Source organism: Amblyomma americanum, chromosome 11 (genome assembly GCF_052857255.1).
Source record: "Amblyomma americanum isolate KBUSLIRL-KWMA chromosome 11, ASM5285725v1, whole genome shotgun sequence".
Taxonomy (NCBI): Eukaryota; Metazoa; Arthropoda; class Arachnida; order Ixodida; family Ixodidae; genus Amblyomma; species Amblyomma americanum.
Window position 1 is genome coordinate 59,316,728 of NC_135507.1, and position 144,179 is coordinate 59,460,906.

The 144,179-nt window shown below is 45.0% G+C and overlaps 3 protein-coding genes across 3 annotated transcripts; all 3 read left to right on the forward strand.

The window, feature by feature from the left end:
- Window positions 1–5,561: 5,561 nt before the first annotated feature.
- Window positions 5,562–29,553, forward strand: LOC144111319 (uncharacterized). The gene is made up of 2 exons (XM_077644581.1): window positions 5,562–6,214; window positions 27,323–29,553. The coding sequence occupies exons 1-2, from the start codon at window positions 6,088–6,090 to the stop codon at window positions 28,402–28,404; spliced, it is 1,209 nt and encodes a 402-aa protein (XP_077500707.1). The 5' UTR covers window positions 5,562–6,087; the 3' UTR covers window positions 28,405–29,553.
- A 9,099-nt stretch (window positions 29,554–38,652) lies between these two features.
- Window positions 38,653–62,110, forward strand: LOC144109660 (uncharacterized). Its single transcript, XM_077642469.1, has 6 exons — window positions 38,653–38,774; window positions 46,985–47,196; window positions 51,351–51,493; window positions 51,546–51,846; window positions 51,945–52,007; window positions 58,707–62,110. The coding sequence occupies exons 1-6, from the start codon at window positions 38,653–38,655 to the stop codon at window positions 60,122–60,124; spliced, it is 2,259 nt and encodes a 752-aa protein (XP_077498595.1). The 3' UTR covers window positions 60,125–62,110.
- Window positions 62,111–88,049: 25,939 nt separating this feature from the next.
- On the forward strand, window positions 88,050–111,021 carry LOC144109661 (uncharacterized). The gene is made up of 4 exons (XM_077642470.1): window positions 88,050–89,880; window positions 98,685–98,791; window positions 105,885–105,904; window positions 108,907–111,021. The coding sequence occupies exons 1-4, from the start codon at window positions 89,017–89,019 to the stop codon at window positions 109,758–109,760; spliced, it is 1,845 nt and encodes a 614-aa protein (XP_077498596.1). The 5' UTR covers window positions 88,050–89,016; the 3' UTR covers window positions 109,761–111,021.
- The last annotated feature ends 33,158 nt before the right edge of the window (window positions 111,022–144,179 follow it).

Genomic DNA, 144,179 nt, shown 5'->3' on the forward strand with positions numbered 1-144,179 from the left:
TTCCCGATGCCTCAGTGTACCTTAGAATGATACTGAAGTGCAAACTTTTCTTGCCATTTAGAGTGTGCCTTCTGGTTTGCTTCTTTGTAGTCATGAGGGAGATGTGCCACTGCAATCTAGCATAACATTTTAAGGCGATTATAGTACTTGCGCATAGCAGTTATTAAATGAACAGTTTCAAGCGCCAGAACAACACGCCCTGCCATTGACCCTTCGGCAGCGTCTGGTGCATGTAGGCAGGTTTATTGCCGTGCGCAGTGCAGTCGCCGGCGGGAGAGTGTACTTCGAGAACTGAGGAGGAAAGCAGCAGGAAAGCGGTGCATGTCGCGCGAGAGTTTAGAGGCAGATGGGAGGGACAATACAAAGCAGTAACTCCCCTCTCTGCAGTATGTGATGCATCCGTGGACAATATGCACCCTTCAGTCAGATACATGGCTGATAATGACGGGAAAACAGTGGGGTGATTGTCTGTGAGCTGGCAGTATGACAACAGAGTGAATGTCTTTAAACGAAGTTGGAGCTAGAGAATGTTTGCGAGCTCTGTCTGCCACGTGTTGGTCAATGAGTTCACTTAGTGTGTTAAGTTGGGTATGAGTGTTAAACGGGCAAAATATGTTATGGCACGCATAGCATCGTGATTGATTGCTTAATTCAAGGGATTCCCACTGTCTGCAGGTGAGACGTTGAAATTGTGCCTGATATATTATGAGTGGCTGAAGGATGAGTGCACAGCCTAGTGGGCCGTGTGAGCATGCGCACCACCAGAGCGCATAGATATGCAACTAATCAGACCTACAGTAGTGTGAGCTGATTTACGGGTGGCTGTTAGCCATGGGGTGCCAGTCCCAGAATTATGAAGGACAAGGACAAGAATGCGAACAGTTTCTACCTGAGGAATCGGAGAACTATCTTAAAATTTAAGGAGAGAGCTTTCCGTGAGCCGGCTTTACTTCCAATGCAAATGAAATACTTTTTAGTATGTGAGAGGGTCAGACCTAGAGGTGGGAGGCAAGATTTCAATACATCCAGCGCGGGCTGGAGGATGAATTTATGGATAGTCGCATCTGGATGACAGCACCACAAGGTTATATCATCGGCATACGCAAGCGTACTGATGGAAGGGACAGTGTCTGGGGCTCGAACAAGAGGAATAAAAGCTACATTAAATAATGCAGGGGCGAGAAACGAGCCCTGGGGCACTCCTCTATTGAAATTGAATTAATTTACCAAAAGTCTTTGCATAGACACACACACTGAAGGTTTGATTTGCTAAAAGGCATGAATGGAGAGGAGAAGGTGGTGAGGGAGACTAAGAGTTCGAAGGGAGGCAAGAATGACAGAGTGAAGGATGTTATCATATGCCTTTGTTTTGCCTGCGGCGATCACGTACGGTTTGAACAAGACTCTGCGGAGAGTGGTGAAGCACGTCAGCAGCCAAAGTAGCAAGACAGTCCTCCATTCCATTTTGTGGGCAGAAACTGATTTGGGAATTCGGGTATCAATCATGGGATTACAGCGACCACGACAATCGTACGGCGAGAATGAGCTTGCAGATGGTATGCGTGAGGAAAATTGGACAAAGGGCCGAGAGAGATACTGGAGGCTGATCTGACTTGGGTATTGGAACCACTATGGAATGCTTCCATTCTCCTGGCATGACGCCAGAATGGCACACTTTGTTGAAAGTATATATCAAGTAGGGCTTGCCAAGCAGTCCTTTCTTTACGGAATAAGAAGTTAGGTATATGCTGTCGTGCCCAGGAGTAGTGGTACCCATGAAACATATAACTTCTCTAAAACATCTTCAAACAACTCCAAACATCTAGCAACATCTAAGAGATATATTGAAACGTTTAATAGGCATCTCAGCAATAGAGGTTTATCCACAAACGTTTTAAAAATGCACTGACAAAAGAGGTTTATTCACAAATGTTTTAAAAACATGACAAAAGAGGTTTTCTCATAAACGTTTTGAAAACTTCTCAAAATACACATTTTCCACACAACGTTTTAAAATTTCTCTGACGAGCAGTTTACTTGGCAACGTATGCAGATATGAAACTGCAGGTATGAAACTTTTTCAGTGTAAGTGAAGTTTGGAAGGCGGCCCCTGCAAAACAAGCATCCTGCTACTTCCAGGTTTAATTGCAAGCAATTTAAAGTTTCTATTGGACACTTATATATAAACTATGTTCAGAGACTGATGAAATGGGTTTTCTTGCCTCATTTGCATTGTGTATTTATGCTGCAAAGGACAGCTCTTATTGTTGTGCCATGCCCATGCACACTGTTCCTGATTTTATGTGATTGCTGGTTTGTGTTTCTTGAGCTTTTAACAAGTGGAGATGCTGAGTTGAACTTGAGTTCCCCTACCAATAATGAAAAGCTGGAACAAATTCTCCAAACACTTAAGGAACACATGAAAACGCTTGGTGATATTAAGCGCAACCAGCGAGCAGTACAAAAGGACGTTGAGGAAAATGGTACTGCTATAAAAAATCTCGAAGACCGTCTAAATAAACTTGAATCTGCACTTTCTACTGCAACCGAGACACAAGAAGTAGTCAACGACTTAAGAAAAAATATCACTCAGCTTTCCAAAAGGGTTGACGATTTGGGAAATCGCCAGTGGCGTAATAACTTGATCGTATTCGGAGTGCCCAAAGAAGAAGATGAAACCCCTGATGATCTGTCAAAAGCTGTAAATGAAAAGCTATTCACTGTGGTTGGCGTCAACCCTACCAGTCTAAAACGAATGCATCGCATAGGAAAAAGAGGGGCATAATGCCGGCCAGTGATTTTCCGATTACACGACTTCAAAGAAAAGATTGCAATTCTGCAAAACTGCAAAAAACTTAAAAACACTGGCACTGCTGTCGGTGAAGATTTTTCAAAGGGTATGATTTATCGCAGAAAATATCTCTGGGAAAGTGCTAGAAATTTACAATTAAGTGGAATGGAGCACGTGTGCGTCCAGTGCACGACAAGTTATTTGTCAATGATAAGGCGTACTACTTGGACAATGATTCCGCGACGCGTGTGGCTTATCAGGCCGCTCGTCACAGCTCAAACGATAACACTACGGAGCACACAGAGTTGTCTTCCTGACTTGCTAACCGTTATAAATGTGAATGGGCGAAGTTTAGAGAATAAGACTTCACATTTCGAAAGCGTCCTTCTTGAGCATGAACCAGACATAGTCATTGTAACTTAAACCTGGCTGAACGAGTTTATGGATAATACAGAACTTCTCCCGCCTAATCACACGGCTTGCTGTAAAGACCGGTGGAATCAGAGGTGGAGGTGTTGCCATTTTTTGCAAGTCTAGTATTATCTGCGTTGAAATACTGTAACCACAAAACCTAGAGTGCGTCTTGTGAAATATAAAAATCGATAATATCTCTTTCACAGTCACTACGGCGTATAGACCTCCAGGTAGCACTGAAGATTATACACAGTCACTAAAGGATTTTTTAATACCCCTGTTTGCTAACACAACAAAGAAAATTAAAATGGCTGGGGATTTCAATCTGCCCCATATAGACTGAGAAAATTACAAGGAGGGTACGGTCGATGTGGCAATATCCTATGCCTTTTTAGATCACGTATTTTCCCTAAATATGGTTCAACTTGTCAGCCCACATACGAGAATTGCTGAGTCTTGAAAATTCCTACTTGATCTAGCCTTTCTGAGTCAGTCAGCAACACAATATCATTCACGTTGTGATGTCATGAGTGGTTTTTTCGACCATATGATGGTAATTGTTCAGCTGTTCATCAAGTGGCAGAAACCGCACCTCTCAAAAAGTGCGCTAGTCTCTGCTTTTTCTAGAGCAGACGATGTAGGTATACTAGACTGTCTAGAAGAAGGCTTCGACGGTTTCAGTAATTTTGCAACTCCTGAATCAATATCTGTAAATCAAGCTTAGGAATGGTTTAAAAAGTATAATTCACAAGTGCATAAAAACCTTCATTCCTATGCGCATCAAGAAAGTTTGCAAGAGAAACACGCGTGGGTATCGCGGAGTATTATTCACATGAAGCACCATTTGAAACGTATGAGAACAAAACGCACAAATCCAACCTCAGATGCAACAGAAGAAAGGATTACAAACCTTTCCCAGGCATTTAAAGCAGAGATTGCAAGAGCAAAACAGCGATTCATGTGTGAATATTTGACGCAACGTTTATTGAAACATCTCCGGGAAAATTCTGGCGGTGCCTAACATAAATCCCCCATTCCGTTCTTAAAAACCGCTACTTGCACAGTTAGTGATAGTAGTGAAATGGCATACGTTTTTAACGATTATTTCGAGTCCGTATTTACCTGGGATGATGGTACAACACCGCATCTAGAATCACCCGATTTACCGTCTTTACCGCATATAAAAATAAATCAGGACGGAGCTCTTAATCTTCTTCATAATCTCGACATGATAAAATCCGTAGGACCGGATGAAATTCTATATACCTTCCGAAAACGGTACGCAGAATGGGGTTCTTACTATCTTGTAGAAATAATTGTCTCTTCTATCTGATGACGCCCTTGGCGACTGGAAGTATGCCAAGGTAATACCAATAAATAAGCAAAGAGCGAAACATGATGTAGCAAAGTATAGTACCGACCAATATCTTTGACGAGTACGTGTTGTAAAACATTTGAACACATTTTAACTGAACACTTAATGGAATTTGCTGAAGCAAATGGGGTTCTGGAAAGCCACCAGCGTGGTGAAATTGTACATGACATTGCCAAATGTATTGACGAAAGAGGGCAAACAGATATTATCTTTATCGATTTTAGGAGAGCGTTTGATAGAATATCCCGCCAAAAGCTACTATTGAAATTTCACAACTTATTGAAGGATATTATTGTAATCAAATGGATTGAGGCATACCTAACGCTTAGACAGCAGTTTGTTTCTCTTGACAACGTTGCCAGTTTAAATAAAAAGGTACGATATTCCACAAGGCTCTGTGATAGGTCCTTTGCCTTTTTCTTTGTATGTTAGCGATATGAGCACCGGATTTTCGCCAGAGATAACGATTACATATTACGCAGTTGATACTATCATTTATTGTAATTTAAATCTTGTAATGATCAGAAGAGACTGAATGACCGTCTGGATATAATCACTATCTGGTGCCAACAGTGGCAAATGGACATGAACACAGAGAAGACCGTTTGTATGCATATGACGCGTAAAAACAACCCCTTGTATTTTCTTATAAAATTCGTGATGTCATTCTAAAAGATGTCCCTGATTTCAGTTACTTGGGCTTGTGCCTCAGACATGATCTAAGTTGGTCATCGCATGTAGATAAAGTTTGTGATAAGGCGATCAGAAAGCTTTGGGCGCCACGGAAGAAGCTTGCTGACGCCACGCCAGATGTGAAGTTGCTAGCATCATAGACCTACTGAACTAGAGACCTATGGCATGTCTGGATGCCCGCTCGCCTCCGCTTTCAGTAGGTTTTGGTTTCGGTTTTCGCAGTTTTGCGATTTTATGCTGGCAACATGGGTACCTTTGAAGCCGAATCATCATCAATCCAAAGTCTAATTGTTTTCCTCTCTCATTTTCTTTGTGTTCGTTGCGAGAGTGATGTCCAAAGGGCCAACATGCGGGACCAGTATCTCCAACCAACACAACCACCACCTCGGGCACCTCGGGCTCAACGCATCGTTGCGTCGTGTTCTTCTTGTGGCGTCGCTCGCGGTGTATTGATTCAGTGCACGCGATTTCAACGCGTCGTGCTCAGTGCGGCGCTCGTTTTAAGAGAAAAGTGTTCCTGTTAGCTGTAGAGGTCGGGAATGCTGCGGCAGCTGGAAGACGACCTCAACGATTCAACCAACCGCGGATGGCGGCTGCGGCGGGAGGGGCTCTTTAAATGTGAGCCCGACTGCAAAGGATTTCGTGACCCTCGCCACGGCTATTACGTTCAGCTGGAGAAAAAAGTGGCGGACTTTGTTAACGAGCAGCGCAGTTGTCTCATGGGGCTCAATGTCGAGGTGATCCGTTCGAAAGTTAGAGACGTTGCTCGGGAGATGGGAAGTTCAGAGCATCTCGTGGTCGGGCGCAGACGTTCATGGAGAGAGGAGTGGATTCCCTCTGCGGCGAACAACGTCGATGCGGCAGAAGTTACCGGGAGACTTCGATAGCCAAAAGGAGGACTCCGTTTCTGAGAACTCGGCCTCCGAAAGCGAGGAAGATGAGTAAGCATGTTCGCCACTTTGTTTTGCGTCCCTATTTATTTTTTCCCGCTGGGCAGCATGTAAAGTCACCCCTCGCGTTACATTCGAGTAAATACGGTATTTTGAAATGGGAACTGCGCAGAACAATGCTCTTAGGTTCACTCATAATGCTTATTAATTTATTCGAACCGTAGGGCATTGTGTAAGGGGGCGGCAAAACATCAACAACAAATTTAAAAGGGGACAAACAGACAAGGGAACAAGGTACTATACATGATCAGTAAAAAATTGGATACACTTCAGTATAATACAGAGCAGTTGACATAGGGGTAAGTAGATGTAAAGTTGACATATGAACACCGAAATAAATCCAAAAAAGGGACCCAGGGTACATCACATGAAAAATAAAATTAAAAAGCACGGCGCGTTTACTAGTGTCAACAAAATTTGGAAACAGAAATACAAACAAAAGGAGAGAAAAAAATAAACGCAATGTGTAACAGAATGCGTAAAAGAGATTGCATCAGCATGTTAAGATGGCTTCAGTGAAATGTGCAATGAGTTGTTGATGGAAGGTATCAAGATTAGACAGCGGGGCGATGTTATCTGGGAGGTTATTCCATAATCTGATGGCTCGCGGAAGTGCTAATGAATTGAAAGCTAATGTGTCACCACAGATGCGTGTAAAACTGAGATGATTGTGCAATCTTTTGGATGTGCGAGATGGGACATCTAGGTGAAATGAGCATGATCTATTGGAGTGCACGTGCTTGTGAAATAATGTTAGCAAAGCGATGTCACGGCGTATGCCTAAAGATTGCAAAGAAAGATCGGTTTTAATCTGAGTGACACTTGAATGGTAGTTATAGTTTTTAGAGATGAACCGGGCTGCCCTTTTTTGAATGGTTTCTAATGTGGTGACCATGTTGTTGCAATAAGGAGACCAAATGGAGGAAGTGAACTCAAGTTGTCGTCGAACAAATGTTAGGTATGCTAGTTTCCAAATATTAGCAGGAGAATTTCGTAAGTTACGGCGTATGTAACCTAATGACTGAGGCCACAGCGCATATGGATGTGATATGGAAAGACCATGAAAGAACGGACGAAAGGTTAACAGCAAGGTATTTGTAATGGGATACATGTGAGAGTAAGTCATCTTGAATAAGGTATGTATAGTTAGAGTTGGTATGTTTCCGGCTGAATGAGATGATTTTACATTTTGATACGTTGAGGGTCATTAACCATTTTGTGCACCACTCATTAATAAGGAGAAGATCTGATTGGAGTAGCAGATGTTCGTTAGCAGATTTAATAAGGTGGTAGATAATACAATCATCCGTGAATATTTGCATAGAGGAAGTTACGTTATTAGGTAAGTCGTTTATATATATAAGATATAATAAAGGGCCGAGTACACTGCCCTGTGGCACACCGGAGGTAACTGGGAAAAGGTTAGAGCGTCACATATATTAAGGAGCCGAAATTAAATTTTAAAGGAAAAAGGTGTGAAGAAGACGATGAATTTTGCTAGTTTCTATTTAAAACGATGTATCCCGTTGTTTTGAGCCGGAATACAAGTTTTCGCGCTGCTCTCTCAGAACTGCACGAAAACTTGTATTCCGGCTCAAATCAAAGGGATGCATCGTTTTAGATCTCAATTAACCGAAGAATAAAGAAGAGGAAGAAGAAGCATTCGTTGAGGTGGAGAGAGATGATTGGTGGAGAAGCATTCGGTGAGGTGGAGAGAGATGATTGGTGGAGAAGAGAAGACGACGACGACAAGGCTTATGTGGACTAACACCGAGGCTATAAAAGGGCGAGTGAGTGCGAGGCACAGGGGGGGAACAGCAGAGAAGCGGAGGCTCCGGCGGGTCAGGGACACGTTGGCTGGAAGAGAGTGACGCCGGCTACTGCTCCGGTGAGCTCGACTTCTACGGCAACGCATCGTGGACTTCCTGCCGTGCCTGAGCCCGTTCCGGGGAGTCGACGGTGGGCGCTACCACCTGCTACGGCCAGGGGTGTCTCCATCGCTGTTGCCACCCATCCGGGTGGTGCCCCCAACGCCAACAACACCGGCATCACCTCCATGGGCGCTTGGACCGGGAGCTTGTACGACGCAGCCAGCGACGCCAGCCCAAGCACGTCGAACGCCGCCAGCGACGCTAGCCCAAGCACGCCGAACGCCGCCTCGACGCCGGCTATGGGAGCCATACAACGCCGCAACCGCACCGAACCAACCACGAATAGTAGAACGCTAGTAGTAGACGCTGGTAGCAGTGTGTCCGGGTCGGGTGTATTTATAGTTTTTGTGTTTTGTGTTAGTTTTGTTATTTTTGTGTTCTAGTGTGTGTGTCACGTAGGGTGTATTAAATGTGCGTTTGTGTGGGTACACCCGTCGCCTAGTCCATTCTTTCAGTCCGAGTGTTCTCCGGAGAGATCCGTGACATAGAGGACAAATTATTTACAAATACGAACTGTTAGCGATCTGTGAGGAAGTTACGAAGCCATGATAAAGTTAACGAGTCAAGAAGGAGTGATGATAATTTTGTAATCATGCGGCAGTGAGCTACGCGGTCTGAGGCTTTGGCAAAATCAAGAAATATACAATCAGTTTGCAGGTTATCGTTCATATTAAAATGCAAGTCAGTGTTTAGTTCGAATAGCTGTGTTTCACAGGAATGACCCTTTCTAAACCCATGTTGATTACGGTAAAAAAAGTTATTGTGCTCAAGATGACAGAAAATATAAGATGCAAATATATGTTCTAGCATTTTGTAGCAGATGCACGTGACAGATATTGGGCGATAGCTTTCGACTGACGTTTTTTTTTTCCTGTTTTTAATATAGGTATGACTTTAGCTATTTTCCAGTCAGAGGGCAGAATTCCTGTAGTTAGTGATTGCTGAAAAATATGGAATAAGAATTTACTACTTACTGAAATGGTATTTTTTAGTATTTTAGAATTACTGCCATCAATACCAGCTGAAGTAGATACCTTAAGATTATTTATGAGACACATAATACCTTCGTCAGTTATTTAAATGGCTTTCATGTAGTGATAATCGAGATAGAGAACTTCGGGTAAATTAGAATGGTCCTCAGAAGTGAACACAGATGAGAAGGTGTTAAATATTGCGGGGCACTCATTGCTCGAGGGGATGCTTGTAGCGCGACAAAAAAAAAAAAAAAACACAAGAGACAGAGACGAACGGGACAAGCGCCTGTCCCGTTCGTCTCTGTCTCTTGTGTTTTTTTTTTTTTTGTCGCGCTACAAGCATCCCCTCGAGCAATATGAACCAACTCGCCCAGCAAAATGTTTTATTGGGCACTCATTGTTTGGAATGGGGCTGTTATTAGTTTGTAAGGAAAGGGAACTAGTGTCACGACTAGGGCATATCTGCTTTCAAAACTTTTGAGGATTACTTTTCATAAGTGATGGAAGATCGTGTGTGAAATATTTATCCTTTGCTGATGATAAGGCAGAGCAGTAATGTTTTAGGCAGGCATTGTAACTGTCCCAAGCAGAATGGGTACCCGCACGCTTACCAGTCCGGTATAGCCTCTTTTTCCTGTTCCTTAGTTGCTTAAGTTTCTTTCTAAACCAAGGGTTAGTTTTATCTTTGGTAATTGTGATCAGAGGAACATACTGGGTTACCAAGGATGAAACGCTGTTTTTAAAGAGTATCCACGTTTCTTCAATGCTCCGGCTTTTAATTGAGGGTAGAAAATCATGGTAAAAGAAGGTTTGCAGTTCAGTGTTGATAGCTGTGAAGTTAGCTTTACTGTAGTCGTAAATTTTTTTCGTCACATAGCCCATAAATGGAACCAGAATGTCTAAACTTAGTTGAATTAAATTATCACTAAATCCTTCCAAATGTCTGACTTCTCGTATCGTATCGGGTGCTGTTGTAAGTACTAGATCTAAAATGTTGTTTTCGTGGGTAGGTTCCTTAACGATTTGAAAGAGGTTGTAATCAAGTGTCAGGTTACAAAATTCTGTTGAAATATGACAAGATGATGATAGTTGAGCCCAGTTGATTAAAGGGTAATTAAAATCTCCTATGAGATAGATGCTATCAGCAGGACATAGTTCGGTTGCCTTAGTAATACTGACGCGCAGCTCATTAACAAAAGACTGACTAGAATCAGGTGGACGGTAACAAGTGCCTATCCATAACTTGATGGAAGACATTGGACAGGCTGCCCAGACAATTTCAAGATTTGACTCTGTGTTGATTGCATATGATGATATTGCCTTCTTTATTCCCAGAAGAACGCCACCGCCTCTTTTATCAATACGATCACGCCTGTATATGTTGTATGAATATGCACCAGGAAAAATTTCATCGTCGGTAATGTTAGGATTCAACCATGTTTCAGTAAGAATGACGATGTGCGATTTGCTATCGTCCAGAAACGAAGAGAGCAGATCGCGTTTTGGCACGAGGTTGCGGATGTTGGCGTATGACAATGATAGTGGATAATACTTCGTACTTGCACTCGACTCGCGGGAATCCTTTCCATGTTTACTATGGTCTAGCTATCTGTTTGTCGGCACAACACTGTCTGTAAAGGTGTCATAAACATAGGTCTTTGCTGCCATGTGCAATTTATCAAAAGACAACCTGAAAGGCTTGTTTTGTGCTTTGGCAAATGTGTACAATTTCTCTCTAATACTTCGTGTTGCTGGTGAGAAATGTTCTCCAATGGAAAATGAAGTTCCTTTCAGTTTACGTGCACATGAAAGAATCTGCACTTTGTCCTTGAAAGACAGCAGTTTTGCTATAATTGGTCTACGCTTATCGGCGCCATATTTCCCTAGTCTGTGTACATGTTCGAACTGTGTACTTTTTGCACTTATGTCGAGCCTTTCTGAACAAAACTGGTTGATTTTCTGCTCAGACGCTGCCCAGTCTTCGTCAGGATCGTCTTCCACTCCAAAGAAAAGAAGGTTGCACTGACGCAACCGATTTTCGTTATCATCGCACCTAGATGCAATTAAGGAGAGCTGGTACGAGACAGAACTAAGATCGTGTTCAGATGTGCTGGCTTCTTCTGAACGTTTCTTGGCGACTGATGTTTCTAGTGTCACTATCCTTTGATTTAAATGTTCTACTTCTTTCTGCGAGGCCGCTTCCTCGTCTTTCGCTATTTTACCTTTGCCTTCATTAGCCTCATGCGCCTCCAGTGCAGCAACCCTGTCGGTCAAGTGTTTCAATGCGTTCGCAGCGGCAGCCTCCCTCTCCTTGGAACAGTTGAGCTCCTTTAACAAAGTAGCTTGGCCTTCTTCCAGCTTACGGGCTGTTTCTAGTAATGACGCACACGTTTCTTCCAGTTTCTTTAGTCCTTCTAAGGCAAGGGCAAACTCCTCAGCTTCAGCCTTCGACATGGGACCGTGATTAGATTCAATATCACCCGCAAGCATCAAAAGTACACCAGACAGTAATTGCCACATCCACTTCAACAGACCAAGTAACCACTTTGACACATCAAGGAGCTCTGGTGGGCAAGACACCGCGAACAGACAGTAATTGCTGCTCCTAATACTTAATGAAAATTTCATGTAACTGACCTGGAAAACGAACGGGTGTGAGCACATCGTCGCTGGCGCGGTGTCATGCCCAAATGGCGAAGCCCCTGATGCGCGTTTATATGGTATGCTGTTTGCTTTAGTTGCAGTCAGAATGCAACTCAGAATGCTCAGACTTCAGAATGCAGTCAGTTTCAGAACTTAGAAAAACGGCTGGACAAACTAACCACTGTTAAGAAGCAAATGGAATGCAATACGATTATTTTCTTCTATCATATTTTGCGTGGCTATTACAAAGTAAACTTCGAAAGCTGCATTATAGCAGACAGTTCCACCCAGTCAAGGACAAAACACACAAAATATATCAAACCACTGACTTACAGGGCAGACTATTTTCATTATTCTTTTCTCGTGAGCACAATAGATGACTGGAACAAACTACCGAATGAAGTTATAAATTCTAAGACTAAATTCTGAGTGCGTAAAATGTTTTCGTATGCTAGCCCTGTTACCTGTCATTGTCTAAGTGATTGGTGTACATTGCTGCCTGTTTTCTTTTAGTTAACTTCTGACAGTCGGACCAGCCCTTAATTACAATTATTTCTAATTTGCTATTACCGCCACGCGCCTTTCTTCTTTTCACATCGCACCACTGCAGCTGACGATTTGTGCACTGTTCAAATATTCGTTCCTTGTGTACATTTTTTTGTCAACATTTTGTCATACCACGCACTGTCAGTGACGTGCAAGAATTCCTAGTGTTGAAAGAGTTTGTAATTTTTTTTGAGTCTGTTGTATTTTACATGAAATAGTTCGAACGAAATGTGTACTGGTAAAACTGCAACTCTTGCCTTGGCCTGTGCCGGCAGTATGAATAAACAAATAAATATAACACCTCTTTTTGCCTCATTCTCTACAGAACATTTGAAAAGAGATTTCTTCCAGACATTATCGTATACTTTTGCAGATGTTTGTTACACATTGCATAGCCCTTCTTGTGTTTGGTAGGGTAGTTTTTAGGCATTAAGTGGAGGCCAGAAGCTCTGCCATGGTTAGGTCAGAAGTAATCCCATCGGAGTGCTCTGTAACTGATAAGTCAGCAGGAGATGTAGAGGTGCAGTCATAGCATGGAAAAAAACTGACAGGCTGCTTGTTGTGCAAATGTATCCTCATCCACATTCAGCGCGAGGCGAATGCTCTCTGTGTAATCTGGAACCTGAGGATTGGGCACTCCATGGCGTGAAACACTCTCTAAGGATGTCTATTACCCTGCGTACAGGACAAGCGGGCATACCATGGAGCCTAGCGTCGCCAGCTGCCTAGCCGCTTTGCAGAGCGCCGTGCACGTGTGGTAGCCCTGTGAAGAGCGGGAAGTGCCAACGGGTCGCTGGTTTGACGAGAAGCATAATGATCCGCCTGGCGATGGAGAGTGCACAGATTCAGGGGATGTACTTCCGGGTTTAGGTAGTCCATTTGCAGTAGTGGTAATATATAGTGTGTCGCAAAAACAGCAGAGTACAGTGCTAAGACGGGTTGAGTGTAAATAAACGATTGTCTGCGCGTACAGAGTACAATGATGTTATGCGTACGCTGCGGAATATTTTCCGTAAACTCGAATGGAGTGAGGGAGATAAAAATGGGGTTGTGATCACTACCCCAGTATCTTAATAAGCAGCGAAACGAAGGTTAGCCGGGCCTAACCACCAAGTCAAATCAGGTGAGGCCACCTCAGAGCGATCTTCGGGTGGTTGAAATGTTTAAAAGAATGATCTGAAAACCTGCCTTGGATGTGTGTACCCCTTGAAGAATTCTATGGGTACCCCCACGCTCCGTAGTTAACCGGCGTAAGTGGCATGAAAAAAATATTGCCCAACTTCCGCAGTCTATGATCCAACAGCGCTTTTATTTGTCACCCAATCAAAAATTTGCAAACTGGCAGCGATCTTACAGCTTTCACGAGCGAAATGGTGTTGTTGCCTCAAGTACGATGGCCAAATGTGTGAAACAGATGAAAACGAAATCATAACCTTCGTCCTTGGCAAGCCACTTGCAAGGTTGGCACAGAAAAGAAAGCTGCATCGGTATGAGCATCAACACTTACAACAAACTCGAGTGACGAGTTGCGTGATCATAGAATGCAAAAACTCTCGCATTTGCAAGTTTATGCTCGGCAATTTTTTTGTGTGCTTATACTGCAGGTCTGGCTTCATACGGCTCAATGCATTTCAAGCTGCAGCATGTCGCTAATGAAATTGTGCTTTGCCTTTGTGCATGCTCTGCGGGTTCCTGACCCGTTCGCGCTTCTACCAATTGGGGCAAAGCTCTGGAAATGTCTAGCCACAGATGCAAATAAATTTGCTGTGGTCAAAGCTATTCGGGTAACCAGAGTTGAGACAGTTGACTTTGATGCAGGTTGAATTAAGTACTGCCATTCAAACTGGATAATGAGTATCGCGTGCACCAGTGGACAAGTAAACGCAAGAAGTGCTAAGGCACTGACTACACTGGCACCTAGCTGGTAAAAATTGAATGCATCTCTGTGTTTTTCTCTGACAGTCTTGCTGACACAGTCCTGAGTGAGCTTTTCGTAGCTCTGCCGGTCGTGACTATCGATGCACCATTTACTTTGTTCCCTTCTGCCTTTGATCGCACAGCTAGTGCAATGTTCCAATTGTCGCGCTGTTTGATTTTGCGAGGTGGCCATAAAAGTCCTGGTACATATGCGCCGAGCAACTGTCGTAACTGTCATTAGAAGCTCTGCTGTCTTTTTGTGGCCCGATGGAGGCGATGCATCTGGCGGTACTAGTAGGCAGCTGATTAATTTCTACAAGAGGCTGTTTGTACATAAAGTTACAATTTGGTTATCTATAGTTTGTTTTCCATAGTTTGTTCCAGGTCTTGCATTGGATGGGGCAACCGCACGTAAACCGCAAGTAACGTCTCTTGCATTGTAAGCATTTTGGAAAGAACTGAAATTATGCTTAACTTTATAAAAGTGTGAACAGCCAAACTGAAATTGTAGGAATAAAAGAAATTGCGAACATGAAATGTTTTGAAAAGATTTGCTTCGACAGCTGGGCTTGAAAATAATTAACGTAGAGCTCTTTTCAGAAGCGAAAACAATTTATACGAATCGGTTTTTTTGGAGTAACCCCACACCAGGTACGTGGCTAAAATATAATTGTTTTTTAACCTGTTGCGGGAACAGATGCTTAATATGATAGGTAACACAATGAGACCTGGCCATTTTCAGTCTAATGTAGTTTACATTATCTGTCCACCCCATATCACTGTAAAAATATACACCTAAAAACTGGCAACTATGGACTTTCTCGATGTTCAAGTCATTATAAACTAATGTGATGTGATGATGTAATGGTTTGTTTTTTTGGATGGAAGAGCATAAAATTTGTTTTACTGATATTTAAATGAAGTCGGTTAACAGAGAGCCAAACCACTAACTTGTTAAGCCAGGCATTAGATTGCTGTTCAAGTACTTCAAGACGAGTCAGAAAAAAGGCATTAGTAACGTCGCCATGCAACATAATATTAGGAGTTGATGAAATGTTGACAACGTCATTGATGTATAAAATATAAAAAAGGGGTCCCAAAATTGAACACTGAGGGACAGCTAAATTTAATCTACCAAAGCTGGATTTTACATTGTCAATTTGAGTAATACTGGATCAGGTATCCTACTTTCCAAAAGTGCATTGCCAACTCAGAGGATCCCATAAGTTTCGAGTTTGTAAAGTAGTGTTGAATGCTTCACAGATTCAAAGGCTTTGCACAAATCAAAGAAAAATGCTAACAGAAAAAAGCCTATTTTCAAAATTATTAATTTCAGATATTTAATATCTAACAGTGCTGATTGGGTTGATTTACCAGCCTGAAAGCCAACTTTTGGGGGCAGATTAGATGTTCAGCTTGTAATAAGTTATTTAGTGGCCTGAAAAGTACACGTTCGGCTAAATTTGAAAACAGAGGCAATACCGAATTAGGATGACAATTGTTCAGGTTATTTTTGTCGCCCCCTTTGAATAGCGCGGCAGCATGCGCAACTTTTAATTTGCTGGGGAATACACCAGGGAGCAGCATTCTATTACAAATATGAGTAAGGAGTGCAGTGATAATATGAACAGCACATTTGATGGAAAAAACGGCAACCTCATCAACTCCATATGAGCACGTGTTTCTAAATGCGTTAATGATAAAAACCGCCTACTCAAATAGGGTACAAAAATATAGAAACAGTATTTCAGGAGGGCAAGGAAGAATCTGCAGCCTGAGCTAAGCGACAGCTAAGAGAAGATTGGTATGCTCTGGCAGCTAAAAAGTGTTCGTTGAGTATATTAGCAAGTGAGTCTCTGGTATAATTCACCCCATTGATTGATTCTTAGCTCAGAAGGAAGATCACTTTCTCTGTTTTCTATGATGATGTTAATATCTTCACAAAGTAATATTTGGTTGTAATATTTGAATGCAATAGCATTATCCTGTGGCCGCCAGTTATCGCCAGCCGCTATCCGCTGCCGCGTGCGGGCATGCCTTTGGGCACATTCAAAAATTAAAATGTATCAGTCAAAAATAAAAATGTATCAGCTACCGACACTCCCAAGCGCCGCTGCCATTCCGTGTGGAACAGCAGCCCTTCCGTCAACTATGTGCCTCTCTTGAGTGCCGAGTGCACAGTTAAAGTGAAAGAAAAACAAAAATCTGGAGGATGTTTGTTAAGAGTAGAACACGAATGAGTTATTGGGCCGCCGCCGCTTGTCAGCAGCCGCGATCTGCAACCACATGTGAGGAGTGGATCTGGCGGGGGAGTGGGGTGCCGATTTCCTGCCAACCAACGGCCGCCATAGGCCGCCGCATGCGGGGCGGGGATGCCGGTTCTGCACGTTGACATAGCAGCTGCTCAAGGCCAGCACCAAGGGCGATGCGACATAGCCGTGCAGTAAAAATGCTACCATGCTGTAGCATGCCTGATATATCGTTTATCTCGCCTTTATTTATAATGTCATGCTTTGGTTTCCATTGTAAATCAATTTACAATCGTGTAAATACGGTAGTCCTCTCTTGAATGTGGTGGCAATTCTTGCTAGACATTGTATCCCCAGCAAAGTCAGTCGTGTCAAATGTTATTTAAATTAGGTGACAGGGTTTTGTGTTGCTGTCACAAGAGCCCTTCTTGTCTTATTCCATTTGTCCTTAGTGGCTCTGACATTTCAGCATTTTCGCTGTCAGCCCTCACACAAGTTGGGCTTATCGAAAACTTGGTGAACTTGATTTGGTGATTAAATTTGTCGGTTGACCATGAAAATAAAAATTATCGTAATTTAAAGCAGCTTGTGAAGGTAAGGGTTTCAAAATCAGAAAATGAACAAAACATTTTCTCCTGTGCATTTAGAAATTCATAAGTGTGCTATGAGCTCCAATACTTCAGCTGCTTTTCTCATGTTTCGGGTTAACCAGTGTTTAACTGCATTGTAGTTCAGGATTATTTTTCAGTTGTAACTGCGTGTTGTAATTTATGTGATTTGTATATAAAATATAAATAAGTCAAATTTTCTGTTCATCCTTGCAAAGTACAAGAATGGAGTAACCCTAAAGAGCTGAAGCTATTGATAGCTTTTTCAGGCAACTACATGTACACGATGACAGTGAAAACACGTTATAGACGTATAAACTTGTGTCATGTGGCATAGAAGGTCAATTAGATACAGATGGGTTTAGTATTGAGGAATGCATATTATTTCTTTATTTGCAAAGAAGTGGTTTAAAAATACTTGTTTTGCAGTGGGTTCTTTCTAGTCAGCCTGTGGCAGGAGGTGACGCTAATTCACTCCCATTTTCAGTTATAAGTTCCCTCACATCGTGAACACTGCTGGATTTAAAACGCTTAACGCCTTTATTCAAGCTCGCACATCGAAAGAAGCCTGCGAGTCCATTGACCGGCTGAAACCGCGCTGCATTTACAAACACTCTTGTGGGCGGCGGTGGAGGCCGGTGGTTTCGTCTGTGCCGTCGTCTGTTACGGTACCTGGTTTGCTTTCGTTCGCTTATCATGCCGTTTGAGAACTTTTCATGTAGAGCTGTCTAGGCTGTCCAGTTTCAACCACTGCATCAGTGAGAAATTATAGCACTCGTGGCAGCATGTGGGACACCACTGGAAGATCGGGGTTTGTCCTGCTTCACAACAAGATTGCGGTGTTTTAAAAATAGGTTGCCTTCGGATTAGCATTGCACACTTTGTCAGTCGTTTTCAAAGCGCTCGCCAACTGTTAACGAATGGCGGCCACCGTGAGTAGACTGCGAAACAAAAAATTGTTTGGAAGTTACCCAGCGCATTCTTTCCCAGCGCTCCCAGCTGAAGGTGACACACGCCCCCATATTGCGATGCTTTAAATATTTAAATATGTATATGTATATATATATATATATAAGGTGTACTCGGCTTTTCTTTACGAAGAGACGATATCATAAGTGCACTGTGAAATCATAAAACTGCTTTGAAAACTTTTTTTGGCATGTATTCCTATAGGGTGCTGTTATGGTCCGGATGCACTCCTGCCTAAGTGTATTAAGGAGCGGACTGCCTCGACCGGGATTACCATAGCTGCGGCAGCGACAGAGGCAGAGTCAAGTGGCCTGTTCGCCCTCAGGTCGCTGAACAAAGTGATGCTGGTGAAAGGTTGTGCTGGGGATGTTAATTGAAAGACGGCTGCGACCTCGACAGAGGTCCCATGTTTCGGACAACACGCTGGGGAGTACAAGGACGTTCATTCACCTGCTGGGAATCAGGATGCCATTCCTTTCCCACGCAGGCACCCACCGGACTGCACTCGTCACGTCGACGTGACAGTGTTTGAGGACTGCCCTTTCCATAGACCGAGCTGTGAGAGTATCAGTGCTGCTCCTTGCCGTGGGTGTTACCACATTGGGCGTTCTCAATTATCATCCGCCTCGGGCTGCCGACTGGCTGACTGTGGGTTGCAAGAACATGGAGCCAGGTGCTCAACTTTCTCGGGCTGCCCCAGGTACTTCCGGTGGCTGCCCAGAACGCGTTCATTTTTATTTTTTTGTTATTGTGGCAGTGCACCTACCAAGCTGGCTGAGTAGTTTCGGTCTGCCACCAGTCAGCCAGACTCGCCAGGATGATTCTGTGCTGGCAGTGCTCAAGCAACTAGCAGACACGGAGAGTTGGTATGGTAGCACAAAGTGGCTGTGGCCATTTTTGTCTGATCTAGAAATACTGCTGTTCTTCGTGCAATGTTTTGCGCGATGCGGGTGCTAGTGTCGACAAGACTACGGTGCATATCGTCTGTGTCGCCAGCAGTGGCTCCTTTTGCGGTAGTTCTCGCTGCTCATTTATTTGTTTTGCGTACGTGTGTGTGATCCAAGTTCGATCGTCTGACCAGCTCGGAAGCACAAATTTTGGCTTCATATTGCGATCGCATAGATATGCACAAAATATTTCTGCTGTTAATTTGGTGTGCCCAGCTGATATTGCGATAGTGTTCGAGGCCATTGGCTAGAGCGGCCGCAGATTCATACGCCCAGTATGCGTGCATATATGCATGTGCTGAACGTATTCACTGAGTAATAGCATTGATACGGCAGCGTGTGGTATACGCTGTGTTCTGCACGGTGGAAAGGCAGGTATGCTTTGAGACATGTTTGATTGATGTTAACATGTCCTTTATTACAAGCTCTCACGAGCACATTGCTCGAGGCATCTATGCGGGCATATATGGGGCCACGCAGTTTTCACATTGCGGCTTACGAGGCGTGCTGATTCTGTCATCGTCGACTGTCGTATAGCTTGAGGCTCGGGCCTTCTGCCACAAATGCTTAAAATATCTGATAAGTACTGTACGCATGCATCTCCTCACGTTAGGCTAAAAGGGTAAAGAGTATAAAGAGAAAAGAGATGAGAATTTTCCATCGTTGGTCATCATGCAAGCAGAAGCGCCGTCAACAAGCAAAGCCAGATTGTAGTGCCTTTCATTCGTGTGCTAGCCTCTACGGTAAGGCTGTATAATATACAGATACGATGCGCAGCTAAATTTGTCCAGTACACCAGCTTGCTCTAGATGAGCGTTCAACCATCTGCTATGCACTTTTGTTGAGATTATGCGTGCTTTCCTTGCCGGCAGCAAAAGAAGTCGGCTGACAGACTACATTTGAACAGAACTTACCCCGATTCTTTCTGTTTTACAGCCTAGGAAATAAGATTTCGACAATTTTGTGTTTTGTTTACTTTAAGCTGAGGCTTGTGTTTTTGAAGAGATCAGCGGCACAAGGTGCGATTCACCATGGATAAGTTCAAGGTAGAGGACCTCCTTGAAATTTTGGAAGGAGTGGGCATTTCAGTAGAGCCCACTAAAACAAGAGAATCGATTTTGGGCGTTAAGCAGGCAGAATAGGTGACAGTCGAGGGGTGAGACGAGGCTTGGGAAGCGATTCTGGAGTGAAGGCCCCAGGTGGAGAAAGAACAGGAAAGGCAAAAACTTCGTGACGAACAAGAAAGGGAATAGCAAGACAAGTGTCGTGAGAGGTGGGCTGAGCTAGAGAAACTGCATGAACAAGAGCTGTAGGAGCTCACACCTAGAGTTCAGTTGCTTGCTTGGTGAGCTAGTGACACAGCCGTTGGTCAGGAGAGTAACTACAGGGCAGGTTTAAGCCCAGAAAGGAACGCGAGATCGGCAGCTGCAGGGGCAGCATTTGTCGATTTAGAGGCGGAGAAAGAGTTGCAGCTACCCCATCAAAAAGCCGAGCGACCTGCTTCATTAGCGAGCACTGATAACGCGAACAAAGGCAAGGCGCCTGTCTCTAGCCCTTAAGCAGAGGCTGCTTTGACAAGTGAAGCTGAAGCTTTCAAGAGGAGTGTAGTGAGTTTGCAGGCCAGTGCAGTAAAGGATACATAGGATACCCTTCTTCAATGTGGCTGGGGAACAATAGTAGCTAAGTATTAGATACAATGCTTTGCTGTAAAAAGAGTGACAGCGAGTCACTTGAATGCACCGCTGAAACCTCGGTCCAGAAAGCAACGTTGGTGAAACAGCGCGGTTGAAATCAAGTTGCGGGACATTGAGTTAGGATCACGATGTCGGATAGGAAGCCTCTGGAGAACAAGTTGTTAGGCTCAGCAGAAAGTAAACTGCAGTCGAGGCAATTTGTTAGTACGACGTGCAGTGACTCATCGAAAGCGTGAGCCAATCGTTAGCAAAAAGCAGATGTGAAGGGCAGTGTGATAAAGGAGGCGCGCAGAACAGAACAGCCAGGGCAGTGTCCGGAAGATGGGCTTGCACAAGGAGAGCCAAGCCATGCGGTAGTCCCCAGAGAAAGGACAAAATACGGGGCCCAAAACATTGTAAGACTGAGGGCTGGCCAATGCTGTAATCGTCTTAAAGTGTCACCGCGGCTCTCCAGATGTGATAGGCACCGCACTGAGGGCAAACTGACTAGACGGGTTCAGAAAAATCGAAAGCCATCAGCCCTGTTGTGGTGACACTGCTGAAGTTCTTGCATGGCGTGTGAATTTTGCAGTGAGCCACAGAGTAGCACGCACTGATCCTGCACGAAAGAACACAGCAGAATGCGTGCCAGTCAAAATTCCGGTATCGAGAGAGGAATACATACAGGCATTTCTTTCATGCTTCCCAGGTGTTGGGTACGTGCGTCCGGGGTGCGGTACAAATCATTGTTGCATGGCTTCTTGAGTTCGCAGGTGTAAATGCGCATTTAAGACCTTCGGTATTCGTCTTGTCACTGCTGCTGAAGATAGTCTGTGACCGCGCAGGGTGCGGATAACGAACAGACTATCTCTTCCAATAACTGCTGCACTGGAGCCTCGCTTTGCAGTATGCACTTTTACGTAGGTTTAGCTGCCTATTGTGAGAGTGTCCGCTTACGACCGGAAGTACAGGGGAGTAACTAATGGCCCAATGTGGCATAGTTCATTGCGTGGGCACTACAAGGCGCAGGGCATCTATAAGTGAAACCTGCGTATTGTGAGTGTCCGCTTACGACCGGAAGTACAGGGGAGTAACTAATGGCCCAATGTGGCGTAGTTCATTGCGTGGGCACTACGAGGCGCAGGGCATCTATAAGTGAAACCTGCGTATTGTGAGTGTCCGCTTACGACCGGAAGTACAGGGGAGTAACTAATGGCCCAATGTGGCGTAGTTCATTGCGTGGGCACTACGAGGCGCAGGGCATCTATAAGTGAAACCTGCGTATTGTGAGTGTCCGCTTACGACCGGAAGTACAGGGGAGTAACTAATGGCCCAATGTGGCATAGTTCATTGCGTGGGCACTACGAGGCGCAGGGCATCTATAAGTGAAACCTGCGTATTGTGAGTGTCCGCTTACGACCGGAAGTACAGGGGAGTAACTAATGGCCCAATGTGGCGTAGTTCATTGCGTGGGCACTACGAGGCGCAGGGCATCTATAAGTGAAACCTGCGTATTGTGAGTGTCCGCTTACGACCGGAAGTACAGGGGAGTAACTAATGGCCCAATGTGGCATAGTTCATTGCGTGGGCACTACGAGGCGCAGGGCATCTATAAGTGAAACCTGCGTATTGTGAGTGTCCGCTTACGACCGGAAGTACAGGGGAGTAACTAATGGCCCAATGTGGCGTAGTTCATTGCGTGGGCACTACGAGGCGCAGGGCATCTATAAGTGAAACCTGCGTATTGTGAGTGTCCGCTTACGACCGGAAGTACAGGGGAGTAACTAATGGCCCAATGTGGCGTAGTTCATTGCGTGGGCACTACGAGGCGCAGGGCATCTATAAGTGAAACCTGCGTATTGTGAGTGTCCGCTTACGACCGGAAGTACAGGGGAGTAACTAATGGCCCAATGTGGCGTAGTTCATTGCGTGGGCACTACGAGGCGCAGGGCATCTATAAGTGAAACCTGCGTATTGTGAGTGTCCGCTTACGACCGGAAGTACAGGGGAGTAACTAATGGCCCAATGTGGCGTAGTTCATTGCGTGGGCACTACAAGGCGCAGGGCATCTATAAGTGAAACCTGCGTATTGTGAGTGTCCGCTTACGACCGGAAGTACAGGGGAGTAACTAATGGCCCAATGTGGCATAGTTCATTGCGTGGGCACTACGAGGCGCAGGGCATCTATAAGTGAAACCTGCGTATTGTGAGTGTCCGCTTACGACCGGAAGTACAGGGGAGTAACTAATGGCCCAATGTGGCGTAGTTCATTGCGTGGGCACTACGAGGCGCAGGGCATCTATAAGTGAAACCTGCGTATTGTGAGTGTCCGCTTACGACCGGAAGTACAGGGGAGTAACTAATGGCCCAATGTGGCGTAGTTCATTGCGTGGGCACTACAAGGCGCAGGGCATCTATAAGTGAAACCTGCGTATTGTGAGTGTCCGCTTACGACCGGAAGTACAGGGGAGTAACTAATGGCCCAATGTGGCGTAGTTCATTGCGTGGGCACTACGAGGCGCAGGGCATCTATAAGTGAAACCTGCGTATTGTGAGAGTGTCCGCTTACGACCGGAAGTACAGCGGAGTAACTAATGGCCCAATGTGGCATAGTTCATTGTGTGGGCACTACGAGGCGCAGGTCATCTATAAGTGAAACCTGCGTATTGTGAGTGTCCGCTTACGACCGGAAGTACAGGGGAGTAACTAATGGCCCAATGTGGCGTAGTTCATTGCGTGGGCACTACGAGGCGCAGGGCATCTATAAGTGAAACCTGCGTATTGTGAGAGTGTCCGCTTACGACCGGAAGTACAGCGGAGTAACTAATGGCCCAATGTGGCATAGTTCATTGTGTGGGCACTACGAGGCGCAGGTCATCTATAAGTGAATGGCAGGTCGTTGATCTGCTGTAGGAGCATTAAAGACGACAGCATGGCACCCTGTGTAGCAACGGACGGGATTGTGGAAAGAGGATAATTAAGATTGATATGGCTGGATACCTCAGACTGCTTTTCACATCTAACATTTCTTGGTCCAAGCACATCAATCTAACTTGCAGTAAAGCACTTCAGACTCAGGTATCTATGGTGCCCGTTACAGCACCAAGTCATACAAAACATTTAGCTTACAAAACTAATCTGACTGCTTATAATACAGCTCTGTTGTTTGGAACCCATATCAACAATTGTACTGCGAGAAAATTGAATCTGTCCAAAAGAAGGCAATTCGCTTTATCTGCCGTAGCAACGGCAGAGAATTTTGACCCTTGTCTGGTCTCGGCACCTTATCTCCAACCCCAATTTCAAGGCGCAGGTACTCTGGGTGCCTCAGGCATATATACATGCTCATTAGCTCTCTGCACCTCATGGCAATGAGCACCCATGTTAATTCTTCTACTCCATTATCAACTAGGCGCCACTTTACGCATGCACTGATACATGTAAATAGAGCTTCTTCCCACATACCATCGAAAGCTGGAACTGCCCGCCGGGTGAAATTCATTCACTTGCACTTCCATATTTTTTGACTGCCATTGAATATCATTTACATGTATGCTTTGTTCATTTAATAATGTATCTTCTACGTACTCCTATGTATGTACGTGTGCATGAATCAACATATATACACTACTGCTTACCATGTATCTTAAATCCCTACTCTTGCAATAGCCCTTATTGGCTGCGGTGTGTATAAATAAATACAAATAAGTTCAAAATGCAACTCTGCTTACGTTCGTGACTACTGCACAGAATTGCTCAATGACAAGGAAGTAGTGTGTTGCTTAAGTGTTTCTTCTTATGAAAGCTAATGACGCCCTAAAGATGACAGCACAGCACCCAGTGTAACTGGATGGATGCTCGGAAGATATGAATTATGATTAGTATGGTCGTATATGACGAAGTCTGAAGCTAATCTCTCCCCACATTCATAGGCACTGCACAGAATTTCTCTTTTAAGAAAAAACAATCTGCCAAAGCATTTTTGTTACTTGAGAAACCTAATCACACAGTAAAACAACAGTGCGGCACCCTGTGTAACACCGGACAGGACGCTTGGAAGAGATGAATTCTGACAGGTATGTTTGCATAACACTGTCAGCAGTGCAACTGGTCACGTTCATGACTGCTGGACAAAATTTCTCTATAAAGAAGAAACAGTTTGTTGTTAATGTGTTTACTTGAGAAAGCAGATCACATGGCCTTATTATCAGTTCAAAAGCTTTGATGCTTTTTAATTGTTCAACACAGTATAAGTTTAGATAGCTAATTTTGTTTAATGTTTGAATTGGTCGGTGTGAGTAATGCAGCACCCTATAGGTAATATTTTTTTAAGTTGTACCCTACTACAGTGCAAATAAATTGCACAGGCTTCTCCAAGAAGTGTGTCGTCCCCATTAACAATTTTTGCATTGCTTTAAGGCTGGAAAACTGTAATAAGTAATAAGTGATTGTGCAGTTGCCTTCAGTTTATCATTTCTTCTATGTTTTGTAATTCATACTTTTGGGTAGGTGTCTAAAACTTGCCAATGAGGATAGAAATTGCCTCAAAGGGTGCCATAGGGTTTCATGCTATATGTTCAGGCAGCTTTTCGGAGATATTGGATGATATAGGAAGAGCTTGAGTGGTTACTTTGTTCACAGATTGCTATTTTTCTTGCTTTTTTCTCGCTTGTGAGTCATGTGAGGCACAAAAGAACTGCGATAAAGTCGCTGCTTTCTCGTTTTAATTTCACTTTAATGCTAAACCCAGCCTGCCTCAAGTGATGCAATGACAACAAATGCAGAAGCAGCGATCATATTGCAGTTCTGTCATGCTGCACATGGCCTATATACTCACGCTGACGTCACAGTCATCATTCAGCTGTTGAAACTGAAGAAGCAGGATTGAACAATCCGACTGTAATTTATTTGTTGGTCATTGCCAAATATCACGTGGTGATTCATGCATAGTAGTGTCTTCTGCATCATTTTAGAGAAGAAAACCTGCCATCAATATTAGGTGTTTGTACTTTTTGCTATCTAACTTGTCTCGCTTTGTAATTTGCCTTACAGTTCTTATTCTAATCAACTTTTTTGCTCTGTTTCATTTTTCAGGCATGAAAACAAATATTGGCAATCAATGAGTACACAAGCTGCCCGAAGGACCATCTTCCAAAACCAATTCTTTCAGCATTTGCAGGCTGAACTGCTTGATGGTCATGATGTAAAATAGCATAGCCAGTGATCTCAGACTGTGGTATCGTTGCGCAAAATGAGATGTATCAGACCCTGCCTTGCTAATGCCTGGAACAATATCTAATCGTTGCAGCAGCCAGCCACGATGTCTCAGTGGTTATGGTGCTTGGCAGCTAACTCGCAAGACACGGCTTCAATCCCAGCCACTGTGGTCGCATTTTGATGCAGGAAAAATGCTAGGAGCCCGTGTGATGTGTATCTCAATACATGTTGATGAGCCCCAGTTGGTTGAAATTTCCTGGATCCCTCCACTATGGCATCCCTGATAGCCTGAGTTGCTGTAAGATGTTAAACCCCATAAGCCAACCTACCATCATTTCAACGTCAACAATGAATATCGTTAAACATTCTACTGGTGGAATTGTGCATGATTGCTGAGGAAACCTTGTTATCCAGTAGACTGCAGCACAAGTTGCAGACACAAGCTAGAGGGTACACGGGAAAAAAAAATGCAGTAGAAAAGTGCATGTGTTTGTGTGGCTGTGCCTTTTGTGCATCATGCACTGTCTTGCTTTTTGTGCTGTAGTCTTACCAGTTTAGCTCTTCAGTTTTCATTGTAGTTCTGTCACCCTTTAAAGCTTTTGTGTCTCATTATTTCATGGCTTATTGTTTTCTCTATATTTCTGCATACAACTTCTTGATAATGTAAACACTGCGCAGCAATAGTGATACCTTTTGGTGTGCTATCAGGTGTTGTGGGGTGATTTTAATCACTACTGTTTTATCTGATGTCTACATGCGCTTCTAGTGCTCGTGCTTTTGATCCTATTTGCTGTTGGGAAATACTTACCTAGTCTGGTTCATTGTGATTTGCTATTAATGATTCATGCTTATATTTAGTGCTATGTATTACATTGGTAACACTGCTGACAGAAATGGTTTTCTCCTTGTGGTTTTCAATGTCAGCATTTCCATTCTGCTTTTATTTTGTGAGACCACCAGGCTTCATTTTGCTAGGATTAGTGGAAGAGCTTTGCCTTTGTTATATTTCTTACTTTGCTTTAATTGACAGAAATAATACATTCACTGCCATTGTACTGTGTCTCTAGTGAAAGCTCATAGGTATTACATTATTCTTCAAAAATTTTTGGCAGGCTTAGAAGATCTCCTGCATGAAGCCAGGTATTATACGAGCACTTTGTCTAAGTTACATAAACTCTTAAGTTGGCTGCAGAGTATGCTCATTGCTCCGAGTAATTGTTTGAAAGTTAAAACATTCTCTCTCTAGCTCCATGGAAATTTATATATACTAGGTAATTTTGTTTAAAAACTGATCTTTCTGTTTTGAGGGTCAACCCACTGACCTTGAAATAAACTTAAGTTAAATATGTAATATTACCACCACCAAATGTTATAACATGCATGGTCTCGTATTGACCTGAAAACACCCCAACTTTCTTGGTGCAGTCCTGGTCACAGCTGATCCCAAGCTCGGAGTGCTGTCTGGGGAGAACATGAGTCAGCAGCTGCACCAGTCGCCCCACAGCAATCGGAGCTTCATGCAGAAAAAACGCCAAGAGCGTCACCTTCTCACTCAAATGGATGACCATCCCTACAAGTGTAACCATTACGGGAGCAGCTTTGCTCAAACGGTCACCCTGGCGGACCACCCATGCAAAAACACTAGTGGACGTCCATACAAATGTGACCACTGTGACAGCAGCTTTGCTCAAAGTGGCCACCTGGATGAACGCCTTTTCACCCACACGGTTGAGCGTCCATACAAGTGTGAACAATGTGGGAACAGCTTTGCTGAAAAAGGCACTCTGGTGACACACCTTCGCACCCACACGGGTGAGCGTCCGTACAAGTGTGACCACTGTGACAGGAGCTTTGCTCAAAGTGGCCAACTGAACCGACACCTTCGCACCCACACGGGTGAGCGTCCATTCAAGTGTGACCACTGTGGCAGCAGCTTTGCTCTCAAGAGCACCCTGAGTGTCCACCTTCGCACCCACACGGGTGAGTGTCCATACAAGTGTGACCACTGTGACAGCAGCTTTGCTCTCAAGAGCACCCTGAGTGTCCACCTTCGCACCCACATGGGTGAGTGTCCATACAAGTGTGACCACTGTGGCAGCAGCTTTGCTCTCAAGAGCACCCTGAGGGTCCACCTTCGTACCCACACGGGTGAGCATCCGTACAAGTGTGACCAATGTGACAGCACCTTTTCTCGTAAGGGCAACCTGGACATACACCTTCGCACCCACACAGGTGAGCGTCCATTCAAGTGTGACCACTGTGACAGCAGCTTTGTTCAACGTGGCCACTTGGTGGAACACCTTCGCACCCACACGAATGAGAGACCATTCCAGTGCCAGCTCTGCCCCATGGCCTTTAAACAGAGTACAGCCCTTGCTAAGCATGTGCGAGGCCATAAGAGTGAAAGACCTTATCAGTGTCAGTTCTGCACAATGACGTTTAAAGAAAAATACAGTTTAAAATGCCATGAGAACAACAAACACGCTTCAAGAACCACAGTTCCTTAAAATTTTGATACCTTTTCTCAACATTAGATTTTAAAACCATTGCTATCTAACTTGTCTTGCTTTGTAGTTTTCCTTCTCTAGAAAAAAACTGCAAATATACATGCCTTTAACGTACATCTGCACAGAGCAATCCTTCGGTTGCTTTCACTCTTCCATGAGAAACCTGAACATACCGAGCTGGTACTATCATGAATGCGACTGAAATCGTGGCGTGTGCAGATATGATCTTGTCGCCATTTTATTACTTTCAGCACCTTGTGAATCGTGTGTGAATTGTGTTTGCAGTGTTTGGCACTAGCTAGCAAACTGACTTATTTACGTCAGAGCAGTTCTGCATTTTTTTGCGAGTGTAATGGCACCAGAGAAGCATGCTGTTTCATTATTCTTTCCATGCTTTTGTTTTGGCTGTATTATTGGGACTCAAGAGCAGAGAAACAAACCTTAGCCGCCTGATGATAAACATTGCTCGCTTTTGTCTGCAGGTTTGTTGTCGAATGCTTATTTTGATTACAAATTGCATTGTCAGTACTGACAAACATGCTTTATAGATTTGAAAGCAAATAATCACCTCACTGTCTCAACAGCAGTTGTTCTCATTCCATTTTACAGCTGTGGTTTCGGGGTATATAAGCATTTCTATAGCAAGCCACTGTATAATATGCTTTGCTTATGGAAACTCAAGTGAACGTTCTTTAGTGACTGCATTTCTCGAGGCGCCATTGACATCAAAAATTATTTCAATTTATAAACAGCTTGTGGAGTTGCATTTGTGAAAAACCAGTGAGCTTCGAGAAACATCAACTCCATCCTTAGATCTAGCTATGTGTTGTGAGCATTAATACTTTTGAAAACAGAGGCGCCAAACAGAAAAAAGGTCTTACTTTGTGTTTCTGCTCCCAGCACGGGGTCCTTGTTCATAGCGAAGATGCGTTCTTCTGGTTGACGTTGTTTTTGTTTTCAGATGAACCCCCTGTCTTGATGGTATGCCATTGCACTCTCAGATTTGCGCTTCAGTACTATATATGCTTTTCTCATGAACTTGATTTGGTCACAAATGGTTTACTTGCTGCTTGGGAGTGTTTTATCTGTTGTAATTGTGTGCTGTAGCAGTTTCCAGGATTTGTAGTCAAATCAATAAAATTTTTCTCATCCATGCATAGTACAAAGATATAGTGCCCACAGAAAGCTGAAGCTCTCGGCAGCTTTGCTCTCAATAGCAGCCTGATGCACCACCTTCGTATCCACATGGGTGAGCGTTCAGACAAGTGAGCACTGCAGCGAAGCGACATCCTTTACATATGATGGCAGCACAAGCACATTGTGGACAGGACATGGACATACGTCAACTAACTGATTGCTCTATTTATAGTGTTTTTAAATTTATGGGCTGAAAGATGTGGCGCTGGAATACAGAGATGAACTAAAAACAAAAACAAATCATTAATTCAGCCATGTTAATTTGGAGCACAGATGTTGCAAAGAGCGAGAGATCAAAGAACTTGAAAAGGGGTTTAATGGCCGTGAGAGAACCAGGCACTGAACGGGCGTCGGCGGTCGGGTTCTAGGCGTCGGCGGTTGTTGGAGAGGAAGCCAGCAGCACGCGCTCAGCGATAGCACTGCCGCTACTGTATTGGTACATCTTCGTCGTTACAATTGCCCCCGGGGATGAAAGGAGCCATCCTGGCGACTCAGGGTGTAGTGCAGATCAAGTGGTCATGGTAAGGCATCAGACAACTGATGTGCACTGTTTCATGGCCACAATGTTGAAGGTCAGGAGGGTGTCAGAGGTTCGACGACATTGTTCACAGGGGAAGGTTAAGACAGAACACGGTAAGGTCAGTGATATTTGGCTTGGAATATGGACGACAGGCAAGGAGAGCCAGCAGGGATCGAGAGCCAAACAAGTGAGCCGGTGGGAATGGGTATGTGGGGTTGAGCACCAGAATCTCGGCGCTCTTTTTGTCGATTCTGTTCATCGGACGTGAGGGAACGGGCGAGCTGGCAGCATTCCTCGGCATACTTGGCGATTTCAGAAGCAGTGGCGCAGTTGGGTGCATCAGGAAGGTAGGGAAGAATGCTGTCAAGCATACTTGTAGGTTTGCAGCCGTAAAGAAGAAAAAACGGCGAATAGCCGGTGGTGGAGTGGACGGCGGTATTATATGCGTAGGTGACGAACGGAAGGACGAGGTCCCAGTTGGAATGGTCGGGACTGATATACATGTTAAGCATGTCACCAAGTGTCTGCTTAAACCGTTCGGTGTGGAGTGAACGGCGGTAATATATGCGTAGGTGACGAACGGAAGACGAGGTCCCAGTTGGAATGGTCGGGACTAATATACATGGTGAGCATGTCACCGACTGTCCGGTTAAACTGTTCGGTGAGGCCGTTGGTCTGAGGATGGTATGCTGTGCAGGTTCTGTGAACGATGCGGCATTCTGCGAGGAGCAACTGGACAACCTCTGATAAAAACACACGGCCGCGGTAACTCAGAAGCACACGAGGGGCGCCGTGGCGGAGAATGAGCTGGCGGAGGATGAAGAAAGCCACGTCTCGCGCTGTAGCCGCGGGAAGAGCGGCCGTTTCAATATAGGGCGTGAGATGGTCTATGGCGACTATAACCCAACGGTTACTTGAAGGGGAAGACGGCAGGGGCCCTTAAAGGGTGATGCTGACGCGATCGAAGGGACAGGCAGGGCAAGGTAATGGCTGCGACGGTCCAGAAATACGCTGTGGTCGGGATTTGCGGCGTTGGCTGTCAAGGCATGAGTGAATGTACTTGCGTAAAAAGCTGTACATTCCATGCCAGTAGTACCGGTGCCGATGTCGAGTGTAGGTTTTCAAAACACCCGCATGAGCAGTCTGGGGGTCGGCATGGAAAGATGCGCAGACTTCAGCTCGTAGTTGGCGAGGAATGACGAGGAGCCATTTTCGACCATGGGGCATGTAATTACAACGATAGAGGAGACGAGACCATCATGCAGAATGAAGTGGCGGGCTTGCCGGCGAAGGGAGCGAGTGGCGGCCGCCGCCGAGGCGCCCAGACAGATGGAGTACGAGAGATGTAATCCAGGGGTCCTTACGCTGTTCCGCAAGCATGATTTATGGGCGCAACGAGGACAGCACGGAGTCAATGCTGGAGATGGTCGCAGTGTCAGAAGGCAGCGGAGACCAGGAGAGGGCATCAGCGCTTGCGGCCAGAGCGGTAGACGACTTGAATGTCGTATTCTTGAAGGCGCAAAGCCCAGCGGCCAAGGCGACCCGATGGATCCTTCAACAATGACAGCCAGCACAAAGCGTGATGATCGGTGACTACGTCGAAAGGATGATCGTAGAGGTATGGTCAAAATTTGGTTATCACCCACAGAATGGTCCAGCATTCTTTTTCTGTGACGGACTAATTGATCTCGGCCTTGGACAGCGTGCGGCTCGCCTAGGCGACAACGTATTCTTGAAATCCAGGTATGCGCTGGGCGAGCACAGCACCAATGCCCATGCCGCTAGTATCCGTGTGTATCTCTGTCGAGGCGTTAGGGTCGTAATGGCAAAGGATGGGGGGTGAAGTAAGGAGTCGACGTAAGGTAACGAAAGCTTCGTCGCACTCAGAGGACCATAACGAGAAAGAGCTCTGGCCTCGAATCCGCGTCAAGGGCGAAATGTTGGTAGCGAAATTTCGTGTGAATCGCCGAAAGTAGGAACAGAGGCCAATGAAACTTGCAGTTCTTTAAGAGTAGTGAGCTTTGGAAAGTCGGCAACTGCGCGGAGCTTTGCTGGATCCGGAAGGATGCCCGCTTTGGATACGACATGGCCGAGTATGGTTAGTTGGCGAGCTCCGAAGTGTCATTTCTTCAAATTTAATTGTAGGCCAGTGGCGGTGAGGCAGGTCAACACTTGGCGCAGGCGAGTCAGATGTGTGGAGAAGTCGGCTGAGAAAACAACAATGTCGTCGAGGTAGCAAAGACGCGTCTTCCAGCGCAAGCCACGCAAGACGTTATCCATCATCCGTTTGAATGTTGCGGGGGCATTGCCCAGACCAAATGGCATGACTGTAAATTCATATAATCCGTCAGGCGTGACACGAAAGCAGTTTTTTCACGGTCGCATTCGGCCATGGGGATTTACCAGTATCCAGAACACAGATCCAGGGACGAAAAGAATTCCGCACCTTGCAGGCAATCGAGGGCATCATCGATGCGTGACAGAGGATAAACGTCTTTCCTAGTTATTGTGTTCAGGCGGCGATAATCCACACAGAATCTTATGGAGCCATCTTTCTTTCGAACCAGCACGACCGGGGATGACCAAGGGCTGTGGGGTGGCTGTATTATCCCGCGCTCGTGCACCGTCGTCCACTTGTTCGGTGAGGACTCGACGCTCTGTCGCTGACACGATATGGGCGCTGTCGCAGAGGTGCATGGGAGCCAGTATCGATCGCATGGTGGACATGGGAAGAACGCTCTATGGGAGACTGGCACGCATCCAACTATGACCGAAATTGTGCAACAGGTGGAACAGCTGGTCACCGTAGGAAGAAGTGAGATCTTGATCGATGGCGCTATACAGGATGTCAGACAGCAGTTGGGGTGACAGGGGATCAGGAGTAAGGCAGTCCAGCGATGGAGCAAGGACGGTTTCTTGTTCATCGACGAGTTGCAGGAGTTCAGCCGGTTCGACTCACCCAAGGCATTCACCATCAATCAGGGTCACTGGAGATGATAAAGGGTTGCTGACGAGCATGGCTGTTGTTCCGGAGGTCACCATGAGGACAGCGAAGGGAATTCGGCATGTTCTTGCGGCAAAGAAACAACTCAGAGGGAGTAAAGAGTACAGGGACGGCAGGTTGGTCGCGCGGTGAGGCGCACGAGAGGGAGACAAGGACGGAGGAGTTTGCAGGGAGCTCGACATCGTGAGAGAGGTGTACTTTGGCCGGATATTGAGTATACCGTGCGGCAGGAGAGGCGTTGGGCAGGGCAGAGAAGGAAACTTCGGCACGGGCGTAATCGTCGATGGCGGAGTGCTCAGAAAGAAAGACCCATCCTAGAATTACGTAATGGGGACAAGAGGAGAGGACCAGGAATTGAATGATGTACAAGACGTCTTGAATAACGACTCATGCTGTGCATGTTCCGAGCGGCTTGTCCTGTTCGGTGGTAGCAGTGCGAAGAGAAACTCCCGAAAATGGCATCATAACTTTCTACAGCTTTTGACAAAATTGCACGTCCTTAATTGAGACAGCAGGTCTGGTGTCCACGAGAGCACAGGTTGCAACATCTTCGACAAAAATATCAATGTTTGTTGGTGAATACAGAGGCCTTGTACAGTTCCCAGTGGATGCAGCTCTTGCCCTAGGAACTGCGCTCATTAGTTTTCCGCAGCGGAAGGGCTGGCGCGACGGCAAATTGGAGAGATGGAACATAGGCACGGTGAAGAGGAGCGGCGAGAGGTGGCAGCCTGGCAATCGATGGAGAAGGCAGGAGGCAGTGGGTCCGCTGGCACGTGGGGTGGCTGTGTGTAACTCCCATACGCAGATGGCGGCAGGACGTGGACAATATGCACCCTTCAGTCAGATACGTGGCTGATAATGACGGGGAAGCGGTGGGGTGATTGTCTGTGAGCTGGCAGTATGACAACGGAGTGAATGTCTTTAAACAAAGTTGGAGAGAATGTTTGCGAGCTCTGTTTGCCACGCTTTGGTCGATGAGTTCACTTAGTGTGTTAAGTTGGGCACATTCCTGAGGCACAGGTATGGGTGTTAAATGGGCCAAATACGTTATGACGTGCATAGTGTCATGATTGATTGCTTAATTCAAGGGATTCCCACTGTCTGCAGCTGAGACATTCAAATTATGTCTGATATATTATCAGTGGCTGAAGGATGAGTGCACAGCCTAGTGGGCCGTGTGAGCTTGCGCGCCACCAGAGCACATAGCTATGCAACGAATCAGACCTACAGTAGCGTGAGCAGATTTACGGGTGGCTGTTAGCCATGGGGTGCCAGTCCCAGATTTGTGAAGGAGAAGGCCAAGAATACGAACGCTTTCTACCTGAGGAATCGGAGAACAATCTTAAAATTTAAAAAGGGAGCTTTCCGTGAGCCGGCTTTACTTCCAATGCAAATGAAACACTTTTTAGTACGGGAGAAGGTCAGACCCAGATGTGGGAGGCAAGATTTCAATACATCCGAAGCGTGCTGGAGGATGAACTGATGGATAGACGCATCTGGATGACAGCACCACAAGGTTACATCATCGGCATACGCAAGTGCACTGATGGAAGGGATGGTTTCCAGGGCTCGAACAAGAGGAATAAAAGCTACATTAAATAATGGAGGGCCGGGAAAGGAGGCCTGGGGCACTCCTCTTTTGGAAGTGAATTAAGTTACCGAAAGTCTTTCCGTAGACACGCGCACTGTAGGTTTGATTTGCTAAAAGGCGTGAATGGAGAGGAGAAACTGGTGAGGGAGACTAAGAGTTCGAAGGGAAGCAAGAATGACAGAGTGAAGGATGTTATCATATGCCTTTGTTTTGCCTGGGGTGATCACGTACGGTTTGAACAAGAGTCTGCGGAGAGTGGTGAAGCACGTCAGCAGCCAAAGTAGCAAGACCGTCTTTAGTTCCATTTTGTGGGCAGAAACTAAATTGGGTATCCGGGTATCAATCATGGGATTACAGCCACCACGACAATCGTACGGCGAGAATGAGCTTGCAGATGGTAGGCGTGAGGGAAATTGGACAAAGGGCCGAAAGAGATACTGGAGGCTGACCTGACTTGGGTATTGGAACCACAATGGAATGCTTCCATTCTCCTGGCATGACGCCAGAATGGCACACTTTGCTGAAAGTATATGTGTAGGGCTTGCCAAGCAGTCCTTCCTTTACGGAATAAGAAGTTAGGTATATGCTGTCGTGCCCGGGAGTAGTGGTACCTATGAAACACATAACTTCTATAAAAACTTCAAACGCCAAACATATAGCAACATCTAAATCTAGATTTAAACGTTTAAAAGACATCTCAGCAATAGAGGTTTATCCACAAATGTTTTAAAAACGCACTGACAAAAGAGGTTTATTCACAATATATGACAAAAGAGGGTTACTCATAAACGTCATAAAACTTCTCTAAATACACATTTTCCAAATAACGTTTTAAAATTTTTCTAACGAGGTTTACTTGGGAACTTATGCAGATATGAAACTGCAGGTATGAAACTTTTCAGTGTAAGGGAAGTATGGAAGGCAGCCCCTGCAAAAAAAAACGTCCTGCTACTTCCAGTTTTAATTGGCAAGCAATTAAGTTTGTTTTTGGACACTTATATAATAAACTATGTTCAGAGACTGATGAAGCGGGTTTTCTTGCCTCATTTTGCAATGTGTATTTATGCTGCAAAGGGCAGCTGCCTGCCCTTTGCAGTACGACCTATACTGCACATATCTGAGCAAACATCTGCAGCTCTAAAAAAAGCATGAGCACTAAACCTAATGAAATAGCGCAGTAAAAAAAAAAACCAATGGGTCCAGTTGGGCATACCATTCGATTCCAGTTGGAATGAGTTGGACCCAATTGGTCAGCCAGTTAGGGTCATGAACCCAACTGGGTAGTCCATTTGGTTTCCCTAGTTCCAGTTGGGCATTCCAATTGGTTCTGCGTTCCCAACTGGATTACCCAATTGGTTAGTGAGGTTCCAATTGATTTCGGCACTCCAAGTTGGATGCGATCGCCCAACTGTAACCATTTGAAACAAATTGGGGTTCACTGTCGTACCCAGGACAATCGATTGGAAGCTGATCTCCCAACTGGAAGCTCCAGTTGGTTTCAAGTGGGCGATCCAATTGGAAAATCTAAGTGCAAGTCAATGATGTACTTCAGTCTGTATATATATATAGCTGGCTATAAAACAACACTAGGCTAATTAGGGTCTTGTAAAAGAGATATAGTAGCCGCTTAATCTCTTGAATTCTTTTCAGTACTTCTATCATCACAACAGGCGTTCTTAAATTAGATAGCTTTACTTAATGTTCACCCACCACTGCCTCCAGCTAGACGGTATATATAAATGACTGCAAAAGTGTGCTCTGTGGATATACATTAATTAAGAACTTGTGTTTGTATACAGCGTTTGACTCCTTGTGTGTAATGCACGTTTGTTGGTGTGTCCTGATTTTCATAACGACGTGTATTTATAATAGTTCTCTTGTAGAAATGTTGGAAGCAGTCTCACAGCAGTCATAGAAGAAAGGCCAATTGGTTCCAATGCAATTCTGATTTTTTATGCTGACCAGTTCAAACCATTTGAGTCGAATAGGTATGCCAACATAGTTGGTGGGCCATTTCGTCTGGTTGGGTGGCCAATTATTTCTAATTGGAAGCACCAGTTGGGCTCAACTGGTCGAGCCAAATGGGTCCCGAAAACACAGTTGGTTTTCGACCCATTGGTTTCAACCGGAAATTTTCCAACTGGACCCATTTTTTTTTTTTGGCTGGGATCCCACTGGTTGATTTTAGAGGGTTCTAAATACAGTAGAACCTCGCTGTTACGTTCCTCACTGCTGCGTTTTCCCGGCTGTTACGTCGTTTTCGTCCGGTCCCGGCATAGCTCCCATAGAATCCAATGTATTGGGTACCCCGCTGTTACGTTGTAGCTGTGAAAACGTTCCCGCATGATACGTCGCAACCTGGCACCCCGAACCCGGCCGGGCAACCTGCGCCAACCGCCATTTTGACGAGTCTTGGCCAGGCTTGACGGAATTGGCTACAAGACCATGGCCTCCGAGATCACCCCCTTGCACGCGGGTGGGTAATCTCGGAGGCCATAAAACGCCGCACGCGAGTTGGAGAGATTGCCACTAGATGGCCACTGCCTCATCAGTCGAAGCTAGTAAAACCCGCGGGCCCGCAGCAATCCAGTCTTTCTTGTTTGTGCGGTTCAACCCATCCGAGTCGTCCGTGTCCTTCCGTCAACAGCTACGCTGCCTACGCCTCGTCAGGCCTCGCTAATCCAGTCTTTCTTGTTTGTGCGGTTCAACTTATCCGAGTCGTCCATGTCCTCCCGTCAACACCTACGCTGCTTACGCCTCGTCGGGCCTCGCTAACACCGCGAGCGATTTGTTGTCCTTTGATGGCGTCGCGCAAGCACAAGGCTCTTTCCCTCGAGGAAAAGCTGGATGTTCTCAACGCAGTCGACAGGCAGCCAGCGCAGAAAAGAGTCGACATCGCCAAGGATCTTGGTCTGCCACCCTCGACACTTAACAGCATCGTCTCAAAGCGTGCCGAGATACAAGGGAATGCCGCGCTCTTCGGCCCGAAAGCTAAGCAGGCTCATGGCGCCAAGTATGTAAACCTCGACGAGTCGCTTCTTACTTGGTTTAAACAAGCTCGCGCTGCCGGTGTTAACTTCGACGGCAGCATTTTGCGCGAAAAGGCAATGGAAATAGCCGACCGACTGGGCATCAATGACTTTGCGGCGTCAAATGGCTGGATCGACTGTTTCCGGAAGAGGCACGGCATCGCGTATATGACGGTATCCGGGGAAGCAGCAAGTGTAAACTTGGAAACAGTCGATGATTGGAAGGCCACACTATCTGCCTTAATTGAGGGGTATGAGCCTCGTGACATTTACAATGCCGACGAAACGGGTCTTTTCTTTCGGATGCAGCCATCCAAGTCGTTAAGCCTGAAGGGCGAAGCATGCCACGGAGGCAAATGCAACAAAGAACGATTGACGGTGCTCCTTTGCTGCAACATGGATGGCTCTGACAAGCTGAAGCCATGGGTAATCGGAAAATACCGAAACCCACGGTGCTTAAAGAACATTCGCCTGCTGCCATGTCACTATAGAAGCAACAGTCGTGCATGGATGACGGGTTCTTTGTTCGAAGAATTTCTTCGTTACTTCGACAACAAGATGGGCTCCCAGTGCAGGAGTGTTGTCGTTTTTCTGGACAATTGTGCTGCCCACCCGTGAGACCCGTCGTTTCTTCGGAACGTTAAGCTTGTTTTTTTTCCCTGCAAACACGACAAGCCACTTGCAGCCGTTGGATGCCGGTGTCATAAAGAACTTAAAGCACTCGTACATGAAGTCCATCGTAAAGCGATGTCTGGCGCGTATTGATCGCGGACAGCAGCCTACGATCGTTTCAATACTGGACGCTATGCACTACGTCGCTTCAGCGTAGACGGCAGTGAGCGCATCAACTGCACAGCACTGCTTCGCGCGGTGTGGCTTTCGCATGGACGACGGAGAGGAAACTGCCATGGAAGCTGAAGAGACGGAAGCAGCCGCTCATGATCAAGAGCAGAGTGAAGCTTTGAATGCACTGGATGCCACGGGAGTCACGTATGATGACTACGTCGCCATGGATGCTGCTGTCGTGACGTCAGAGTATCGCTGAGATCATTAATAATTGGTTTTTGGGGAAAGCAAATGGCGCAGTATCTCTCTCATATATCTTTGGACACCTGAACCGCGCCGTAAGGGAAGGGATAAAGGGGGGAGTGAAAGAAGAAAGTAAGGATAGGTGCCGTAGGGGAGCGCTCCGGAATAATTTCGACCGCCTGGGGATCTTTAACGTGCACTGACATCGCACAGCACAGGGGCGCCTTAGCGTTTTTCCTCCATAAAAACGCAGCCGCCGCGGTCGGGTTCAAAGCCGGGAACTCCGGATCAGTAGTCGAGCGCCCTAACCACTGAGCCACCGAGATCGTTGCAGACTCGGTCACGAGTGAAGCCTCAGACTGTGATGACGACGAGGAGCATGAGCTGCATGATTCCGGGGAGTTGGCGGACCCGAGCTTTGGAGAAGCCATCGCGGCTCTGGACCTCCTCCGCAGGTACGTTGCACCTCAAAGCGACGCTGAGAGCAGTGCGGCTTTCTAGGCCATCGAGTAACGCGTGGTGTTTTCCAGCGAGCGGAAAAAACGGCAATCGACCATTCTCGATTTTTTTAAGATCTAAGCTCACTTGATGTCGAAATAAATTGTTTCAAGGCAAAGCTGCACTGTTTTCATTAATTTTCGGACCTTTCCTCACTGTTGCGTTTTCCCGGCTGTTACGTTTTTTTTTCGCGGTCCGGTGAAAAACGTATGAACAGGGTTCCACTGTATATACATAGTGATATTGAGTCTATAGGCTTCATATAAGGAGCCATTCCCAAAAAATAAAAATGTCTAAATATGTTCTTAACGAATCCTTACGAAGAAGTTTTCTAGATCTTTTTTGGCGGGGCATTGTGGCCGGGCTCGGCACGCATCCAAACATGGCCTCAGATGTGATCATCTTTGCCTGCCTTCAGGTTCCACTACTGAACGGTGCATTTACAACGTCATCCACTATGTTTAGCGAGCTTAAGTACAAGCAGATCGCCGAGCCTTATTATGGCGAAGTGCGCTGTCTACAACGAAATCTACCCCAGAAGCATTCACCAATCACCGTCGACCACGATTCCGCCGATTGTCTACATAAGCAAGCATCTGGATACTACTCTGTTGTGTGCACGGCACGCATCCGAATGTGACCTCAAATGTGCTCATGTTTGCCTGTCTGCAGGTAAGACAGAGTGCACCTTCGTTTCGAATCAACCATTTGTCTCTTATTGCTGTGCCGTGCCCATGCACACTGTTCTTGATTTTATGTGATTGCTGGTTCGTATTTCTTAAGCTTTTAACAAGTGGAGATGTTGAGTTGAATTTCTGTCCCCCTACAGTTGATGAGAAGCTGGAACAAATTCTCCAAACACTAAAGGAACACATGAAAACGCTTGGTGATGTTAAGTGCGACCAGCGAGCAGTACAAAAGGACGTTAAGGAAAATGGTACTGCAATAAAAAATCTCGAAGACCGTTTAAAACTTGAATCTGCACTTTCCACTGTAACCGAGACAAAAGAAGTAGTGAACGACTTAAGAAAAGATATCACTCAGCTTTCCAAAAGGGTTGACGATTTTGAAAATCGCCAGTGGCGGAATGACTTGATGGTATTTGGACTGCCCAAAGACGATGAAACCCCTGATGATCTGTCAAAAGCTGTAAATGAAAAGCTATTCACTGTGGTTGGTGTCAACCCTACCAGTATAGAGCGAGTGCATCGCATAGGAAAAAGAGCATCACGGTGGCCGGCGATTTTTTGATTATATGGCTTCAAAGAAAAGATTGCAATTCTGTAAAACTGCTAAAAGCTTAAAAACATGGGCATTTCTCTCAGTAAAGATTTTTCAAAGGGTATAATTTTTTCGCAGAAAATATCTCTGGGAAAGTGCCAAAAATGACAAGTTGAATAGAGCACGTGTGCGTCCACTGCACGACAAGTTATATGTCAATGATAAGGTGTACTACTTGGACAATGATTCAGCGACGCGTGTCTCTTGGGCCGCTTGTCACAGCTCAAACGATAACACTCTGGCGCACATGGAGTCGTCTTCCTGACTTGTTAACTGTTATAAATTTGAATGTGCGAAGTTTAGAGAATAAGACTTCACATTTCGAAAGCATCCTTTTTGAGCATAAACCAGACATAGTCATTGTAACTGAAACGTGGTTAAACGAGTTTATGGACAATAGAGAACTTCTCCCACCTAATTACACTGCTTTGCCGTAAAGACCGGTGGAACCAGAGGTGGAGGTGTTGCCATTTTTTGCATATCTAGTATTATTTGCGTTGAAATACTGTCATCATCAGACCTAGAGTGCGTCTTGTGCAATATGAAAATCGATAATATCTCCTTGACAGTCACATCGGCGTACAGACCTCCAAGTAGCGCTGGAGATTATACACACTCACAAATGGTTTTTTAATACCCCCGTTTGCTAACACAACAAAGAAAATTATAATGGCTGGGGATTTCAATCTGCCCCATATAGACTGGGAAAATTACAAGGAGAGTACGGTTGATGTGGCACTATCCCATGCCTTTTTAGATCCCGTATTTTCCCTAAATATAGTTTAGCTTGTCAGCACGCATACAAGAAACGCTGAGTCCGGAAAATCCCTACTTGATCTAGTCTTTCTGAGTCAGTCGGCAACACAATATCATTCACGCTGTGATGTCATGAGTGGTCTTTCCGACCATATGATGGTAATCATCCGGCTGTCCATCTAGTGGCAGAAACCGCACCCCGCAAAAACTGCGCTAGTCTCTACTTTTTCTAGAGCAGACGATGTAGGAATACGACTGTCTAGAACAAGGCTTCGACGGTTTCAGTAATTTTGTAACTCTTGAATCAACATCTGTAAATCAAGCTTGGGAACAGTTTAAATAAGTATAATTCACAAGAACATAATATCCTTCATTCCTATGCGCATCAAGAAAGTTTGCAAGAGAAACCCGTGGATATCTCTGAGTATTATTCACATGAAGCACCAGTTGAAAAGTATAAGAACAACCTCAAATCCAACCTCAAATGCAACAGAAGAAAGGATTAAAAACCTTTCCCTGGCATTTAAAGCAGGGATTGGAAAAGCAAAACAGCGATTTATGAGTGAATCCTTGACTACTTTTATTAAAACATCTCCGGGAAAATTCTGGCGGTACCTAACAGAAATCCCCCATTCCGTTCTTGAAAACCGCAACTTGCACAGTTAGTGATAGTAGTGAAATGGCATGCGTTTTTAATGAATATTTCGAGTCTGTATTTACCTGGGATGATGGTACAACACCGCATCTAGAATCACCCGATATACTGTCTTTACCGGATATAAAAATAAGTCAGGACGGAGTTCCTAACCTCTTCTTAATCTTGACACAATAAAATCCGTAGGACCGGATGAAATTCTATATACCTTCCTAAAATGGTACGCAGAATGGGGTTTTTACTATCTTGTAGAAATAGTTGTCTATTCTATCTGGTGAAGTCCCTGGCGACTGGAAGTATGCCAAATTAATACCAATCAATAAGCAAAGAGCAAAACATGATGTAGCAAACTATAGTACTGACCAATATATTTGACGAGTACGTGTTAGAAAACATTGGACACATTTTGACTGAACACTTAACGGCATTTGCTGAAGCAAATGGGGTTCTGGGAAGCCACCAGCGTGGATTCCGACACGGATATTCCACTATTATTATATTAAGTGAAGTTGTACATGACAAATCCAAATGTATTAACAAAAAAGGGCAAACAGATACCATATTTATCGATTTTAGGAGAGCGTTTTATAGAATATCCCACCGAAAGCTACGTCCAGCTGGAGAAAAAAGTGGCGGACTTTGTTATCGAGCAGCCCAATTGTCTCATGGGGTTCATAGTCGAGCTGATCATTTGAAAAGTTAGAGACGTTTCTCGGGAGATGGGAAGTTCAGAGCATTTCATGGTCGGGTGCCGACGTTCCTGGAGAGAGGAATGAATTCTCTCTGCGGCGAACAACATCGATGCGGCAGAAGTTACCCGGCAGACTTCGATAGCGAAAAGGAGGACTCAGTTTGTGAGAACTCGGCCTCCGAAAGCGAGGAAGATAAGTAAGCTTGTTCGCCACTTTGTTTTGTGTCCCTTTTTATTTTTTCCCGCTGGGCAGCATGTAAAATCACCCCTCACGTTACATTCGCGGTCGCGTTTCATTCGAGTAAATACGGTATTTTGAAATGTGAACGTCTGCAGAACAAAGCTCAGGTTCACTCATAATGCTTATTCTAGAATGCAGCCAGTTTCAGAACTTAGAAAAACGGCTGGACTAACTAGCCACTATTAAGAAGAAAATGGAACACAACAGGATTGTTTTCTTCTATCATATTTTGCGTGGCTATTAAAAAGTAAACCTTGAAAGGTACATTATAGCAGACAGTTCCACCCAGTCTAGGACAAAACACACTAAACATATCAAACCACTGACTTGCAGGGCAGACTCTTTTCATTATTCTTTTCCCGTGAGGACAATAGATGACTGGAACAAACTACCCAATGAGGTTATAAATTCTAAGACTAAGGGCTTTGAAGCTGCACTACGGGAATATTCTATGAGTGCGTAAAATGTTTTTGTGTGCTAGCCCTGTTACCTGTCATTCTTTTAGGTGATCGGTGTACATTCCTCTCTGTTTTTTTTTGTTAACTTCTGACAGTCGGACCTGCCCTTAATTACAAATTGTTTGTACTTTGCTATTACTGCCACGCGCCTTTCTTCTTTTCACATCGCACCACTGCGGCTGACGTGTGCACTGTTCAAATATTCGTTTCTGTGTGTACATTTGTTTTTCTTTTTTGTCAACATTTTGTCATATCAAGTGCTGTCAGTGACGTGCAAAAATTCCAAGTGGTCAGAGTTTGTAATTTTTTCAGTTTTTGTTGTAGTTTACTTGCAATAGTTCGAACGAAATGTGTACTGGTAAAACATTAACTCCTGCATTGGCCTGTGCCGGCAGTATGAATAAATAAATAAATAAATAAATATGACACCTCTTTTTGCCTCATTGTCTGCAGAACATCTGAAAATAGATTTCTTCCAGACATTATCATATACTTTTGCAGACGTTTGTTACACGTTGCGTAGCGCTTCTGTGTTTTGTGGGGCAGTCTTTAGGCATTCAATGGAGGCTAGCAGCTCTGCCATGATTAGGACAGAAGTAATCCCATCGCAGGGCTCTGTAACGGATAAGTCAGCAGGAGATGTAGAGGTGCAGTCATAATGTGGAAAAAAATTGACAGGCTGGTTGTTGTGCAAATGTATCCTCATCCACATTCAGCGCGAGGCGAATGCTCTCTGTGCAATCTGGAACCTGAGAATTGGGCGCTCCATGGCGTAGAACACTCTCTAAGGATGTCTATTACCCTGCGTACAGGACAAGCGGGCACACCATGCAGCCTAGCGTCGCCAGCTGTCTAGCCGCCTTGCTGAGCGCCGTGCACGTGCGGTAGCCCGGTGAAGAGTGGGAAGTGCCGATGGGTCGCCGGGTTGACGAGAAGCATAATGATCCGCCTGGCAACGGGGAGTGCACATATTCAAGGGGTGTATTTCTGGGTTTAGATAGTCCATTTGCAGTAGTGGTAATATATAGTGTGTCGCAAAAACAGCAGAGTACAGTGCTAAGACAGGTTGAGTGTAAACGATTGTCTGCGCGTACAGAGTCCCATGATGTTATGCGTACGCTGCGGCATATTTTCCGTATACTCGAAGGAGTGAGGGAGGTAAATATGAGGTTGTGATCAGAACCCCAAGTGTTTGAATCGGCAGCCAATCGAAGGTTAGAGGGGCCTAACCACCAAGTCTTACCAGGTGAGGCCACCTCAGAGCGGTATTCGGGTGGTTTCAAAGTTGACAGGAATGATCTGAAAACCTGCCTTAGATGAGTGCACCCCTTGAAGAATCCTATGGGTAACCCCACGCTCCGTAGTCGGCCGGCGTAAGTGCCATGAGAAAAATATTTCCGAGCTTACGCACTCTATGATGATCCAACAACGCTTTAGTTGTCACCCAATCAAGAATTTGCAAACTGGCAGCGAGCTTACAGCTTTCACGAGCCAAATGTTGTTGTTGCCTCAAGTAAGATGGCCAAATGTGCGAAACAGAAGAAAACGAAATCATAACCTTTGCCCCTGGCAAACCACTTGCAAGGTTGACATAGAAAAGAAAGTGCATCGCTATGAGCATCAGCACTTACAACAAATTCGAGTGGCGAGGTGCGTGATCATAGAATGCATTAACTCTCTCATTTGCAAGTTTATGGTCGGCAATTTTATAGTGTGCTTATACTGCAGGTCTGGCTTCATACGGCTCAATGCATTTCAAGCCGCAACATGTCGCTAATGAAATTGTTCTTTGCCTTTGTGCATGCTCTGCGGGTTCCTGACCCATTCACGCTTTTACCAGTCGGAGGAAATCTCTGTAAATGTCTAGCCATAGATGCAAATAATTTTGCCACGGTCAAAGTTATTCGGGTAACCAGAGTTGAGACAGTTGACTTTGATGCAGGTTGAATTAAGTACTTCCATTCAAACTGGATAATGAGTATCGCGTGCACCAGTGGACAAATAAACGCAAGAAGTGCTAAGGCACTGACTGCACTGGCGCCTAGCCGCTAAAAATTGAATGCATCTCTGTGTTTTTCTCTGACAGTCTTGCTTACACAGTCATGAGTGAGCTTTTCGTAGGTCTGGCGGTCGTGACTATCGATGCACCATTTACTTTGTTCCCTTCTGCCTTTGATCGCACAGCTAGTGCAATGTTCCGATTGCCGTGCTGTTTGCTTTTGCGAGGTGGCCATATACACCTAAAAACCGGCAGCTATGGACTTTCTCGATGTTCAAGTCATTATAAGCTAATGTAATGTGATAGTGTAAGTGTTTGTTTTTTTGGATGGAAGAGCATAAAATTTGTTTTACTGACGTTTAAATGAAATCGGTTAACAGAGAGCCAAACCACTAACTCGTTAAGCCGGGCAGTAGATTGCTGTTCAAGTACTTCAAGACGAGTCAGAAAAAAGGCAGTACCGTTGCCATGCAACATAATATTAGGAGTTAATGAAATGTTGACAACGTCATTGATGTATAAAATATAAAAAAGGGGTCCCAAAATTGAACCTTGAGGGACACCTAAATTTAATCTACCAAAACTGGATTTTACACCTTCAATCTGAGTATACTGGATCAGGCATCCTACTTTCCAAAAGTGTATTTCCAACTCGGAGGATCCGATAAGTTTCGAATCTGTAAAGTAGTGTTGAATGCTTCACAGATTCAAAGGCTTTGCACAAATCAAAGAATTCCAACAGAAAAAAGCCTATTTTGAAAATTATAAATTTCAGGTATTTAATATCTAACAGTGCTGATTGGGTTGATTTACCTGCCTGAAAGCCATACTTTTGGGGGCAGAGTAGATGTTCAGCTTGTAATATGTTATTTAGTGGCCTGAAAAGTACACGTTCGGCTAATTTTGAAACAGAGACAATACCGAATTAGGACGACAATTGTTCAGGTTATTTTTGTCGCCCCCTTTGAATAGCGCGGCAGCATGCGCAACTTTTAAATTGCTGGGGAATACACCAGAGAGTAGCATTCCATTACAAATATGAGTAAGGAGTGCAGTGATAATATTAACAGCACATTTGATAGAAAAAACAGCAACTTCATCAACTCCAGATGAGTACTTGTTTTTAAATGCGTTAATGATAGAAACGTCTACTCAAATTGGGTACAAAAATATAGAATGAGTATTGCAGGAGGGCAAGTAAGAATCTGCAGTCTGAGCTAAGCGACAGCTACGAGAAGATTGGTATGCTCCGAGAGCTAAAAAGTGTTTGTTGAGTATATTAGCAAGTGAGTCTCTGGTATAATTCACCCCCTTGATTCTTAACTCAGAAGGAAGATCATTTTCCCTGTTCCCTATGATGATGTTAATATCTTGACAAAGTAATATTGGGTTGTGTAACACAAAGACTTATTAATATATAAATTTTTACCGAGAATTTTTATATCCATGCATGCTCCCTCTTTCATGTATCCTTATGCTCAAAACCATGGTCAACGAATTTTTTAGCCTAATTACTGTGTGAGATTGCCTTGTTTAATTACAGGTTACTGCCCACACTATAAAATCAGCTATGAGCTTTAACATGTGTGGTTCCGCCTTTCACTGAAAGTACCCTGCCTTTCTTGGTGCAGGCGTGGCGTTCCCATCGTCACAGTGCTTCCTGGGGAAAATACGAAAAAGCAGCTGCGCCAGTCCGCCCACTGCAGTCGGAGCATCATTAAGAAAGACCCCATAGAGCCGCACCTTCTCACCCAAACGGATGACCATCACTTCCAGTGTGACCACGGTGGAAAGAGCTTTGCACGAAAATGTGACTTCATGAGACATATGCGTACCCACACTGGTGAGCGTCCGTACAAGTGCCAGTTTTGCCCCATGGCTTTGGCACCGAATGCAACCCTTGCAAGGCGTGTGCGAGCCCGCAAGAAAGAAAAGCCATATCATTGCCTATTCTCTACAAAGGCTTTCAAAGAAAATCACCTTTTAGAATGCTGTGAGCTGAATACACACTCTGGAAAAACTCAGCTCTGTAAAGGTTTGTTGCCTTTTACTGAAATTGGATATGAGAGCCATTGCTAGCTAACAATATATTAGCCTTATTGGCTAAAGTATGCAAATTTGCATGCCTTCAAAGTAATATGGCACTGGGCAATTTTTCATGTCCTTTCTCTTATCCATAAGAAGTGTGATCATACTGAGCTGCTGCTGTAATTGACTGCGCCTGGCATGGTATGTGCATGTGAAATCTTTCATTGGAACGTGGTATTTTGCAGCAAGATTAAAGTTTTGCTGTATAATTTAGTAACAGCTCGTTAATTCAAACTTCATTGGACCAGGAAAAATGTTTGAATTATTCAACCACTTCGAAAAAGACTGACGCGCACTGCTTGTATACCGGCAAGTTTACTTGGTGAAAGATTGGGCAATAGTCGCCAGCTTTTGAGACGAAAACAGTGCAACAGTGATGATTTTTAACATTTCCATCAATTCATTTTTGCACGTGCTTTGTCGGGGTGGGGCATCAAAGCAGAATGTTTCCAAATGGGAAGGGCCTCCCCGAGAGAGGTGTGCGGGCAAGTCCACGGGATGCAGTTAAGTTTTAACGGCTATTTTGTCAACCGCTTGTCATGCCGGTCATTCCCACATGCAGCCTCTTTTTGGAGCCCATTCTAACTAACCAATGTGAAATTCGTAGCGTCTGAATTAGTGGCCATCCGATGCCACAGTCTTGCATAGGGATTGGTTCGGACCATGCCAGCAATTCAGAGTATTCGGAGTTCGAAAGTAAGGAGGGTTTAATTAACAAGCTCTTAATCTGTGCATCACTGACATTATTTCTTGGCCTTCTACTAGCAAAAGCATAAGCAGGTGAAAGAAAAGTCGTGTTTTACAGTGTAATTTGTGTTTTATACTGCCGTGAGTACCTAATGCTTGCTGTCTTATGGGGAAACAAGGAGACAAAGCCCAACCTCCGAATGATATATGTTTTTTGCTTCTACTGCTAGGTTTTAAGAGTTTTCTCGTTGTTTAAATTTTAGAAAAAAGAAAGAAAACTCCGCCACACCACTCTTGTGCGTTATCATTTGTCAGATACCGTATTTACACGATTGTAAGTCGACCCCCCATGCCACATTTCAGAAAAAATAAAAACCTTGGAGGTCCTTTAAGCTTGGCCTTTAATAAAAATTGGTGGTGGTTTAGCTCTGGTTAAACCTGGAGTGATGCGATAGCTACAGCTGGCTGGGTGGAACTTGCTCAGTTGAATTCCAAAGTCAGCCTTTCGCCGCCTCGTTTTGCTGGGTGTTCCTTCTTCATCTTCGTCCCACTTGACGCAGCGCATGCGCAAAGCTGTGGCAGTTCGGTTGCACCGGTGCGCCGTTGGTCAAGTGGCTGTCACGTGACCAACCAGGTGAGGAACCACGTGATCAGCCATGGTGCCGCGCCGCCGGCAGCTGCTTCGCACCACGTGACTAACCTCGTGACAGCGTGGCAGTGCAGCCACGGGTTGGCGGCGTCGCCACGCTGAAGTCTTTAAATGCTACTCTAATGTAGCTATCGCTACAATAGAATGCAATAGCATTATCCTGTGGCCGCCACTTATCACCAGCTGCTATCCGCTGCCGCATGCGGGCATGCCTTTGGGCACATTCAAAAATGAAAATGTTTCAGTCACTGGACGACTCCTCCACACTTGCGCAATCGTCCAACTAGCGCTGCCATCGTGATCGTTGTTTAGAGAAATCCTGCACTTCGCAAGCAGCCACATCACGACATTGTGCGGAACAGCTGGAAATTTTGCCTCGCCGTAGCTGCCTCACCTGTATTACCCGTTGCAAACGTTGAACTTCCTCCCCGGTGCACAGTTGTTCGTTTCTTCAGCGTGAAGAACGACAGCAGTCTTGAATGTAGAAGTGAACGAGTGCCGGTCGGAGCACAATTGACAACTGACGAAGCACTATGCTAAAAACTTGTGAAACATGAGTGGGAGTAGTCAAATGCGTCAAAGGCAAAGAAAAACTACGCGTGAGCGGCGTCGGCTCTTCCATAGGCTACCGACACTCCCAAGCGCCGCTGCCATTCCGAGTGATGGTGCCGCCGTGATTGGAACAGCAGCCCTTCCATCAACTATGATGCTCCCTTGAGCGCTGAGTGTGCAGTTAAAAGTGAAAAAACAAACAAACCTAGAGGATGTTTGTTAAGAGTAGAACACGAATGAGTTATTGGGCCGCCGCCGCTTGTCAGCAGCCGCGATCTGCAACCACATGTGAGGAGTGGATCTGGCGGGGGAGTGGGGTGCCGATTTCCTATGTACCAACAAGCGCCATAATCCGCCGCGCACGGGGCGGGGATGCCGGTTCTGCGCGTTCACATAGCAGCTGCTCAAGGCCAGCACCAAGGGCGATGCGACACAGCCGCGCAGTAAAAATGCTACCATGCTGTAGCATGCCTGATATATCGTTTGTCGCCTTTATTTATGGTGTCATGCTTTGGTTTCGATTGTAAGCTGACTTACAATCGTGTAAATATGGTAGTCCTCTCTTGAATGTGGTGGCAATTCTTGTTAGACATTGTATCACCAGCAAAGTCAGTCTTGTCAAATGTTATTTAAATTAGGTGACGGGGTTTTGCGTTGCTGTCACAAGAGCCCTTCTTGTCTTATTCCATTTGTCCTTAGTGGCTTTGACATTTCAGCATTTTCGCTGTAAGCCCTCACACAAGTTGGGCTTATCGAAATGTGGTGAACTTGATTTATTAGATTTGTCGGGTGACCATTTAAATAAAAATTATCGGAATTTTAAGCAGCTTGTGAAGATAAAGGTTTCAAAATCAGAATATGAACAAAACATTTTCTCCTGTGCATTTAGAAATTCATAAGTGAGCTATGAGCTCCCCTATTTCAGCTGATTTTTTCATGTTGCGTGTTAACCAGTGTTTAACTGCATTGTAGTTCAGCATTTTTTTTTTCAGTTGTAACTGCGTGTTGTAATTTATGTGATATGTATATAAAATATAAATAAGTCAAATTTTCTGTTCATCCTTGCAAAGTACAAGAATGGAGTAACCCTAAAGAGCTGAAGCTATTGATAGCTTTTTCAGGCAACTACATGTACACGATGACAGTGAAAACACGTTATAGACGTATAAACTTGTGTCATGTGGCATAGAAGGTCAATTAGATACCGATGGGTTTAGTATTGAGGAATGCATATTATTTCTTTATTTGCAAAGAAGTGGTTTAAAAATACTTGTTTTGCAGTGGGTTCTTTCTAGTCAGCCTGTGGCAGGAGGTGACGCTAATTCACTCCCATTTTCAGTTATAAGTTCCCTCACATCGTGAACACTGCTGGATTTAAAACGCTTAACGCCTTTATTCAAGCTCGCACATCGAAAGAAGCCTGCGAGTCCATTGACCGGCTGAAACCGCGCTGCATTTACAAACACTCTTGTGGGCGGCGGTGGAGGCCGGTGGTTTCGTCTGTGCCGTCGTCTGTTACGGTACCCGGTTTTCTTTTATTTGCTTATCATGCCATTTGAGAACTTTTCATGTAGAGCCGTCTAGGCTGTCCAGTTTGAACGACTGCATCAGTGAGCAAATATAGCACTCGTGGCAGCATGTGGGACACCACTAGAAGATCAGGGTTTGTCCTGCTTCACAACAATATCGCGGTTTTTTTAAAAATATGTTGCCTTCGGATTAGCATTGCACACTTTGTCAGTCGTTTTCAAAGCACTCGCCAACTGTTAACGAACGGCTGCCACTGTGAGTAGACTGCGAAACAAATAAATTGTTTGAAAGTTTTGTTACCCAGCGCATTCTTGCCCAGTGCTCCCAGCCGAAGGTGACACACGCCCCCCGTATCACGGTGCTTTAAATATTTAAATATATATGTGTATACAAGGTGCACTCGGCTTTTCTTTACGAAGAGACGACATCATAAGTGCACTGTGAAATCATAAAACTGCTTTGAAAACTTTTTTTGGCATGTATTCCTATAGGGTGCTGTTATGGTCCGGATGCACTCCTGCCTAAGTGTATTAAGGAGCGGACGCCCTTGACCGGGGTGACCACAGCGGCGGCAGCGACAGAGGCAGAGTCAAGTGGCCTGTTCGCCCTCAGGTCGCTGAACAAAGTGATGCTGGTGAAAGATTGTGCTGGGGATGTTAATTGAAAGACGGCTGTGACCTTGACAGAGGTCCCATGTTTCTGACAACACGCTGAGGAGTACAAGGACGTTCATTCACCTGCTGGGAATCAGGGTGCCATTCCTTTCCCACGCAGGCACCCACCGGACTGCACTCGTCACGTCGACGCGACAGTGTTTGAGGACTGCCCTTTCCATAGACCGCGCTCTGAGAGTATCAGTGCTGCTCCTTGCCGTGGGTGTTACCACATTGGGCGTTTTCAATTATCATCCGCCTCATGCTGCCGACTGGCTGACTGTGGGTTGCAAGAACATTGAGCCAGGTGCTCAACTTTCTCTGGCTGCCCCAGGTACTTCCGGTGGCTGCCCAGAACGCGTTCATTTTTCTTTTTTTGTTATTGTGGCAGTGCGCCTACCAGCTGGCTGAGTAGTTTCGGGCTGCCACCAGGCAGCCAGACTCGCCAGGATGATTCTGTGCTGGCAGTGCTCAAGCAACTTGCAGACACGGAGAGTTGGTATGGTAGCACAAAGTGGCTGTGGCCATTTTTGTCTGATCTAGAAATACCGCTGTTCTTCGTGCAATGTTTCGCACGATGCGGGCACTAGTGTCGACAAGACCACGGTGCATATCGTCTGTGTCGCCAGCAGTGGCTCCTTTTGCGGTAGTTCTCGCTGTTCATTTATTTGTTTTGCGTACGTGTGTGTGATCCAAGTTCGATCGTCTGACCCACCTCGGAAGCACAAATTTTGGCTTCATATTGCGATCGCATAGATATGCACAAAATATTTCTGCTGTTAATTTGGTGTGCCCAGCTGATATTGCCATAATGTTCGAGGCCATTGGCTAGAGCGGCCGCAGATTCCTACGCCCAGTATGCGCGCATATATGCATGTGCTGAACGTGTTCACTGAGTTATAGCATTGATACGGCAGCGTGTGGTATACGCTGCGTTCTGCACGGTGGAAAGGCAGATACGCTTTGAGACATGCTTGATTGATGGAAACTACCTTTATTACAAGCTCTCAGGAGCACATTGCTCGAGGCATCTATGCAGGCATATATGAGGCCACGCAGTTTTCACATTACGGCTTACGAGGCGTGCTGATTCTGTCATCGTCGACTGTCGTATAGCTTGAGGCTCGGGCCTTCTGCCACAAATGCTTAAAATATCTGTGAAGTACTGTACGCATGCATCTCCTCACGTTAGGCTAAAAGGGTAAAGAGTATAAAGAGAAAAGAGATGAGAATTTTCCATCACGGATCATCATTCAAGCAGAAGCGCCGCCGACAACCAAAGCCAGATTGTAGTGCCTTTCATTCGTGTGCTAGCCTCTACGGTAAGGCTGTATAATATACAGATACGATGCGCAGCTAAATTTGTCCAGTACACCAGCTTGCTCTAGATGAGCGTTCAACCATCTGCTATGCACTTTTGTTGAGATTATGCGTGCTTTCCTTGCCGGCAGCAAAAGAAGTCGGCTGACAGACTACATTTGAACAAAACTTACCCCGATTCTTTCTGTTTTACAGCCTGGGAAATAAGATCTCGACAATTTTGTGTTTTGTTTACTTTAAGCTGAGGCTTGTGTTTTTGCAGAGATCAGCGGCACAAGGTGTGATTCACCATGGATAAGTTCAAGGTAGAGGACCTCTTTGAAATTTTGGAAGGAGTGGGCATTTCAGTAGAGCCCACTAAAACAAGAGAATCGATTTTGGCCGTTAAGCGGGCAGAATAGGTGACAGTCGAGGGGTGAGACGAGGCTTGGGAAACGATTCTGGAGTGAAGGCCCCAGGTGGAGAAAGAACAGGAAAGGCAAAAACTTCGTGACGAACAAGAAAGGGAATAGCAAGACAAGTGTCGTGAGAGGTGGGCTGAGCTAGAGAAACTGCATGAACAAGAGCTGTAGGAGCTCACACCTAGAGTTCAGTCGCTTACTTTGTGAGCTAGTGACACAGCCGTTGGTCAGGAGAGTAACTACAGGGCAGGTTTAAGCCCAGAAAGGAACGCGAGATCGGCAGCTGCAGGGGCAGCATTTGTCGATTTAGAGGCGGAGAAAGAGTTGCAGCTACCCCATCAAAAAGCCGAGCGACCTGCTTCATTAGCGAGCACTGATAACGCGAACAAAGGCAAGGCGCCTGTCTCTAGCCCTTAAGCAGAGGCTGCTTTGACAAGTGAAGCTGAAGCTTTCAAGAGGAGTGTAGTGAGTTTGCAGGCCAGTGCAGTAAAGGATACATAGGATACCCTCCTTCAATGCGACTGGCGAACAATAGTAGCTAAGCATTAGAGACAGTGCTTTGCTGTAAAAAGAGTGACAGCGAGTTACTTGAATGCACGCTGAAACCTCGGGCCAGAACGCAACGTTGTGAAATAGCGTGGTTGAAATCAAGTTGCGGGACATTGAGTTAGGATCATGATGTCGGATAGGAAGCCTCTGGAGAACAAGTTGTTAGGCTCAGCAGAAAGTAAACTGCAGTCGAGGCAATTTGTTAGTACGACGTGCAGTGACTCATCGAAAGCGTGAGCCAATCGTTAGCAAAAAGCAGATGTGAAGGGCAGTGTGATAAAGGAGGCGTGCAGAACAGAACAGCCAGGGCAGTGTCCGGAAGATGGGCTTGCACAAGGAGAGCCAAGCCATGCGGTAGTCCCCAGAGAAAGGACAAAATACGGGGCCCAAAACATTGTAAGACTGAGGGCTGGCCAACGCTGTAATCGTCTTAAAGTGTCACCGCGGCTCTCCAGATGTGATAGGCACCGCACTGAGGCCAAACTGACTAGACGGGTTCAGAAAAATCGAAAGCCATCAGCCCTGTTGCGGTGACACTGCTGAAGTTCTTGCACAGCGTGTGGAACTTGCAGCGAGCTACAGAGTAGCATGCACTGATCCTGCAGGAAAGAACACAGCAGAATGCGTGCCAGTCAAAATTCCGGTATCGAGAGAGGAATACATACAGGCATTTCTTTCATGCTTCCCAGGTGTTGGGTACGTGCGTCCGTGGTGCGGTACAAATCATTGTTGCATGGCGTCTTGAGTTCGCAGGTGTAAATGCGCATTTAAGGCCTTTGGTATTCGTCTTGTCGCTGCTGCTGAAGATAGTCTGTGACTGCGCAGGGTGCGGATAACGAACAGACTATCTCTTCCAATAACTGCTGCACTGGAGCCTCGCTTTGCAGTATGCACTTTTACGTAGGTTTAGCTGCCTATTGTGAGAGTGTCCGCTTACGACCGGAAGTACAGGGGAGTAACTAATGGGCCAATGTGGCACAGTTCCTTGCGTGGGCACTACGAGGCGCAGGGCATCTATAAGTGAAACCTGCGTATTGTGAGAGTGTCCGCTTACGACCGGAAGTACAGGGGAGTAACTAAAGGCCCAATGTGGCATAGTTCATTGCGCGGGCACTACGAGACGCAGGGCATCTATAAGTGAATGGCAGGTCGTTGATCTGCTGTAGGAGCATTAAAGACGACAGCACGGCACCCTGTGTAGCAACGGACGGGATTGTGGAAAGAGGATAATTAAGATTGATATGGCTGGATACCTGAGACTTCTTTTCACATCGAACATGTCTTGGTCCAAGCGCATCAATCTAACTTGCAGTAAAGCACTTCAGAGACTTGGGTATCTACGGTGCACATTACGCGCTGCACATCGTCATACAAAACTTTTAGCTTACAAAACTGTAATCCGACCGGTTATCAAATACAGCTCTGTTGTTTGGAACACGTATCGACAATTGTACTGCGAGAAATTTGAAACTGTTCAAAAGAACGCAATTCGTTTTATCTACCGTTGCTACGACAGAGAATTTTCACCCCTGTCTAATCTCAAACTCACTATCTCCAACCTCACTGTCAAGGCGTAGGTACACCGAGTGCCTCAGGCATATATACATATTCATTAGCTATCTGCACCTCATGGCAATGAGCACCCACATTAATTCTTCTACTCCATTATCAACTAGGCGCCATCATAGTTTAAATACTTCTCCACTTTACGCATGCACTGATACATGTAAATAGAGCTTCTTCCCACATACCATCGAAAGCTGGAACTGCCTGCCGGGCGAAATTCATTCACTTGCACTTCCATATTTTTTGACTGCCATTGAATGTCATTAACACGTATGTTTTGTTCGTTTTATTTTGTATCTATTATGCACTTCTATGTATGTATGCATGCATGAGTCAACATATATACGCAACTGCTTACCATGTATCTTATATCCCCACTCCTGCAAGAGCCTGTAGGGGCTGCAGTATGTATAAATAAATAAATACGAATAAGTCCACAATGCAACTCTGCCTACGTTCGTGACTGCTGCACAGAATTTTTCAATGAGAAGGAAGTAGTGTGTCGTTTAAGTGTTTTTTTTTACAAAAGCTAATCACACCCTAAATATGACAGCACAGCACCCAGTTTATCTGGATGGATGCTCGAAAGATATGAATTATGATTAGTATAGTCGTATATGACGAAGTCTGAAGCTAATCTCTCCCCGCATTCATAAGCACTGCACAGAATTTCTCTTTTAATAAAAAGCAATCTGTCAAAGCGTTTTTGTTACTTGAGAAACCTAATCACACAGTTAAAAAACAGTGCAGCACCCTGTGTAACACCGGACAGGACGCTTGGAAGAGATGAATTATGACAGGTATGTTTGGATAACACTGTCAGCAGTGCAACTGGTCACGTTCATGACTGCTGGACAAAATTTCTCTGTAAAGAAGAAACAGTTTGTTGTTAAAGTGTTTACTTAAGAAAGCTGATGACATGGCGTTATTTCAGTTCAAAAGCTTTGATGCTTCTTAAGTGTTCAACGCAGTATAAGTTTAGATAGCTAATTTTGTTTAATGTTTGAATTGGTCGGTGTGAGTAATGCAGCACCCTATAGGTAATATTTTTTTAAGTTGTGCCCTACTACAGAGCACATAAATTGCACAGGCTTTTCCAAGAAGTGTGTCGTCCCCATTAACAATTTTTGCATTGCTTTAAGGCTGGAAAACTCTGTAATAAGTGATTGTGCAGCTGCCTTCATTTCATCATTTCTTCTATGTTTTGTAATTAATACTTTTGAGTAGCTGTCTAAAACTGCCATTGAGGATAGAAATTGCCTCAAAAGGTGCTGTAATTTTTCATGCTATACGTTCAGGCAGCTTTTCGGACATATTGGATGATATAGGAAGAGCTTGAGTGGTTACTTTGTTCACAGATTGCTTTTGTTCTTGCTTTTTTCTCGCTTGTGAGTCATGTGAGGCACAAAAGAACTGCGATAAAGTCGCTGCTTTCTCGTTTTAATTTCACTTTAATGCTAAACCCAGCCTGCCTCAAGTGATGGAATGACAACAAATGCAGAAGCAGCGATTATATTGCAGTTATGTCATGCTGCACATGGCCTATATACTCACGCTGACGTCACAGTCATCATTCAGCTGTTGAAACTGAAGAAGCAGGATTGATCAATTCGACTTTAATTTATTTGTTGGTCATTGCCAAATATCACGTGGTGATTCATGCATAGTAGTGTCTCCTGCATCATTTTAGAGAAGAAAACCTGCCATCAATATTAGGTGTTTGTACTTCTTGCTATCTAACTTTTTTCGCTTTGTAATTTGCCTTACAGTTCTTATTCTAATCACCTTTCTTGCTCTGTTTCATTTTTCAGGCATGAAAACGATTATTGGCGACCAATGAGTACACTAGCTGCCCGAAGGACCATCTTCCAAAACCAATTCTTTCAGCATTTGCAGGCTGAACTGCTTCATGTTCATGTTGTAAAATAGCATAGCCAGTGATCTCAGACAGTGGTATCGTTGCACAAAATGAGATATATCAGACCTGCCTTGCTAATGCCTGGAACACTATCTCATCGTTGCAGGAGCCAGCCACGATGTCTCAGTGGTTATGTTGCTTGGCTGCTAACTCGAAAGACACGAGTTCAATCCTAGCCACTGTGGTCGCATTTTGATGCAGGAAAAATGCTAGGAGGCCATGTAATGTGTGATGTCAGTACATGTTGAAGAACCCCAGGTGGTCGAAATTACCTGGAGCTCTCCACTGTGGCTTCCCTCATAGCCTGAGTTGCTCTGGGATGTTAAACCGTATAAGCCAACCAACCATCATTGCAACGTCAACAATGAATATCGTTAAACATTCTACAGGTGGAATTGTGCATGATTGCTAAGGAAACCTTGGGATCAGTAGACTGCAGCACAAGTTGCAGACACGAGCTAGAGGGTACACAGGAAAAAAAAAATGCAGTAGAAAAAGTGCATGTGTTTGTGTGGCTGTGCCTTTTGTGCATCATGCACTGTCTTGTTTTTTGTGCTATAGTCTTACCAGTTTAGCTTTTCAGTTTCCTTTGTAGTTCTGTTACCCTTTAGAGCTTTTGTGTCTCATTATTTCATGTCTTATTGTTTTCTCTATATTTCTGCATACTACTTCTTGATAATGTAAACGCTGCACAGCAATAGTATTACCTTTTGGTGTGCTATCAGGTGTTGTGGGGGGTGATTTTAATCACTACACTTTTATCTGATGTCTACATGCGCTTCTAGTGCATGTGCTTTTCATTCTATTTGCTTTTGGGAAATACTTACCTAGTCTGGTTCATTGTGATATGCTATTAATCATTCATGCTTATATTTAGTGCTATGTATTACATTGGTGACACTGCTGACAGAAATGGCTTTCTCTTTGTGGTTTTCAATGTGAGCGTTTCCATTTTTTTTTATTTTGTGAGACCACCAGGCCTCATTTTGCTAGGATAAGTGGAAGAGTTTTGCCTTTGTTATATTTTTTACTTTGCTTTAATTGACAGATATAATATATTCACTGCCATTGTACTGTGTCTTTAGTGACAGCTCATGGATATTACATTATTCTTCAAAAACTCTTGGGCAGGCATAGAAGATCTCCATGAAGCCAGGTATTATACGAGCACTTTGTCTAAGTTACTGCAACTCTTTGGCTGCAGAGTATGCTCATTGCTCCAAGTAATTGTTTGAAAGTTAAAACATTCTCCCTCTAGCTCCTTAGAAATTTATAAATACTAGGAAATTTTGTTTAAAAACTCATCTTTCTGTTTTGAGGGTCAACCCACTGACCTTGAAATAAACTTAAGTTAAATGTTGTGTAACATTACCACCACCAAATGTTATAACACGCATGGTCTCGTATTGACCTGAGAACACTCCGCCTTTCTTGGTGCAGGCCTGGTCACAGCTGATCTTAAGCTCGGAGTGCTGTCTGGGGAGAACGTGAGTCAGCAGCTGCACCAGTCGCCCCACAGCAATCGGAGCTTCATGCAGAAAAAACGCCAAGAGCGTCACCTTCTCACTCAAACCAATGACCATCCCTACAAGTGTAACCATTACGGGAGCAGCTTTGCTCAAATGGTCACCCTGGCGGACCACCCATGCAAAAACACTAGTGGGCGTCCATACAAAAGTGACCACTGTGACAGCAGGTTTGCTCAAAGTGGCCACCTGGATGAACCCCTTCGCACCCACATGGTTGAGCATCCATACAAGTGTGAACAATGTGGGAACAGCTTTGCTGAAAAAGGCACTCTGGTGACACACCTTCGCACCCACACGGGTGAGCGTCCGTACAAGTGTGACCACTGTGACAGCAGCTTTGGTCTCAAGAGCACCCTGGTGCAACACCTTCGCACCCACACAGGTGAGCGTCCATACAAGTGTGACCACTGTGACAGCAGCTTTGCTCAAAGGGGCCACCTGAAGCAACACCATCGCACCCACACGGGTGAGCGTCCATACAAGTGTGACCACTGTGGGAACAGCTTTGCTGAAAAAGGCACTCTGGTGACGCACCTTCGCACACACACTAATGAGCGTCCATTCAAGTGTGACCACTGTGACAGCAGCTTTGGTCTCAAGAGCACCCTGGTGCAACACCTTCGCACCCACACAGGTGAGCGTCCATACAAGTGTGACCACTGTGACAGCAGCTTTGCTCAAAGTGGCCAACTGAACCGACACCTTCGTACCCACACGGGTGAGCGTCCATTCAAGTGTGACCACTGTGCCAGCAGCTTTGCTCAAAGTGGCCATCTGGAGGAACACCTTCGCACCCACACGGGTGAGCGTCCATACAAGTGTGACCACTGTGACAGCAGCTTTGCTCTCAAGAGCACCCTGAGGGTCCACCTTCGCACCCACACGGGTGAGCGTCATTACAAGTGTGACCACTGTGAGAGAAGCTTCGCTCAAAAGTCCCACCTGGAGCAACACCTTCGTATCCACATGTGTGAGCATCCGTACAAGTGCGACCAATGTGACAGCACCTTATCTCGTAAGGGCCACCTCGACATACACCTTCGCACCCACACAGGTGAGCGTCCATACAAGTGTGACCACTGTGACAGCAGCTTTGCTCAAAGTGGCCACCTGGTGGGACACCTTCGCACCCACATGGATGAGAGACCATTCCAGTGCCAGCTCTGCCCCATGGCCTTTAAACAGAGTACAGCCCTTGCTAAGCATGTGCGAGGCCATAAGAGTGAAAGACCTTATCAGTGTCAGTTCTGCACAATGACGTTTAAAGAAAAATACAGTTTAAAATGCCATGAGAACAACAAACACGCTTCTAAAATCACAGTTCTTTAAAGTCTTGATACCTTTTCCCAACATTAGATGTTAAAAGAATTGCTATCCAACTTGTCTCGCTTTGTAGTTTTCCTTGAGAAAAAAAACTGCAAATATACATGCCTTTAATGTACATCTGCACAGAGCAATCCTTCGGTTGCTTTCACTCTTCCATGAGAAACCTGAACATACCAAGCTGGTACTATCGTGAATGAGACTGAAATTGTGGCGTGTGCAGATATGATCTTGTCGTCATTTTATTACTTTTCAGCGCCATGAATCGTGTGTGAATTGTGTTTGTAGTGTTTGGCACTAGCTAGCAAATTGACTTATGTCAGAGCAGTTCTGCGTTTTTTTGCGAGTGTAATGCCACCAGAGAAGCATGCTGTTTCATTATTCTATCCATGCTTTTGTTGTGGATGTATTATTGGGACTCAAGAGCAGAGAAACAAAGCTTAGCCGCCTGATGATAAACATTGCTCGCTTTTGTTTGCAGGTTTTTAGAGTTTTCTTTTGGTTTAAGTTTTTAAAAATGAAGGCTTTACTGCACTAGATTACTGTGCATTATCTGTTGTCGAATGCTTATTTTGAATACAAATTGCATTGTCAGTCTTGATAAACATGCTTGATAGATTTGAAAGCAAACAATCGCCTCACTGTTTCAAAAGCAGTTGTTCTCATTCCATTTTACAGCGGCGGTTTCGGGGTATGTAAGCATTTTTATAGCAAGCCACTGTATATTATGCTTTGTTTATGGAAACTCAAGTGAACGTGCTTTAGTGACTGCATTTCTCAAGGCGCCATTGACATAAAAAATATTTCAATTTATAAACAGCTTGTGGAGTTGCATTTGTGAAATACCAGTGAGCTTCAGGAAACATCAACTCCATCCTTAGGTTTAGCGATGTGTTGTGAGCATTAATACTTTTGAAAACAGAGGCGCCAACCAGAAAAAAGGTCTTACTTTGCGTTTCTGCTCCCAGCACGGTGTCCTTGTTCATAGTGAAGATGCATTCTTCTGGTTGACTTTTTTTGTTTTCAGATGAACCCCGTCTATATGGTATACCATTGCACTCTCAGATTTGTGCTTCAGTACTATATCTGCTTTTTTCATGAAGTTGATTTGGTCACAAATGGTTTACTTGCTGCTTGGGAGTGTTTTATCAGTTGCAATTGTGTGCTGTAACAGTTTCCAGGAATTGTAGTCAAATCAATAAAATTTTTCTCATCCTTGCAAAGTACAAAGTTATAATGCTCACAGAAAGCTGAAGCTCTCGGCAGCTTTGCTCTCAATAGCACCCTGATGCACCAATTTCGTATCTACATGGGTGAGCGTTCATACAAGTGAGCACTGCAGCGAAGCAACATCCTTTACATATGATGGCAGCGCAAGTACATTGTGGACAGGACACGAACATATGTCAACTAACTGGTCGCTCTATTTATAGTGTTTTTAAATTTATGGGCTGAAAGATATGGCGCTGGAATACCGAGATGAACTAAAAACAAAAACAAATGATTAATTCAGCCATCCTTAGATGGAGTGCAGATGTGTCAAAGAGCGAGAGATCAAAGAACTTGAAAAAGGGGTTCAATGGCCGCGAAAGAACCAGGCACTGAACGGGCGTCGGCTGTCAGGTTCTAGGCGTCGGCGGTTGTTGTAGAGCCAGCCAGCAGCGCGCGCTCAGCGATACCACTTCCGCTACTGCGTTGGCACTTCTTCGTCGTTACAATTGCCCCTGGGGATGAAAGGAGCCATCCTGGTGACTCAGGGCGTAGTGCAGATCAAGGGGTCATGGTAAGGCTTCAGACGACTGATGTGCACTGTTTCACGGGCACAACGGCGAAGGTCAGAGGAGGGTGTCAGAGGTTCGACGACATAGTTCACAGGGGAAGGTTGAGACAGAACACGGTAAGGTCCGTGATATTTGGCTTGGAATTTGGACTACAGGCTAGGAGTGCCTGCAGTGATCGAGAGCCAAACAAGTGAGCCGGTGGGAATGGGTGCGCGGGTTTGACCACCAGAATCCTGGCTCTCTATTTGTCGATTCTGTTCATCGGACGTGAGGGAACGGGTGAGCTGGCGGTATTCCTCGGCATACTTGGCAATTTCAGAAGCAGTGGCGCAGTCGGATGCTTCATGAAGGTAGGGAAGAATGCTGTCAAGCATACTTGTAGGTTTACGGCTGTAAAGAAGAAAAAACGGAAAATAGCTGGTGGTGAACTGGACGGCGGTATTATATGCGTAGGTGACGAACGGAAGGACGAGGTCCCAGTTGGAATGGTTGGGACTGATATACATGGTGAGCATGTCACCGAGTGTCCGGTTAAACCGTTCGTTGAGGCCGTTGGTCTGAGGATGTTACGCTCTGCAGGTTCTCTGAACGATGCGGCATTCTGCGAGCGCCTGGACAACCTGTGATAAAAACACAGCCGCGGTCACTCAGAAGCTCATGAGGGGCGCAGTGACGGAGAATGAGCTGGCGGAGGATGAAGAAAGCCACGTCTCGCACTGTAGCCGCGGGAAGAACGGCCGTTTCAGTATAGGGCATGAGATGGTCTATGGCGACTATAACCCAACGCTTATCTGAAGGGGAAGAGGGCAGGGGCCTATAAAGGTCGATGCTGACGCGATCGAAGGGACGAGCAGGGCAAGTTAATGGCTGCGACGGTCCAGAAAGACGCTGTGGTGGGGATTTGCGGCGTTGGCAGTCAAGGCATGAGTGAATGTACTTGCGTAAAAAGCTGTACATTCGACGCCAGTAGTACCGGTGCCGAAGTCGAGTGTAGGTTTTCAAAACACCCGCATGAGCAGTCTGGGGGCGGCATGGAAAGATGCGCAGACTTCAGCTCGTAGTTGGGGAGGAATGACGAGGAGCCATTTTCGACCATCGGGCATGTAATTACGACGATAGAGGAGACTATCATGCAGAATGAAGTGGCGGACTTGCCGGCGAAGGGAGCGAGTGGCGGCCGCCGCCGAGGCGCCCAGACAGATGGAGTACGAGAGATGTAATCCAGGGGTCCTTACGCTGTTCCACAAGCATGTTTGGTGGGCGCAGTTAGGACAGCACGGAGTCAATGCTGCAGATGGTCGCAGTGTCGGAAGGCAGCGGAGACCAGGAGAGGGCGTCAGCGCTTGTGGCCAGAGCGGTAGACGACTTGAATGTCGTAATCTTGAAGGCGCAAAGCCCAGCGGCCATGGCGACCCGATGGATCCTTCAACAATGACAGCCAGCACAAAGCGTGATGATCGGTGACTACGTCGAAAGGATGACCGTAGCGGTATGCTCAAAATTTGGTTATCACCCACAGAATGGTCCAGCATTCTTTTTCTGTGACGGACTAATTGATCTCCGCCTTGGACAGCGTGCGGCTCGCCTAGACGACAGCGTATTCTTGAAATCCAGGTATGCGCTGGGAGAGCACAGCACAAATGCCCACGCCGCTAGTATCTGTGTGTATCTCTGTCGAGGCGTTAGGGTCGTAATGGCAAAGGATGGGGGGTGAAGTAAGGAGTCGACGTAAGGTAACGAAAGCTTCGTCGCACTCAGAGGACCATGACGACCAAGAGCTCTGGCCTTGAATCCGCGTCAAGGGCGAAATGATGGTAGCGAAATTTCGTGTGAAGCGCCGAAAGTAGGAACAGAGGCCAATGAAACTTGCAGTTCTTTAAGAGTAGTCAGCTTTGGAAAGTCGGCAACCGCGCTAAGCTTTGCAGGATTTGGAAGGATGCCCTCTTTGGATACGACATGGCCAAGTATGGTCAGTTGGCGAGCTCCGAAGTGTGATTTCTTCAAATTTATTTGTAGGCCAGTGGCGGTAAGGCAGGTCAACACTTGGCGCAGGCGAGTCAGATGTGTGGAGAAGTCGGCCGAGAAAACAACAATGTCGTCGAGGTAGCAAAGACACGTCTTCCAGTGCAAGCCATGCAAGACGTTATCCATCATCCGTTTGAATGTTGCGGGGGCATTGCCCAGACCAAATGGCATGACATTAAATTTGCGTAATCCGCCAGACGTGACAAATGCAGTTTTTTCATGGTCGCATTCGGCCATGGGGATTTACCAGTATCCAGAACACAGATCCAGGGACGAAAAGAATTCCGCACCTTGCAGGCAATCGAGGGCATTATCGATGCGTGACAGAGGATAAACGTCTTTCCTAGTTATTGTGTTCAGGCGGCGATAATCCACACAGAATCTTATGGAGCCATCTTTCTTTCGAACCAGCACGACCGGGGATGACCAAGGGCTGTGGGACGGCTGTATTATCCCGCGCTCGTGCACTGTCGTCCAGTTGTGCGGTGAGGACTCGACGCTCTGTCGCTGACACGATATCGGCACTGTTGCAGAGGTGCATGGGAGCCAGTATCGATCGCATGGTGGACATGGGAAGAACGCCCGAGGGGAGACTGGCACGCGTCAAACGATGACCGAAATTGGTGCAACAGATGGAACCGCTGGTCACCGTAGGGAGAAGTGAGATCTTGATTGATGGCGCTATACAGGATGTCAGACAGCGGTTGGGGTGACAGGGAATCAGGAGTAAGAGAGTCCAGCGATATAGCCAGGACGGTTTCTCGTTCATCGACGAGTTGCAGGTGTTCAGCCGGTTCGACTTACCCAAGGCATTCACCATCAATCAGGGTCACTGCAGATGATAGAGGGTTGCTGACGAGCATGGCTGTCGTTCCGGAGGTCTCCAAGAGGATAGCGAAGGGAAGCGGCATGTTCTTGCGGAAAAGAAACAACTCAGAGGGCGTAAAGAGTACAGGGACGGCAGGTTGGTCGCTTGGTGAGGCGCACGAAAGGGAGACAAGGACGGAGGAGTTTGCAGGGAGCTCGACATCGTGAGAAAGGATATTGAGGATACCGTGCGGCAGGAGAGGCGTTGGGCAGGGCAGAGAAGGAAACTTCGGCACGGGCGCAATCGACGATGGCGGAGTGCTAAGAAAGAAAGTCCCATCCTAGAATTACGTAATGGGGACAAGAGGAGAGGACCAGGAATTGAATGATGTACAAGACGTCTTGAATAACGACGCGCGCTGTGCATGTTGCGAGTGGCTCGTTCTGTTCGGCGGTAGCAGTGCGAAGAGAAACTCCCGAAAATGGCGTCATAACTTCCTTCAGCTTTTGACAAAATTGCGCGTCCTTAATTGAGACAGCAGGTCCGGTGTCCATGAGAGCACAGGTTGGAACACCTTCGACAAAGATATCAATAACGTTTGTTGGTGAAATCAGAGGCCTTGTACAGTTCCCAGTGGACGCAGCTCTTGCCTTGGGAACTGCGCTCATTAGTTTTCCGCAGCGGAAGGGCTGGCGTGATGGCGCATATGAGAGATGGAACGGCGGCGCGGAGAAGAGGAGCGGCGAGAGGTGGCAGCCTGGCGGCCGGTGGAGAAGGCAGGAGGCAGTGGGTCCGCTGGCACGTGGGGTGGCTGTGTAACCCCCATACTCAGATGGCGGCAGGACGTCGGGAGGCGAAGAAGGACGACTGCAGCAGTGGCGGGCGACATGGCCGGCGAACCCGCAGGCAAAGGAAATGTGCCCGTTGTCGTGAGTACGCCACGGACAACAGGCCATTGACCCTCCGGCGGCGTCTGGTGCATGTAGGCAGGTTTATTGCCGTGCACAGCGCACCCGCCGGTGGGAGAGTGTACTTCGAGAACTGAGGAGGAAAGCAGCAGGAAAGCGGTATATGTCGCGTGAGAGTTGAGATGCGGATGGGAGGGACAATACAGAGCAGTAACTCCCTTCTCTGCAGTATGTGTTGCATCCGTGGACAATATGCACCGTTCAGTCAGATACGTGGCTGATAATGACAGGGAAACAGTGGGGTGATTGTCTGTGAGCTGGCAGTATGATAACAGAGTGAATGTTTTTAAACGAAGTTGGAGAGAATGTTTGCGAGCTCTGTTTGCCACGCTTTGGTCGATGAGTTCACTTAGTGTGTTAAGTTGGGCAAATTCCTGAGGCACAGGTATGGGTGTTAAATGGGCCAAATACGTTATGACGTGCATAGTGTCATGATTGATTGCTTAATTCAAGGGATTCCCATTGTCTGCAGCTGAGACATTCAAATTATGTCTGATATATTATCAGTGGCTGAAGGATGAGTGCACAGCCTAGTGGGCCATGTGAGCTTGCGCGCCACCAGAGTGCATAGCTATGCAACTAATCAGACCTACAGTAGTTTGAGCAGATTTACGGGTGGCTGTTAGCCATGGGGTGCCAGTCCCAGATTAATGAAGGAGAAGGCCAAGAATACGAACAGTTTCTACCTGAGTAATCGGAGAACTATGTTAAAATATAAAGAGGTTGCTTTCTGTGAGCCAGCTTTACTTCCAATGCAAATGAAACACTTTTTAGTATGTGAGAGGGTCAGACCCAGATGTGGGAGGCAAGATTTCAATACATCCGACGCATGCAGGAGGATGAACTCATGGATAGACGCATTTGGATGACAGCACCACAAGGTTGTATCATTGGCATATGCAAGCGCACTGATGGAAGGGATGGTCTCTAGGGCTCGAACAAGAGGAATAAAAGCTACATTAAATAATGCAGGGGCGAGAAAGGAGCCTTGGGGCACTCTTCTATTGGAAGTGAATTAAGGTACCAAAAGTCTTTCCGTAGACACGCACATGGAAGGTTTGATTTGCTAAAAGGCGTGAATGGAGAGGAGAAACTGGTGAGGAAGACTAAGAGTTCGAAGGGAGGCAAGAATGACAGAGTGAAGGATGTTATCATATGCCTTTGTTATGCCTGTGGCGATCACGTACGGTTTGAACAATACTCTGCGGAGAGTAGTGAAGCACGTCAGCAGCCAAAGTAGCAAGACCGTCGTCAGTTTCATTTTGTGCGCGGAATCTGATTTGGGAATCCGGGTATCAATCATGGGATTACAGCCACCACGACAATCGTACGGCGAGAATGAGCTTGCAGATGGTAGTCGTGAGGGAAATTGGACGAAGGGCCAAGAGAGATACTGGAGACTGACCTGACTTGGGTATTGGAACCACAATGGAATGCTTCTATTCTCCTGGCATGACGCCAGAATGGCACACTTTGCTGAAAGTATATGTGAAGTAGGGCTTGCCAAGCAGTCCTTCTCTTATGGAATAAGAAGTTAGGTATATGCTGTCGTGCCCGGGAGTAGGGGTACCCATGAAACACATAACTTCTATAAAACGTCTTCAAACAACGCCAAACATCTAGCAACATCTAAATCTAGATTGAAACGTTTGAAAGACATCTCAGCAATAGAGGTTTATCCACAACGTTTTAAAAACGCAGTGACAAAAGAGGTTTATTCACAAATGTTTTAAAAATATATGACAAAAGAGGTTTACTCACAAACGTTTTGTAAACTTCTCTAAATACACATTTTCCATGCGTTTTAAAATTTCTGTGACGAGAAGTTTACTTGGGGACGTATGCAGATATGAAATGGCAGGTATGAAACTTTTCAGTGTAAGAGGAGTATAGAAGGCGGCCCCTGCAAAACAAGCATCCTGGTACTTCCAGTTTTAATTGGCAAGCAATTTAGTTTTTTTTTGGACACTTATATAACAAACTATGTTCAGAGACTGATGAAGCGGGTTTTCTTGCCTCATTTTCAATTTTTATTTATGCTGCAAAGGGCAGCTGCCCACCCTTTGCAGTACGACCTATACTGCACATATCTGAGCAAACAAAATCTGCAGCTCTAAAAAAAGCATGAGCACTAAACCTAATGAAATAGCCCAGTAAAAATAAAAAACCAATGGGTTCAGTTGGGCATACCATTCGATTCCAGTTGGAATCAGTTGGACCCAATTGGTCAGCCAGTTAGGTTCATGAACCCAACTGGATAGTCCATTTTGTTTCCCTAGTTCCAGTTGGGCATTTCAATTGGTTGTGCGTTTCCGACTCAATTACCCAACTGGTTTGTGAAGTTCCAATTGATTTCGGCACTCCCAGTTGGATGCGATCGCTCAACTGTAACCATTTGAAACAAATTGGGGTTCCCAGTTGGAATCAAGAAAACCGATTGGAAGCTGATCTCCCAACTGGAAGCTTCAGTTGGTTTCAACTTTGCTATCCAATTGGAAAATCTAAGTGTAAGTCAATGATGTCCTTCATTCTGTATATATTTTTAGCTGGCTATAAAACAGAACACTAGGCTAATTAGGTTCTTGTAAAAGAGATAGTAGCCGCTTAATCTCTTGAATTCTTTTCAGTACTTTCATCACTGCGGGTGTTATTAAATTATCTAGCTTCACTTAATGTTCACCCACCACTGCCTCACGCTAGACGGTACATATAAATGAGTGCAGAAGTGTGCTCTGTGGAAATACGTTAATTGAGAACTTGTGTTGGTATACAGTGTTTGACTCCATGTGTGTAATGCACGTTTGTTGGTGTCTCTTGATTTTCATAATGATGTGTGTTTATAATTTCAGTTCTCTTGTAGAAATGTGGGCAGCAGTCTCACAGCAGTCATAGAAGAAAGGCCAATCAGATCCAGTGCAATTCTAATTTTTTTTTGTTGATCAGTACAAACCATTTGAATCGAATAGGTATGCCAACTTAGTTCAATTTGTGGGCAATTTTCGTCTGGTTGGGTGGCCAATTATTTCTAATTAGAAGCACCAGTTGGGCTCAACTGGACGAGTCCAATGGGTGCCGAGAGCACATTTGGTTTTCGACCCATTGGTTTCAACTGAAAATTTTCCAACTGGACCCATTTTTTTTTTTGGCTGGGATCCCACTGGTTGATTTTAGAGGGTTCTAAATATATAAATAGTGATATTGAGTCTATAAGCCTCATATAAGGAGCCATTTTCAAAAAATAAAAATGTCTAAATATGTTCTTAACGAGTTCTTACGAAGAAGTTTTCTAGATCTTTTTTGGCGGGGCATTGTGGCCGGGCACGGCACACATCCAAACATGGCCTCAAATGTGCTCATCTTTGCCTGCCTGCAGGTTCCGCTACTGAATGGTGCATTTACGTCATCCACTATGTTTGGTGAGCTTGAGTACAAGCCGATCGCCGAGCCTTATCTTCAGCCACCCTCAGTGATGGCAAAGTGCGCTGTCTACAACGAAATCTACCCCAGAAGCATTCACCAATCACCGTCGACCATGGTTCCACTGACTGTCTACATAAGCAAGCATCTGGATCCTACTCAGTTGTGGGCAGGGCACGCATCTGAACGTGGCCTCAAATGTGCTCATCTTTGCCTGTCTGCAGGTAAGACAGAATGCACCTTCGTTTCGAATCAACCATTTGTCTCCTGTTGTGTTGCCGTGCTCGTGCACACTGTTCTTAGCTTTATGTGATTGCTGGTTTGTATGTTGAGTGGAACCCGGGTTCTCTTAACATTGATGAGAAGCTGGAGCAAATTCCCCAAACACTAAAGGAACACATGAAAATGCTTGGTGATGTTAAGCGCGACCAGCGAGCAGTACAAAAGGACGTTGAGGAAAGTGGTACTACTATAAAAAATCTCGAAGACCGTCTAAATAAACTTGAATCTGCACTTTCCACTGTAACCAAGACAAGAAGTAGTCAACGACTTATGAAAAGATATCACTCAGCTTTCCAAAAGGGTTGACGATTTAAAAAATCGCCAGTGGCGTAATAACTTGATCATATTTGGACTGCCCAAAGAAGATGAAACCCCAGATGATCTGTCAAAAGCTGTAAATTAAAAGCTATTCACTGTGGTTGGTGTCAACCCTACCAGTATAGAGCGAGTGCATCGCATAGGAAAAAGAGCAGCATCGCGCCGGCTGGTGATTTTCCGATTATATGACTTCAAAGATAAGATTGCAATTCTGCAAAACTGCAAAAAGCTTAAAAACACGGGCATTTCTGTCAGTAAAGATTTTTCAAAGGGTATGATTTATCGCAGAAAATATCTCTGGGAAAGTGCCAAAAATGACAAGTTGAATAGAGCACGTGTGCGTCTAGTGCACGACAAGTTATATGTCAATGGAAGGCGTACTACTGGGAGAATGATTCTGCGATGCGTGTGGCTTATCGGGCCGCTCATCACAGCTTGAACGATAACACTCCTGGAGCACACGGAGTCGACTTCCTGACTTGTTAACTGTTATAAATTTGAATGTGCGAAGTTTAGAGAATAAGTCTTCACATTTCGAAAGCATCCTTCTTGAGCATGGACCAGACATTGTCATTGTAACTGAAACGTGGATGAACGAGTTTATGGATAATACAGAACTTCTCCCGCCTAATTACACTGCTTGCCGTAAAGACCGGCGGAACCAGAGGTGGAGGTGTTGCCATTTTTTGCAAATCTAGTATTATCTGCATTGAAATACTGTCACCACCAGACCTAGAGTGTGTCTTGTGCAATATGAAAATCGATAATATCTCTTTCACAGTCACTGCGGCGTATAGACCTCCAAGTAGTACTGCAGATTATACAGAGTCACTAAATGATTTCTTGATACCCGTTTGCTAACACAACAAAGAAAATTATAATGGCTGGGGATTTCAATCTGCCTCATATAGACTAGATAAATTACAAGGAGAGTACGGTTGATGTGGCACTATCCCATGCCTTTTTAGATCCCGTATTTTCCCTAAATATGGTTTAGCTTTTCAGCTTGCATACAGGATTTGCGGATTCCAGAAAATCTCTACTTGATCTAGTCTTTCTGAGTCAGTCGGCAACACAATATCATTCACGCTGTGATGTCATGAGTGGTCTTTCCGACCATATGATGGTAATCGTCCGGCTGTCCATCAAGTGGCAGAAACCGCACCTCGCAAAAACTGCGCTAGTCTCTGCTTTTTCTAGAGACGATGTAGGAATACAACTGTCTAGAACAAGGCTTCGACGGTTTCAGTAATTTTGTATCTCTTGAATCAACATCTGTAAATCAAGCTTGAGAATGGTTTAATAAAGTATAATACACAGGTCATAAAATCCTCCATTCCTATGCGCATGAAGAAAGTTTACAAGAGAAACCCGTGGATATCGCGGAGTATTATTCACATGAAGCACCAGTTGAAAAGTATGAGAACAACTTCAAATCCAACCTCAAATGCAACAGAAGAAAGGATTAAAAACCTTTCCCAGGCATTTAAAGCAGAGATTGCAAGAGCAAAATAGCGATTTATGAGTGAATCCTTGTCTACGTTTATTAAAACATCTCCGGGAAAATTCTGGCGGTACCTAACAGAAGTCCCCCATTCCGTTCTTGAAAACCGCTACTTGCACAGTTAGTGATAGTAGTGAAATGGCATGCGTTTTTAACGAATATTTCGAGTCCATATTTACCTGGGATGATGGTACAAAACTGCATCTAGAATCACCCGATATACCGTCTTTACCGGATATAATAATAAGTCAGGACGGAGTTCCTAACCCCTTCTTAATCTTGACACGATAAAATCCGTAGGACCGGATGAAATTCTATATACCTTCCTAAAATGGTACTCAGAATGGGGTTCTTACTATCTTGTAGAAATAGTTGTCTCTTCTATCTGGTGAAGTCCCTGGCGACTGGAAGTATGCCAAAGTAATACCAATAAATAAGCAAAGAGCAAAACATGATGTAGCAAACTATAGTACCGACCAATATATTTGACGAGTACGTGTTAGAAAACATTGGACACATTTTGACTGAACACTTGGCGGCATTTGCTGAAGCAAATGGGGTTCTGGGAAGCCACCAGCGTGGTTTCCGACACGGATATTCCACTATTATTATATTAAGTGAAGTTGTACATGACATTGCCAAATGTATTGACAAAAGAGGGCAAACAGATACCATCTTTATCGATTTTAGGAGAGCGTTTTATAGAATATCCCACCAAAAGCTACTATTGAAATTTCACAGCTTATTGCAGAATATTATTGTAATAAAATGGATTGAGGCATCCCTATTGCATAGACAGCAGTTTGTTTCTCTTGACAATGTTGCACGTTCAAATTAAAAGGTATGATGTTTCACAAAGCTCTGTGATAGGTCCTTTGCTTTTTTCTTTGTAGGTTAGCGATATGAGCACCAGCTTTTTGCCAGAGGTAACGAATAAACATTACGCAGATGATACTATCATTTATTGTAATATAAAATATTGTGATGATCACAAGAGACTGAATGACCATCTGGATATAATCAATACCTGGTGCCAGCAGTGGCAAATGGACATGAACACAGAGAAGACCGTTTGTATGCATATGATGCGTAAAAACAACCCCTTGTATTTTCTTATAAAATTCGTGATGTGTCCCTGAGTTCAGGTACTTCGGCTTGTGTCTCAGACATGATCTAAATTGGTCATCGCATGTAATCAAGTTTGTGATAAGGCGATCAGAAAGCTTCGGGCACTACAGAAGAAGCTTACTGACGCCACGCCAGATGTCAAGTTGCTAGCACTGGCACCTAGCCGCTAAAAATTGAATGCATCTCTGTGTTTTTCTCTGACAGTCTTGCTTACACAGTCATGAGTGAGCTTTTCGTAACTCTGGCGGTCATGACTATCGATGCACCATTTACTTTGTTCCCTTCTGCTTTTGATCGCACAACTAGTGCAATGTTCTGATTGCCGTGCTGTTTGTTTTTGTGAGGTGGCCATAGAAGTCCTGGTACATATGTGCCGAGCAACAGTCGTAACTGTCATTGGAAGCTCTTCTGTCTGTTCTGGGGCCCAATTGAGGCAATGCATGCGGCGGTACAGTAAAACCTCGTTAATTCGAACTCGAGGGGGACCGGAACATTGTTCGAATTAAGAGGAGTTTGAATTAACGAAGCGGGCGCTAAAAAAAGCGGCCATCACGCCCGGCAGCACGGGCCGAAGCTAAAACAGGCATATCTGAGATCGTTATCTCTTACTACGCGCTACTACACATTTGCGGCGGGCGATTGCGCGAATTAAAATCATAGAGCCCGAATGTCGAAGGAAATAAAGTTAATTTGTTTATGCGGTTGGAGCTAACATCAAAATGCATTCGCGTAAGCAGCAAGCTTAATGATTAAATATGACACTATGCTTCAAAAACATTTTTATTAACAGCAGATTGGCAAAGCATATTAAAGAGAAAAATAATCGGTGATGCGCATTTGTTTTCGTTTTCTTTGCCATGACTCGACAAGCATCGTCTGCAACTTGCCCAACAGCTCCAACGCAGCGTCCGAATTATCATCGGCGGAGAAGTAGCGCACAGCCAGATCGAGTGCTGACGCTGTTTCACATGCACTCGGGGGTGGCAATGGATCGTCGCCTCCGTCGGACTCGTCGTCGCTGTCAGCTGTGCTCGCCGCGCCCGAGTTGTGCGGCATCTGGTCACCGCAGGCCGCTTCAATAATCTCGGCATCGCTTAACGGCCCCGATGTCTCCACGCCGCTGTCAACGTCTACGAAGCTCTGGAAGTCAACACCCTCCGATAAAGCAGCGTAGGCAGGGTGCAGCGCGACGGAGTCATCACACTGAGCATCCAGCTCTGCCGTGCTGCAGGCTTCTGGGCCTTCAATGAAGCCGCACTTTCGGTAACAGTTTGCGACTGTGTCCGCCTTGACAGCATTCCACGATGTTGCCAGCATGTGGCAGGCTCCGAGGAGATTGACGTCGTACTATTTGCCGCTGTCCATACACACAAGAATCCGCTCTAGGAGGTGGCGCCTGTAGAGTGTTTTGAGGTTTTTAATAACCCCAAGGTCCATAGGCTGCAGCACAGCCGTAATGTTTTTCGGCAGAAATGCCAGACGGATCACCTTCAGTCCGCTGATGTCGCAATGGGCTGAACAGTTGTCGACGAACAACAGAACATTCCTGTTCTGTGCCGCGAACTTCCTGTCGAGTGTGCGCAGCCAATCCGTGAAAATTGCTCGCGTCATCCACGACTTTCTGTTTTAAAGTATAATCAACAGGGAGAGTTTTTACCCCTTTAAAGCAGCGAGGCTTCGCTGCTTTGCCTATAACTAGCAAGCGGCACCGTTCCGTGCCAGTCGCGTTTGCGCACACCAACACCGTCACTCTTTCCTTGCTTCTCTTCCCGCCTGAACACGTGTCGCCTTTGTAACTGACAGTCTTGTTCGGCAGCAACTTAAAATAAAGCGCGGTTTCATCTGCATTGAACACATCGCTGAGCGAGTAATCGGCAAGGTAGTCCTTTAGTTGACCTGAGATCCAATTTTGACACGTTTCTTCATCGACTGCGGCTGCCTCTCCACAAACGCTTTTAAACGTAAGTCCGTGACGGGCCTTGAAACGCGACAACCAGCCTTCCGACGCGCTGAAGTCACTTATGCCCATCTGGCTGGCGAAGTCCACTGCCTTTGCGGCAATTATTGGTCCACTTAGCGGAATGTTCCTGCTGCGAACGTCCTTAATCTATGCCATTACAGCATCCTCCATCTCTGGATGAGCCGATGTTCTTAGTCGTTTCCGCGAGGGCTCCATCTCCTTTTGATACGCATTGAAGATCGAGTCCTTGTTCTTGAGGTATGTGGACAGCGTGCTTTTCTTGACTGCAAACTTCTCTGCGATCGCTGTCTTTGTTAGGAGACCACGTTCGACCTCCTGTAATATCTCCACCTTCGTCTTAAATCCTTTGCGGAGTACTTTCCTCGGTTTGCCATGATTGCCACAGTCGATGAGACGTCACCAGCGAGATACCAAACAAACGAGGAATATCACGCAACACAAACTTCGCTAGACACCGCGGCAACAAAGATTAGGCGCAAGAGGGGCCGGGTGCTGCGTGCAGGATGAAGGAAAGGAAAGAGTCTTCGCTTTCCGAGCTGCACAATAAAAGGGTACCGGAAGTCACGCGTTCTCGCAAGGGCTACTGGGAGAGTTTAGCCGACGGCACAGCCAATAGAACGCTGGGCGCAGCGGCGTCGTCTGCTGCATGGGCAGGCGCGCTGGGACGGCGCCCAAGTAGAGGGAAGCAGGGGAACGGAGAGGGGGGGCCCGCTTGATTGAGACGTTTATTTCCATCAGAAAAAAAGCGCGGCTTCAAAAAAATGTGACGTAACCGCCTCTCCCGAGTACTTCCTTCCTCCATGGTCGCGTGCGTCTCCAATGGTCACGACCGCCTCGGCGCAGCGGAAACCTGCAACGGCTTGCGCCGGAGCCACCGTGGCCGGAGCATAGGCGGCGCCCGCGGTAGGGTGGCTACCCGCGTGACCGCGCGTCAGCCAAAAATAGACAAGCCAATGCTTCGACACTCCGGCAGCGAAAACCTGCTACGGCATGCACCGGAGGGTTGGTTCGGGCAACGAAATTCGTCTCACCTCGTGCGTGCTGGCTTATTTTTTTTCTCATCATTCTGCATTTTTTCAAATTTTCATCGCATTGTATTTGCTACGAGGTGACTTCTATATGCGTGGAGCAATGCCAGCCATCGGTGCCTAGTTCGAATTAACCGACGTGGATACCGGCATATTCGAATTATCAGGAGTTTTGACCCATTGAAATACACAGGGCTTTGCCGGGACCCGGCCGTCAGTTCGAATTACCCGGAAGTTCGAATTAAGCGATGTCGAATTAACGAGGTTTTACTGTACTAGTAGCCAGCAATGCATGCGGCGGTACTAGTAGCCAGCTGATCAATTTCTACAAGAGACTGATTGTACATAAAGTTACAATTTGGTTATCTATAGTTTGTTGAAGGAAAGAGCCTAACATATCAACATTGATGTTTCAGCAAAGAAACCACCGCACTCTGCTGTAGCAATGAGTAACGATTAAGTGTTTTAATAGCCGGAGTCATGCCAGAATAAATCCTTGATACCTTTCTATTGGAGTATTTATTTTTCCTTCTACATGCCCTCGAAGCATCTATGGTAATATTGTTAAATGCACGAGGCATATAAACATTGCTGATTGGGGCCTTGGAGTTTTCTTTTCATTTGGACTGCTTTGCTCTGTTTCGTTTTGCAGGTATCCTAACTGATGTTGAAAACACGAGGAGTGCGAATTGCCAGCATGATCTTAAGGGACTCACTGGTTGATGCTCGTATCCTGTAAAACAGTCTATCCTTTGATCTGAATATGTGTTGAGCATAGTCCAGTGTAGTAGTAGTAGTAATAATAATTTATTTGGCCATATTATACAATATACAATATGCCCTCGAGGCGAGGCTAAAGGAGAAAGACGAAGCATGCCTCCTGACGAGGCCTACACCCCAAATGATACATCTAAAACAACAGTGGCCTCATGGACAACAGAAAAACACTTTCACAATAATAAACAAAATTTATCACATTTGAAATGGTGAACAATGATAAACAATGGAAAACATGCTGAACAACAATTAGCAGTAAATGAAAACACTTTCATGATATGACAGAGTTAGTTGAAATTTATACAGGAGGGAAAAGAATCCAGTTTTTTCTTAAACACAGATACACTATGATTTTTTACAGCAACTTCCAGAAGAGACTGATAGTACATAATGTTAGTTTTTTTATCTATAGTTTGTTTTCCATAGTTTGTTCCAGGTCTTGAATTGGATGGGGCAACCGCACGTAAACCATACGTAACGTCTCTTGAATTGTAAGCCTTTTGGAAAGAACTGAAATTATGCTTAACTTTATAAAAGTGTGAGCAGCCAAACTGAAATTGTAGGAATAAAGAAAATTTTTAACATGAAATGTTTCGAAAAGATTTGCTTCGACAGCTGGGCTTGAAAATAATGAACGTAGAGCTCTTTCCAGAAGTGAAAACAAATTATACGAATAGTTTTTTTTGGAATTACCCCACACCAGGTACGAGGCCAAAATATAATTGTTTTTTAACCTGTTGCGGGAACAGACGCTTATATGATAGGTAACACAAACAGACCTGGCCATTTTCAGTCTAATGCAGTTTACATGATCTGCCCACCCCACATCACTAAAAATATACACCTTAAAACCGGCAACTATGGACTTTCTCGATGTTCAAGTCATAAGCTAATGTGATGTGATGATGTAATGGTTTGTTTTTTTGGATGGAAGAGCATAAAATTTGTTTTACTGACGTTTAAATGAAGTCGGTTAACAGAGATCCAAACCACGAACTCGTTAAGCCGGGCATTAGATTGCTGTTTCAGTACTTCAAGACGAGTCAGAAAAAAGGCATTAGTATCGTCGCCATGCAACGTAATATTAGGAGTTTAATATAATGTTGACAATGTCATTGATGTAAAAAATATATAAAAGGGGTCCCAAAATTGAACCCTGAGGGACACCTAAATTTAATCTACCAAAACTGGATTTTACACCGTCAGTCTGAGTATACTGGATCAGGTATCCTACTTTCCAAAAGTGCATTTCCAACTCGGAGGATCCCATAAGTTTCGAATTTGTAAAGTAGTGTTGAATGCTTCACAGATTCAAAGGCTTTGCACAAATAAAAAAAAAATGCTAACAAAAAAAAAGCCTATTTTCTGAATTATTAATTTCAGATATTTAATATCTAACAGTGCTGATTGGGTTGATTTACCAGCCTGAAAGCCAACTTTTGGGGGCAGATTAGATGTTCAACTTGTAATAAGTTATTTAGTGGCCTGAAAAGTACACGTTCGGCTAATTTTGAAAACAGAGGCAATACCGAATTAGGACGACAATTGTTCAGGTTATTTTTGTCGCCCCCTTTGAATAGCGCGGCAGCATGCGCAGCTTTTAATTTGCTGGGGAATACACCAGAGAGCAGCATTCTATTACAAATATGAGTAAGGAGTGCAGTGATAATATTAACAGCACATTTGATGGAAAAAACGGCAACCTCGTCAACTCCATTGAGCACGTGTTTCAAAATGCGTTAATGATAGAAACGTCTTCTCAAATAGGGTACAAAAATATAGAATCAGTATAAGCAGGAGGGCAAGTAAGAATCTGCAGTCTGAGCTAAGCGACAGTTAAGAGCAGATTGGTATGCTCCGGGAGCTAAAAAGTGTTTGTTGAGTATATTAGCAAGTGAGTCTCTGGCATAATTCACCCCCTTGATTGATTCTTAGCTCAGAAGGAAAATCATTTTCCCTGTTCCCTATGATGATGTTAATATCTTGACGAAGTAATATTGGGTTGTGTAACACAAAGCCTTATTAATATATAAATTTTTACCGAGAATTTTTATATCCATGCATGCTCCCTCTTTCATGTATTCTTTTGCTGGGAACCATGGTCAACGATATTTTTTAGCCTGATTACTGTGTGAGATTGCCTTTTTTAATTACAGGTAACTGCGCACACTATAAAATGAGCTATGAGCTTTAACATGTGTGGTTCCGCCTTTCACTGAAAGTACCCTGCCTTTCATGGTGCAGGCGTGGTGTTCCCATCGTCACAGTGCTTCCTGGGGAAAATACAAAAAGTAGGTGCACCAGTCCGCCCACTGCAGTCGGAGCTTCATTAAGATAGACCCCGTAGAGCCGCACCTACTCACCCAAACGGATGACCATCACTTCCAGTGTGACCACTGTGGAAAGAGCTTTGCACGAAAATATGACTTCATGAGACATATGCGCACCCACACTGGTGAGCGTCCGTACAAGTGCCAGCTTTGCCCCATGGCTTTGGCACTGAATGCAACCCTTGCAAGGCGTGTGCGAGCCCGCAAGAAAGAAAAACCATATCAATACCAGTTCTCTACAAAGGCGTTCAAAGAAAATCACCTTTTAGAATGCCGTGAGCTGAATACACACTCTGGAAAAACTCAGCTCTGTAAAGGTTTGTTGCCTTTTACTGAAATTGGATACGAAAGCCATTGCTAGCTAACAATATATTAGCGTTATTAGCTAAAAGTATGCAAATTTGCATGCCTTCAAAGTAAACTGGCACTGGGCAATTTTTCATGTCCTTTCTCTATCCATAAGAAGTGTGATCATACTGAGCTGCTGCTGTAATTGACTGGGACTGGCATGGTATGTGCATGTGAAATCTTTCATTGGAACATGGTATTTTGCTACAAGATTAAAGTTTGGCTGTATAATTTAGTAACAGCTCGTTAATTCAAACTTCTTTGGACCAGGAAAAATGTTTGAATTATTCAACCACTTCGAAAAAGACTGACGCGCACTGCTTGTATACCGGCAAGTTTACTTGGTGAAAGATTGGGCAAAAGTCGCCAGCTTGTGAGATGAAAACAGTGCAACAGTGATGATTTTTAACATTTCCATCAACTCATTTTTGCACGTGCTTTGTCGGGGTGGGGCATCAAAGCAGAATGTTTCCAAATGGGAAGCGCCTCCCCGAGAGAGGTGTGCGGGCAACTTTACGGGATGCAGTTAGGTTTTAACAGGGCTATTTTGTCAACCGCTTGCCGTGCCGGTCATTCCTACATGCAGCCTCCTTTCGGAGCCCATTCTAACTAACCAATGCGAAATTCGTAGCGTCTGAATTAGTGGGCATCCGATGCCACAGTCTTGCATAGGGATCGGTTCGGACCATGCCAGCAATTCAAAGTATTCAGAGTTCGAAATTAAGGAGGGTTTAATTAACAACAACAAGCTTTTACTCTGTGCATTACTGATATTATTTCTTGGCCTTCTATCAGCAGAAGCATAAGCAGGTGAAAGAAAAATCGTGTTTTACAGTGTAATTTGTGTTTTATACTATCATGAATACCTAACGCTTCCTGTCTTATGGGGAAACAAGGAGACAAAGCCCAACCTCCAAATGATATATATTTCTTGCTTCTACTGCTCGGTTTTAAGGGTGTTCTTGTTGTTTAAATTTTAGAAAAAAGAAAGAAAACTCCGCCACACCAATCTTGTGCGTTATCACTTGTCAAATGCCGTATTTACACGATTGTAAGTCGACCCCCCATGTCACATTTCAGAAAAAATAAAACCTTGGAGGTCCTTTAAGCTTGGCCTTTAATAAAAATTGGTGGTTGTTTAGCTCTGGTTAAACCTGGAGTGACGCGATAGCTACAGCTGGCTGGGTGGAACTTGCTCAGTTGAATTCCAAAGTCAGCCTTTCGCCGCTCCGTTTTGCTGGGTGTTCCTTCTTCATCTTCGTCCCACTTGACGCAGCGCATGCGCAAAGCTGTGGCAGTTCGGTTGCACCGGTGCGCCGTTGGTCAAGTGGCTGTCACGTGACCAACCAGGTGAGGAACCACGTGATCAGCCATGGCGCCGCGCCGCCGGCAGCTGCTTCGCACCACGTGACTAACCACGCGACAGCGTGGCAGCGCAGCCATGGGGTGGCGGCGCCGCCACGCTGAAGGCTCTAAATGCTACTCTAATGTAGCTATCGCTACAATAGAATGCAATAGCATTATCCGCTATCCGCTGCTGCGTGCCGGCATGCCTTTGGGCACATTCAAAAATGAAAATGTTTCAGTCACTGGACGACTCCTCCACACTTGCGCAACCATCCAACTAGCTCTGCCATCATGATCGTTATTTAGAGAATTCCCGCACTTCGCAAGCAGCCACATCACGACATTGCGCAGAACAGCTGAAAATTTTGCCTCGCCGCAGCTGCCTTACCTGTACAGTCGAGCCCACATATAACGGCCCCACTTAACACGAATTTTCGCTTATAACGAACGAGACCTGCGCGACCGTCAAAATATTCATTGCTTCAATGGCACACAATCACACGTATAATGAACGTCATTAAGCCCTGCTGATTGGTTACAGCGAACGGACGGCGTAAAACCGGCACCGCGATGCGATATAACCTGCCTCAGACCCCTTTGTGCGTCCGGCGCGCGGCATGTTTTCCCCAGACTCAACGCAGGCCAACTGCGCGCCCTGTTTCGCGCCGCTCACGGGCGAGCTACGCTTCACCGCTGCGTGCCTTCCACATCGCCCTCCCGCTTCTCCTCGCAACTGCGCTCCCCTCTCCTCATCTCTTGCAAATCCGTGCGTGGCGTCCGCGATCATCCGCGCCGCCGCCGGTGCCGATCGCGGAGGCCACCCTCCGTGAAGCAGGCCTTCCGTGGGATCCAAGAGGTGGCTGCACTGACGCTCACGAACGCCTCTCATTGGTCTCTCCGCTGGCGCTGTGCGTCTGTATCTTTAGCTTGATTGGCTTAATTGCCGCCTGTGTACGTCGGTTGCACGTCTACTCATAGCGCGCTTTTGTCACTCTTGTTGCGGTGTAGACGTTTCGTTGGCTTCGTTCAAATCTCGGGCCCTGGTCGTAATTCGGGATGGCGGACGGGAACACCGGACCCATTTCCATTGTATTCAGCGGTAGAGATGATGAAAGCGGCCTGGGCAGAGGTGACGGCCACTGGTGAGCGAACTTGTTCCGCAAGGCCGGCTTTGTCGACAGTGTCTGATGTTGAGCCTGATGCTTCGGAAGATGACCAGCGCATCGCCGACGCCGACATGAGGGGTCATGAAATTGGACGGAATGATTTTATTTCTGTCTATGACGAAGCCGACGCCGCGGAACCGTGCACGGACAAAGGCATCGTTTCTGAAGTGCGGGACGAGAGTGACGCGGAGGAATCAGATGAGGATGAAACCGGAGCCAGCACCCATAAGCGCGCCTGTAGCAGTGAGCTACATAGAGAGCCTCAGACAAGTTGTCTGAGGCTCTCTATGTAGCTCGTCTATGCCGATGACGTCGGCGATAGCACGCTTCTGCTTTAAATAAACGGGAAACCTCCCTCATCGGATCTGCGCTGCAGAAACATACGCCCATCACGAACTTTTTCAGAAAGAAAAAAAAATTGTTTTGACAAGCAGCTGTCTTTAAAGCTGTGGTCCACTTAGTACAAACTTCGGGATATAACGAACGGACGTCGCGTGACGCTCATATCCGTTATAACCGGGCTCGACTGTATTACCCGTTGCAAACGTTGAACTTCCACCCCGGCGCACAGTTGTTCGTTTCTTCAGCGTGAAGAACGACAGCAGTCTTGAATGTAGAAGTGAACGAGCGCCGGTCGGAGCACAATTGACAACTGACGAAGCACTATAATAAAAACTTGTGAAACATGACTGGGAGTAGTCAATTGCGTCAAAGGGAAAGAGAAACTACGCGTGAGCGGCGTCGGCTCTTCCATAGGCTACCGACACTCCCAAGCACCGCTGCCATTCCGAGTAGTGGTGCCGCCATGATTGGAACAGCAGCCCTTCCATCAACTATGATGCTCCCTTGAGCGCTGAGTGCGCAGTTAAAAGTGAAAAAACAAACAAACCTGGAGGATGTTTGTTAAGAGTAGAACACGAATGAGTTATTGGGCCGCCGCCGCTTCTCAGCAGCCGCGATCTGCAACCACATGTGAGGAGTGGATCTGGCGGGGGAGGGGGGTGCCGATTTCCTATGTACCAACAAGCGCCATAATCCGCCGCGCGCGGGGCGGGGATGCCGGTTCTGCGCGTTGACATAGCAGCTGCTCAAGGCCAGGACTAAGGGCGATGCGACACAGCCGCACAGTAAAAATGCTACCATGCTGTAGCATGCCTGATATATCGTTTATGTCGCCTTTATTTATGGTGTCATCCTTTGGTTTCGATTGTAAGCTGACTTATAATCGTGTAAATACGGTAGTCCTCTCTTGAATGTGGTGGCAATTCTTGTTAGACATTGTATCCTCAGCAAAGTCAGTCTTGTCAAATATTATTGAAGTTAGGTGACAGAGTTTTGCGTTGCTGTCACAAGAGCCCTTCTTGTCTTATTCCATTTGTCCTTACTGGCTTTGACATTCCAGAATTTTCGCTGTAAGCCCTCACACATGGTGGGCTTATCGAAACTTGGTGAACTTGATTTGGTGATTAGATTTGTCGGGTGACCATTTAAATAAAAATTATCGAAATTTTAAGCAGCTTGTGAAGATAAAGGTTTCAAAATCAGAATACAGTAGAATCTCGTTACAACGAACTTCACGGGACCGCCGAATTTAAATCGTTATTTTGAAATATCGTAGTACTGAAAAACCACTATTTTCATGTCAGTAATGCATCACAAAAACTAAAAGTACGTAGTACCTTTGCAGCAGATTTACGTGTTGGTAAGTAAATAATAAACGACAACGCTGGGCACAGTTTAACTACAATTTATTGCTTGAAGAAGTCTGTTATCTTCTTCTGGCGAGTAGACAACAAGCGCTGCAGGACGAACGCCTCCACATCCTCGACCTTCCTGTGCACGTCATCGGGGACATCTTTGCAGTGCCCGAGGAATGATCGGGTGTTCTCTAGAAAGACTAGGACATCCGAGCCGGAAACAATCTCTTCCTTTTCGTGCGCTGATCCAGTGTCGGCATCGTCTTCGTCGCTACTACATTCTTCTTGCTCACGCACTTGATTCACGATGTCTTCGGTGGTGAGCTCCGCGGATGTAGCCGCCGCGCTGTCCACATAATTCGAAAAAAAATTCGAAATAATTCGAAAGTCGCTGTCCGCATAAGTCGCTGTCCACGGTAGTTGCCCAGCCGCAGACGTTTTCTTGAGGGAGCCAGCTGCGACTCTCGATTTAGTTTTATTATCTTGTCCCGATCTTTGAGCATCGTTGCCATTTGTAATGTCAAGCTCCCTGCACAAGTCCGCTTGCTTTTTTCCAGCAGCTGCGACAGAATGTCCGCTTTTTCTTTAAGCGAAAACTGCCGTCTCTTCATTTTAACGCGGGGGCCAGGAGAACTCATTGTCAGCAAAGCTAATGCACAACACAATCACAGCGCCGATAGCTTTGCAGATCCTAACGTTCGCTGTCGACGTGGTGACACTGCACTGAATAGGCTTAAGACTACTGCGCAGTGTGAGACCACATGCTGGATGGATGATAATAACCTTACCCTTTGTATCGGGCGGCAGCTTGCGCCGCCTAGCCTATATTCATTCAACGCGACACTCGCGTGATGGCGATACCGCTGGGGCTGTATCCGTTGCAACGAGTTCCCCAGCTCATAGCTGATGCTTCGGATGATGACAGGCGTCAGCTTCAGGGATTTGGTACGGAACTTCGACCGAACTTCGTAATAACGAAGCGTCTTGCGACGAATGCAAGATTAAATTACATACGTTATTCTGAAATATTCGGTAACTTGAAATTCGTAGTACTGAAAGTTTTTTTACATTGAAAGTATAGGCATTTTGGCGGGGATTTAAAAAAATTCGTAAACCTGAAAATTTCGTTAATCTGATGTTCGTAGTAACGAGATTTTACTGTATGAACAAAACATTTTCTCCTGTGCATTTAGAAATTCATAAGTGTGCTATGAGCTCCATTACTTCAGCTGATTTTTTCATGTCGCGGGTTAACCAGTGTTTAACTGCATTGTACTTCAGCATTTTTTTTCAGTTGTAACTGTGTGTTGTAAATTATGTGATTTGTATATAAAATATAAATCAGTCAAATTTTTATTCATCCTTGCGAAGTACAAGAATGGAGTAACCCTAAAGAGCTGAAGCTATTGATAGCTTTGTCAGGCAACTACATGTACACGATGACAGTGGAAACACTTTATAGACATATAAACTTGTGTCATGTGGCATAGAAGGTCAATTAGATACCGATGGGTTTAGTGTTGAGGAATGCATATTATTTCTTGATTTGCAAAGAAGGAGTGGTTTAAAAATACTGCGGCTGGAGACGACGCTAATTCACTCCCATTTTCTGTTATAAGTTCCCTCACATTGTGAGCAGTGCTGGATTCGAAACACTTAACGCCTTTATTCGAGTTTCCACATCAAAAGAAGCCTGGGAGTTCATTGACCGGCTGAAACTTCGCTGCGTTTACAAACACTCTAGTGGGCGGCGGTGGAGGCCGGTGGTTTCGTCTGTGCCGTCGTGTATTACGATACCCGGTTTGCTTTCATTCGCCTATCATGCCGTTTGAGAACTTTTCATGTAGAGCTGTCCAGGCTGTCCAGTTTGAACGACTGCATCAGTGAGCAATTATAGCACTCGCGGCAGCATATGGGACACCACTAGAAGATCAGGGTTTGTCCTGCTTCACAACAATATCGCGGTTTTTAAAAAAATTAGTTGCGTTCGGATTAGCATTGCACACTTTGTCAGTCGTTTTCAAAGCAGTCGCCAACTGTTAACGAACGGCTGCCACCGTGAGTAGACTGCGAAACAAAAAAATTGTTTGGAAGTTTTGTTACCCAGCACATTCTTGCCCAGCGCTCCCAGCCGAAGGTGACACATGCCCCCCGTATCACGGTGCTTTAAATATTTAAATATATATGTGTATACAAGGTGCACTCGGCTTTTCTTTACGAAGAGACGACATCATAAGTGCACTGTGAAATCATAAAACTGCTTTGAAAACTTTTTTTGGCATGTATTCCTATAGGGTGCTGTTATGGTCCGGATGCACTCCTGCCTAAGTGTATTAAGGAGCGGACTCCCTTGACCGGGGTGACCACAGCGGTGGCAGCGACAGAGGCAGAGTCAAGTGGCCTGTCCGCCCTCACGTCGCTGAACAAAGTTTTGCTGGTAAAAGGTTGTGCTGGGGATGTTAATTGAAAGACGGCTGCGACCTCGACAGAGGTCCCGTGTTTCGGACAACACGCTGGGGAGAACAAGGACGTTCATTCACCTGCTGGGAATCAGGGTGCCATTCCTTTCCCACGCAGGCACCCACCGGACTGCACTCGTCACGTCGACGCGACAGTGTTTGAGGATTGCCCTTTCCAAAGACCGAGCTGTGAGAGAGTATCAGCGCTGCTCCTTGCCGTGGGTGTTACCACATTGGGTGTTTTCAATTATCATCCGCCTCGGGCTGCCGACTGGCTGACTGTGGGTTGCAAGAACATGGAGCCAGGTGCTCAACTTTCTCGGGCTGCCCCAGGTACTTCCGGTGGCTGCCCAGAACGCGTTCGTTTTTCTTTTTTTTTGTTATTGTGGCAGTGCACCTACCAGCTGGCTGAGTAGTTTCGGGCTCCCACCGGGCAGCCAGACTCGCCAGGACAATTTTGTGCTGGCAGTGATGAAGCAAATAGCAGACACGGAGAAGTGGTATAGTAGCACAAAGTAGTTGTGGCCATTTTTGTCTGGACTAGAGATACCACTGTTCTTCGTGCAATGTTTTGTGCAATGCGGGCGCTAGTGCCATACAAGCTCCCGGTCGAAGCGCCGGTGGAGGTGATGTCGGTGTTGTTGGCGTTGGGGGCACCACCCGGATGGGTGGCAACAGCGCTGGAGACACCTCTGGCCGTAGCAGGCGGTAGCATCCTCCGTTGACTCCCCGGAACAGGCTCAGGCACGGCAGGAAGTCCACGATGCGAAGCCGTAGAACGCGAGCTCACCGGAGCACTAGCCGGCGTCGCTCCTTTCAAGCCAATGTGTCCCTGACCAGCCGGAGCCTCCGCTTCTCTGCTGTTCCCCCCCGTGCCTCGCTCTCACTCACCCTTTTATAGCATTGTCGTTGTCGTCTTCTTCTCTTCTCCAATCATCTCTCTCCACCTCAACGAATGCTTCTTCATCTTCCTTATTCTTCAGTTAATCTACGTCGTCGTCTTCACACGTCTCCTGCATAATTTTATTATTGACTCCTTATTATATGTGACAAGCTTTGATGCCTCTTAGTGTTTCAACACAGTATAAGTTTAGATAGCTAATTTTGTTTAATGTTTGGATTGGTCAGAGGAGTAGTGCAGCACCCTATAGGTAACATTTTAAAAGTTTTACCCTACTACAGTGCACATAAATTGCACACGCCTTCAAGGAAGGGTTTCATCCCCATTAACAATTTTTGTATTGCTTTAAGGCTGGAAAACTGTAATAAGTGATTGTGCAGTTGCCTTCATTTCATCATGTCTTCTATGTTTTGTAATTCATACTTTTGAGTAGCTGTCTAAAACTGTGCTGTTGAGGATAGTAATTAATTGTCTCAAAGGGTGCTGTAAGGTTTCATGCTATACCTTGAGGAAGCTTTGAGGGTATGCTTTTCGGAGATGTTGGATGATAGTTAAAAGAGCTTGAATGGTTACTTTGTTCAAAGATTACTATTGTCCTTGCTTTTTTCTCGCTTGTGAGTCGTGAGGCACGGAAGAACTGCGATCAAATCGCCGCTTCCTCATTTTAATTCACTATAATGCTAAACCCAGCCTACCTCAAGTGACGGAACGACAACAAATGCAGAAGCAGCGATTATATTGCAGTTCTGTCATGCTGAACATGGCCTATATACTCACGCTGACGTCACAGTCATCGTTCAGCTGTTCAAACTGAAGAAGCAGGATGGCACAATTCGACTATAAATTATTTGCTGGTCATAGCCAAATAACACGTGGTGATTCAAGCATATTAGTGTCTTGTGCATCATTTTAGAGAAGAAAACCTGCCATCAATATTAGGCGTTTCTACTTTTTTGCTATCTAACTTGTCTCGCTTTGTAATTTGCCTTGCAGTTCTTATTCTAATCAACTTTATTGCTCTGTTTCATTTTGCAGGCATCAAAATGAATATTGGCGACCAATGATTACACAAGCTGCACGAAGGACCGTCTTCCAAAACCAATTCAGCATTTACAGGCTGAACTGCTTGATAGTCATGATGTAAAATAGCATAGCCAGTGATCTCAGATTGTGGTGGCACGGCAAAAAATGGGAAGTATCAGACTCTGCCTTGTTAACACCTGGAACACTACCTCATTGTTGCAGCAACCAGCCACAGTGTCTCAGTAGTTATGGTGCTTGGCTGCTTACTCGAAAGACATGATTTCAATCCCAGCCACTGTGGTCGCATTTTGGTGGAGGAAAAATGCTAGGAGGCCATGCAATGTGTGATGTCTATAAATGTTGAAGAACCCCAGGCGGTCGAAATTACATGGAGCCCTCCACTAAGGCATCTTTGATAGCCTCAGTTGCGGTGGGATGTGAAACCATATAAACCAACCAACTGTCATTCCAACGTTAACAATGGATATCGTGAAACATTCTACAGCTGGAATTGTGCTTGATTGCTTGAGGAAACCTTGTGATCCAGCAGACTGCAGCACAAGTTGCAGACACAAGCTAGAGGGTACACAGCAAAAAAAAAAAAAAAACAGTAGAAAAAGTGCATGTGTTTGTGTGGCTGTGCCTTTTGTGCATCATACTCTGTCTTGCTTTTTGTGCTGTAGTCTCACAGGTTTAGCTCTTCAGTTTCCATTGTGGTTCTGTCACCCTTTTGAGCTTTTGTGTCTCATTATATCATGGCGTATTGTTTTCTCTATATTTCTGCATACAACTTCTTGATAATGTGAGCTCTGCACAGCAATAGTAATACCTTTTGGTGTGCTATCAGGTGTTGTGGGGTGATTTTAATCACTACTGTTTTATCTGATGCCTACATGCGCTTCTAGTCCATGTGCTTTTGATCCTATTTGCTGTTAGGAAATACTTACCTAGTCTGGTTCATTGCGATTTGCTATTAATGATTCATGCTTACATTTAGTGCTATGTATTGCATTGGTAACACTGCTGACAGAAATGGTTTTCTCCTTGTGGTTTTCAATGTGAGCGTTTCCATTCTGCTTTTATTTTGTGAGACCACCAGGCCTCATTTTGCTAGGATTAGTAGAAGAGGTTTGCCTTCGTTACTTTTTTACTTTGCTTTAATTGACAGAAATAATACATTCACTGCCATTCTACTGTGTCTCTAGTGAAAGCTCATAGATATTATTCTTCAAAAACTCTTGGGCAGGCTTAGAAGATCTCCTCCATGAAGCCAGGCATTAAAAGAGCACTTTGTCTAAGTTGCTGCGACTCTTAAGTTGGCTGCAGAGTATGTTCATTGCTCCGAGTAATTGTTTGAAAGTTAAAACATTCTCCCTCTAGCTCCATGGAAATTTATAAATACTAGGAAATTTTGTTTAAGAACTCATCTTTTCTGTTTTGAGGGTCAACCCACTGACCTTGAAATAAACTTAAGTTAAATGTTGTGTAATATTACCACCACCAAATATTATAACACGCATGGTCTCGTATTGACCTGAGAACTCCCCGCCTTTCTTGGTGCAGGTCTGGTCACAGCTGATCCCAAGCTCGGAGTGCTATCTGGGGAGAACATGAGTCAGCAGCTACACCAGTCCCCCCACTGCAGTCGGAGCTTCACGAAGAAAAACTGCCTAGAGCAGCACCTTCCCACCCAAACGGATGACCATCCCTACAAGTGTAACCATTACGGGAGCAGCTTTGCTCAAAACGTCACCCTGACGGACCACCCACGTACAAACACTAGTGGGCGTCCATACAAGTGTGATCACTGTGGCAGAAGCTTTGCTCAAAGGGGCCACCTGGAGGAACACCTTCGCACCCACACGGGTGAGCGTCCATACAGGTGTGACCTCTGTGATAGCAGCTTTGTTCGCAAGAGCACCCTGAGGATACACCTGCGCACCCACACGGGTGAGCGTCATTACAAGTGTAACCACTGTGACAGCAGCTTCGCTCAAAAGTCCCACCTGGATCAACACCTTCGTACCCACACGGGTGAGCATCCATACAAGTGTGACCACTGTGACAGCACCTTTTCTCGTAAGGTCCACTTGGACGTACACCTTCGCACCCACACGGGTGAACGTCCATACAACTGTGACCACTGTGGGAACAGCTTTGCTGAAAAAGGCACTCTGGTAACACACCTTCGCACACACACTGGTGAGCGTCCATTCAAGTGTGACCACTGTGACAGCAGCTTTGGTCTCAAGAGCACACTGGTGAAACACATTCGCACCCACACGGGTGAGAGACCATTTCAGTGCCAGCTCTGCCCCATGGCCTTTAAAGAAAGTACAGCCCTTGCTAAGCATGTGCGAGCCCATAAGAGTGAAAGACCTTATCAGTGTGAGTTCTGCACAAAGACGTTTAAAAAAAAATACAGTTTAAAATGTCATGAGAACAACAAGCACGCTTCAATAACCACAGCTCCTTAAAGTTTTTATATCTTTTCCCAACTTTAGATGTTAAAACCATTGCTATCTAACTTGTCTCGCTTTGTAATTTGCCTTGTTGAGAAAAAAACTGCAAATTTACATGCCTTCAAAGTACATCTGCACAGAGCAATCCTTCGGTTGCTTTCACTTCTCCATAAGAAACCGGAACATACCAAGCTGGTACTATCATGAATGACTGAAATCGTGGCATGTACAGATATGATCATGTCGTCATTTTATTACTTTCAGCGCATTAAATGATGTATGTGAATTGTGGTTGCAGTGTTTGCCACTTGCTAGCAAACTGACTTACGTACGTCAGAGGAGTACTGCATTCTTTTGCGAGTTTAATGCCACTAGAGAAGCATGCTGTTTCATTATTCTTTCCATGCTTTTGTTGTGGCTGTATTATTGGGACTCAGGAAGAGAGAAACAAACCTTAGCCGCCTGATGATAAACATTGCTCGCTTTTGTCTGCAGGTTTTTAGTTTTCTTTTGGCTTAAGTTTTTAAAAATGAAGGCTTTACAGCACTAGATTCCTGTGCATGATCTGTTGTCGATTGCTTATTTTGATTACATATTGCATTGTCAGTCTTGACAAACATGCTTTATAGACTTGAAAGCAAACAATCACCTCACTATCGCAACAGCAGTTTTTGTTCTCATTCCATTTTAAAGCGGTGGTTTTGGGGTATTTAAGCATTTTTATAGCAAGCCACTATATATTATGCTTTGTTTATGGAAACTGAAGTGAACGTGCTTTAGTGACTGCATTTCTCAAGGCGCCATTGACATAAAAAATTATTTCAATTTATAAACAGCTTGTGGAGTTGCATTTGTGAAAAACCAGTGAGCTTCGAGAAACATCAACTCCATCCTTAGATCTAGCTATGTGTTGTGAGCATTAATACTTTTGAAAACAGAGGCGCCAACCAGAAAAAAGGTCTTGCTTTGCGTTTCTGCTCCCAGCACGGGGTCCTTGTTCATAGCGAAGATGCGTTCTTCTGGTTGACGTTTTTTTGTTTTCAGATGAACCCCGTCTTGATGGTATGCCATTGCACTCTCAGATTTGTGCTTCAGTACTATATCTGCTTTTTTCATGAAGTTGATTTGGTCACAAATGGTTTACTTGCTGCTTGGGAGTGTTTTATCAGTTGTAATTGTGTGCTGTAACAGTTTCCAGGAATTGTAGTCAAATCAATAAAATTTTTCTCATCCATGCATAGTACAAAGATATAGTGCCCACAGAAAGCTGAAGCTCTCGGCAGCTTTGCTCTAAATAGCACCCTGATGCACCACCTTCGTATCCACATGGGTGAGCGTTCAGACAAGTGAGCACTGCAGCGAAGCGACATCCTTTACATATGATGGCAGCGCAAGCACATAGTGGACAGGACACGGACATACGCCAACTGACTTTTCGCTCTATTTATAGTGTTTTTAAATTGATGGCTGAAAGATATGGCACTGGAATACAGAGATGAACTAAAAACAAAAACAAATCATTAATTCAGCCATGCTTAGATGGAGCGCAGATGTTGCAAAGAGCGAGAGATCAAAGAACTTGAAAAGGGGTTTAATGGCCGTGAAAGAACCAGGCACTGAACGGGCGTCGGCACTCAGGTTCTAGGCGTCAGCGGTTGTTGTAGAGCCAGCCAGCAGCGCGCGCTCAGCGATACCACTGCCGCTACCGCGTTGGCACATCTTCGTCGTTACAATTGCCCCCGGGGATGAAAGGAGCCATCCTGGCGACTCGGCGTAGTGCAGATCAAGGGGTCATGGTAAGGCTTCAGACGACTGATGTGCACTGTTTCACGGGCACAACGGCGAAGGTCAGAGGAGGGTGTCAGAGGTTCGACGACATAGTTCACAGGGGAAGGTTGAGACAGAACACGGTAAGGTCCGTGATATTTGGCTTGGAATTTGGACTACAGGCTAGGAGTGCCTGCAGTGATCGAGAGCCAAACAAGTGAGCCGGTGGGAATGGGTGCGCGGGTTTGACCACCAGAATCCCGGCTCTCTATTTGTCGATTCTGTTCTTCGGACGTGAGGGAACGGGTGAGCTGGCGGTATTCCTCGGCATACTTGGCAATTTCAGAAGCAGTGGCGCAGTCGGATGCATCAGGAAGGTAGGGAAGAATGCTGTCAAGCATACTTGTAGGTTTACGGCCGTAAAGAAGAAAAAACGGAGAATAGCTGGTGGTGGAGTGGACGGCGGTATTATATGCGTAGGTGACGAACGGAAGGACGAGGTCCCAGTTGGAATGGTCGGGACTGATATACATGGTAAGCATGTCACCAAGAGTCCGCTAAAACCGTTCTGTGAGGCCGTTGGTCTGAGGATGGTACGCTGTGCAGGTTCTGTGAACGATGCGGCATTCTGCGAGGAGCGCTTGGACAACCTCTGATTAAAACACACGGCCGAGGTCACTCAGAAGCTCACGAGGGGCGCCGTGGCGGAGAATGAGCTGGCGGAGGATGAAGAAAGCCACGTCTCGCACTGTAGCCGCAGGAATAGCGGCCGTTTCAGCATAGGGCGTGAGATTGTCTATGGCAACGCGATCAAAGGGACGGGCAGGGCAAGGTTATGGCTGCGACGGTCCAGAAAGACGCTGTGGTGGGGACTTGCGGCGTTGGCTGTCAATGCATGAGTGAATGTACTTGCGTAAAAAGCTGTACATTCCACGTCAGTAGTACAGGTGCCCAAGTCGAGAGTAGGTTTTCAAAACACCCACATGAGCAGTCTGGGGGTCGGCATGGAAAGATGCGCAGACTTCAGCTCGTAGTTGGCGAGGAATAACGAGGAGCCATTTTCGACCATCGGGCATGTAATTACGACGATAGAGGAGACCATCATGCAGAATGAAGTGGTGGGCTTGTCGGCGAAGAGAGCGAGAGGCCGCCGTATAGGGCACTCAGACAGATGGAGCACGAGGGCTGTAATCCAGGGATCCTTGCGCTGTTCCACAAGCATGTTTGTTGGGCGCAATGAGGACAGCACGGAGTCAATGCTGGAGATGGTCGCAGTGTCGGAAGGCAGCGGAGACCGGGAGAGGGCGTCAGCGCTTGCGGCCAGAGCGGTAGACGACTTGAATGTCGTACTCTTGAAGGCGCAAAGCTCAGCGGCCAAGGCGACCCCATGGATCCTTCAACAATGACAGCCAGCACAAAGCGTGATGATCGGTGACTACGTCGAAAAGGATGGTCGTAGAGGTATGGTCAAAATTTGGTTATCACCCCCAGAATGGTCCAGCATTCTTTTTCTGTGACGTACTAATTGATCTCGGCCTTGGACAGCGTGCAGCTAGCCTAGGCGACAACGTATTCTTCAAAATCCAGCTATGCGCTGGGCGAGCACAGCACCAATGCCCACGCCGCTAGTATCCGTGTGTATCTCTGTCGAGGTGTTAGGGTCGTAATGGCAAAGGATGGAGGGTGAAGTAAGGAGTCGACGTAAGGTAGCGAAAGCTTCATCGCACTCGGAGGACCATGACGACAAAGAGCTCTGGCCTTGAATCCGCGTCAAGGGCGAAATGATGGTAGCGAAATTTCGTGTGAAGCGCCGAAAGTAGGAACAGAGGCCAATGAAACTTCGCAGTTCTTTAAAAGTCGGGAACCGTGCGAAGCTTTGCAGGATTCGGAAGGATGCCCGCTTTGGATACGACATGGCCAAGTATGGTCAGTTGGCGAGCTCCGAAGTGTCATTTCTTCAAATTTAATTGTAAGCCGGCGGCTGTGAGGCAGGTCAACACTTTGCGCAGGCGTGTCAGATGTGTGGAGAAGTCGGCCGAGAAAATAACAATGTCATCGAGGTAGCAAAGACACGTCTTCCAGCGCAAGCTATGCAAGACGTTATCCATCATCCGTTTGAATGTTGCGGGGGCATTGAAAAGACCAAATGGCATGACGTAAAATTCACATAATCCGTCAGGCGTGACAAGTGCAGTTTTTCATGGTCGCATTCGGCCATGGGTATTTACCAGTATCCAGAACGCATATCCAGGGACGAAAAGAATTCTGCACCTTGCAGGCAATCGAGGGCGTCATCGATGTGTGAGCGAGGATAAACGTCTTTCCTAGTTATTGTGTTCAGGCGGCGATAATCCACACAGAATCTTATGGAGCCATCTTTCGAACCAGCACAACCGGGGATGACCAAGGGCTGTGGGACGGCTGTATAATCCCGTGCTCGAGCATGTCGTCCACTTGTTCGGTGAGGACTTGACGCTCTGCTGCTGGCACGCGATATGGGCGCTGTCGCAGTGGTGGATGGGAGCCAGTATCGATGGCATGGTGGACATGGGAAGAACGCCCGAGGGGAGACTGGCACGCGTCAAACGATGACCAAAATTGGTGCAACAGATGGAACAGCTGGTCACCGTAGGGAGAAGTGAGATCTTGATCGATGGCACTATACAGGATGTCAGACGGCGGTTCGGGTGACAGGGGAACAGGAGTAAGAGAGTCCAGCGATGGAGCAAGAACAGTTTCTCGTTCATCTACGAGTTGCAGGAGTTCAGCCGGTTCGACGCACCCAAGGCATTCACCATCAATCAGGGTCACTGGAGGTGATAGAGGGTTGCTGACGAGCATGGCTGTCGTTGCGGAGGTCACCGTGAGGACAGCGAAGGGAAACGGCATGTTCTTGCGGTGAAGAGACGACTCGGAGGGAGTAAAGAGAACAGGGACGGCAGGTTGGTCGCTTGGTGAGGCGCACGAGATTGAGACAAGGACGGAGGAGTTTGCAGGGAGCTCGACATCGTGAGAAAGGTGTACTTTGGCCGGATATTGAGGATACCATGCGGCAGGAGAGGCGTTGGGCAGGGCAGAGAAGGAAACTCCAGCACGGGCGCAATCGACGATGGCGGAGTGCTAAGAAAGAAATTCCCATCCTAGAATTACATAATGGGGACAAGAGGAGAGGACCAGGAATTGAATGATGCACAAGACGTCTTGAATAACGACGCGCGCTATGCATGTTTCGAGTGGCTCGTCCTGTTCGCCGGTAGCAGTGCAAAGAGAAACTCCCGAAAATGGCGTCATAACTTTCTTCAGCTTTTTACAAAATTGCGCGTCGTTAATTGAGACAGCAGGTCTGGTGTCCACGAGAGCACATGTTGGAACACCTTCGACAAAGATATCAATAACGTTTGTTGGTGAAATCAGAGGCCTTGTACAGTTCCCAGTGGACGCAGCTCTTGCCCTGGGAACTGCGCTCATTAGTTTTCCGCAGCGGAAGGGCTGGCGCGACGGCGAATTGGAGAGATGGAACATAGGCACGGAGAAGAGGAGCGGCGAGAGGTGGCAGCCTGGCGGTCGGTGGAGAAGGGAGGAGGCAGTGGGTCCGCAGGCACGTGTGGTGGCTGTGTGTAACCCCCATACGCTGATGGCAGCGGGACGTCGGCAGGCGAAGGATGACTGCTGCAGTGGCGGGCGACATGGCCGGCGAAGCCGCAGGCAAAGGAAATTTGCCTGTTGTCGCGAGTACGCCACGGGCAACAGGCCATTGACCCTCCGGCGGCATCTGGTGCATGTAGGCAGGTTTATTGCCGTGCGCAGCGCACCCGCCGGTGGGAGAGTGTACTTCGAGAACTGAGGAGGAAAGCAGCAGGAAAGCGGTATATGTCGCGTGAGAGTTGAGATGCGGATGGGAGGGACAATACAGAGCAGTAACTCCCTTCTCTGCAGTGTGTGTTGCATCCGTGGACAATATGCACCGTTCAGTCAGATACGTGGCTGATAATGACAGGGAAACAGTGGGGTGATTGTGAGCTTGCAGTATGACAACAGAGTGAATGTCTTTAAAACGAAGTTGGAGAGAATGTTTGCGAGCTCTGTTTGCCACGTGTTGGTCGATGAGTTCACTTAGTGTGTCAAGTTGGGTGAACTCCTGTGGCACGGGTATGAGTGTTAAACGGGCCAAATATGTTATGGCGTGCATAGCGTCATGATTGATTGCTTAATTCAAGGGATTCCCACAGTCTGCAGGTGAGACATTGAAATTGTGCCTGATATATTATGAGTGGCTGAAGGATGAGTGCACAGCCTAGTGGGCCGTGTGAGCATGCGCGCCACCAGAGCACATAGCTATGCAACTAATCAGACCTACAGTAGTGTGAGCAGATTTACGGGTGGCTGTTAGCCATGGGGGCCAGTCCCAGATTCATGAAGGAGAAGGCCAAGAATACGAACAGTTTCTACCTGAGTAATCAGAGAACTATGTTAAAATTTAAAGAGGTTGCTTTCTGTGAGCCACCTTTATTTCCAATGCAAATGAAACAGTTTTTAGTATGTGAGAGGGTCAGACTTAGAGGTGGGAGGCAAGATTTCAATACATCCAGCACGGGCTGGAGGATGAACTCATGGATAGACGCATCTGGATGGCAGCACCACAAGGGGTTATATCATCGGCATACGCAAGCATACTGATGGAAGGGACAGTGTCTGGGGCTCGAACAAGAGGAATAAAAGCTACATTAAATAATGCAGGGGCGAGAAACGAGCCTTGGGGAACTCCTCTATTGGAAATGAATTAAGGTGCCAAAAGTCTTTCCGTAGACACGCACATGGAAGGTTCGATTTGCTAAAAGGCGTGAATGGAGAGGAGAAACTGGTGAGGGAGACTAAGAATTCGAAGGGAGGCAAGAATGACAGAGTGAAAGATGTTATCATATGCCTTTGTTTTGCCTGTGGCGATCACGTACGGTTTGAACAAGACTCTGCGGAGAGTGGTGAAGCGCGTCAGCAGCCAAAGTAGCAAGACCAACCTCAGTTCCATTTTGTGGGCGGAAACTGATTTGGGAATCCGGGTATCAATCATGGGATTACAGCCACCATGACAATCGTACGGCGAGAATGAGCTTGCAAATGGTAGGCGTGAGGGAAATTGGACGAAGGGCCAAGAGAGATACTGGAGGCTGACCTGACTTGGGTATTGGAACCACAATGGAATGCTTCCGTTCTCCTGGCATGATGCAAGAATGGCACACTTTGCTGAAAGTATATATCAAGTAGGGCTTGCCAAGCAGTTCTTCCTTCACAGAATAAGAAGTTAGGTATATGCTGTCGTGCCCGGGAGTAGTGGTACCTATGAAACACATAACTTCTATAAAAAGTCTTCAAACGATGCCAAACATCCAGCAACATCTAAATCTAGATTGAAACGTTTAAAAGACATATCAGCAATAGAGGTTTATCCACAAACATTTTAAAAACGCACTGACAAAAGAGGTTTATTCACAAATGTTTTAATAATATATGACAAAAAAGAGGTTTACTCAAACGTTTTGAAAACTTCTCTAAATATACATTTTCCACGCAATGTTTTAAAATTTCTCTGACGAGATGTTTACTTGGGAACGTATGCAGATATGAAAGTGCAGGTATGAAACTTTTCAGTGTAAGTATGAAAAGGCAGCCTCTGCAAAACAAGCATCCTGCTACTTCCAGTTTTAATTGGCAAGCAATTTAGTTTTTTTTTTTGGACACCTATATAAACTATGTTCAGAGACTGATGAAGCGGGTTTTCTTGCCTCATTAGCAACGTGTATTTATGCTGCAAAGGGCAGCTTACTGCCTTTTGCAGGTTGGATCTGTGCTGCACATATCTCAGCAAACAAAATCTGCAGCTCTGAAAAAAGCATGAGCACTAAACCTAATGAAATAGCCCAGTAAAAAAAGAAACCAATCGGTCCAGTTGGAATCAGTTGGACCCAATTGGTCAGCCAGTTAGGTTGATGAACCCAACTGGGTAGTCCATTTGGTTTCCCTAGTTCCAGTTGGGCATTCCAATTGGTTCTGCGTTTCCAACTGGATTACCCAACTGGTTTGTGAGGTTCCAATTGAGTTTGGCACTCCAAGTTGTATCGCCCAACTGGAACCATTTGAAACCAATTGGGGTTCCCTGTTGTACCCAAGACAATCGATTGGAAGCTGATCTCCCAACTGGAAGCTCAAGTTGGTTTCAAGTGGGCGATCCAATTGGAAAATCTAAGTGCAAGTCAATGATGTACTTCAGTCTGTATATATATATAGCTGGCTATAAAACAGAACACTAGGCTAATTATTATTGTAAAAGAGACATAGTAGCCGCTTAATCTCGAATTCTTTTCATTACTTCCATCATCGCTGCGGGCGTTCTTAAATTAGATAGCTTTACTTAATGTTCACCCACTACTGCCTCCAGCTGGACGGTGTATATAAATGACTGCGAAAGTGTGCTCTGTGGATATAGGTTAAATGAGAACTTGTGTTGGTATACAGTGTTTGATTCCATGTGTGTAATGCACGTTTGTTGGTGTCTCTTTATTTTTCATAGCGACGTGTATTTATAATAGTTCTCTTGTAGAAATGTTGGCAGCAGTCTCACAGCAGTCATAGAAGAAAGGCCAATTGGTTTCAATGCAATTCTAATTTTTTATGCTGACCAGTTCAAACCATTTGAGTCGAATAGGTATGCCAACTTAGTTCAATTGGTGGGCAATTTCGCCTAGTTGGGTGGCCAAATATTTCTAATTAGAAGCACCAGTTGGGCTCAACTGCTCGAGCCCAATGGATGCCTAAAACAAATTTGGTTTTCGACCCATCGGTTTCAACTGGAAATTTTCCAGCTGGACCTATTGTTTTTTTTAAAGGCTGGGTTCCCACTGGTTGATTTTAGAGGGTTCTAAAAAATATCTAAATATGTTCTTAACGAGTTCTTACGACTAAGTTTTCTAGATCTTTTCTGGTGGGGCATTGCGGCCGGGCACGGCACGCATCCAAACATGGCCTCAAATGTGCTCGTCTCTGCCTGTCTGCAGGTTCTGCTTCTGAACGGTTCATTTACAACGTCATCCTTTATGTTTAGTGAGCTGGAGTACAAGCCGATCGCCGAGCCTTATCTTCAGCCGCCCTCAGTGACGGCAAAGTGCGCTGTCTACAACGAAATCTAATCCAGTACCATTCACCAATCACAGTCGACCACGGTTCCGCCGATTGTCTACATAAGCAAGCATCTGGATCCTACTCAGTTGTGGACACGGCACGCACCCAAACGTGGCCTCAAATGTGCTCATCTTTGCCTGTCTGCAGGTAAGACAGAGTGCACCTTCGTTTCGAAGCAACCATTTGTCTCTTATTGCCGTGCCGTGCCCGTGCACACTGTTCTTGATTTTATGTGATTGCTGGTTCGTTTTTCTTAAGCTTGTGACAAATGGAGATATTGAGTCGAACCCGGGTTCCCCTAACGTTGATGAGAAGCTGGAACAAATTCTCCTAACACTAAAGGAACACATGAAAATGCTTGGTGATGTTAAGCGCGACCAGCGAGCAGTACAAAAGGACGTTGAGGAAAGTGGTACTACTATAAAAAATCTCGAAGACCGTCTAAATAAACGAATCTGCACTTTCCACTGTAACCAAGACAAGAAGTAGTCAACGACTTAAGAAAAGATATCACTCAGCTTTCCAAAATTGTTGACGATTTAGAAAATCGCCAGTGGTGTAATAACTTGATCATATTTGGACTGCCCAAAGAAGAAGATGAAACCCCTGATGATCTGTCAAAAGCTGTAAATGAAAAGCTATTCACAGTGGTTGGCGTCAACCCTATCAGTATAAAGCGAATGCATCGCATAGGAAAAAGAGGGGCATAATGCCGGCCAGTGATTTTCCGATTATACGACTTCAAAGAAAAGATTGCAATCCTGCAAAACTGCAAAAAGCTTTAAAACACGGGCATTTCTGTCGGTGAAGATTTTTCAAGGGGTATGATTTATTGCGGAAAATATCTCTGGGAAAGTGCCAAAAATGACAAGTTGAATGGAGCACGTGTGTGTCCAGTGCATGACAAGTTATTTGTCAATGATAAGGCGTACTACTGGGACAATGATTCTGTGACGTTTGTGGCTTATCAGGCCTCTCGTCACAGCTCAAACGATAACACTCCGGGGCACACAGAGTCGTCTTCCTGACTTGTTAACTGTTATAAATTTGAATGTGTGAAGTTTAGAGAATAAGACCTTACATTTCGAAAGCATCCTTTTTGAGCATGAACCAGACATAGTCATTGTAACTGAAACATGGTTAAACGAGTTTATGGATAATACAGAACTTCTCCCGCCTAATTACACAGCTTGCCGTAAAGACCGACGGAACCAGAGGTGGAGGTGTTGCCATTTTTTGCAAATCTAGTATTATTTGCATTGAAATACTGTCACCACTAGACCTAGAGTGCGTCTTGTGCAATATGAAAATCGATATCTCTTTCACAGTCACTGCGGCGTATAGAACTCCAGGTAGTACTGAAGATTATACACAGTCACTAAAGGATTTTTAATACCCCTGTTTGCTAACACAACAAAGAAAATTATAATGGCTGGGGATTTCAATCTGCCCCATATAGACTGGGAAAATTACAAGGAGAGTACGGTTGATGTGGCACTATCCCATGCCTTTTTAGATCCCGTATTTTCTCTAAATATGTTTTAGCTTGTCAGCACGCATACAAGAAACGCTGAGTCCGGAAAATCCCTACTTGATCTAGTCTTTCTGAGTCAGTCGGCAACACAATATCATTCACGCTGTGATGTCATGAGTGGTCTTTCCGACCATATGATGGTAATCGTCCGGCTGTCCATCAAGTGGCAGAAACCGCACCCCGCAAATACTGTGCTAGTCTCTGCTTTTTCTAGAGCAGACGATGTAGGAATACGACTGTCTAGAACAAGGCTTCGACGGGTTCAGTAATTTTTAACTCTTGAATCAACATCTCTAAATCAAGCTTGGGAACAGTTTAAATAAGTATAATTCACAAGAACATAATATCCTTCATTCCTACGTGCATCAAGAAAGTTTGCAAGAGAAACCCGTGGATATCTCTGAGTATTATTCACATGAAGCACCAGTTGAAACGTATGAGAACAAAACGCACAAATCCAACCTCACATGTAACAAAAGAAAGGATTAAAAACCTTTCCCAGGCATTTAAAGCAGAGATTGCAAGAGCAAAATAGCGATTAGGAATGAATCCTTGACTACATTTATTAAAACATCTCCGGGAAAATTCTGGCGGTACCTCTCAAAACAGAAATCCCCCATTCCGTTCTTGAAAACCGCTACTTGTGCAGTTAGTGATAGTAGTAAAATGGCATGCGTTTTTAATGATAATTTCGAGTATTTACCTGGGATGATGGTACAACACCGCATCTAGAATCACCCGATATACCGTCTTTACTGGATATAAAAATAAGTCAGGACGGAGTTCTTAACCTTCTTCATAATCTCTACACGATAAAATCCGTAGGACCGGTTGAAATTCTATATACCCTCCTAAAATGGTACTCAGAATGGGGTTCTTACTATCTTGTAGAAATAGTTGTCTCTTCTATCTGATGAAGTCCCTGGCGACTGGAAGTATGCCAAAGTAATACCAATCAATAAGCAAAGAGCAATACATGATATAACATTAGTACCGACCAATCTTTGACGAGTACGTGTTGCAAAACATTTGAACACATTTTAACTGAACACCTAATGGAATTTCCTCAAGCAAATGGGGTTCTGGGAAGCCACCAGCGTGGTTTCCGACGTGGATATTCCACTATTATCATATTAAGTGAAATTGTACATGACATGGCCAATTGTATTGACGAAAGATGGCAAATAGATATCATTTTTATCGATTTTAGGAGAGCGTATTATAGAATATCCCACCAAAAGCTACTATTGAAATTTCACAACTTATTGAAGAATATTATTGTAATAAAATGGATTGAGGTATACCTAACGCATAGACAGCAGTTTGTTTCTCTTGACAACGTTGCCAGTTCAAATAAAAAGGTACGATGTTCCACAATTCTCTGTGATAGGTCCTTTGCTTTTTTCTTTGTATAGCATTGTTTACATGAGCCCGACAGTGGCGGGTCGAGTAGGGCTGCGCCAGATGTCGGGCTGACCACCCGACACGTTTATATGAACCCATTTTCTGTCGGGCAGAGATCGCCGCTACCCCTAGCGTCGAGCAAGCAAACCATGCGCGGATGCTAGAAGAAGAGGAGGAGCGCCCAGGCTTACGCAGCGCCGCCATAACAGAGAGGAGGCAGGAGAGGGGGCGCTAAGCCCATGCAGCAGCGTATACATGGTCCTTCCAACCGGGTCGGGCCAACATCGGGGCGAGTCAACCCACCCCCTGCAGCCGGGCTGGCCCAGCTCGACTCGACGACCACTTATCTCGACCCCCTAGCGTATACATTAGCCCGACAACCGGTTTTCTGCCCGACAGCCGACTTAACCCGACTTTTGTCGGGCTCTTGTAAACTCAAAGTATGTTAGCGATATGAGCACCGGCTTTTCGCCAGAGGTAACGATTAAACATTACGCAGATGATACTGTCATTTATTGTAATATAAAATCTTGTGATGATCACAAGAGACTGAATGACCATCTAGATATAATCAATACCTGGTGCCAACAGTCACAAATGGACATGAACACAGAGAAGACCGTTTGTATGCATATGATGCGTAAAAACAACCCCTTGTATCTTCTTATAAAATTCGTGATGTCATTTTAAAAGATGTCCCTGAGTTCAGGTACTTGGGCTTGTGTCTCAGACATGATCTAAATTGGTCATTGCATGTAATCAAGTTTGTGATAAGGTGATCAGAAACTTTCGGGCGCTACGGAAGAAGCTTACTGACGCCACGCCAGATGTGAAGTTGCTAGCATCATAGACCTACTGAACTAGAGACCTGTGACGAGTATGGATGCCCGCTCGGCTCCGCTTTCAGTAGGTTTTGGTTTCGGTTTTCACAGTTTTGCGATTTTTTGCTGGCAACATGGGTACCTCCGAAGCCAAATCCTCATCCATCCAAAGTCTAAGTGTTTTCCTCTCTCATTTTTTTGTGTTCATTGCGACCTCGGGCACCTCGGGCTCAGCGCATCGTTGCGTCGTGTTCTTGTGACCTTGCTCGCAGTGTATTGATTCAGTGCACACGATGGCAACGCGTCGTGCTCAGTGCGACGCTCGTTTTAAGGGAAGAGGGATCCTGTTAGCTGAAGAGGTCGGGAATTCTGCGGCAGCGTGAAGACTTGACCTCAACGGGTCAACCATCCGAGGATGGCGGCTGCAGCGGGAGGGGCTCTTTAAATGTGAGCCCGACTGCGAAGGATTTCGAGCCTCGCCGCGGCCATTACGTCCAGCTGGAGAAAAAAGTGGCGGACTTTGTTATCGAGCAGCGCAATTGTCTCATGGGGCTCAATGTCGAGCTGATCCGTTGGAAAATTAGAGGCGTTGCTTGGGAGATGGGAAGTTCAGAGCATCTCGTGGTCGGGTGCAGACGTTCATTGAGAGAGGAATGGATACTCTCTGCGGCGAACAACATCGATGCGGCAGAAGTTTCCCGGGAAACTTCGATAGCGAAAAGGAGGACTCAGTTTCTGAGAACTCGGCCTCCGAAAGCGAGGAAGATGAGTGAGCATGTTCGCCACTTTGTTTTGCGTCCCTATTTATTTTTTCCCGCTGGGCAGCATGTAAAGTCACCCCTCGCGTTACATTTGCGGTCGCGTTACATTCGAGTAAATACGGTATTTGAAATGTGAACGTGTGCAGAACAAAGCTCAGGTTCACTCATAATGCTTATTCTAGAATGCAGTCAGTTTCAGAACTTAGAAAAACGGCTGGACTAACTAGCCACTGTTAAGAAGAAAATGGAACACAACAGGATTGTTTTCTTCTATCATATTCTACGTGGCTATTACAAAGTAAACCTCGAAAGGTACATTATAGCAGACAGTTCCACCCAGTCTAGGACAAAACACACTAAACATATCCAACCACTGACTTGCTGGGCAGACTCTTTTCATTATTCTTTTCTCGTGAGGACAATAGATGACTGGAACAAACTACCCAATGAGGTTATAAATTCTAAGACTTAGGGCTTTGAAGCTGCACTACGGGAATATTCTATGAGTGTGTATATATGTTTTTGTGTGCTAGCCCTGTTACCTGTCATTGTTTTAGTGATCGGTGTACATTGCTGTCTGTTTTCTTTTTGTTAACTTCTGACAGTCATACCTGCCCTTAATTATAATTGTTTGTACTTTGCTATTACGGCCACGCGCCTTTCTTCTTGTCACATCGCACCACTGCGGCTGACCTTGTGTGCACTGTTCAAATATTCGTTTCTGTGTGTACATTTGTTTTTCTTTTTTGTCAACATTTTGTCATATCACGTGCTGTCAGTGACGTTCAAGAATTCCTAGTGTTCAGAGTTCGTAATTTTTTCAGTTTTTCTTGTATTTTACATTCAAGTTCTAACGAAGTGTGTACTGGTAAAACTGCAACTCCTGCCTTTGCCTGTGCCGGCAGTATGAATAAACAAATAAATAAATATAACACCTCTTTTTGCCTCATTGTCTACAGAACATCTGAAAATAGATTTCTTCCAGACACTATCGTATACTTTTGCAGATGCTTGTTACACATTGCGTAGCCCTTCTTGTGTTTCGGGAGGTAGTTTTTAGGCATTCAGTGGAGGCTAGCAGCTCTGCCATCGTTAGGACAGAAGTAATCTCATCGGAGGGCTCTGTAAGTGATAAGTCATCAGGAGATGTAGAGGTGCAGTCATAGTGTGGAAAAAATTGACAGGCTGCTTGTTGTGCAAATGTATCCTCATCCACATTCAGCGTGATGCGAATGCTCTCTGTGTAATCTGAAACCTGAGAATTGGGCGCTCCATGGCGTGAAACACTCTCTAAGGATGTCTATTGCCCTGCGTACAGGACAAGCGGGCACACCATGCAGCCTAGCGTCGCCAGCTGTCTAGCCGCCTTGCTGAGCGCCGTGCACGTGCTGTAGCCTGGTGAAGAGTGAGAAGTGCCAATGGGTCGCTGGGTTGACGAGAAGCATAATGATCCGCCTGGCGACGGAGAATGCACAGATTCAAGGGATGTATTTCCGGGTTTAGGTAGTCCATTTGCAGTAGTGGTGATATATAGTGTGTCGCAAAAACAGCAGAGTACAGTGCTAAGACAAGTTGAGTGTAAATAAACGGTTGTCTGCGCGTACAGAGTCCCATGATGTTATGCGTACGCTGCGGCATATTTTCCGTAGACTCGAAGGAGTGAGGGAGATAAAAATGGGGTTGTGATCACTACCCGAAGTATCTGAATCAGCAGCGAAACGAGGGTTAGCGGGGCCTAACCACCAAGTCAAATCAGGTGAGGGCACTTCAGAGCGGTGTTCGGATGGTTTAAATGTTGAAATGAATGATCTGAAAACCTGCCTTGGATGTGTTTACCCCTTGAGGAATCCTATGGGTAACCCCACGCTCCATAGTTGGCTGGCGTAAGTGCAATGAGAAAAATATTGCCCACCTTACGCACTCTAAGATCCAACGGCGCTTTACTTGTCACCCAATCAAGAATTTGCAAACTGGCAGCGAGCTTACAGCTTTCACGAGCGAAATGGTGTTGTTGCCTCAAGTACGATGGCCAAATGTGTGAAACAGAAGAAAATGAAATCATAACCTTCGCCCTTGGCAAACCACTTGCAAGGTTGACACAGAAAAGAAAGCTGCATCGGTATGAGCATCAACACTGACAACAAATTCGAGTGACGAGGTGCGTGTGCATAGTATTTTTTTGTGTGCTTATACTGCAGGTGTGGCTTCATACGGCTCAATGCATTTCAAGCCGCAGCATGTCGCTAATGAAATTGGGCTTTGCCTTTGCGCGTGCTCTGCGGGTTCCTGACCCGTTCGCGCTTTTATTAATTGGAGCAAAGCTCTGGAAATGTCTAGCCACAGATGCAAATAAATTTTCCGCAGTCAAAGCTATTCGGGTAACCAGACTTGAGACAGTTGATTTTGATGCAGGTTGAATTAAGTTCTTCCATTCAAACTGGATAATGAGTATCGCGTGCACCAGTGGACAAATAAACGCAAGAAGTGCTAAGGCACTGACTACACTGGCGCCTAGCTGCTAAAAATTGAATGCATCTTTGTGTTTTTCTCTGACAGTCTTGGTGACACAGTCATGAGTGAGCTTTTCGTAGCTCTGCCGGTCGTGACTATCGATGCACCATTTACTTTGTTTCCTTCTGCCTTTGATCGCACAGCTAGTGCAATGTTCCGATTGCCGCGCTGTTTGCTTTTGCGAAGTGGCCATAAATGCCCTGGTACATATGCACCGAGCAACTGTCGTAACTGTCATTGGAAGCTCTGCTGTCTGTTTTGTGGCCCGACGGAGGCGATGCATCCGGCAGTACTAGGAGGCAGCTGATTAATTTCTACAAGAGACTGTTTGTACATAAAATTACAATTTTTTTATCTATCGTTTGCTTTCCATAGTTTGTTCCAGGTCTTGCATTGGATTGGGCAACCGCACGTAAACCACACGTAACGTCTCTTGAATTGTAAGCATTTTGGAAAGAACTGAAATTATGCTTAAATTTATAAAAGTGTGAACAGCCAAACTGAAATTGTAGGAGTAAAAGAAATTGCGAACGTGAAATGTTTCGAAAAGATTTGCTTCAACAGCTGGGCTTGAAAATAATGAACGTAGAGCTCTTTCCAGAAGTGAAAACAATTTATACGAATCGGTTTTTTTGGAGTTACCCCACACCAGGTACGAGGCCAAAATATAATTGTTTTTTAACCTGTTGCGGGAACAGACGCTTATATGATAGGTAACACAAACAGACCTGGCCATTTTCAGTGGAGTAATGCAGCACCCTATCGGTAACATTTTTATATGTTGTACCCTACTACAGTGCACATAAATTGCACAGGCCTTTCCAAGAAGTGTTTCATCCCCATTAACAATTTTTGTATTGCTTTAAGGCTGGAAAACTGTAACAAGCGATTGTGCAGTTGCCTTCATTTCATCATGTCTTCTATGTTTTGTAATTCATACTTTGAGTAGCTGTCTAAAGCTGTGCTGTTGAGGATAGTAATTAATTGCCTCAAAGGGTGCTGTAAGGTTTCATACTATACGTTCAGGCAGCTTTGAGGGGATGCTTTTCAGAGATATTGGACCATAGTTAAAAGAGCTTGTATGGTTACTGTGTTCAAAGATTACTATTGTCCTTGCTTTTTTCTCGCTTGTGAGTCATGTGAGGCACGAAAGAACTGCGATAAAATCGCTGCTTCTTCATTTTAATTCACTATAATACTAGACCCAGCCTGCCTCAAGTGACGGAACAACAACAAATACAGAAGCAGCGACTATATTGCAGTTCTGTCATGCTGCACATGGCCTATATACTCAAGCTGATGTCACAGTCATCATTCAGCTGTTTAAACTGAAGAAGCAGGATTGAACCATTCGACTACAAGTTATTTGCCGGTCATAGCCAAATATCACGTGGTGATTCATGCATATTAGTGTCTTCTGCATCATTCTAGAGAAGAAAACCTGCCATCATTAGGTGTTCGTACTTTTTTGCTATTTAACTTCACTCGCATTCTAATTTGCCTTGCAGTTCTTATTCTAATCAAGTTTTTTGCTCTCTTTCATTTTGCAGGCATCAAAACGAATATTGGCGACCAATGAGTACACAAGCTGCCTGAAGGACCATCTTCCAAAACCAATTCTTTCAGCATATGCAGGCTGAACTGCTTGATGTTCATGATGTAAAATAGCATAGCCAGTGATCTCAGACTGTGGTGTCTGCACAAAATGGGACGTATCAGACCCTGCCTTGTTAACGCCTGGAACACAACCTCATCGTTGCAGCAACCAGCCACAATGCCTCAGTGGTTATGGTGCTTGGCTGCTTACTCGAAAGACATGTCAATCCCAGCCGCTGTGGTCGCATTTTGGTGGAGGAAAAATGCTTGGAGGCCATGTAATGTGTGATGTCAGCACATGTTTAAGAAGCCCAGGTGGCCGAAATTACCTCCACTATGACGTCCCTGATAGCCTGAGTTGCTGTGGGATGTTAAACCCTATAAACCAACCGACCATCATTTCAACATGAACAATGGATATCGTGAAACATTCAACAGGTGGAATTGTGCATGATTGCTGAGGAAACCTTGTGATCCAGTAGACTGCAGCACAAGCTGCAGACACAAGCTAGATGGTACACAGCAAAAAAAAAAAGAACTGCAGTGGAGAAAGTGCATGTGTTTGTGTGGCTGTGCCTTTTGTGCATCATACTTTGTCTTGCTTTTTGTGCTGTAGTCTCACAGGTTTAGCTCTTCAGTTTCCATTGTGGTTCTGTCACCCTTTTGAGCTTTCGTGTCTCATTATTTCATAGCTTATTGTTTTCTCTATATTTCTGCATACAACTTCTTGATAATGTGAGCTCTGCACAGCAATAGTAATACCTTTGGTGTGCTTTCATATGGTGTGGGGTGAACCTTAATCACTACTGTTTTATCTGTCATTCACAGGAGCTTCTAGTGCTTGTGCTTTTGATCATATTTGCTGTTGGGAAATACTTACCTAGTCTGGTTCATTGTGATTTGCTATTTAATATTCATACGTATATTTAGTGCTATGTATTACATTGGTAACATTGCTGACAGAAATGGTTTTCTCCTTGTGGTTTTTAATGTGAGCGTTTCCATTCTGCTTTTATTTTGCGAGACCACCAGGCCTCATTATGCTAGGTTTAGTAGAAGAGTTTTGCCTTTGTTGTATTTTTTACTTTGCTTTAATTGACAGAAATAATACATTCACTGCCATTGTACTGTGTCTCTAGTGAAAGCTCATGGATATTACATTATTCTTCAAAAACTCTTGGGGAGGCTTAGAAGATCTCTATGAAGCCAGGCATTATACTAGCACTTTGTCTAAGTTGCTGCGACTCTTAAGTTGGCTGCAGAGTATGCTCATTGCTCCGAGTAATTGTTTGAAAGTTAAAACATTCTCCCTCTAGCTCTATGTAAATTTATAAATACTAGGAAATTTTGTTTAACTCATCTTTCTGTTTTGAGGGTCAACCCACTGACCTTGAAATAAACTTAAGTTAAATGTTGTGTAATATTACCACCACCAGATATTATAACACGCATGGTCTCGTATTGACCTGAGAACTCCCCGCCTTTCTTGGTGCAGGTCTGGTCACAGCTGATCCCAAGCTTGGAGTGCTGTCTGGGGAGAACATGAGTCAGCAGCTGCACCAGTCCCCCCTCTGCGATCGGAGCTTCACGAAGAAAAACTGCCTAGAGCAGCACCTTCCCACCCAAACGGATGACCATCCCTACAAGTGTAACCAGTACGGGAGCAGCTTTGCTCAAAATGTCACCCTGACGGACCACCCACATACAAACACTAGTGGGCGTCCATACAAGTGTGATCACTGTGGCAGAAGCTTTGCTCAAAGGGGCCACCTGGAGGAACACCTTCGCACCCACACGGGTGAGCGTCCATACAGGTGTGACCTCTGTGATAGCAGCTTTGTTCGCAAGAGCACCCTGAGGATACACCTGCGCACCCACACTGGTGAGCGTCATTACAAGTGTAACCACTGTGACAGCAGCTTCGCTCAAAAGTCCCACCTGGAGCAACACCTTCGTACCCACACGGGTGAGCATCCGTACAAGTGTGACCACTGTGACAACACCTTTTCTCGTAAGGGCCACTTGGACGTACACCTTCGCACCCACACGGGTGAACGTCCATACAACTGTGACCACTGTGGGAACAGCTTTGCTGAAAAAGGCACACTGGTGAGACACCTTCGCACCCACACGGGTGAGAGACCTTTCCAGTGCCAGCTCTGCCCCATGGCCTTTAAAGAGAGTACAGCCCTTGCTAAGCATGTGCGAGCCCATAAGAGTGAAAGACCTTATCAGTGTCAGTTCTGCACAGTGACGTTTAAAAGAAAATACAGTTTAAAATGCCATGAGAACAACAAACACGCTTCAAAAACCACAGTTCCTTAAAGTTTTGATATCTTTTCATAACATTAGATGTTAAAACCATTTCTAGCGAACTTGTCTCACTTTGTAATTTGGCTTCTTGAGAAAAAAAACTGCAAATATACATGCCTTTAACGTACATCTGCACAGAGCAATCCTTCGGTTGCTTTCACTGCTCCATGAGAAACCTGAACATACCAAGCTGGTACTATCATGAATGCGACTGAAATCGTGGCGTGTGCAGATATGATCTTGTCGCCATTTTATTACTTTCAGCACCTTGAATCGTGTGTGAATTGTGTTTGCAGTGTTTGGCACTAGCTAGCAAACTGACTTATTTACGTCAGAGCAGTTCTGCGTTTTTTGTGAGTGTAATGCCACCAGACAAGCATGCTGTTTCATTATTCTTTCCATGCTTTTGTTGTGGTTGTATTATTGGGACTCAGGAAGAGAGAAACAAACCTTAGCCGCCTGATGATAAACATTGCTCGCTTTTGTCTTCAGGTTTTTAGTTTTCTTTTGGTTTAAGTTTTTAAAAATGAAGGCTTTACAGCACTAGATTCCTGTGCATTATCTGTTGTCGATTGCTTATTTTGATTACATATTGCATTGTCAGTCTTGACAAACATGCTTTATAGACTTGAAAGCAAACAATCACCTCACTATCTCAACAGCAGTTTTTGTTCTCATTCCATTTTGAAGCGGTGGTTTTGGGGTATTTAAGCATTTTTATAGCAAGCCACTGTATATTATGCTTTGCTTATAGAAACTCAAGTGAACGTGCTTTAGTGACTGCATTTCTCAAGGTGCCATTGACATAAAAAATTATTTCAATTTATAAACAGCTTGTGGAGTTGCATTTGTGAGAAACCAGTGAGGTTCGAGGAACATCAACTGCATCCTTAGATTTAGCTATGTGTTGTGAGCATTAATACTTTTGAAAACAGAGGTGCCAACCTGAAAAAATGTCTTACTTGACGTTTCTGCTCCCAGCACGGGGTCCTTGTTCATAGCGAAGATGCGTTCTTCTGGTTGACGTTTTTCTGTTTTCAGATGAACCCCTTGTCTAGATGGTATTCCATTGCACTCTCAGATTTGCGTTTCAGTACTATATCTGGTTCTTTTCATGAAGTTGATTTGGTCACAAATGGTTGACTTGCTGCTTGGGAGTGTTTTTTCTGTTGTAATTGTGTGCTGTAGCCGTGTCTAGGATTTGTGGTCAAATCAATAAAATTTTTCTCATCCATGCAAAGTACAAAGATATAGTGCCCACAGAAAGCTGAAGCTCTCGGCAGCTTTGCTCTCAATAGCACCCTGATGCACCACCTTCGTATCCACATGGGTGAGCATCCATACAAGTGAGCACTGCAGCGAAGCGACATCCTTTACATATGATGGCAGCGCAAGCACATTGTGGACAGGACACGGACATACGTCAACTAATTGGTCGCTCTGTTTATAATGTTTTTAAATTTATGGGCTGAAAGATAGGGCACTGGAATACAGAGATGAACTAAAAACAAAAACAAATCATTAGTTCAGCCATCCTTAGATGGAGCGCAGATGCTGCAAAGAGCGAGAGATCAAAGAACTAAAAAAACCAAGCACTGCTACGCTTATTGATGGGATATGAAGGCAAGCATTTCCTTCTTTATGAATCCAGAAAACTTCGGATCATTTGTCTGCACGTTCGTCGTCTTCGAAAGGAATATTCCAGTTTGCTGAAACAGAAATATAGATTCAGCAGGTTGGTTAATCACCATTTTGGATGGCTGTACTGTGTGAACAGCACTTTTAAACCTGTTTTGTTTACCTTTATATATATATATATATATATATATATATATATATATATATATATATATACATACACCTACGAAAGGAGCCAACAGTCACCGAAACCAAGGTTTATAGGGGAATGTTTACTTTTTTTTGTGTTGTGCATAATAGTGGGATAAAAATACTTAATAATTTATCGCTTAAAGAAAATTACTTATAAAACAGCAGAAAAAACAACCATGCCGCCGGTGGGATCCGAACCCACGACCTCCGAATATCGCGTCCGGTGCTCTCACCAACTGAGCTACGGCGACGGCTGTCCAATCTGCTGCTCTCGTGGGTATTTATGTTCATTGGGTGTAAGCGAACCTTGAGAGTGTTCACCAGCGCCACCCTCGACCATAGCGGCGGACGTAGCACGTCCTGTAATACCGCGAGTGTGACGTAGAATGTCATCTAACGGCGCGGGCGGAGTCTGTGTGAGAGCCCTCTTATGTTACCTTTGGCATCAAGACTGCCAGAACCGAGACTCTCGTTAAGCTATTAGCAGACAAGATAAAGTAAATGAGAGGCTCGTTTGACAAACTTATGAAGGGAACCAACAGTCACCGAAACGAAGGTGCATAGGGGAATGTTTAATTTTTTTTATGTTATGTGGTTAACAGTGGGATAATAATACTTAATCTATCGCTTAAAGAAAATTACTTAAAAAACAGCAGAAAAACAACCATGCCGCCGGTGGGATCCGAACCCACGACCTCCGAATATCGCGTCCGGTGCTCTACCAACTGACCTACGGCGATGGCTGTCCAATCTTCTGCTCTCGTAGGTATTTCTGTTTGTTGGGTGTAAGCGAACCTTGAGAGTGTTCACCAGCGCAACCCTCGTCCATAGCAGCAGACGTAGCACGTCCTGTATTACCGCGAGTGTGACGTGGAACGTCATCTAACGGCGAGGGCAAAAACTGTGCGAGAGCCCTCTTATGCTATCTATGGCATCAAAACTGCATCAAGACTATATATATTAATACTATTATTTCAACATATATTTAAAATTATCAGGCCCTTGTTTTCATTCCTTTTTTTCATCTGCTCACAAATGAGACGTGTTGATTGACAATGCTCTTCACTTTCTTTTCTTGAGGAACGTGAGTTTTTCTACCACAACCTGATATGGCATGCAAGGAACAAGCTATAAACTATCAGAAAATTCAAGTGAAATAGCCCTACTATTATTCCAACAGATCTTTAAAATTATCAGGCCCTTGTTTTTATTCTTTTCTTTCATCTGCTCACAAATGAGACGTGTTGATTGACAATGCTCTTCACTTTCTTTTCTTGAAGAAAGTAAGTTTTTCTACCATAACCTGATATGGCATGCAAGGAACAAGCAATAAACTATCAGAAAATTCAAGTGAAATAGCCCTACTATTATTCAACAGATCTTTAAAATTATCAGGCCCTTGTTTTCATTAGTTTCTTTCATCTGCTCACAAATGAGACGTGTTGATTGACAATGCTCTTCATTTTCTTTTCTTGAGTAAAGTGAGTTTTTCTACCACAACCTGATATGGCATGCAAGGAACAAGCAATAAACTATCAGAAAATGCAAGTGAAATAGCCCTACTAATATTCCAACAGATCTTTAAAATTATCAGGCCCTTGTTTTCATTCTTTTCTTTCATTTGTTCACAAATGAGATGTGTTGATTGACAATGCTCTTCACTTTCTTTTCTTGAGGAAAGTGAGTTTTTCTACCACAACCTGATATGGCATGCAAGGAACAAGCAATAAACTATCAGAAAATTCAAGTGAAATAGCCCTACTATTATTCCAACAGATGTTTAAAATTATCAGGCCCTTGTTTTCATTAGTTTCTTTCATCTGCTCACAAATGAGACGTGTTGATTGACAATGCTCTTCACTTTCTTTTCTTGAGGAACGTGAGTTTTTCTACCACAACCTGATATGGCATGCAAGGAACAAGCAATAAACTATCAGAAAATTCAAGTGAAATAGCCCTACTATTATTCCAACAGATGTTTAAAATTATCAGGCCCTTGTTTTCATTAGTTTCTTTCATCTGCTCACAAATGAGACGTGTTGATTGACAATGCTCTTCACTTTCTTTTCTTGAGGAAAGTGAGTTTTTCTACCACAACCTGATATGGCATGCAAGGAACAAGCAATAAACTATCAGAAAATTCAAGTGAAATAGCCCTACTAATATTCCAACAGATGTTTAAAATTATCAGGCCCTTGTTTTCATTAGTTTCTTTCATCTGCTCACAAATGAGACGTGTTGATTGACAATGCTCTTCACTTTCTTTTTTTGAGGAAAGTGAGTTTTTCTACCATAACCTGATATGGCATGCAAGGAACAAGCAATAAACTATCAGAAAATTCAAGTGAAATAGCCCTACTATTATTCCAACAGATGTTTAAAATTATCAGGCCCTTGTTTTCATTAGTTTCTTTCATCTGCTCACAAATGAGACGTGTTGATTGACAATGCTCTTCACTTTCTTTTCTTGAGGAACGTGAGTTTTTCTACCACAACCTGATATGGCATGCAAGGAACAAGCAATAAACTATCAGAAAATTCAAGTGAAATAGCCCTACTATTATTCCAACAGATCTTTAAAATTATCAGGCCCTTGTTTTCATTAGTTTCTTTCATCTGCTCACAAATGAGACGTGTTGATTGACAATGCTCTTTACTTTCTTTTCTTGAGGAACGTGAGTTTTTCTACCACAACCTGATATGGCATGCAAGGAACAAGCTATAAACTATCAGAAAATTCAAGTGAAATAGCCCTACTATTATTCCAACAGATGTTTAAAATTATCAGGCCCTTGTTTTCATTAGTTTCTTTCATCTGCTCACAAATGAGATGTGTTGATTGACAATGCTCTTCACTTTCTTTTTTTGAGGAAAGTGAGTTTTTCTACCATAACCTGATATGGCATGCAAGGAACAAGCAATAAACTATCAGAAAATTCAAGTGAAATAGCCCTACTATTATTCCAACAGATCTTTAAAATTATCAGGCCCTTGTTTTCATTCTTTTCTTTCATTTGTTCACAAATGAGACGTGTTGATTGACAATGCTCTTCACTTTCTTTTCTTGAGTAAAGTGAGTTTTTCTACCACAACCTGATATGGCATGCAAGGAACAAGCAATAAACTATCAGAAAATTCAAGTGAAATAGCCCTACTATTATTCCAACAGATCTTCAAAATTATTGGGCCCTTGTTTTCATTCTTTTCTTTCATTTGTTCACAAATGAGATGTGTTGATTGACAATGCTCTTCACTTTCTTTTCTTGAGGAAAGTGAGTTTTTCTACCACAACCTGATATGGCATGCAAGGAACAAGCAATAAACTATCAGAAAATTCAAGTGAAATAGCCCTACTATTATTCCAACAGATCTTTAAAATTATCAGGCCCTTGTTTTCATTATTTTCTTTCATTTGTTCACAAATGAGACGTGTTGATTGACAATGCTCTTCACTTTCTTTTCTTGAGGAAAGTGAGTTTTTCTACCACAACCTGATATGGCATGCAAGGAACAAGCAATAAACGATCAGAAAATTCAAGTGAAATAGCCCTACTATTATTCCAACAGATGTTTAAAATTATCAGGCCCTTGTTTGCATTAGTTTCTTTCATCTGCTCACAAATGAGATGTGTTGATTGACAATGCTCTTCACTTTCTTTTCTTGAAGAACGTGAGTTTTTCTACCACAACCTGATATGGCATGCAAGGAACAAGCAATAAACTATCGGAGAATTCAAGTGAAATAGCCCTACTATTATTCCAACAGATGTTTAAAATTATCAGGCCCTTGTTTTCATTAGTTTCTTTCATCTGCTCACAATTGAGATGTGTTGATTGACAATGCTCTTCACTTTCTTTTCTTGAAGAAAGTGAGTTTTTCTACCACAACCTGATATGGCATGCAAGGAACAAGCAATAAACTATCGGAGAATTCAAGTGAAATATGCCTAACACATTGCATGCAGAAGGTTAAAATCATACACCTCCATGGGTGGCAGCATTATTTAGGTGGAGTTGCTAATTTAGTTCGGCATCCACACATTCTTGATGGTTGAAAAAGAATAAGATAGTAATTAGAGACACCTGCACAGAAAGGTTGTTATTTGGTGGAATGGTACTCGGCTGTACATTCACATCTACTATCCAGCAGTAAATGCAGGCTTTACACTACTAAGCACAAATATGGATGCCTGTTCAATAACCAGTTAGGGGTGGTATAATATTGTAGAAAATAAATTAATAAGTGCTGAAGATTGCTCAAAATTATCAGACATGCTAAAGGGAAGAATGGCGCAGCATCAAGTAAAGAGGACAGCTGGAGAGGACACACACGCTTGAGCGCGTGTGCATGTGTGTGTGGGGCATGTTGCCTTGTATAGATTCGGCGTAGTGGCAGCCAAACAATAAAGTCGAAAGTTGGCACTTGTGGGTGAGTGCTCTCCTGTTGTCCTAGTTACTTGATGCTGTGCCATTCTTCCCTTCAGATTTCCAAAAATAGCCATGCAAAACTTATGGAGAACATGTCAGAAAGGTAAAATGTCAATGAAATGGTGACCGCTGTTGAAGACCACATGGCTTCACAAATGTAGCACGAAAGCTAAATTGTGAAAGCTATAGGTGAGGGATGCAATTTCTGTAATGAATCAAGATAATATTTAAGAAACTTGTGTCACACAACTGCGTCAATATGGGTATGAACTTTTTGCAGGGAAGATTTGTGAGTAAGCTGATTGCCAATAACTACATATAACCTAATACTGTGTGTCGCTCGACAGTAGTCGAGAGCAACAAATGCTCGTTTTTTACTCAAGCGGCGTCATATCGTTTGTGTTAATCTCTGCTCAATGTTGGAAGGATGGAAGGACACAATATTCCAAACGGTGATGGTATCAGGCGTGCGTTTTTCCAAACTGTTGTTGGTACAGCGCATGTACAGAGCAAAAATGGGAGATCTTTGCCCCCCCCCACGTCCCCAGGATTTCCCCTGCCCAGCATCTTCCTCCTAGCTCTCTTAACGCTGGCCTCTTTAAATAGAGTGGAGAGCAGGCTTTTCTGCCCACTCGGTGGCTGCAGGCACCAGAATGCCCCTTTACATGCTCACTGCGTCACCATGAGGTACGAAAACTTGTTTTGCTTTTCTTGTATTTTTACACTGTTGTAATTAGCCTGCATCATGCAGTGCCTGCTGGCACGCAATCGCACTGTGTGAGGTGGTGCTACTGCACATTTCAATGTTAAAGCAGGCCAGAAAAAGGATTAACTTTATTTTGCATTCCTCGATGGAAACGCGACGAGCTGCTTATAAAACAATGGTTTCACAACATAGGAAAAATAGGCTTTGTTCAGATGAAAAGGACTGCTTTGTGTGAAGTACTGTGTAAAATTTGATGTTCCAACTTGTTTTGCGGAGCATTTGCGAAATTTAAGAAACCACGTTATTTTTGTTTTCTCGTAGTTGGTTTTGTTTGTGTAACCAGTTTCAGAAAAGTTTATGTCTGCGCTGGATTAGACGGTGGGTTGTGAACAGTGAACATAGGTGAACTTGCAATTAGCTTTAGCAAAGCTACAAACTTTCATCGTTTATGACTAATGTGCATCTAAATTCATTTTAATCATTGGGCACATCTCTTTTCTGGCTGCTCAGCTCTTCTTTATGGAAGAGGGCTTTCTGCGATTGAGAGCAGTGAACACAGGTGAACTCGCAATCAGTGGTAGCATAGCTACAAATTTCTATCATTCGTGCTTCTGATGTGCATCTAAATAATTTTAATCATTGGGCATCTTTTTTTGGCCCGTGAGCTTTTTTTTACAGAAGTGGCTTTTGCTCTGAAATTCTTCGTAAATGGCATTCAACATTGTTGTTAAAGTCTCAATTGTACTAAACTCTATGAGATGTCTTTTGGGCACCAAAAACTCTTAGTTACATTTAAAAGCTGTTTTCCACAACATGTATCATCATCCACAGCAACAGCATTCTGATTGCGCCCACTGCAGTGCAAAGGCCTCTCTCATATATCTCCAACTAACCCTGTCCTGTGCCAGCTGCGGAAACCCTACCCCTCCAAACTTCCAAATCTCATCCACCCACATAACTTTCTGCTGCGCCCTACTACGCTCGCCTTCGTTGACCTTCGTTTGTTCTCTGTGCTTTCTTTCTGTCTCTTAACGCTACACCTATCATTTTCCTTTGCATACCTCGCTGCGTTATCCTCAGTTTAAGCTGTAGCCTTTTCGTTACCCCATTTCTGTACCATAAGTATCATTAAGATGCAGCTGTTATATTCTTGAGGAATATTGGTAAACTGCCATTCGTGATCTGAGAGAACCTGCCAAATGCGCTCCACCTCATTCTTATTCTTATAGTTATTTCAATCTCGTCATCCAGATCTGCAGTCACTACATGTCCTAAGTAGATGTAGTCCCTTATTACTTCCAGCACATCGCTACCAATTGTAAACTTCTGTTCCCTTACGAGATTGTTGAACATTACTTTGGCTTTCTGCATGTTAATTTTAAGACGAACCGTTCTGCTCTGCTCGTCTAACTCATTGATCATGTTTTGCATTTCATCTCCCGAGTGACTTAGCAAGGCAATGTTATCAGCAAATCGCAGATTACTATGGTATTCTCCACTGACTCTTATCTCAAACTGTTTCCAATCCAGGCCTCTGAATACCTCCTGTAAACAGGCCGTGATTAGTATTGGCGTGATCGTGTCTCCCTGCCTGACATCCTTTCTTATTGGAGTTTTATTGCTGACTTTATGTAGGACTGTGGTAACTGTGCTCCTAATATAGATATCTTCCAGTATTTTTACATAATGCTCTTCTGCACCCTGTTTCTGCAATGCCTGCATGACTGCTGAATTAGTTTTGACTGAGTGAAATGCCATTAATCTATAAAGGCTATATATAGGGGATGATTAAACTGCGCATTGCTCTGTCATTTGATTGATAGTGTGAATATGGTCTGTTGTCGAGTGCTCTTTACGAAAGCCAGCTTGGCCATTTGGTTGATTGAAGTCTAAAGTTGTCGTGACTCTATCAGCGATTACGTTAGTAAATGTCTTATCAGAAACGGACAGTAAGCTGGTCAATCTGTAACATCTTTTCTTTCCGTTAAGAGTTCTCGGCATTCTGTTACAAATGTGCTACTGTTTTGCTATGCATTACTACTTTTGTATTTTGAACTCTTGTGTTTTGGAAGTAATCTGTATGCCACATCTTGGAGCCATTTACAAGGCGACCAGTGTTGTGACAATACAATTAAAGATGCTACTTGTAATATTTTTTCAAATGTGTAACAGTGTTTATCAACACACGAGTTTTTTATTTGGAACTGTGTGTGCTGTAATTATTTTGTACACGCCGCATCGTACGGTCTTTAAGGGCAACCAGTATTGTGCCAATAAAATAAGACCATTTCGGCCGAGTCACTTTGCTGACCTATAGATTTTTGAGAAATAAAAATGACTTTTTTTGTGTATGCACTGCCTCCGATTGACAGACTTGTTGGTGCTTGCAGATTGCAAGTTGGAAATGAAACCCAACATATATTAGCCATATGTTTCATATATTTACCAAATGGGATATCAGAATCAGCCTGTGTATTGTTCATGCACATAGATTCAGAAGATTTCTGAAGTGGCTGTTGGCCCCCATTCAGTGCCGTCTGTTTGTTGCCCAAGACTGATGGCAGCTTAATTTCCTGCTCAGTTTTACTTTACGTTCCCGATGCCTCAATGTACCTGAGAATGATGCTGAAGAGCAAATTTTTTCTTGCCATTTAGAGCATGCCTTCTGGTTTGTTGCTTAGTTGTCATGATGGATACATGCCACTGCAAGCTAAAGTAACCTTTAAAAGGCAATTATAATACCAGTGCAAAGCAGTTTTTAAATGAATGCTTTCAAGAGCCGGAACAACACCTCCCATTGACCCTCCCGCGGCGTCTTGTCTTTCTCGCTCACGTTGGCGGGTTCAGATTGTCGTGCACAGCGCACCTTCCGGTGGGAGAGTGTAATTTAAGGAAAACTGAGGAGGAAAGCAGCCGAAGGGAGGAGAGTGTCGCTACTTTCTCAAATATATAAACAAGAAACCCAACTGCACTACCTAACGGAATATAGATTATTTCCCACAACAGATAAGTGCACAGTTGACAAGGGGCCCTGAAAATTGGAAAATTGGTTCTTGAGGAAAGGAAATGTTACAGTAACTATCTCACATATGTCTGTAGACACCTGAACCGCACCCTAAGGAAATGGAGGAAGGTGGGAAAGAAAGCAACAAAGGTGCCGTAGTAGAGGTTTCCGGAATTATTTCAACCACCCGGAGATATTTAACGTGGATCGACATTGGACAGCACATGGGCACCTTTCGCGTTTTGCCTCCATAGAAACGCTGTCACCGTGGTCAGGTTCGAACCCGGGTACTTCAGGATCAGCAGCTGAGTGCTCTAACCACTAAGCCAGCACGGCGACCTGCGCGTTCCTTTTTGTGCAGGAGGTGTAGGGAAGACAGACCTAATGCAACGTGACAGCGACACGTGATTGATCGCAAGGAGCTAAGAACGCCGCAGCCTGATTCGTACGCGCAGCAATTTTATGCTTTCTGCAGTATCAATCCTTTGAATTTCGCGCTGTAGATTTTTTTTAATTCGAGAAGTGTGCCATGAAGCATAAGTTGAGAAAAAGGAAAGGAATGCAGACGATAAAAACATAAAAGGAGTAAATTAAGACCCATTTTAAACTTAAAAGGAGTAAATTAAGACCCATTTTGTTGAGGTAGCCGCAGAGTTTGCGATGAAATAATTGAAATAAAGCGGGAATTGTCGATGTATCGTCGGGTTGACGAGAAGCATAATGATCCGCCTGGCAACGAAGAGCGAACAGATTCAGGGGTGTATGTCCGGGTTTGGGTCGTCTTCATTTACAGTAGTGGTAATGTGAGTCGCGAGAACAGCAGAGAGAGTAGACAGTGCTGAAGATGGGTTGAATGTTGACAAACGAGTGTGCACGTACAGAGTCCTATGATGTTATGCGTAGCTCCGGCAGGGACCCCAGAACAAGGGGAGGCCAAGGGAGGCGGTTGCCCCCCAACGTTTTTCCAGAGGGGGCAGATTTCTGACAATTGAAACACTTCAGTTCTAGGACTCTTTATGCAAAGCACAGCGGGGCTGAGCTACTTGGCTTTGTAGCCAGTTCTAATGCATTTTGTATCAAATCAGGCATTCAGTTCTTTAGTGGGCGCGAGTCAGCCCCTTAACCAGTTTCTTTTGGAAGCCTTTTCATTGTCTTCCTGACTGCTAGAGTGTCGTCACCACAACGTGACAGTTTGCATCAACCTTTCAACATTGAGAAATGAAAAAATAAAAATATAAAATTCATTATGTAAATGAGAATTAAATGAATAAATAACGAAATAAGCTGAAGCCTTGCCCCCAACTCATAAAAAGTTCAGGTGTCCCCGAGCTCCGGCATATTTTTCGTAGGCGCGAAGGAGTGAGAGAGATAAACATAGGGTTGTGATCACTACCCCAAGTATAGTGCCTAGAATATCTGGGCACTATACCCCAAGTATCTTAATCAGCAGGCAGACGAGGGTTAGCAGGGCCTAACCACCAAGTCAAATTAGGTGTATACGGGCCACCTCGTGGCCGGGTAGGGGTATAGAGAAGTTGGAAAATGGCATCCGTAGCAGCGACATCTATGCACAGCTACACAAAGCTCATTGCAGCCTCCATTTTGAGAGAGAGAAACTATTGTTGGAGAGGAAATCGGGGCATGCCCCTGGGTCCCCGCACGACCCTACTGCACTTGAGTGTTTGTCCCTAAGGTCCATAACACTGGCAGTCCGGCTGGTGGCGATGGTCTGCACGATGAAGGAAAAAAAAAAACTAGGAGGGAGGTTGACGTCATGCGCTCAGCCACTGCAAGCCATCTTCCTCTGACGCCACTGCCGAGGGCCCTTCCGCGCACTGACTCTTGTGAAATAGGCCCTCCACAGTTACCAGACGGCCAACCAGCTTGGATAGCGGTGCTTTTTAGTGAACGTCCGTGATCCGATGTAGCGCTGCGCCTGTCTTGCAGCTTAAGCCTGTTTCACATGGTGCGACGGGACCGAAAAATTACGGCCCGGTCGCACTGTCGTTGCGACGGTAATCGCAGCCGCCGTTTCACATGACAACGATGAATTCAGTCGGTGCCGTCGGCACCAGCGCCCTAGCGTCGGTGCGGCCTTTCAGTGGCCGAAAATTCTTCGGCTGCAATAAATGTCAAACATCGTGGCAGGCGTTGATTTCGTAATAATGGGCAATAATATTGAGCTGTGATGTATTATTAAGTTCAATAAGACATTTTCGAGATTTTCCTGTCATGTCGCTGAGCTCCTATTGGCTGACTACTGTGGCCATCGCTGCGACCGCACCGACGCTGCGACAGTGCGACCAACTTGTGGAAAGTCTGTCGCAGTGGCCCTGCGACGAGAACGACGCGCATTTCTGTCGCACAGCGGCAGAAATCGCACTGCGCTGCGGCAACAATCGCATCATGTGAAACGGCCTTTAGGCGGAATGCGTACCGAGGTTGTCTGAAGGCTCTGCGTCTCAACACTCCTGTGGATTACGCTTTTTGAGTTTTCGGGTGCACTGTAGAAAACTGCAGGTAAACTTTTCATCTAAGGGTTCGTCGTGGGCACTGCGCATTTGAACTAACGTCGCTGTATGGTTTACGTGTACAGTACTCCAGTACCGACATGAAGGGGCGTTTTCATGGCCTTGCTAGAAATACAAATTGCACATGCCCGCTTTTAACATCGCTATAATTCAGATTTTCTCCCAGCGGCGTGCGGCAGCGACCTCATCACTGTTCAACTGTGGTTCATAAAGAGAATGGAAAGAAATTCCTTTCGTCATTATACACACATACGGAGCATTTATTTCAGCGCATGCTATAAGCGGAGAATAGGCGAAGAAAAAGAGCCTCTAAAAAAGGAGGCTGCGGCCTCCAGAGCGCTCACGAGAGACGTACGTGTTTAACGAACGGTCCGGCGCGCTGCGCAAGGCTCTATTTCTCGGGCAGGTGGACTTCAGCCCGCCCATGGGCCCGCCGTCTCTGCTACCCTCGGGGCAGAAGCAGCGTCGATTCCGACATGAAATCCAGCTGTAAAGTTTTTCTCTCGCTGTCAAGAGGGAGTGCCGGCGGCTTTACGTCTGGCTGTCTGCACATGCACGGGGTCTCCCGGCCCTCGGCGTTAGCTTGTTTGTCGGTATTGGAGCCGATGCTCGGAGTTGACGCGGTGCTGTGGGCTCATGCAGTTGCTCGAGAACTGGCTGCCTGTGTCGAAAGACGACGGAAGATGCCGTCCTATAGAATAATGCAGCTTTCGTTACTGCAACCTGAGATGCGCTGCCGTTAGTGACAGTATCAAGATTTCTGTTTGTGATTGTGGTGAGGCAGTTGCTGTTTGGAAAATGCACATATATGAAAACATTTATCCCAGCAAGCAGGTCGTCATACATGAGCCACTCATAGCGTGACTGCACAATGACACAAACAGATCATACGGTACAAAATATTCACAAGGTGGACACTTATGCGACCAATCGAGATATGTATGAGAATATTTGTACACACAACCAGGTCATCATACTTGAGTCATAGCTATTAACATAACTGCAAAAGGGTAAGAACAAATCATATCTCACAAGATGTTCATAAGGAGCAGAAAGACGATTTATCAAAGCCAACACGTGAATGCTGCAGCAAACAGTCAGGTTAGCATCAGCAAAACTCATCTACATAGCTGCCAACAATATTAGTAGCCTGCCAACACAATCAAAACATTCACAAATACGATGGGACGGTAAGCTTGCCAAGGTATCATATGAGTATGTTTATCCAAACAGTGGAACCATCATGAATACCAAAGTGAGCTTGGTCCATGCAGCTATTTACAAATCTTTGAAAATACGACATTCACAGCAACGTTCAATGCACTTTAAAAAAGAAACAAGTGACAATATTTTGCTGCCCCTCAAAAAAGGCTTTCTGTACAGGCTATTGATTTTTCTGTATTGAATCATCCTTATCCTTGTGTATCGAAAGTCGCCTCATTCATAGTATATAACTGAAGGACCCACTCTTAACTAGTAGAACAGTAAAACCATCGTGAGACCACAAAACAAGCCCCGTCTGTACAGTCGGTAAGAGGCTGTTCTAGGCCCCAGAATGAGCACATCAGTTAAAGCATGTGGGACAAAACTTATTTACCCGGATGTGACTTTGGTGGCTGTGTCATCCGAGGTTTTGCTAATTTAATTATTTACAGAGGTGCAACCTATCACTCTAGTTTCGTGCTGGCAGCTGAGAACTGCTTTTGTATAACCTGTGATCAAGAGCATAGTGGCCCGCATATCTGCAATGCCTTTTGCAACCCTTTCATGATGTAGCCTATGTGTGATTGGCCTGGCAACCTGATGCATTCTCACATCCAGATACTTGTCAACTATTGCCCTCATTAAATGAGCTGAGTGCCTCTTCAGCACATAGCTATCAAGCATATGCTCATCTAGACACTTAAGTCTCTGCCAATGATTGTTGCCATTGTAATAAGGGCAACCTTAGCTGAAAGTGTTTGTGATGGCAGTGAGGAATATGCAAGAGCTCTGCGCAAGGGCTTCTCTGTTTCTCGGCAAATCATTAACACATCTCCTGAAGGATAGTTAAGTCCACCGGATGACTTTCTTTGTATGAGAGAGTGTGCAGTGTATACAGGGCCTGAAAAAGTCAGTGCAGAAGTGCAATTGGAGCACTTGATATGGGCCTGCAAATGATGAGCAACAAAACCAGCAGTGTATGCTATGATAGAATCACCAAGGTCCTAAATTTTGCCTGGATCTGCGAAGTACGTGTTATCTTCCGAAAGGGTCTCTGTTGAAAGGGCTTCACTGTCGACAAGGCTTCTTGAGGTGCTCAAGTTTAATAACGTCGGTAGAAGGAGGCTTTGCTGTTGAACTCGCATACAAAATTTGTTCTAGTGGAAGACAGTTACCAGCAGCAATATCCTTCAACTCCTTTTTAATTATTAGGCATTAGTATGCTGCGGCAAACTGTCTTGCTGTAGGATTGTCATTGCATCCCCCAAATGAACGAATTGCACCAAAGAACAATTCCAAGTGATCTTGACTTAGTTTTATTGTAGGAAGTTACGCCAGTACCTGATTGTCCTGGAATAAATGATTGCATAGAGAGAACACTTTCAATGCAGATAATAAAGCCAATAAATCCAGTTTTCCTGTTAGTTTCAGTTATTAGCTTTGCATCTGCTGACTCTCTCGGCAAAGAAAAGTAGGACTTCATTTTTTGCAGGTATGCAATGACAACAGTCGAGTTTTCAACGGTTAGTGGCTTCTTACACCCATACTGTTTTACGTGTCGTGAGTTAAGGGTATCAAATGTATCATGTACATAACTCAAAAATTTTTCTCTTGTGGAAGTTTGGCAGTCTTGGAATATTCTGTGCTCTGTATGCTGCTAAAGCGTCAGCTACAGACTTGCTGTAGAGCTTTGCAGCAAGAGACTTTCATCGGCTGACTTTTCCAATCTATGTGCGACTGCCTCAGCTTATTAGCTAAACAGCGCCCTTCTGCATACTGAACCTCATGGAGGTCCTCAATATGCTTCCAATTAACCACTCCACCATCTTCATCTAAAATGATTCTTTTGTCACAAAGTGTGTTGTGCAGGAGCTTCAGCATATGGCATGCATCCAGCATTGCAAAAACCGGTTGTTTTGTAACTGGATGTGGGAAAGATGCATTCAGTTCAGCAAGGTCAAGCTTGCAGCCAAGGCTACGAAACGTTGATAAGTTTGCTGCAGCACCATCACATGTGAGGTTCACAACATGTACTCGTTTTTCATGAGCACGAGAGAGAGCCTGTAGAACCAGGCTGCTCCTTTGCTCTCCCGTAAGTCGATCAACTAAAAAAATAACCAATTGGGAGTTTCCATCGTCCATTAATCGCTACCAGCATTAAAATGAATGCGCCTTTAGCGATTGGGAGGCAGTCATCGTTTACCTCAGTTCCCGTATCGACATACTCATGAAATCTTTTCCCATCCCACTCTACATGCCTTCAAATTGCCATTTCATTGACAACCAAGTTACAAATTGTCGGGTGGCCTGTGAATTTTGATTAACTTTAATTTCTAGTGCAGCCAGGGCTTCATTTGTGAAACCAGCAGCACCATCAATGCTCTGCTACCATTTCGACAAGGTCTTTGGATGCAGTAAGCAGGTGTCAAATACAGCTTGCACATAGTTGTAGGCCTCTGGTGAATAAACTTGTAACTTTAAGGCAAAGGCCCTGAGTTCCAATGAATAATCAGTCTGCATTGCTGCCCCTGACTTCTGTGCGATTTGACACATCAATAGGTCTTTGTTAGGTGCTCCAAGGCTTTCCAGCATTGCGATGCCTTCATCGATAAAAATGTGGTTTTTGGTTAAATTCTTGACCACATCCTCTAGACGGGCGACTTTGCATGCAAGCCGGCATCGGGAATGCTGCAAACTTTTAGTTTTGTTTTTGCTTGCAGTTTGTAGATTCTTGTACGGCTTAACTTCGCTTCGCAGAAAAGGCTCTTCGGGAGTATCGTGTCTGGCCTGCAGCTGAAAATGAGGTTTAACACAAACTAAACACTAACTCATCACACATTTCTAAGAAAAACGTAAACAGCTAAATAAATTAGCTCATTTCATGTCTAAAAGTTGCATAGTACATCATGCAAAGTGGTCAGTGCAAAAGTTACCAATTTACATGCCTAATCCTCTAGCATTCAAGTTTTTGTGTAGATATAATGTAATTTTATGCATGAAAGCAGATCAGGCAGCCCCACAACAATGCGGTACAAAAACAAAAAAAAGTTTAGTTCATTGTTCTAGGACATAATTATTTGATATTGGCAACTGTTTCAATTGTACAAAAGTAATCCTTAGGAACAAAAGGTATCTGAGCAAGGCGGTTCGTTACTTTCTAGACGTTTTTTAGCTACATGGCTTGACAATTCATCTTGAAACAATTACAGGTGAAGCCCAAATAAAGCATGTATTACGAAATATTGAAAAAGCTCGCATGGTAATGCTGAATTTTTTTTTGGGATGCACAAACTATATGAGGAAGCAAGTATGTACAAAGCTCTCTGAGTCTGTGGACCGTCATTAATGGAGAAAAGATTAGAGCTTCTAGCAACAGGGCTTTCTTATGCTTCCTTTCAATTTCATATTGAGACGTTGATGGCCTTTCTGAGATGTGGCTAGCTTGCAAGGACGGAGGTGAAGAGGCATCCATATTTTCATCATGCTGCCTTGAACTGCCTGGCTAGAGAAAAGATGACCACAATGCATGTAAGCAAAGAAGTTTGTTTTGTTAAAGTAGTCAACTTAAGGTTCTTACTATAACTGGTGCAAAATCGAGAAAAAAGTTTGGTAAACCACTCAAACCATGAAGTGCACAGAAGAAAATTAGATGTTACCTCATTTTTCAAGTGAAGTGAGCTTGCGGTGCTCGTAAAACTTGAGCTTACCTTCACTGCTTTGTGTTTATGGTCAAATAGATTGTCACTTTTGTCATGTCATGGGACATGATGGCATCACAAATATGGTATTTGCATAATATGTAGTAAAATCCTTTCTAAATTAAATTGTGATTTCCTAACAGCACAGTTTGGGATGCAAGTAAGCCAAAACAAACTTTTAAAGAGAGCCGTAAAAGTATTTGTCGACACATACATGTGCGAAATTACTTAATGATACCTAATAAATTGTCCCTTCCCTGATTAAGGTATTTCACTGTTTTCAAAAGGATTGTTTTGCAGCATTTGAACACCACTAAAGTGTGCAGATGAGTATGCCCTCTAAGAACAAAGTAAAGGCCATTTGTGTACACCCAGTGCCGCTACAAACTGTGGCCACCAGCTTTTTCTATATCTGCAATTTTGCAGCCCTTCCAGAATGCAGCTGCACATATAACTATCAACAACATAAACTCTCTTGTTATATTCAACAGATATTATATAAACGAGTAGAGCATGCAAATACACAAAAGTATAGTAGAAAACATAGTAGACGTACCCTACGGGTAAGCCCACCACGTTGACATAATGTAATAGCAAGCCTCCGACCTAAGACCTATGACTTGAGCACTATGCATAAGTTTTACCCTTAATAAACCACAAATAGGTCACGCAAATATCTTGACATTTGCAGGATATGAACATGCACATGTAAAGTTTTTGGGGGTGCTTGACTTACCAAGACATCTTGCGATGCTGACAAGTCACTTCGCACGTGCACAGTAATAGTAGCAGACTGATCCGAGATGTCCATATCTTCTGAGGCCACTTGAGAAACTGCCTGTAAGGGTGCACACAAGAAATGAATCCTGTCCACTGCAGGTGTGTGTTTTTTTTAAACAGCATTGCCTAGTGAGAGAGACTGAAACAAAAATTCAACATATATACTGTATCATCTTGAGGCGTTTGCACCTCTCGATTAATGGTGCTCGTAGATTTTGTTATCAGTGGCTCAGTGCTTTCTCCCAAAGAACGCTGGCAAAAAATGAAACAATATCAAATATATTTTTTTCTAGCCTAAAGGGGAAGGCATTCTGTCGCTCAGGTTCAATAAGAGGAGTAAGAAAGCTGTTCTAATTTTCAGCGGTTGCCTAAGAATAAATGTACAATGCGTACGTTTGTCATCAAGAAAAGCCAATAAAACAGTCACTTAATATTATATATTAGGGTCGCATTTTTCCTTCGTATTAAAAAAAATGCAGCCACAAGTCAGCAGCTGTCTCTCAGTTTCGTTCCATTGCAAAGAAAAAATATAAACTCTTCCGCATCTCGTTATTCTTGAATGCAATTAAGAAAAATAAAGATAAGTACACAGCAAAGTGTACGTATTTGTAGTCATATAACAGAGAGGATGGCCTTATTGTTTTATCTCGCGCACGAATAAAACCGGTGTGTATATTCCAGGACATTATGAGTACAGATGCACAAGCAGCAGTAAAGAACAACATTTTTTGAAAAAGATAAGGTACAATTGCCATTCTTGTCACGTTGCAAGAGCAATGGTTTCCGCTTTGAACCCCACTATATTACTCAGCCAGCTTGGTAATTTCTTTTCTGAGGGCTGTTTGACGCGTTATTTTCATATTTCACAGACTTGTTCATATCTCTGAATAGAGGAACTCTAGCATGCAAAGGCAAACATATAGTCCAGCAAAAAGCAGAGGACCGGAGTGTATACATTCGTGCTCAGCCGAGACTTGGAAACCTGAGACGGCGCGCACTGTTGCTCCCTCGAAAACCGCCGCCGTAAGAGTCAAAAGTGACCTCGCAGCGGAGCGGCGGTGCCGCTGAAGGTGCATATATGTAAAGCAACAAAGGTGCGCCATACGTGCGCCTAGCTTTGACATCGCCCATGGCGAAGCGCCAGTTGCCGCAATTGCTTATTGAAAAATTAACTATTTCACTGTTTGCTTGAAATAATCGTGGGCACAAGTGAAGACGAACACAATAACGTAGATTCTACAAACCTAGCTGTGAAACTGCACGGCACGGCTCTGTTTCAGCCGACCTGAAACCATAAAATATTCACATTTGAAGTGAACAGAGCAGACACAGCTCCATTTCGATGGCGTCCATGTTTCGTCGCGTTCCAGCGCTTCTCTCCAAAGAGTTTTCAGCTTAGGATCTTTCGGAAACCTGTTGTTAAAGGTGCAGCATGTATCAAGATATGTGAAATTGAATTGGAATTCAGATTAAGTAACGTCATTTCTGTCCTAAGTCAAACTAACTTGAGTTTCGTATTAATCATTACATAGGCATGCCCTAGTCAGCAATAGTTTCGTTTCTCAAGGAATGAGCGCAGCGTATTTGCTCACCGATGAAACGAGACCCCAGGACTGCGTTCTTCCGTGGGGCTCCTAGCTGCATCCCGGCACGCAGCATTTCATTGCGCAGCTCAGACGAACCAGCCACACTTCTCGAAACACACAGGCGCTGGCCTCTCGGCACATACAAATCTCCATGCTCCATGGCCTGCGTGCGCTTCTCAAATTTCGAGCGCAGCCGTGTTGGTCGTCTGACGCAACACAGCGAGAGAGCGAAACCGAAACCGAAATCCAGCTAAGAGCTACCACTGCCTTATCGCGTGAGGGCCTAGTTCCCATGATGCTTTCAATATTTTTTATAACGACTTCAAGATTATGAGGTCACGCTCCCTCCTACTTTTTTCTTCCTCTATGGTCTGCATGGCCAGGGTTTCAGTGGCTCCCATAGATGCGGCCACCGAATACGTTGGTTAGCGGTTAAGCGCAGGCTCTGTTAAATGCGCGTTTATACTCCGGCGTAACGCGCGCGCTGCACGGCGACGTCAGGTCGGCCAAAGCGAGAACCTTTATATCCCAACTTCGCCCTGACCGCACTAGGGGAGACTTGGAGCGCGTCTCTATTTCGCGCCGAGTGCGCCAGCCACCGCCGGCCCGGCCAGACCGGTTCGGCTCCGCGGTGAGGCGCGCGTGGTGACGTCATGTGCCTCCTCGAAGCGCCGGTACGGCGAAATCGCAAGTTTGCGGCCAGTAAAGCTTTCGCTTTAAAAACATGGGATTGCCTAAGCTAAATGTGCAATAGGTGCACATGTGGTGTACTGCATTTTCCTCTCATGATGGCTTCATACGTTGGCCAAACTGCGCCGCTGTGTTAATGACCGGCTATGGGAGCATGCCAGAAACAGAAAATAATGACACTATAGTGCGCATTTCGTGCGGCACCTTGCCTCGTGCACGTGTAGGGCAAGATTGGAGAAGGCCACGATTCTTGGCAAGAGCGGTAATGATAAGGCTATAGGCTTGTTCTAGAGTCTTATTCTATCAGAAAGCGGTTCGAACGTTGTGTCAGTGACACGTCTGTGCACATATAATCAGCTGCCCTTTTTTAGATTCGTATTTTGATTAACTTATGCGCTTGACTAATGTGCGATCTTTGTGCCTTCCCTACGCGCATGCTCGACATTCTGTGCTTTTAATATATCCCCTGTACTACAGCATGAATAAACAGTTGGTAGATAGCGCTCGCGAACGTATTTTTGTGTCCTCTACTCTGTCCCTCGTCCGTTTTTTTTTCGCTTCATTCTTCACAAGGGTAATATACGCTGGGATCGCTGCGAACGTTATCCTTGGTGCCTTTTGGTGGTTAGTGACCTCGCTTCAAACACGGAAGACTAGGGTTCGATTCCCTGTCAACGAATAATTTGTTTTTTTTTAATTTTATTTTAAATCCCGGTTTGTTGTGATTTTTTGCGCTGTGCAAACAAGCTGTGATGGCTGAAAAGGACAACAGAAACTGAAGTTTGTGCAGCGCCATCTTCCTGTTATCGTGGACTTCACCTTGTCGAAATCACTATTAATAATAATAATTGGTTTTTGGGGAAAGGAAATGGCACAATATCTGTCTCTCATATCGTTGGACATCTGAACCGCGCCGTAAAGGGAGGGAGTGAAAGGAGAAAGGAAGAAATAGGTGCCGTAGTGGAGGGCTCCGGCATAAGAACAACAACAATTTCGACCACCTGGGGATCTTTAACGTGCACTATGACACAAACACAAACTCGGAATACGGCCCCAGAAACGGGCCGAGCGGGCGCAGGTCTGCCTTGTTCGTTTACCTGCCCAGAGCGTTCGTGTTTTATAGACTTCGGTCTTTGTTTTTGATCAGCCGGCTGCATTTAATGATGCGACATCATGTCAGTGAACTGCTGGGCGCCGCTATTCGCGCGGTACGGATGCTTCGACAAATGTGAATGAAAACTATAGTGCTCGCCTTTTCTTTCCCCGCGTTCATGGTGCACACGTGTCAAAGACGGGAGCTCAGATTATCTAACGCATTCATGTCATGTTTATTTGCACGCGTCGTTGCAGTTGTCACTGACGTCGATCAAACATGCTCGAGGATAAAAAGTGCTAATTGCAACTGGATGCGGGCGTCCAGTGAAAGCAAATCGAACTGATGAGATTTGCCGCTTGCTCGGTACAGCGTACGTGTAGTCTGTTTAGTTGCATCAATGATCGTAGCTGAAACAACATGGCCTTCATGTAAAAATTAAGGCTGCAGTGAATGACTTGGGGCGCATTTGAAGAAGAGGTGGTGATGGAAAGTATTTTGTAGCGTGAGCTACACTGGCCGAGATTGAGCAGTTTCACGTAATTCCTGTAGAGCCGTGCTGCGCATGCGCGAGGAGCCCTCCACTACGGCACCTCTTTCTTCCGGAGTCCCCCCTGTATCCCTTCCCTTATGGCGCGGTTCAGGTGTCCGCCGATATGTGAGGAAGATACTGCGCCGTTTCCTTTTCCCAAAAACCAATTTAACCTTACGGCCGTGGTATGCGGTGTCGGTCTCCACGGCAGGCGTCGAATGGATATCACACCTACCGTTCCACTGAAAGCATCAACCAGCGCCGCCGTTTTATAATAATTAATAATTGGTTTTGGGGGAAAGGAAATGGCGCAGTATCTGTCTCATATCTTTGGACACACGAACCGCACCGTTAGGGAAGGGATAAAGGAGGGAGTGAAAGAAGAAAGGAAGAGGAGGTGCCGTAGTGGAGGGCCCCGGAATAATTTCGACCACCTGGGGATCTTTAAAGTGCACTGACATCGCACAGCACACGGGCGCCTTAGCGTTTTTCCTCTATAAAAACGCAGCCGCCGCGGTCGGGTTCGAACCCGGGAACTCCGGATCAGTAGTCGAGCGCCCTAAACACTGAGCCACCGCGGCGGGTATGAAAATTTGTTTTTGAGGGGGAAAAAAATGGTGCAGCATCTGTATCACTGTATCGGCGGACACCTGAACCGCGGCGTAAGGGAAGGGATAAAGGAGGGACATAGAGAAGAAAGGAAGAAAGAGGTGCCGTTGTGGAGGGCTTCGGAATAATTTCGACCTCCTGGGGATCTTTAACGTGCACTGACAGCGCACGGGCGCCTTAACGTTACGCCTCCATCGAAACGCAACCGCCGCAGTCGATTTCGAACCTGGTACTCCGGGTCCTGGACCGGAAGGATTGACCTTAATTGTGTATCTGAGAGAAAGCAACCAGTCTAAATACTGCGTAAGGAGCATTTAGACAACTGCGTGTTACCTTACCGATCATCGGGCAATGTTTATCTCTCAAAACAATTGAATAAATAAACAATGTGTCTCACCGAATACTTCTTCAATGCCTATAACATTTTAGTCGTAACAACAAACTCGACAACATGCGCAACCGGCTGGGAACTACTGCTCTCGCTACGTATATCCTGGCATAGCTGAGCTAAGCCACTGCCAATTTTTTTAAGCGTGCAAATAGTTACGTGTCTACGTACGTTAGCGCTGGGATAAGCAATGTGTTTAAAGGGTGCAGTGCATTGTAACTAAAGATTAGAGGGCGTCGGGGGCGGGGCAACAAAAATGATGCGATGTTGGTTTGCTGTACAAACGATTAACGAAACCATTCTCATATCTGGGGACCCGCCACAGCTCGACGCAATAAAGTGGCATCCGCATATGTCCACGATGTCCAGGTCAAGGTTCTTGGCAGGACTCATTTGGATTGCTAGTATTCCTAAACCATTTTGGACACAATAGCTTTCCCTGTGGTACATGACATAAAATGCAGCTGGGGCGAAAATGGCAGTCCTGCATTTTCAAACTATATGACAGGGCTAATTGTAATATTCACTTTATACCCAGGTGTCCAACCATAGAATCCCAAAGGATCTGGACATTTACAAGAAGTTGACTGGCCATCAGAAGGAATGAAGAACTTTTTAATGCGTCAAAACCGGCCAGAATGTGCTCGCTCCTCTTCGTTGAGAGCGACTTCATTGCTAATGTTGAAAATTCTTACCGGCATTTGCACCAAGCTGCGGTGCCTTCAGTGCTTGCATTTAAACAATCTCACGCTGCAAGGAAACTATCAGCTAAAAGGACACCGCTGCAGCAGTGAGGTGATTATAGGCAAGTTTTCCGGCTGGGCAGTCGGACGTCTCGTCGACGATGTGCTCCGTGTCGTTCTCCGCGATCATTACGGCGTTTTTGTTCTTAGTGCGAAAGCATGGCGCTTTCAGGAAGACGAGATCGCCATTGTAAATAAACATTACGTGTTTATGGATGCTTTCAATGAGCTGTCGATCAGTTGTTTTACACGCTCTGGATTTTGAACTTCATTAGGTGCCACAAATAGTTTCACCATTTTGCTGGTGGGTGTTACTTTAAAAAAAAATAGCACATGCTAAGTAAAGTTAGCCAGAAATTCGGACGAGTTTGTAGATTTAAACAAAAAAAAACACAAAACGGCGTAAAAACAAGGGACTAGAAAGCGGAAGACGCAACGCGCCAGCTTCTGCGCTGTATTTCAGCACGCGCACTGCGCTTTCAAGGAGTCAATCAGCACGACAAATTACGTACTCTTACTGGCTGCTTTAACGATACACAGGTATTTATCCATTGCACATTTGTATAGAGGCGCCGACTTGTTAGCGGCACGCAGTAATTGTCTAATAAAGTATACAGCGCAAACCGCGGCAGCCTGACCTGCTATGGCTCGTGTTTGTATTTAGAGCAGCCACATTGGCGTATTATTCTACGCGGAAGCTGTAGCTACGGTCGTAAGCACGCTCGGTGCACGACTTGCTCTCGCAAAACTCCCGGAAGCTCTGGTCCGAGAGCGGCGGAATCGCCGTCACATGATTTTGCCTTTCTGTAATGGGAGAAATGAGCGACTGTGACATCGCTGCGAGCGCTACGTTGAAGAGTAGTCTTTCCCTACTAGACTGTAATGAAGTGTAAGCGACACAGCAGCTGCTGTTTGCAAGTCAAGAGACGATCTGATGCGGGGTATGCACACCGCGGCAACCAGCGGCAACCGCGGCCAGAGTCGCTTGCCTCGCACAGTGCCTTGCTTGCAATGCTTGCCTGCACTAGGGTTACACTAGGGTCCCTAGAACCTGCACAATGGCGGCGCTGCGCAGTGTTGCCAGTGAACCCATCTAACGTGGCCGTCGGAGGGGGACGCTTTTCTGGGAGCTGCAGCGACTACGTCCGAAGCTAAGTGCTTTTGGTATTTGCGCTTGTATACATGCTGTCAGGCGTTAGTTTTAGACCGAGTTAAGGGTAGGGAGGCCAGCGGAGGTGTGTGAGAATAATTTTTGGCGGGCTTTTACGTTGCGCAGTGCCGATCGAGGGCTATCTGCATAGGAATTTTGGTGGGCTTTCACAAGGCGTAGTCGGCCGGATGATGGGTCAGCAAGCTAGGAAAGTTAAGGTGGATGGGGACGGGGAGTTAGTACAGGGCCAGGAGTGCGACCGTTGGTGTTATTTAGATGAGACTGGGTTCAGGAGCTTACCCGAGGCGGATGAGGCTAGCTTCGCGTGAAAGATGTGTAAGCGGTTTGAGGACGCCGTTCATACGTTAAAAGGGGAATAGGAAGCTGGGTTTAGTGAACTTAGTGCGGACCTGAAGGTAGAACGAGAGGCACGGATGAAGCTGGAAGCTCAGGTCGCCGATTTGATTAAAAAGGAGGAGGATAATGCCGCCCTGTTGAAGCGAATTGTGGGCGAGATGAAAGAAGAGCGGGAAAAGCGGACCCAGCTAGAAAAACAGGTTGAAGCGCTCAGGTCGCGGCCGGCTGGGCACCCCAGTTCGGAGAAGTGTCAGGTGGGGGACGAGGCTCGTCGATCCTACAGTGCTGTAGCGCAGTGAGAATTGAGTGAGAAAAATGAGAAAGAGATGAAAGAGGTTAAAGCGGGCATGGGGACTCGCGATAATAGTGTACAGCGGCAGGAGTGTCAGCTAGAGCGATCCGGAGGCCAACAGATGGAGTTAGGAAGCGAACGGTTAGGGCGCAGGAGGGTTCTGGTGGTCGGGGACTCGAACGTAGCGAGGGTTGAGGGAGGCGTTCTGACGGCAGTGAAGGCAGACAGGCGGGTGCAGGTGGAGGCTCAGTCGGGGAAGTGCATGGTGGATGCAATGGCCAAAGCCCGGGAGGTGGTGGTGGGCAGCATGGATGGCGAACACCTTGTCGTTATCCATGCTGGTCTCAATGATGTGCTGCAGGGCAGGAGCCAGAATCTTGAGACGGAGTTGGAGGTGGGGATGCGTAGGCTTAGAGATGCCTCTGAGAGTGTGCATGTGACCATATGCACAATCCCAGAGGTCCAAAGGCAGGCTCGCGAAACGGAAAGGAGGGTCGTTGAGGCTAACCGTGTAATTAGGCTATTGAGTCGACGACTAAGATATGGGGTGATGGAAGTCAACAGGAAAGTGTACGAGGTTAGGCCCCACCCCTTTGCACAGGATGGCATCCACTACGGTGGTGCCACTGGCAAGAAGGTGGGTAGTAGGATAGGTCGCCAGGCAACAGCTTTCTTGGGGGGACCCAGAGCTCTGAAGGAACCAGTGTAGAGAAGGAAGAATTAAGATCAAAGGAACAATGGAACCATAGGGTGTGGGGACCTGCCCTGTCAACTCAAGAAAGGGCTTTGTTCACTCGAACTTTGCGTTTGCACAGCCGCCGACAAGTTTTGCTAGCGAGTTAGGCATTGTGCCACGAGGCCCTTGCGGATGCCGTTTCCCCTCCCGTGACCTACGTTAAAGGCACGCCGAGAGCGTTTCGGCAATTTTGGAGATCCGGTGGAACCACCCAGGATTGCTGTTCGGTGCACATCGTCTCGCTGCCACCTGCTGCGACGGAGCGGCCTGTATCCTGTTCGCCGCATCCATCCGGGGCAGCTGCGGCGAGACCAGTCAGCAGTCACCTCCGGCTGCTGCTGCCCTGGCGACTACTGCAGGATCCTGGCCTGCAGTTTTCTCACCGGCCTTCGATTCGCGGGCCTGCGGACACGGTATAGTCCGCGGGCCATGCGAGTCGTCCCAGCGGAGACCTTCAGGCCGCCTTCGGAATACCGCGGAAGTCTGCGTGGACGCTGTCGGCGTGACCTCCGCTGCAAGACGTGCCTCAAGGACATGAAGACCAGGAGACTCCTCCATAACATGTACTTTCAGGCGCGTGGGTCTATTTAAGGTTGTTGGGATGTGGGGACCTGCCCTGCAGCCCCCTGAGTTTGCTTCCCCGCGAGGCACCATGCAGCGGCAGTCTCACCTCGAGGCTGAGCGCATTCCCTTGTCAGTTACATTAACTGGCAAGAGAGGGCGCCGGCATCGCTGCGCGCGAGACTGCCAAAGCCCGCGCGCGAGAGAGGGTCTTCCGCTCGGATAATCGGCGCGAGCGGACGCGTCGCTCGCGGCTCCGCTCTTCGCCGGCGGGGCGAGGAAGCGACGGGGAGACAGGCTCCCGTACTCGTCCCGTCCGGCCTTCGGAGGATATATCCCTTGCCCTAGCGCGGGCGAACATTCGCTCGGAACCTTGCTGGTGAGTCGGACATCCTCGATTCATTAGCGTACCTTGTTGCTAGCTGGCGTTATTGTTTCTGTAGCAATAAATGCCTGTTTGTGTCTGCCAATGTGTCGTTCCTTTGTTCCCTCAGAGCAAGGCCCGCCGTGGTCGGCGAGCGCTCGGTAGCGTACGTGATCACGGGGTGGGGTTCGGGCGGCTTTGAACCGTGTCAGCCGCGATTGAGTGGGGAGAACGTACTTATCTTCCCCATTCAAACCCACAAGGGGAAGAAAGAGACGCAAGCGCCAGGGCCAAGTTAATTCAGATATAGGTTTCATTAACATGCAAGGTGGCAGGAATAAACTGAACGGGAGGAAATAGAACAGTTAAGGCAGGAGGAATTAATGGTATATGGTTGAGTGGAAACACATCTTAGAGACATGGAGCAACCACCCTGTAACCCAGACTACGCATGGGAATATTGCAATAGAACAGAGGGCAGCAGAAAGGGGGATGGAATTGGGGCATTCATTCATAAAAGTATGAATTTTCAAAGGGTTACACTGGGATGCAAGGAACATTTATGGCTAAAAGGAACAGTGGCAGGCAAGCAAAAACTCCTTGGCTTTGTATACCTGTGGACAGGGGCTAATGCCAAAGAGGAAAACAGGAAAATGTTAGAATGTATTGCAAGCGACATTGATGAGCTGGGAGGACAGGGCGAGATAATTATATTGGGCGACATGAATGCACACACAGAAGACCTGGATGGCTACACGGATTCGACAGGAAGCATGCTGCAGGACATGTGTGACAGGCATGATTTAGTTGTATGCAACAGCACCGAGAAGTGTGAACGGCTCATAACATGGGAGGCGGGGAGTCTGCACTCGACGATAGATTATGCACTAATATCACAGAGGATGTATAATAGATTAGGGGTAATGAACATAAATGAAGATGGTTCCAGAAGTCTAGGTAGTGACCACAAGCGTATCAAGTTGAGCTTCAGACAATGTAGGACTGAAGCGAGATGAACAATCAGGGGGGAATTTTTACCCAGAAAAGCAATTGGAAGCAGCAGCCAATAAAATCGAGAAAGTAATTTTTGAGGATAGTGAAACAAAATGGACTTATACCAAATTAACTCGATTACTGGAGCTAGAGCTAGCTTAGGTGCGAGTAAAACTGAAAGGGAAAAGATGCAAACCGAAGAATTTGTAGGATGAGGAGGTCAAGAGGGCAATAGAAAAGCGCCAGGAAGCGTCCAGGGAACACAGATATTCCAAGAGGTGGGAACCAGAACCCGAAGTAGACAGAAAATGGGATATCTTCATAAAGTGTAGAAGGGACGCATCCTATTTGATTAATGAGAAAATTAGAATAAAGGGTGCCCACTGGATGTCAAAAGTAAATAAAGAGGATATAAAAGCAGCTCAAAAATTCTGGAAACATCTAAATGCAATGAGTAATAAGACTAGGCTAGAACAAACGTTTATTTTTACAGATGAGGGTATTCGACTAGAAGGGGCTGAAGCAATAAAACACATAGAAACAAGGATGACGGAAAAATTTACAGCAAAGCACGTGGTACATAATTTATCGAAGGAGGATAGACCGGTTACAGCAATAGCTTCACTTGAGCAAGGAGAGTGGGAAAGGGCAGAGAAGAAGGTTCCTAGTGGCACATCAACAGGACCAGATGGTATCCCGATTATGTTGATAAAGAAGTTAGGACCAAAATCCAAGCAAACATTAATGCAGGTAGTGAACAAAATGATAGTGGATGAGAAAGTCTCCGATGAATGGCGATTAAGTAGAATGAACATGATATATAAGGGAAAGGGGGAAAAAGCAGACGTAAGGAACTATTGTCCCATAACAGTGACATGTGTGGTTTACAGAGTGGTGATGCAGATTATAAAGGATAGACTGCAGGCTTGGGTGGAGAACGAGGGGGTGTTAGGGGAACTACAGAATTGGTTCCGGAAACAAAGGAGGTTGGAGGACAATCTATTTTCATTGACACAGTGTATAGAAATTGCGGAAAAGGAACACAGGCCCTTATGGCTAGCATTTCTGTATCTTATGGGAGCCTATGACAACGTTACTCAGGAACATTTGTGGGACATAGTGGGCACATTGGATGAGAAAAATGGAGTTATTATACTTTTTTAAAGATATATATAGAGGTAACAGAGCGCTCATAAAATGGGAAAAAAATTTATCAGGGCCTGTAGAGATACAGCGGGGGCTTAGGCAAAGATGTTCTCTGTCCCCTTTGTTGTTCATGTTGTACCTGCAAGGGTTGGAAACCTAACTAGAGGGGAGCGGACTATCTTTTTTCAAGCAAGGGGAATGGATTAAACAGACATTACCGGGACTAATATACGCGGACGATATAGTGATAATGGCTGACAACAAGGAAGACCTGCAGAAGTTGTTAGACATATACAGTACAGAGGGAGATAGATTAGGCTTCAAGTATAATGAGGAAAAATCTGCAGTCATGATATTTAATGAAGAGGGCGGCGAGTATAGAATACAGGAGTTCGTGCTAAAAGTAGTAAATGAGTACAAGTATCTTGGGGTGTGGATAAATAACAGTGCTGAGTATCTGATAGAGCATGAAAAATATGTAATGAATAAAGCTAGTAGGAATGCAGCTGTCATGAAAAATAGGGCACTGTGGAATTACAATAGGTAGGTGGTAAGAGGGATCTGGAAGGGGTGATGGTCCCTAGCCTGACCTTCGGTAATGCGGTCCTGTGTATGAGGCCAGATGTTCAAGCAAGGCTAGAAATTAAACAACGGGGAGTAGGGAGGTTATCTTTGGGAGCACATGGCAATACACCAAATCAGGGGGTACAGGCCTGGTGATATGGGATGGGCGTCTTTCGAGAGCAGAGAGGCTAGCAGTAAGATAAAATTTGAGGAACGATTGAGAAAGATGGAGGAAAAGCAGTGGGCTAGGAAAGATTTCAGATACCTGTATATAAAGAATGTTGACACGAAATGGAGAAAGCCGACTAGAAAATTGACAAGCAAATATCTGGACAGCAGTAAGGGGGCAAATCAGCAATTATCGGTTAAGAAAAAGGTTAAAGAAACAGAGAGAGCTCTGTGGAAAACAGGGATGCTGATGAAATCGGCGCTGGGAACATACCGGACCTTTAAACAGGAAATTGTCAAAGAAAATATCTATGATAATTGTAGGGGAAGCTCTTTATTGTTTGAGACCATGACTGGAGTTTTGCGGACTAAGACGTATAGAGTCAGGTACCATGAGATAGACACTTTGTGCATTGCGTGCGGAGAGGAGGAGGAAACGGCTGAACACTTGATACTTTTCTGCAAAGAGCTTCACCCTACAGTGGAAAGCAGCGGGGCTGACTTACCCAAGCCATTGAGGTTTAGGTATAGAGAAGGGAAAGTGGATTTTAAGAGGTTAGAAGTAACCAAGCGAAGGTTATACGATTGGTGGCTAAAAGCAAGACAGGAGTAAAATTTCATAAGACATGGCTAGGTGGCTTGCGCCACCGCCCGATTTAAAGGGTTCAGCCGTTTCCATCCATCCATCGAGACCTCGCTGGAGCATTTTACAGTGTTACTGGCATTTATGCAACTTTTTCTATTGGAGTGGTTTAAAAGTTGAAAAGAACCTCCTGAAAATATGTTATGTGTGCACCCTTTGAGGATTCCGATGGGTAACCCCACGCGCCTTAGTCTGCCGGCGTAAGTGCCATGGGAAAGACATTGCCCAATTTTTGCGCTGTATGATTCAACAGCGTTTTAGCTCTGACCCAACCAGGAAATTGCAAACTGGCAGCTAGCTTGCAGATTTCACGAGCCAAATGTGTCAAACAGAAGAAAACGAAACCATAACCACCGCCACTGGTACACCACTTGCAAGGTTGACACTGAAAATAAAGCTGCATCGCAATGAGCATCAACACTTGCAACAAAATCGAGTTGCGAGGTGCGTGATCATAGGATGTAGAATCTCTCACATTTGCCAGTTCATACTCGGCAATTTTTTTGTGTGCTTATGTTGCACGTCTGGCTTCATACGGCTCAATGCATGTCAAGCCGCAGCATGTCACTTATGAAATTGTGCTTTGCCTTTGCGCATGCTTGGCGGGTTCCTGACCCGTTCGCGCTTTCACTCATTGGAGCAAAGCTCTGCAAACGTCTAGCCACAGATGTTAATCATTTTGCTGCAGTCAAAGCTGTCCGGGTTACCAGAGCTAAGGCAGTTGACTTTGATGCAGGTTGAATTAAGTACTTCCAATCAAAGTGGATAAAGCATATCACGTGCACCAACGGACAGGTAAACGCAACAAGTGCTAAGGCACTTACTGCAGAGGTGCTTGGCCTCTAAGATTTGAATTCATCTCTGTGTATTTCTGACAGCCTTGCTGACACAGTCGTGAGAGAGTTTTTCGTAGCTACTTTCAGCTCTGGCGGGCGTGACTATCGATGCATCATTTACTTTGTTTATGCGGTCCCTTCTGTCTTTGATCGTACAGCTAGTGCAATGCTCCGATTGTCGTGCTGTTTGCTTTTGCGCGGTGGCCATAAAAGGCCTCGTATGCCTCGTATGCGGGAGGTGCGGGGTTCGATCCCCAGTGCCGCCGGGTACCCACCGGTGATACAATGGGTACGAGCTTTCCTCTGGTCTGGTGCTCGGCTTATTTAGGGTGAAATGCTTGGGAAATGGGTCTTTGACCCCACCTTGAGAAAAAGAAAAAATACCTTGTGACATGGCGCTCTTTGGCCATAGCTGCCCTTGCGCCATAAAAATCCATCATCATCATCATGACTTTCATTCAATAGCTCTGCTGTCTGTTCTGGGCCTGATGGAGGCGATGCATCCGGCGGTACTAGTAGCCAGGTGGTAAATTTCTACAACAGACAGATTGTACATAAGGTTACAGTTTGGTTACCTCTAGTTTGTTGAAAGAGAGAGCCTAGCATATCAACATTGCTGTTGCATTCTGCTGTAATGAATTCATACAATGAGTAATGATTAAGTGTTTTATTAGATGGTGACAGGCCAGAACAAATCATTGGTACCTTTCCATTGTATTTATTTTGCCTTCTATGTGCCCTCGGGGCATCTATGGTAATATTGTCAAATACACGAGGCCTATAAACATTGATGATTGGGCCTTGTATTTTTCTTTTATTTGGGCTGCTTTGCTCTGTTTCCTTTTGCAGGTATCCTTACTGATGTTGAAAACACGAGGAGTGCGAATTGCCAGCATAATCTTCGGGACTCATCGGTTGATCCTCGTATCCTGTAAAATAGTGTATCCTTTGATCTGAATATATGTTGAGGATAGTCCATTGTAGGAGTAGTAGTAGTAATAGTAATTTATTTGGCCATATTATAGAGTATACAATATACCCTCGAGGTGAGGCTAAAGGAAAAAGACGAAGCATGCCTCTTGACGAGGCCTACACCCTGAATGATACATCTGGAACAACGGTGCCCTTATGGACAACAAGAAAACACTTTCACTACAACAAACAACATTTATCACAATAGAAATAGTGAACAATGATAAACAATGCAAAACGTGCTAAACAACAGTTAGCCATAAACGAAATCACTTTCATGATATGCACGTTCGGGTAGAAAAGTAAGCAGTGCACGAAGTATACAGAGTTAGTTGAAATTTATACAGGAGGAAAAAGGATCTAGATTTTTCTAAAACACAGATACACTGATTTTTTCCAGGAATTTCCAGAAGAGACTGCCAGTACATAAGGTTACAATTTGATTATCTATGGCTTGTTTTCCATAGTTTGTTCTAGGTCTTGCAGTAGATGGGGCAACAGCATGTAAAACATACGTAACGTTTCTTCGATAAGCCTTCTGGAAAGAACTGAAATTATGCTTAACTTTACAAAAGTGTGAGCAGCCAAACTGAAATTGTAGGAATAAAAGAAACTGCAAATATGAAATGTTTTGAAGAGATTTGCTTTGACATCTGGGCTTGAAGATAATGAACATAGAGCCCTTTTCTGTAGTGAAAACAATTTATACGAATCGATTTTGTTGCAGGTACACTGCACCAGGTTGCAGTGCACAAGGCAGAATTGAAATGCAGATTGTTTTTTACCTGTTACGGGAGCAGATGCCTAATATGATAGATAACACAAATAGACCTGGCCATTTTCAGTCTCGTACAGTTTACATGATCTGTCCACCCCATATCACTGTAAAAATACACACCTAGAAACCGGCAAGTATGCACTTGCTTGATGTTCGTCATTAAAACCTAATTTGGTGTGATGATCTAATGGTTTGTTTTTTGGATAGAAGAGTATAAAATTACTTCTGTTGATGTTTTATTTGAGTTGGTTAAGAGAGAGCCAAACCGCTAACTCGTTAAGACAGGCATTAGATTCCTGTTCAAGTACTTGATGACTGGAGCCAGGAAAAAAGGCATTAATATCGTCGGCATACAACATAATATTAAGAGGTAATGGAACGATGACAATGTCATTGATGTATAAAGTAAGTAAAAGTGGTCCCAAAATTGAACCCTGAGGGACACCAAAATTTACCATACAAAAATGGATTTTACACCATCCATCTGAGTATACTGTATCAGGTGTCCAACTCTCCAAAAGTGCATTTGCATCTCGGCGGATCCCCTAAGTCTCTAATTTGTAAAGTAGTTTTGAATGCTTCACATGTTCGAAGGCATTGCACAAATAAAAAATAATTCTAAGAGAAAAAAGCCTTTTTTTCAAAATTATAATTTGAGCACTGATTGGGTTTATTTACCAGCCTGAAAAGCCATACTGTTAGGGGCAGATTAGATCTTCAGCTTGTAATAAGTTTAGTGGCCTGCAAAGTACACGCTCAGCTAATTTTCAAAACAGGCAATACCGAAACAGGACGATAATTGTACCGGTCATTTTTGTCGCCCCCTTTGAAGTTGCAACACGTACAACTTTTAATTTGCTGGGGAATACACCAGAGAGCAGCATTCTATTACAAATATGAGTAAGGAGTGCAGTGATAATATTAACAGCACATTTGATGGAAAAACAGCAACGTTATCAACTCCAGGTGAGCACGTGTTTCTAAAGGCGTTAATGATAGAAACAACATCTACTAAAATAGGGGACAAAAATATAGAACAGTATTGCAGGA

Coding starts and splice junctions, on each gene's coding strand:
- LOC144109660 (XM_077642469.1), top strand. CDS start 38,653: ATGGAAGCTGAAGAGACGGAAGCAGCCGCTCATGATCAAGAGCAGAGT. Junction 51,847..51,944: donor ACTTTCTCTGGCTGCCCCAG/GTACTTCCGGTG, acceptor GGCTGCCACCAG/GCAGCCAGACTCGCCAGGAT. Junction 52,008..58,706: donor GCAACTTGCAGACACGGAGA/GTTGGTATGGTA, acceptor TTCTTGGTGCAG/GCCTGGTCACAGCTGATCTT.
- LOC144111319 (XM_077644581.1), top strand. CDS start 6,088: ATGGAGAGAGGAGTGGATTCCCTCTGCGGCGAACAACGTCGATGCGGC. Junction 6,215..27,322: donor TCCGAAAGCGAGGAAGATGA/GTAAGCATGTTC, acceptor TTCTTGGTGCAG/TCCTGGTCACAGCTGATCCC.
- LOC144109661 (XM_077642470.1), top strand. CDS start 89,017: ATGAGTCAGCAGCTACACCAGTCCCCCCACTGCAGTCGGAGCTTCACG. Junction 98,792..105,884: donor CCGCCCTCAGTGACGGCAAA/GTGCGCTGTCTA, acceptor TTTCTCTGACAG/TCTTGGTGACACAGTCATGA. Junction 105,905..108,906: donor TCTTGGTGACACAGTCATGA/GTGAGCTTTTCG, acceptor TATTGACCTGAG/AACTCCCCGCCTTTCTTGGT.